This window comes from Haliotis rubra, unplaced genomic scaffold, assembly GCF_003918875.1.
Source record: "Haliotis rubra isolate DU_JTF1 unplaced genomic scaffold, ASM391887v1 Scf1, whole genome shotgun sequence".
Taxonomy (NCBI): Eukaryota; Metazoa; Mollusca; class Gastropoda; order Lepetellida; family Haliotidae; genus Haliotis; species Haliotis rubra.
The window spans coordinates 10,569,575-10,713,753 of NW_025764891.1; the positions used below are offsets into that span (position 1 = coordinate 10,569,575).

The window sequence follows — 144,179 nt, forward strand, 5'->3', positions numbered from 1 at the left end:
ATGTTAGGAATATTATAACCCATTTCAAGGCTTATATATCGAGCATTTCATATGTTGTCAAGTTTTACCGAAGAAATTGCGAGATAAAGGAATATTGTGGCATTGTTTTCGATGTTTTCTGCGAAGGAGCAAAATCGGCGATGCGTTTTTGATATTTGGAAGAATTTAAAGGGTCATTATTCAAACTAGCAGTGAATTGTAGTTTATATGAGTAAGAAGACGTATTTCACTCATTTTAGTACTTGAACTTTACTCACTGTAATAAAAAAAGCAGAAAAATGGAGCCCGTGACAACATTCCTATCAACCAAACCACGAGCGTACAGCGCACTATATCCGGTTTGCACTGTGTGTACGATGATCAGCCAATTCACGGAACCAAATCATCCGATCCTTTCGGTTCTTACGACCAGCAGTATAGTGCTGAGGATAATGATGTTTTAATATTGACATTATAATGGTAAATACATATGTAAATGGAGCGTGGGTTTTAGAATGTTTGAATGATGATCAGAGGCCACAGGACGACCACCACACCCACTGATCAAGGGAGGATAACTCCCCTGACCTTGCTGTGCAAACCGACGCGTAGAGTTATTGCATTGGGTGTAAAGTGTGACCCATGCCTTCAGAATACCTTGGTGTTGTTATTTAACTGTCTGTTCTAGTCTATTGTCAACTTTTACAATAATTGTGTGAGTATATTACACCCCTTGTATGAATACAATAGCCATATCACAGCTGGGAACACCAGAAATGGCCTCACCAACATGGGAATCGAACCCTTTGGCGTGTCAAGCGAAAGCCTCAATACAAGGTCAACGCCTATTCACCAGCAAGGAACAGTCTGAGGATACCCACCTGCACACATTATGATAGTAATTTTCAGTCTACATTTGGGGTCATTAGTAATGCGCATACGTGGCCAAGTGGCGTCTCCGCATAGACGGTGATTCGTCTCCGGGTGGTGTCGTCCTAAAAGATGGTAAAATATGTAGTACTTCTTGTCACCCTGGGTAAAGGGATTAAACAAAGACTGGGCGCCCCCGAGCGAGCATGCAGAATCTGAGGAGGGAATTAACGTTAAACTGTGGCATGGTATCTCAGTGGGCGAGCGCTATAAACCTGATGAAGCAGGTCCATATCAAACCCTTAAATATTCGCTCTAGAGTGATCGTGGTTCAAATAACTCTTTCAGCATAGGGTAGCCTAGTGGTTAAAGCGTTCGCTCGTCACGCCGAAGGCGCGGGTTCGATTCCACACGTGGGTACATTGTGTGAAGCCCATTTCAGATGTCCCCCTTCGTGATGTTGCTGGAATATTGCCAAAAGCGACACACACACACACACACCGTGAATATTACTATAACCATATTACTAGAAATCAGAGGATGTTTTAACTGAACACTGTATATTCTCCATTACACATACAGGTAAGTCGTGTTTACCCAACACCTGGTACTGCCTACGCTCTTCCAGTGATTCTCCTTTCACATATTTTTAACCAAGTCTTACAGTTACAGATGACGTCTTTCGAAAGTATTCAATATTTCAAAAAAATAATGACAAACAATTCCCTTTGTAGTGATTGATATGTCTTGTAGTGTGTGTTGTTTGACTTCCGATACGGGTATCTAAATTTAACAAAATAATATTACATTTAAAATTTGTGATGCAGCTAAAGGTTCGTGTATTAAAAACTTGGTAGACAATCCAATATATTACCTTATGTTGCATGTTGTTTGGAAATGTTTAGCCGAATGAACAGGTTCATGTTTATAATATCGTATTGGATGCTAAGCAGTACTGTACACAACATCTATGTCTGTTATATCAAAGATCGTGTATAGTCTCCCATTACATACATACCACGTACATGGGCTGTTTAAAAACATTTCGTCACAATATGGCTGAAATATTGCCGATGTGACGATAAATAATAACTCACTCACAGTCAAGGGCGTAGCTACCATTATAAAAAAAGCCCGGGCTTACGTGTGATTTTGAAAATAAAAGTTGGGCAAGCCCTCAATACTAACTAAATATAAAGCTTTGAAACCTATCGGGCTTACACGAATTAATTGGCTTGCTACGCACCTGACTGTTTAAAACAATTCACGTCTGGATTGAAGGTAAACACAACGGAATGTTTGTTGAACATTTCCTTGTAATCATGTGGAAGGTGTACAGTCACTCCACAGATTACGTCCTTAACTTGCCACCATCCCCTCTTTCACCGTGTAGACAAGGCGTCCGAACTCGAACCCCATCATTTTATGGCCTACTTTGACAACCGTTTTATACTATTCCAAAAAAGAAACGCATAACCCAGATATCTGTTGCGAAAATGTTGTATCATGAATTTTTACAACAGATTAGAAGAAGGAAATGTCTATACAACCAAGTGGCTAATTATAGTTAGCGGAGATGTTGAGCGCCATGGCGACGACGTAGCGCGGTCCCGACGTCTGGTCTCCTGGCTCTCAGTCCAATCTCTCTCAACCTGTTCCCTACAGGCACCCTGGCTGCTGTGCTCTCATCCGTGGCAGTACGAAATGTAGTACCCGGATGTACCGATCTTGGGCTGCAGTGGTGACTCGAGGTCTGCCTGTACGGGGACGGTCATTTGTTACGCCTGTTGGATTGTAACGATCTCAAACTAACATTCAGACGCCTGGCAACAGAAGATTGGTAATCTCCAGCGTGTATTCTTTCAATGGCGATGTTCCGTGTCGCAGCGTCAAGATTTGGCGTAATGATTTGACCTTGAAACTCCTTCAAAACGAATGCCGATTTCCGAACGTAATCTGGAATTTTATATCCAGACAGTGCATGCTCTTTGCTGCACAATTTCTACTGGAAGGTGATTGCTGTTGCGTTGTGGCGATGCCTTTTTAATCCTTGTAAGAAATCTCATCGAAATCAACATTTTCAGGTCAAGTCCACTTTTTACTTGTACAATTGTGTAAAATCATGTTATCAACACTTTTGTTACATATTTTGACGATTGTTTGAACACAATAGGTAATTAATAGATTTTTAAAAACACAAAATGCCTATGCATTTCTTTTTTGGAATAGTATATTTTATAACAAATATTCATATGACTGTTTAACTATTTTTCCTCAAATAAATATTTTTTAAATCAAATTAGTTTACTTCATTCCGAAAATTGTGGCCCGGACAATATCAAATACTAGAATTCATATCAATTAAAACCGAAACATTTTAACATTTTAAAAACATTATTTGGTGTTGTGTGTTATCAACCAACACTCATGCCTGAAACATCCATTTAGAAATATAAAACGTCAATTCTAGAGTGTAATAAGTGTTGATTTTTATACAAGTTCATAAATGTAAAGCACAAAACCTTTTCATAGTCAAGAGAAAACTCTGCTAAATACATTCGTACAATTCCGACAGTACCTTAAGCATGTGTCAAGGAATGACTCGCAAATAGGTATTATCAGTCCGAATTGAGATATTTGTAGTGTATAGTGTAGTGTATACCGTAAGTTTGTAAACAAATAAGTAGACAGCCAGGTGTGTAATGACAGGGACCCTCTACATATACTGTGACCACGTTTCCAGGGAGGTTCAGAATGCTTGTTGCAGACAGCAACAACTGTAGGAGTGAACAATGTGTTACACGAGCAACACGCTCAACGTCACTAGCTACACCCAGCTGCTGTAGACCTATAACCTGACACACCAACCAGAACATACAATCAAACATGCTCTTAAACAAGAGGGAGTGACTTATCATCAGACCAAATACCTCTTGAGTGATTTCAACCGTAAAATGAGTTTGCCATCATACCCTGCCATATTAGTCCGGGCTAGTACAAGCAGCTACACACGCATACGCACACGCAAACGCAAACGCACACGCACACGCACAGACACACGTATAGGCATGCCTACTATAAGCGCATTAATCTTAAACGTGACGTTTAAAACACAACTTCACCTCGTCTCCCAACGCAATAATGGCCTATCACGATTTTAACAATTTCATGGTTAAATTGATAACAACGTTGTCATGGTAACCATTTTCGAATGGCTGATTAAATGAAAAATCATACATCCGCACAGCCAGTACAGTCTTCAGGATTTATTTTAAATCCGATGTTAGATATTAAGATTTAGATTTACCAGATTGACAATGCCATTAATCTTATTAGCTCTGGACCCAAGGAAAGGGATTGGGGGTTAAAACTTAAAAGGTATCCAAATTCAATTTTCTGGGGTTTAACAGCGTAATCATCATCACGGTTTTAGATAGGCTTGGTGACACACAGGTAAGAAATATGCAAGCACCGTTCTATCGCGCGCTCTTCACAATAAAGGTCTGTGTTGTATGGGTTGATACCAAGACCGCCATGTCATTATCAGTTCAAAAATATGAAAGCACAGCACGATCGCCCTGATTTATTGATTTAACCCTTTGCGTGGGACCTCCTCCGTGGTGTAGTGGTTAGAGCGTCCGCCCGGAGAGCAGAAGGTCGCGGGTTCGATCCCGACCGCATCATACCAAAAGACGTTAAAATATGGTACTTGTTGGTCCCTGCCTGGCGCTCGGCATTAATGGGTACAACAAGGACTGGTCGACTCGGAGTCAGTATAATGTGTCTGAGTGGGGTCTTCATGCTTCACTGCGGCATGGTATGTCAGTGGGCTAGCACTATAAAACCAGTTTCAGTCTGGGCTAGTACAAGCAGCCGCACATACACATACACACACATGTACGTTGTCATATGAGCGAAATATTCTCAAGCACGACGATAAACCCAATTTCACCTCACCTCACCTCATTTGTGCATTGGAAATGGGAGATTAGACTGCGCGATAACGTCTATATTGACAAGTGCAGTGTAACGAATAATACTGAGGCTACGTTTACTTAGACTGGACAAGTGCATAATTAGATTTGCAATCGCTGAAGATGTAGTAGTTTCACAACATGATGAAGTCTGGTTTAACATCGGGATAATTTCCGGTAGGCATAAAGATGGCGTGGGTTGAAACTGGCGGCGTGTTGTCCAGCGGGATGATGATCTAGGATTTTCGTGAAGAACCTCTAATTTTGGCCAGAATAAATTAATTTAATCGACAAAAAGAGTTTCCACAAGAAATATATCCGAAATACAGTCTTTTTTATAACTATTCCTACTCTATCATGAGTTTAAATGTATCTGATGTTCCTATTTAAATCCCTTCATCACCAAGGTCAGTGATACCTGCAAGAAGTTGTCACCTATCAGCCAGGAAGAATGCTGCCCCTGTTTCCTCCCGCAGCAGCTAACTTTGTTTTGTTTGTTGTTTAAAGCCGTGTCCAGCAATAGAGTGCTTCGTCCTTTCGATCGAAATTACCCACAATGCATCAGCGTCGGCCATTTTGGTAGGCACGCTACTAGAACTCAGAAGTCATTTCACTGCATTTCTCATCATTGTTCTCTCGCATACCATTCGACTACTCGGGATTATCAACGATGCAGAATTATAAGGAGACACTCGATATGCAGGCACATGCAAGGTATTTGGAAAAAATAGCGGACATTGGAGATATATGGCAGCGATCTGTAAATAATCAAGTCTGAACTAGACAATCCAGAGGTCAAACAGCATGAGCACAAGTCTACGCAGTTGGGATACGCTGACATGTGTCAACCAAGTCAGCAAGCGTGACCACCCGATCCCGTTAGTCCCCTTTTACGACAAGCATGAGTTGCTGAAGATCATTTCTAACCCAGATTTTCACGGGTATCAGCAGCTAGCAAAACTCTAACATCATCCAATAGTGACAGGTGTTTTGGTTAGGCAGGTCCAGTCCTCTGGAACATCCTATAGTGACAGGTGTTTTGGTTAGGCAGGTCCAGTCCTCTGGAACATCCTATAGTGACAGGTGTTTTGGTTAGTCAGGTCCAGTCCTCTGGAACATCCTATAGTGACAGGTGTTTTGGTTAGTCAGGTCCAGTCCTCTGGAACATCCTATAGTGACAGGTGTTTTGGTTAGTCAGGTCCAGTCCTCTGGAACATCCTATAGTGACAGGTGTTTTGGTTAGTCAGGTCCAGTCCTCTGGAACATCCTATAGTGACAGGTGTGTTTTGGTTAGTCAGGTCCAGTCCTCTGGAACATCCTATAGTGACAGGTGTTTTGGCTAGTCAGGTCCAGTCCTCTGGAACATCCTATAGTGACAGGTGTTTTGGTTAGTCAGGTCCAGTCCTCTGGAACATCCTATAGTGACAGGTGTTTTGGTTAGGCAGGTCCAGTCCTCTGGAACATCCTATAGTGACAGGTGTTTTGGTTAGTCAGGTCCAGTCCTCTGGAACATCCTATAGTGACAGGTGTTTTGGTTAGTCAGGTCCAGTCCTCTGGAACATCCTATAGTGACAGGTGTTTTGGTTAGTCAGGTCCAGTCCTCTGGAACATCCTATAGTGACAGGTGTTTTGGTTAGGCAGGTCCAGTCCTCTGGAATAAACTGTCAGATCACAAACATTCAGTCACTGACTTTCAGACATTCCAGCATGAAGTGAAGGTCCTGCTGCTCCAAACAGCCTATGACCTGCTCCTTTGAGCAATATTTGGATTTTCGGCGCCATATATATTTCAATTTTATTATCATGAACCATTTTTAATGTCATAAGTAATCTGTTTCTAAAAGTCAGAACGTTGTATGATATCGACTATAGCAAAAGCAAACGTGACTCACAATCAAACAGTGATGGCGCCAGGTGTTTGCGATAAGTTGAGTGTATCCCGCCCCACCAGGTGAACCCGTTACAAGCTCACGCAAAGCCAGGGCAAATGTTTACCATGAACAAGCCGCCATATAGCTGGAATATTGCTGATGCGGCGTAAAACTACACTCACTCACCTGAACAAACATTGGAACACATGTTTCACGTGGAAAAGTCACTTTTTTACTGATGCGTCACATTTGAGAACAATGCTACGTTTAACATCTTGACAATGTTATGTTTTAGACACACATTCGTCTTTTCTGAAACCAGATCCTGTTCCATAAAGGACTTTTAGCACTAAGATAACCTTAAATGACATACACATTGATTCAAGACGCCCGTGGCCCTGAGGCCACTCTATATCAATGAGCAGGGGGTGAACGTTTCAAGAGTGCAAAGGATCTAGTGAAATCCAAGAAATTCCATTCTGCATGGAACAGGTATATATCCTGGAGAATCCCGAAGGACTTGTCCGAACCATAAATAGTGAAACATCCTTTGATAAGTACAGCTCATAAGCTAACATGCCTAGATAAGTACAGGTCATAGCCAACAGACTTGGGTAAGTATATCTCGTAACCTAACAGACTTGGGTAAGTATATCTCGTAACCTAACAGACTTGGGTAAGTATATCTCGTAACCTAACAGACTTGGGTAAGTATATCTCGTAACCTAACAGACTTGGGTAAGTATATCTCGTAACCTAACAGACTTGGGTAAGTATATCTCGTAACCTAACAGACTTGGGTAAGTATATCTCGTAACCTAACAGACTTGGGTAAGTATATCTCGTAACCTAACAGACTTGGGTAAGTATATCTCGTGACCCTAACAGACGTAAGTACCTCATAACTTAACAACTTGGGTAAGTATATCTCGAGTATATCTCGTAACCTAACAGACTTGGGTAAGTACATCTCATAACCTAACAAACTTGGGTAAGTATATCTCGTAACCTAACAGACTTGGGTAAGTATATCTCGTAACCTAACAGACTTGGGTAAGTATATCTCGTAACCTAACAGACTTGGGTAAGTATATCTCGTAACCTAACAGACTTGGGTAAGTATATCTCGTAACCTAACAGACTTGGGTAAGTATATCTCATAACCTAACAGACTTGGGTAAGTATATCTCGTAACCTAACAGACTTGGGTAAGTATATCTCATAACCTCGTAACCTAACAGACTTGGGGGTAAAGACTTGGGTAAATATATCTCGTAACCTAACAGACTTGGGTAAGTATATCTCGTAACCTAACAGACTTGGGTAAGTACATCTCATAACTTAACAAACTTGGATAAGTACAGCTCATTACCTAACAGACTTTCTACGTCTTTTGATTTAGTAGGCATCGTTTCTGCATAGTCTGATGAACATCAAATCAGCGGTAGCAAATATTTTCATGAACATCCTTTTTAGTGTCGTTTAGAATTTTTCTTTAAAAATCAGATTCTTGCAAGAATAATTTACATATTTGCGCCCGAACTACAACCTCACAACACATAATATAAAACAAGCGAGCGGTACTTTCGTCTTACGGGCAGTCCAAGACAGGAAATTCAAATCCGAGATCAGGACTTGATGTTAATGAAGTCACGCAAAGGTGAGGTGAGGTGAAATTGGGTTTAACGCCGTGCTGGAGAATATTTCGCTCATATGACGACGTGCATGCGTGTGTATGTGTATGTGCGGCCGCTGGTACTAGCCCAGACTTAAGCTGGTTTTATAGTGCTAGCCCACTGAGATACCATGCCGTGTTGAAGCATGAATACCCCACTCAGACACATTATACTGACTCCGAGCCGACCAGTCCTTGTTGTACCCATTAATGCCGAGCACCAGGCAGGGACCAACAAGTACCATATCTTAACGTCTTTTGGTATGACGCGGCCGGGGATTGAACCCGCGACCTTCCGCTCTCCGGACGGACGCTCTAACCACTACACCACGGAGGCGGTCCCACGCAAAGGGATAAATCCATAAATCAGGGCGATCGATAAGTCATGAACATGGTAGAATATGTTTCCAGAAAATTGCTGCGAAAGGAAATGACTATGAGAGAGTGAGAACCTTGTGTCTATCGTACCTACGCTGAGCGCATCGTTGAATTCCTAGTCTAATGCATCATCAAAGTGCGTATAGCACTGATGTGTTTGGTATATTCACGGGAGAGAAGAACACGAGGCTTTAAGCACTGTTCCAATCATATCGAGGCAGGGTTGAGATTATGTGTGTGTGTGTGTGTGTGTGTGTGTGTGTGTGTGTGTGTGTGCGTGTGTGTGCGCGCGCGCGCGCGTGCGTGCGTGTGTGTGTGTGTGTGTGTGCGTGCGTGTCTCTGTGTGTATCATGAGGTTGAGGTATACTGGGGTTCAACTTCGCCTTCAACATTACTAAACTCCAACTGCCTCGTGAACGTGGGTGTTGGTGGCAGTTTGTCTTTGACCTTGTGACCCCGGTTTTATAGTGCAAACAGTGAAGGATACCAGATAAGCTTTGCCTGAAAAGTCCACTATGGTGATTTGAACCATGGCTCAAAGCTTTCGGGACTGAAGGGATTGACTTGAGTGAGTGAGTTTGGGATTTACGCCGCTTTTAGCAATATTCCAGCAATATCACGGCGGGGGACACCAGAAATGGGCGTTACTCATTGTACACATGTGGGGAATCGAACCCGGGTCTTCGGCAGGAAGAGCGAACGCTTTAACTCCAGCGCCCCGGATTGACTTGAGGGTGCTACACCGGTTTAAAAGTGATTGTCCATCGACATACCAGGCCACAGTTTGACGTGAATACCCATCCCTCGCAGACATTGTTTACCGATTCCCATACCGACCCAACCTTGCCCAAGCCCCTTAATGCCGCGTGCAGACATGCAACATGTACCATCCCCGTCACTTGACCACGGTGATGGTCCTCACTTACGAAAACCGAGTTCAGCTCACGACCCAATCAAAGCATTTCAATGATGACGTTAAGTGTTCCCGAAACGGAGTAAAGTGTCTAGCCCAACCGGTGAACCGGAGTCGGTGAAGTAGGCAAGAAATAGAAGTGTTCGCTCGTCATTACACTTTCGGTTTGATTCCCCACATGACCACATTTCTGGTTGTTACTAGAATATTGCTGTAGACAACATTTGATAGAGCTGCACGCTCTTCACTCTCAACTCATGAAGACAACAACGCGTACGGATGAAGCTGCACATTCCCCAAGCTGATGTCATGAAGGCGACAGCTGACGGAGATTTGTCTTTTTGCACGTTCCACTCGTGAAGACAGCTGTTGATGAAACTGCAAATTTTAAATTCAAAACTCAAGATGACAACAGTTGATGAAACTGCACGTTGTGCACAAGGCTGTGACATTTTTTTATCACAAATTTTGTTTAGGGACCGTTCATAATTTATGGGGAGTGGGGGTGGGGTGATGGTTTTTTATGGAGAAGCTTGTACAATGTGAATGACCCCCCCCCCTAACATTTCTGTACAAAATAAGTGACCCCCCTGCATGCCATGTACAAAATCAATGACACCCCCTCCCCTACCCATAATTTCTAAGCATAATTTTAAACATATTGTTATGTACAAAATTGATGACCCCCCCTAGTACGTGTGTACAAAATTGATGACCCCCTAGCTCACCAGAACAAAATGGGTGACCCCCCATAAAATCATCATCACCCACCCTAGGCATAAATTATGAACGGTCCCTTACATCATGAATTGTGTAGACCCACAGGTGATCTATCCATGTTATGGGTAATGTGTTGTTCAGAATTGTCTCCCCAAGAAGTAGCAGGGATTCGAAGTTATGATCATGAGTTGATGATTGTGGAAAACAGACAAAAAATGATGTACATATCTCTTAACCATTTGGTGCCCATTTTGTTCATGTTAAGAAATGATGACCACTAATTTCCTTGATTGTGTGAAATCATATCCCAATGTTGTGGATCATTGGTAACAATGATAGTGACGGGATTGTTTGAGCCAGAGTCATATAGCTAGAATATCATTGAGTGTGAAATAAACTACAAACACACTTTTAATTTCATTTTGTATCCATGCTAATTTTCAAATTATCACATATATCAGTGAGTGAGAGAGTGGGTGAGTGGGTGAGTGAGTGAGTGAGTGAGTGAGTGAGTGAGTTTAGTTTAGTTTTAGTTTTACGCCACACTCAGCAATATTCCAGCTATATGGAGGCGGTATGTAAATAATCGAGTCTCGACTATACAATCCAGATCAACAGCATGAGCATCGATCTACTCAACTGGGATACGATGTGTCAAGCACGTCAGCAAGCCTCTTATGACAAGCATGGGTTACTGAAGACCAATTCTTACCTGGATCTTCATTGGTACATACCAAAGATGACTTTCACTATACATGAGAATGTGATGCATCATTATAATTTCTATTTAGTCCATGTTCATGTTTGTTTTCAGGTGAACAATTGACTTGCCTTTGCAGTTGTTTATGACAAGTGCCACAGGTTTGGAAGGATACCTTTGGTTAAAACAGTTGTACAAGTGACTGTGCACATATATTCTATGTTTATATCATAGATTTCGTACTTGCATTTACAACATGTAGCCAGAGTCTAATGTAGCTGTTCTTCTAACAATAAATACATGATAAACCAACAAAGATGAGTAAAATGTAAAACATTTATTCATGAGGAATTCATTAATTTTCTTATCTAAAATGATGCAAACATTGATTTGCATGTCATGTAGTAATTAGCAAACATATGATAAATATACATACACACACTTTTTTAAGAAATATATATTTCACATAACAACAAAAATATAGAATGTATTTCAACCAAATGTATCATGAAAAAATATTTTTGGCAAGATGGATATTTGTGCATGATTCATGAACTAGAAATATATCACATATGATGAACACCACAAACAGATATTATCGACAATACGACTCGAGAAATTGGTCCCCAAATCACCGAGAAATTACTGATGTGAAGATTGAATACTAGAAGCAAAATGTATACTGACCTCCAAAAGAAGCGCAAAAGAAATAAAACCATGTATAAAGTGCCAGTGAGCGAACTTTCAATATGATATAGAACATACTTTACAAGTGAGTGAGTCATTTGGATTCCATGCCACTGTATCGGGAATTCCAGCTATATCACAGTGTTCCAGCTTGATGTTGGATAATACAAGGGTATTTCTTACACCTTATTTACCACTTTGGAAACCCATGAGTGAGTTTAGTTTTACGCCACACTCAGCAATATTCCAGCCATATGGCAGAGGTAACCCATGAAGATCTGGGTTAAAATTGGTCTTCAGCAACCCATGCTTGTCATAAAAGGAGACTAACGGGATCGGGTGGTCAGACTCTGTGACTTTGTTGACATGTCATGTTGGGTAGATCAACGTTCATGCTGTTGATCACTGGATTGTCTGGTCCAGACTCGAATATTTACAGACCGCCGCCATATAGCTGGAATATTGCTGACTATGGCATTAAACAACCAACCACTTTGGTATAAGGATATGGGCCTGACTAACCAGGAAACACACTCAGGGCACATCCAGATTTGTACCCAAGATCATAGTTTTTTGGCACACCTTCACAGATCTCTCCAGAAAATTGCAGCACCTAAAACAAAATGGCCACCTGTGTCCCCTTCCCTATCCCAAGCGACAATAGTGAATATTACACTGGGATTATTTGACCTGTATGGCAGTTATATCATAACATTGTCAGTTGACCCAAACAAAAGACCAAATGCTAGGTTTTTTTCGTTTTGTTTTTTGGGTGTCTGTGAGTTTTATTTCATACTCTGCAATATGCAACCTGTAGGCACAGTGTTCCTGAAGTGAGCATCTCAACATCAGGCCATGTGTTCCAATTCCACAAGTGTGCCCAGGACTGAGAGAGGGTTCTCAGTATCCATGATTAAATCCCCTTTCGATTATCTCCCCCTTTGGGTTCCCAGTATCCCTTGCTTATCTCCCCTTACTCGAGGCAGCATATTCTGACAGGATGTTGTGACCTTACACTGCCATGTAGAAATTGATGGATCTTTTTCGTCACAGTTTGTATAATACAAGCAACATCAAAGGTAGTAAACAAAGAAAGGGCCTCACGCACTGTACCCAAGTGTGGAATCAAACCCGGGTCTTTAGACATGATGAGCAAACACTACAACCACAAGGCCACAAGTTCACATATGACATGGGTTTGTACTTACATCTGATCAGATTAGGACAAAATAGCTATTAGAAAGCAGTTCAAAAGACTGGTGATAGATGAATAACTTCTTTCAACCTATTCCCTATGAGTATAAAGCTAAATTGAGAACATACTGACATTAATGTTATTTCGAACAACTACCTAGCTGAACAGTTTATGCTACATTTGAACTGAAAATAGCAGGAAAATTTGTTTCCACTCGATAATGGATCACATATGAATCTTTGTTGGACAAGGACCTAGAGGACAAAACTAACAAAGCCAAAGAAAAAGTGCACCAAAGCAGTAATTAATCAGATTTTCAATTACTTGGAAGGACATTATGCCAACTGAATTAAAATAGTATTTCTCAGCCCTTTCCTTCAATTTTTTATCAACTATCATGCTGCTTGCAGGAGCCGAAAATAACTACACATGCAAGACCAATCAGTTACATAAAATGTAAATTTATTATTTTGCCATTGGAAACAGAACAAACTAATACCAGTTTGTTAATTTTGAAAACCTGCATCTTGATCTAATCCTATGCAATTCAACTGAATTGTAGCATCATCTAATTCTATGTATTCCAACTGGATTCCAGTATCAGTTAATTCTGTGTGGTCAACAAAACCCTAGCATCAATTAATTATGGATAGGTCAATTAGATTCAGTTAATTCTATGTTAGTGTCAATTGTATTCAGTTAATTGTATAAAAGTCAGCTGAGCTCTAGTATAAGCTAATGCTATCTAAGTCATTTGGATTCTAATATTAGTCAATGCTATGTAAGTCAGCTGAGCCCAAGTATCAGTCAATTCTGTGTAGTCAACTGAACCCTAGCATCAGTTGACCACCCCTTTGGTGTAGAGGCTAGAGCGTCAGCCCGGAGAGCGGAAGGTCGCGGATTCAATCCCCGGCCGCGTCATACCAAAAGACGTTAAGATATGGTACTTGTTGGTCCCTTCCTGGCGCTCGGCATTAATGGGTACAACAAGGACTGGTCGGCTCGGGAGTCAGTATAATGTGTCTGAGTGGGGTAGTCATGCTTCACTGTGGCATGGTATCTCTATAAAACCAGCTTCAGTCTGGGTTAGTACAAGCAGCCGCACAGTGACCTTGATTGGGAAATTTTGGGGAAAATATTTGTATTGGTTTAATTTTCTTATTTGAGGAATATTATAACTTTCTATTTAAAATTTTATCATAACATTGAACTTTATCAATGAATGATAACCTGGTATTTTAATATGACATTGAATCATAGCAATCTATTGTAACAATGAACTTTAACATTATATTTTAACATGGTATTAACGGCGTGTTATGACACTGAATATTAACAATCTATTTTTACATTGAACTTTAACTTGGTATTTTAACAGTGTATTATGACAATGAACCGTAATATTGTATTATAACACTGAACTTGTATTGTAACATTGCATCTTTACATAGTATTGTAACACTGTATTAAAAGCAATTATGTAAAACTGATCGGTTAAACCGTCATTTTTGTGGGGTAATTTTATTTGTGAAATACAAGACACCTTTACAAAGATATAGATTGCACAAGCCTCTACCAATATGAACATTTACTGTCATTTGCTGTCAAAGTTTACTGTCATTTGCTGTCAAAGTTTACTGTCATTTGCTGTCAAAGTTTACTGTCATTTGCTGCATATTTGAGGATGAATCAGTCTCTGAGCAGGCATAATTAGTCACTGATCCCATGATATGATTGTAAAAATATGGTTTTGTAATTATATTAATTAATTTTAAAAACCCACAGTTCTGTTCTCACAATATTTTTGGAAACAAGAATTGGTATAAAAATGGCTTCACTGAGCACAATACTTATCAATATATTACTGTAGATAACCGATCTCATAGAGAAGCCGAGGTCCTAACTTGACCTTTAAAATCAGTATCAAAATGGTATGTTCCGTAAATAACCGAACCATCAACCTTAGCTCATCTTTAAGTCGTGATCAGTCATCGGAAACAGAGTGTCAACAAATCCATATTGAATACTGGTAATATACAGTAGATCTTTCCACACTTCCACTACTTCATAACACCTTTGAAGGACAACTGTATTTCAAGAAAATTACTATTTATAAAGAATCTGGTAGTACTGATTTTTTCGTGTTCATATTGCATACATTTCCCCTAGCAATACAGTTGTGTGGCGAGTGTGATCTGTCCTGCAACAACTAATATAACAACATATAAACAGTTTCTATTCTTGCTATAATACTTGTTTCATATATACACAAAGAACTTAGTTAAGCACCCCCTGACATTTCTCACGATTGAATGAGCCCCGATCCTAACTCTTTGGAGCATATCTGGGACATGATTGGTCGCCGTGTGCAACAAAGGGATCCTCCTGTACAGAACCTAGCCCAATTGGAAGCTGCTTTACACGAGGAATGTCGTAGACTGCCCCTTCAGTGGATCAGGAGGCTGACAGGGGGTATGAGGAGGAAAGTGCTGGCTGTCATACAGTCACATGGAGGTTACACTCGGTATTGACCTTGAATCATGTAAGACACGCAAAATGACGTTTTGAATGTTCACATTCATCAATAAATTCAACATTAAACATTCCAGTGCCATACTTGTACAGACATGGTTTTGTATGAAAATCAGTGTGTTATTGCAATGTGCAATTATCTTTATAAAATCAACATAGATTCTAATCATTTTGTCATTTTTTATGAGTCAAAGGATCATACGGGTCGGAAAAACTCATGTTTTTCCATTGTGGTCACCACAAGAAGTTTTATGTCCATGTTGAAAACCTATCATTGCTAAAATACAGGGGTGTTTGATTAAGTTATTTGTGTATATGATTGCTCTGATGAGTCTTCCTTAACCAAATCTAGTGAAATTTACAATATATGTAATTTCCAGTTGATCTCACAAGACTAATATTACATGCTAAGGACATTAATCTCTAATAAAAACAATGTCATAATAAGAAATACAATCAAAGTTGTGAACCATTATGCCAGGTACTTGTTTTTGATAAAATGTACATTCAGATTGACCGTGCTTGATTTCTCAAGTTCATTTCACCTGAAGGAATTCAGTGTTTTTAATTTTTTTGCACATCATAAGAGATAGCAGATTTTTCAAAAGGGAGAAAACAATGTAACCTAGTGTGCATTATTCTGAAGAGAATATGGTATGATGTTTAAAAGTGAAATGAAAGAGATGAGTAAAAGTATCACGACATTAGAATTCATATTTCTTATTCAAATATAGAATAAAGTTTCAGCTTGCTGAAATAGATAAGTCCACTATCACGTAGACATTTTTACAATAAACCAACACTTAACAAATGATGAAAATATTTCTGCAATATAATGACTACTGAATATACGACAGTCACATATGAAAACAAAACAATATCTTTTCATTGTCCATAAAAACAAGACATAAACAAATTGAGAAAAGGACTATTCATCAAAGTTCCACCTTACTTGACCTTGGTGTAGTTTAATCCAAAGGACAGAATCAGACAGATCCAATGCCATACACCTCCATACTTGTAAAACTTCAAGAACTTAACCTTGACACCATCTTCAAGGCCACAAGAGGCACAAGATCACTGGTTCACAACACAGCATGAAGGCCATATCAGAAACAGTTTCTCTCCAAAAAATATCCGAACAAGAATCCGTACGTTCTAAGGCATCCATAATATTTCCCATTTGAAATATGTCAAGTTTGTACACACAAAAGGTGAGCTTTTCCTGCATGTCATACTCTGGAAATGTCACAGGTCATGGATCAAAGGTCATGAATGGTCATAAGCCATAGTTCAAAGGCCATGGGTTACAGGACAAAGGTCATAGGACCCTTGAGCATGAACCTGAATTATATCAAATGAACTTGGTTTCCAACACAGATTCAGGAATATACACAGCAAATATATATACATGATCTATGGATATTTCAGCTTGTGAACAGGTTGTCCTGTAGTTGAGATTGGGGCACATTACTGTAAGTCGGGTAAAAGCTATGAAGAGGAAGTTTAGCGTAGGCAGACTTAATGATCTTGATGCGTTCTGCCCGGGGAAACTGTCCGATTGCCGTCAATAATTCTTGTAGACAGGCTATCATGGTCCATGGTGCTTCTTGATGGAGATGTGAGAGGCATGTGATGATTGTGTGGCTGTGTGGAGGTGTGGCTGGACATGGCCGGAGGACTGGTGTCCCATGCAGGGTTAGTGACTAGACCATCTACTCTGTGGGAATAGTCCAACACAGGCGGGGAGTACACACTGGGTAAAGATTGGAGTGGTGACATCTGATGGGGGGGATGGAGGAATGTTGTCATGGTTAAGATGGTTAGTTGGAGAGATCTGTAATTGATGGGTGTGGGAAGTTGGGGAGAAATTGGAGCTTAGATGAGGAACATTGCTCTGATGAACAGACATGGGTCTGCTTGATTGTGGAGGTGAATGTATTCTTGTGCTAGATGCTGTGAATGAAGCACTATTCACTGATGATGGGGAGAATGTGGTGGTTGTAGAAGGAGTTAGACTTCCTGGGGGAGATGCCATCATTGAGTTGTCCTGGATGTTGTGACTTGGGGACTGACGTAAGGTACTGGGAGATGTCTCGGTGAAACTGGTATGAGAAAACTGTCGGCTACTCTTGTCAGAGAATCGATAACTTGTTCCTGGAGAGTGGGACGTCTCGTTTGAAACATCCATCATGGTGGGGTAAAATGTAGGCTCGATCTCGCCAAGGTCGATTTGGGTTATGGTGGAACTTGCCGTCGACTGTGCCCTTGGGAACGTCATATGTCCAAGGTTGCACTGGGGCACATCTGTTTCTGGTGTTGTCTGCTGTGATGTCTGCTGTGATGTCTGCTGTGATGTCCCTTCTGGGCTAGACATCTGTGGGTTCGATGGGCTGAATCTCTTCTGGTGGTTGAGCTTTTCTTGAAGGCACTGCAGTTCTGCTTGTTGCTTAGCCTTGCTTGCCTGGTAACAAGAGTGAATGAGATACATTTAATGCATCTTTGGACAATATTATAGATACATCACAGCATGTCAGCTCAATAGTATGTTTGTTTGTTTATTTTTAACGCCGCATTCAGGTATATCTTAAATATTCAAGCCTCTATAATATCAAGTCTGTACCAGACAATCCATTGCATAGACACTGAGTAGGAAATTTAGGCAAACTTAGGTTGCTAGGGATTTAGTCGGTCCCGAGATCCATATGGGGAAGTCATATTATTGTGTGGTGTGGCATGGTGTGACATGGCATGGCAAGGTGTTTGTGGTGTGCTGTGCTGTGCTGTGTGAGAGAGTTTAGTTTTATGCCGCACTCAGCAATATTCAAGCTATATGACAGCGGTCTGTAAATAATCGAGTCTGGACCAGACAATCAAGTGATCAACAGCATGAGCATCGATCTGCACAATTGGGAACCGATGACATGTGTCAACCAAGCCAACGAGCCTGACCTCCCGATCCCGTTAGTCGCCTCTTACGACAAGCATGGGTTACTGAAGGCTGGTTCTAACCCGGACTTTCACGGGTTGTGCTGTGGGGTGGGGTGGGGTGGGGTGGAGTGTGGTTGAGTGAGATCTGGCAGGGGGTGGCCAATCTCTGAGTGTGGCCATGTGTGTCACCAGTCCTTGGTTTAATCCTTAATACCTAACATCAGGCTGGGTAAGAACAACTACCATGTTTTTGTCTTTTGTTAGGACAGGGCTGGAGATCTTACAACCAACCCTACATTCTCCAGGCAAGCAAACTATACACTAGACCAGGAAGTGGTCACCTAATGGTGAGATCCAATACCTTTATTGAGTGAAGGCGTTCACATATCTTCTGGAATGTGGCAGAACAGTGTCCAACTTCCTGAACCTTCTTCAGCTCAGACTCCAGCATCAAGATCACAGCTTCCTGCTCCATCAGACTCCGCTGCATCAGCATGTGCTTCCGCTTAAGCTGTTCTGTGAAGTTCCGGACAAAGTTCGGCAGAGCTTTCAATGCAGCACTGCCTGGAGACTCTGGTGACAAACTTTCCTGGAAACAAGAAAGAAAGAACAGTTAAGAATGATATCAGTCATTTCCATCAGTGAGTGAGTGAGTGAGTTAATCAGTGAGTAAGCATGGTTTTAAGCCAGTTTTAGCAATATTCCAGCAGAATCACGTCAAGGTACACCAGAACCCCTGTCTGAACTGATGAAGATAAAGAAGTTACCCTTTAACCCACGAACACATGGTGCTAAAAGACCTACAACCATATTCAGGCACTCCTCCCGACCTGACCAAAGGTGAATATACATGGCCGTGCTGAGTCTTGTGAGGAAGTACCGTCAAGCCTGTCAAACGTAAACATGGACGACACGAAAATCTCTCAGACTACTGAATTGTGCCAATACATTTTGTGAATGATTAGGCCAGAAATGATGCAGTAACTTGACACAGCCTTGAGCTGTTAAATACAAGCTCTTTCATATGACAATATGCATCTAGGTCCTGACACGTTTTTCAGCCTGATTCAGCCCGACCTGACCAAAGGTGAATATACATGGCCGTGCTGAGTCTTGTGAGGAAGTACCGTCAAGCCTGTCAAACGTAAACATGGACGCCACGAAAATCTCTCAGACTACTGAATTGTGCCAATACATTTTGTGAATGATTAGGCCAGAAATGATGCAGTAACTTGACACAGCCTTGAGCTGTTAAATACAAGCTCTTTCATATGACAATATGCATCTAGGTCCTGACACGTTTTTCAGCCTGATTAATCTAGGAGCCTTGAGTTAAAGTAGATGGGTGAGTTTAAGTATTCCAGTAATCTCATCATATCATGTGGTGCTGGCAAACCTAGAACCAGGGATCTGAACCCATAATCTTAGGTTTCTGGCAAACTGACTTCAGATGCCACCTGTGCCCCCCAACCCCTTTTGGTTTAATACTGCAATATAAACATTTCCATTCATAGAAGGTCAAATAAAAGTGAGTTACAAGAGGTGAGAGGTGTTTCCATGTGACGAGCAAACATTTTAACCACTATGCTACCACACTGCGACCACATCATCTACAACGTACCTGCTCAGGAATGGTAGATGATTTACTGGGTGAGGAAACATCAGGACCCACCGACATCTCCGACACTGAAAGAAAACATCAGTTATAACTCCACAGGTGCGTCCAGGTGTTACAGTCTAACAAAGCAAATCTATCAATCAATGTAATACAATGTGCTACAAGTTGTCACCAATAGGCTTATTGAGCACACTGATGAACTTAGGTACATTTAGGTAAAATAGTACCCCAGTTTGATTTTTAAAGTTCCAGTTGTTGCTGAGTATATGAGTTTATATTCATATTTCCTTTGAGAAAAATAAGGAAATATTTTTAGAATATAAACGTAAGGTATATAAAAACAAAACAGTTTTGGTAAAAATAACTTCTTCAGTTTTGATAATCAGAGAAAAGAAAGAAAACTATACTGAAAGAAAAGGGTTTTAAATAACATTCGAAAAGCATCTTTTTTAACCTACTTTGATAAATTCATTACAATAATTAGTATACAGAAAAAAAGTGTCTTCAATTAAAATTATTCAACATCTATGAAATTGGGGTCTGCAGTTTCATTAACCAAGTAAATAAAAGCATGTTTAATCAGAAATGGCAATAAATCCATTGAAAAGTTTGGAACTGAAAATATTTTACCAACTTGAAATAATATAAGAACATACATGGGCTATGGTTGTTCTGTATTTGTGGTGACGGCGTCACCCGGGGATCAGGGGTCGAGGCCTCCTTCGTGGTCCGAGGAGAGAGTCCACTCTCACAAACCGAAGACAGAACTTTGGATGACTTCAAGATAGGCATAGGCGCCTTGTCCATATTGTCCGTCAACAACAGTTTTAACATTGAGCCAGTAGGTCTGTCACCAGAACAACATCCTTTAGGACTTGACATTTGCGAGTGGTTACCTTCCTTGGAAACTGTTGCGGAGCCTGATGGACAACTGCCTCCAGCCCTTGGACAAGAATGACCTTTACCATGTCCATCATGTGAGCTGGGAATAACATTCACTTTACTCATATCCGCTTCACTCATGATGCTTTCTTCGATGAGTTTTACGAAAGGATCAACGGCTCGTTTCCGAGAATTTTCCGGTTTTGTAGGTGCCGGTGATGATGCCGACATTGCCTCACATCTTGGCTGTTTTTCCACGGATGATGATCTGATGACATTGCCAAAAGGCGTTGTAAACTGTGACTGCTGCCAACTTGCACTCTCACAGCTGGCACTCTCATCATGCATTGCGTGGTCATCGGAGCCAATCAGTGTGTCTGACATCATAGTCAAGATGTCATCTGTGAACATCTTTTCAGTCTTTTTGGAATCGATCTCTTGTTTCTGAAGGGCAAGTTTTTTCCGTCCTTCCTCTTGTCTGAAAAGTAACAATGAAAGTTGAGTGAAGGAACTTTGTCTAAATGTGCAGTCAGGATTGTTTCAGATTTATAATTTGCAGACTTTGAATGAGAGCTGACAAAAGCATCACTCACTCACTCCAGCTGTATCAAGGCAGCCTCTGTTTGAGTGAGTTTTACACCATCTGCTGTTATCTTGCTTACAGCTTAGGCCATATATAAAAACCTTCTTGTGTCTCATTACTGCCCAAAACTCGACCCGACCCTGAGATTTTATATATTTTTTTACATTAGATGCTCAAAATGTGCATGAATTTTTCACACTTCTAAGTTTTGATTTTCTATTGGAGAAAAGGTGTAAATTTCCACAGAAATCAAAAGGTTTTAGTCATAAAATAAAATAAAATGTAAAAATATTTTTTTATGTGGCCTTATATTGACAAAAGCTTTGACACCGCCTTTTGAAAAAGGAAGGGGGTGCATTCTCTGATTTTTAGTTAATTCCTTAATTGTGGAATTTTGGACACAGTGAGAGTTTCACATGACGCACAAATGTGCATCAAATATGCAACAAATGTTGAGAAGGGACCCCCCCCAAAATTCACTGCATCCTGAAGGACACACAATATAATTCATTGTACCACAACACATCTATGACTTTGCTAGGTGTGTTTGGTTGTTTCTTTCAGAGCAGTTACATGCATCATTTCATCCATCAGTCCACATGATCAATGATTAATTCCAGACTCTAAAGAACTTATCAAAACATACAGTTCTCTACACCGTTACTTCACAGGACCCTCATATTGCCTGCAAGGGCCCCTAAAACTATTAATCACGGTCCCCTAGACCCCCATGTTTGTGAGTCAAGGTAAAACACTGCACAGTGTTTCTATGTGTTTACTGCTACAATATACATCCCTGCATTACTGTTCCCTCTAATCCGAATCTACCAGACAGAATCATTCTAATCTTGATTGAGATAGAAAACCTTCAATATAATATTGCCCTTGAGCGTATTCTGACATGGTAAGGTATGCCTGACATTTGGTGAAAGTGATTACAATCTTACTGCAATCTGTCTCAGACTTGTCTAAACCTGACACTTATCAAAACATTCTGATTACACTGTCAAATTACTAAAGCATATGGTCAGGCTGGCAGAAACAATAAGGTAACACTGTCAGCTTTTTTCTAATACATGGTTCAGATCTACAATGAATATTGATAACACTTTCAACTTACTGTCTGATTTGGTTCAGACTGACAATGAATGCTCTCATACCATCAACTTACTCTAAGACTTTGGTTCAGACTGACAATGAATGCTCTCATACCATCAACTTACTCTAAAACCTGGTTCAGATTGACAGTGAAAACTGCTAACAACATCAACTTACTCTAAGACTTCGTTCAGACTGACAATGAATGCTCTGCTAACACCATCAACTTACTCTAAAACCTGGTTCAGACTGACAGTGAACACTGCTAACACCATCAACTTACTCTAAGACTTCGTTCAGACTGACAATGAATGCTCTCATACCATCAACTTACTCTAAGACTTTGGTTCAGACTGACAATGAATGCTCTGTTGGCACCATCAACTTACTCTAAGACCTGGTTCAGACTGACAGTGAACACCATCAACTTACTCTAAGACTTTGGTTCAGACTGACAATGAATGCTCTCATACCATCAACTTACTCTAAGACCTGGTTCAGATTGACAGTGAACACCATCAACTTACTCTAAGACTTTGGTTCAGGCTGACAATGAATGCTCTGCTAACACCATCAACTTACTCTAAGACCTGGTTCAGACTGACAATGAATGCTCTGCTAACACCATCAACTTACTCTAAGACCTGGTTCAGATTGACAATGAACACTGCTAACACCATCAACTTACTCTAAGACTTTGGTTCAGACTGACAATGAATGCTCTGCTAACACCATCAACTTACTCTAAGACTTGGTTCAGACTGACAATGAATGCTCTGCTGACACCATCAACTTACTCTAAGACTTGGTTCAGACTGACAATGAATGCTCTGTTGACACCATCAACTTACTCTAAGACTTTGGTTCAGACTGACAATGAATGCTCTGTTGACACCATCAACTTACTCTAAGACTTCGTTCAGACTGACAATGAATGCTCTCATACCATCAACTTACTCTAAGACATGGTTCAGATTGACAGTGAACACTGCTAACAACATCAACTTACTCTAAGACTTCGTTCAGACTGACAATGAATGCTCTCATACCATCAACGTACTCTAAGACCTGGTTCAGATTGACAGTGAACACTGCTAACACCATCAACTTACTCTAAGACTTCGTTCAGACTGACAATGAATGCTCTCATACCATCAACTTACTCTAAGACTTTGGTTCAGACTGACAATGAATGCTCTGTTGACACCATCAACTTACTCTAAGACTTCGTTCAGACTGACAATGAATGCTCTCATACCATCAACTTACTCTAAGACCTGGTTCAGACTGACAGTGAACACTGCTAACAACATCAACTTACTCTAAGACTTCGTTCAGACTGACAATGAACTTGGCCTTTTTGGTCCACTGGTCGCGGGCTACACAGGAGGAAGATTGTATGAAAATGTAGGTCCCACTGGCAGTCTTCACACGGAATATTGTCTTCGGGACAAGGTCGTCTTTCATAACTGAAACACAAGCAAATTCAAATAACTCCATTACAGCACAATGTTATTATTCATCTATCTATCTATCTGTCTGTCTGTCTGTCTGTCTGTCTGTCTGTCTGTCTGTCTGTCTGTCTGGCTGTCTGTCTGTCTGTCTGTCTGTCTATTTTATTCTTATTTATGTATTTATTTTACCACAACAACTAAATCATAAAACAAGGACTAAAAATCACCTCATTTCAGACACAGTAATCAAAGAATACCATCTTTTAACTCTGAAACATCCTTGCTTCTCTGACCTACTGCATCCCCATTTTATTCAGCACAACAAGGCTATATGCCAGCAGAACTTCATCTGAGGCCAATGACATGATACTACATGAATCAGGTGTCTAATAGAATTGTACTTTCTTGATTCCAGGAATATATCGACTTGCATTGTATGCTGTTTCACATATAGCCAGACGTCTTGTAACACAAGAATGCCCATTCCTTGTTTTTAGAGCCAGCTTAAAGTAAAAGATTCGATGGCATATATTGAGTTCCATTAATAGAAAGTCATAATTTTAAATGTTATTTTTCCCAAACTCATCTTAAGAGAATTTCTGTGTGTTTTTGGTTTTTTGTTCACAGCTCATCAGCTCGCATCAGAGCAGAGTGTTTGTAATATGATAAATGGATATGATGACCTCAATCTTGCAATGGAGCTGAGGTGGTAAATAGGTGAGTGAGTGAGTAGGTTTAGGATTTACGCCGCCTTTAGCTATATTCCAGCAATATCACAGAGGAGGGGCTTAACCCGAGCCCTGATCTTCGGCGTAAAGAGTGAATGCTTCAAGCAATAGGTTAACCCCCCACCGGCCAGGGAAATACTTGAAAAAATATCTCTGCATGTGTGTTTCTCTCTCTCTCTCTCTCTCACACACACACACACACACACACACACACACATTTACTGGATGTCCAAAAATCGTTTTTACAAAACAATTGTTCCAAGAAATACTTGATAAAAAACTTTGCATTTGTGTTCTATACAAAAAATAATCATTCACTGGGTGTTCTGAAATAATGTGCTGTACGTTAAACTATCAGTTTTGTCTCCTTCTTAAAAAGGGAGTGAGGGATTTGGGTTCAATGCCAATATAACAGTATTGTAGTTATACCATGGTTTGTCAACTTAATGGGGAAAGCTTGAAGTGATATGGGTATTAGATATTTACCACCTTTTGAAAACTGAAGAGTGAGTGAGTGAGTGAGTGAGTTTAGTTTTATGCCGCAATATTCCTGCTATATGACGGCGGTCTGTAAATAATCAAGTCTGGACCAGGCAATCCAGTGATCATCAGCATAAACATCGATCTACGCAATTGGGAACCAATGACATGTGTCAACCAAGTCAGCGAGCCTGACCAACCTGATCTCGTTAGTCGCCTCTTACGACAAGCATGGGTTACTGAAAATCAATTCTAACCCGGATCTTAACGGGTCTTGAAACTGAAGAGCATGGGTACAGTGCTGCTGAATACACAGGGCATCAAGGATTAAAACCCACTATCAGAATTTCGTCTCTGGTCTTCTTTCAGAAAAAAACATAATGTTGAATGTCTAGTGACTGAATTTTGTTGTTGCCTCTCACAAAACTCTCACACTAGGCTGACTGACTGACTGAGTTTGGTTTTACGCCGCTTTTAGCAATATTCCAGCAACATCACGGCGGGGGACACCAGACATGGGCTTCACACATTGTATCTCCCACTAGGATGCTCCCAGGCAACTTCTAGGTTGATTTGTTTGAATCTGCATTTAATCAGAGCCTGTCCACCAACTTGGGAAGGGAATTAGTAGATCGGCTATTTCTGTGTGATACGACTGAGCCAAGCAGCACACTTGGATGGTAATAGTGATAAGTATACTGCACGCAACTGACTTCCCCGGGGAATCTCAGACAAGCTATTGATGGGGCCTTAGGATTATCAAGGATGATGCGAGATGTGAGGTTTGGGTTGATGAATCCAAATAAAATATAGAGGAAAAGGAGTGTCTCGGAGAAGTTGGATTTGGAATTTCTAAGAGACGCTATTATTGGCAAACAAGGATAAGTTGAGCACCGACCTGACAATTGACCCGTATCAGCATGTATGAGTGCAGCCCACTGGCCCTTGCCATTGTTAGCGAAGGGGCCCCAGGTTGTCCGCAATCAAGTGTTGTGCGACTTGCTACACTGACGTGAGAGTCTTATGAGCAAGGTGCGTGCAGCTACGCGCGGAATCAATTTCATCGTCATGTAATGCACGTGCACTAGCCTACATCTGCTCTACCTTTCACAAACCAAATGGGTTTGGTCATTGCCGTGCACCGCCTACTTCTCGTAAACGCGTTCTGTGCGTCAGTCCAACTTATCCTTGTTTGCCAGTAGTTAGGTTGGGGCTTTATTATAGAAGATGGATGTTTTGGAGATTTCTCAGAGAAATAGGGTGGGGATGAGTGACTCCTCGGAGAAGGGGTGAATTAGAAGCAGTGAATCGAAATCGGTGAATTAGAAATGAGGTTTTGTGTTTACTCAAGCAAGAACAAAGTGGGGTTGATGTTTCTAGGTTTCTGAGAGAAACTGAAAATGGGTTTGGTGGTTCTTGGCAGAACAGAGAAGGGTGGTGGGGTTTCATTATAAGTCTGGAAATGGAGCTGAGGTTTCTCAGAGAAGTTAAAAGTGGGGTTAAGGTGGGTCTCATAGAAGGAAAAAGTAGGGCTTGGAGTTTTCTGCAGCAGTTGAATTGGGAATTAGGGGTTTCTCAATAGAGAAAAATAGATGGGGTTTTGTGGTTACTTAGAAAGGAAAGAAGTGGGGTTAGGGGTTTCTGAGAAAAATGAGAAATCTGGTTGAGTTTCTTAGCGAAGCTAAACTGGGTTTCTCACAGAAGGAAGAATTTGGCTTTGGGTGTTCTCACAGAAGTGGGGTTTCTTAAAGTGAGTGAGTTTTATGCTGGCGGCAGTCTGTAAATAATTGAGTTTGGACCAGACAATACAGTGATCAACAGCATGAGCATCGATCTACACAATTGGGAACCGATGACATGTGTCAACCAAGTCAGCGAGCCTGACCACCCGATCCCGTTAGTCGCCTCTTACGACAAGAATGGGTTACTGAAAATCAATATTCTAACCCGGACCTTCACGGGTATGGAGAAATGAGAAGTGGGGGTGGGGTTTCATGGGGAAATTAGACATGTGGTTATTTTGAATTTTTTTTATCAAGAAATGAAAATTAGGGTTGGGTTCATTAGAAGATTGCAGCTGGACCAGCCCAATGTTACTTACAGATCTACAGTGAGTGAGTGAGTTTAGTTTTATTCCACACTCAGCAATATTCCAGCTATATGGCGGTGGTCTGTATATAATCGAGTCTGGACCAGACAATGATCAACTGCATGGGCATCGAACTGTGCACTTGTGATAGGATGACATGTGTCAACCAAGTCAACGAGCCTGAACACCTGATCCCGTTAGCTGCATCTTACACCAAGCATAGGTTACTAAAGATCAAATCTAAACCGGATCTTCACAGGTCTACAGATCTACATCTTGCAAGTAGCGGAGAAACAAGTTGTTTTGATAAAAGTAAATTAATAGAACCTTCATTTGAACGAAATCAATTTCTATTTGATCCTTAATAAAAGGGCTTAGTCATACAAATGAAAAACTTATAATCAATGGTCATTTGAACACAATATCCGATTCCTGGTATTGTCTGTGAATCCCCGGTTAATGTAATAAAGTGTACAAGGTTTCATTGATTAATTGCCAGGATGTCTAGACCATGCTAGGATCACTTAGCCAGATTACACCAATAAAATCACCCTTGCTGCAGAAAGTGTATTTTTATTTTGTGGTTGTTTGTTTGTTGCTTACTCCTAAACAATATTCAAGCTATGTGGTGCTGAGTCTTGACCGAAAAATCAATAAGAAACAACATGATTGGCTGGTTGGTTGGTTGTTTAACGCTGCACCTAGCAATATTCCAGCTAAATGCCAGTACTCTGTAACTATTCAAGTCTGGACCAGACAATCCAGTGATCAACAACATGAGCATCGATCTACACAATTGGGACATGATGACATGTGTCAACCAAGTCAGCGAGCCTGACCACCTGATCCTGTTAGTCACTTCGTATGACAAGCATGGGTTAAAGAATGAGGACTATTTTTATGGATATACAACGTCTTTATTCTATACAGGCGACGTTTCGACATAGAGTCTAATGTCATTGTCAACATTAGAATCTATGTCGAAATGTGGCCTATATAGAATAAAGTTGTATATCCATAAAAAATAGTCCTCATTCTTCATCTACCCAACTTCTAGAATGCCAATCAAAGAAGTCAAGCATGGGTTGTTGAATTCTAACCTGGATCTTCACAGGTCACAAGCAGGAAAAAATATTATGCCTATACAGATTTAGAAAACAATATTTACAGGATATACAGTATGTTCCAAACAATTGAGTGCTGTGAGTCTGAAAACAATTATTTGGTAGCTCCTTTCAATGAAAAGATTGTATGTCCTGATATGCTGATTATGTTCAGCCTCCAATCTCCATCACTGTTCACCCCTAAAACATCATCTCAACCCCCACACGTCAAACCTAGACATTTCCACGCACCCAACCAACATTCCAACCCATGCCTCCAACCACACCTTACTCCATGCCTCACCTACAACCCATAACCCACCCTCACAGGAGTTTGGACTGCTTCAACTCACTCTTTAAGTGGCTTGCTGCAACAGCTTCCAAGTCTTCATGGTGGAGGAAGTTGTAGGGTGAGTACCCTACCCGCTCCGACGGATGGTACCCGGTGATGCAGCTAGATCTGGAAGAAAGGATAACAGTTATACAACATGGCAGACCTTTAATGGGATGTACGTACAATACACCTGTTTAACCAATATGATGAAACCCGTGTGGGCGGGCGAGCGAATGAGTGAGTATTTAGGTTATATCACAAGAAGTTTACTTAAGAATTGACATCAGTATTTCAGTGCCCACACCATATTTTTGTGAGTGAGATATTTTGAGTGTGAGTGAGTGAGTGAGTGAGTGAGTGAGTGAGTGAGTGAGTGAGTGAGTGAGTGAGTGAGAGTGAGTGAGTGAGAGTGAGGAGTGAGTGAGTGAGTGAGTGAGTATTTAGGTTATATCACAAGAAGTTTACCGTATATGACCGACTATAAGTCGGGCCCCTTTCTCAACCCTCTAAATTCTTGCCAAAACCATGTAACTCAAGTATCAGTCGGCCCCTTTCCCCGTACGAATCGGTATCACCGCCTCAATCTTCACGCGCGGACACGATGTTTAATGCAAAAATATATGCATGAATCATTTTTGGCACAGGTCATAACCTAGCACGATACGTCAAATAAATCCCATAATTTACGTATAGGTAGCGATTTCTTGCTTAATATGTTCAGAATAGCATTATTTTACCCAAAACTTTCGTCTACATCTAAAGTTTTTGTTTACAAGGACGGTATCCATTGCCGTAATATGATTGGCTGCCTTAGGTCACGTGTCTGGTTTTGACCAATCACGACCCTTATAGCAGACTGTGGCGAAAAAGCGTCATTAGAAACCAATTTTTATCCAATAAAATTGCTTCTTACAAGTGTGAAAAATACTCTCGGCAAGGGTACAGTGATATTGTTGATGTTCAGAGCTTTCGAACGATGCCGACATCAAACGATTCGCCTCGCATGTTATTCATACGAAGCTTCGAAAACGGAGGTATTTTCCGTTGTTGTGTCATGTTACCGAGCGAAAAGCCACTGATATCGGGAAATAGGCGACCACACATATTATTTAAGAAATCTTTTTATAATAATTTTCTGATCACGTAAAAATGAAAATATAAAAGAAGAGGTCACGGGCATTTTATGACATGTCACAAATGGAAAAAAATAGCTATAGTTTTGCTTCTTTCGTGGTTTATCTGGATATAAATGTAAACTTGCATTTTCATCATTAACAGTATTTTTCAAAACCACCACACAAAACTGCCACAGAATACAAATAAGTTTACTTTACGTGAAAACAAGTCGTGTCACGTGGCCAAACTTTATCGCGCGATAACGAAGTACCGGTAAGTGCATAGCTGTGATAAAAATATCTGATTAAATTTAATTTATTGTTTATACTATGAAATATATTTTACAAAACACAAACAACAAAGTTTTATGTTTTATTTGTCCCACGATGTCATTTACCTTTGGAAATGTTGTCAGTACGTATATGCGTCCTGCTTCCGGTGTAAACATTGGCAGTTGAGTTCGCAGGGCTGGCAGATTCACACACCTGATCTCGGGATTTTTTTGGGTAGATTAATGAACTCAAGTATAAGTCGGGTCTGATTTTTTACCTTCATTTTCTGGTATCAAATTTCCGACTTATAGTCGGTCATATACGGTAATTAAGAATTGACATGAGTATTTCAGTGTCCACGTCATATTTTTGTGTTATTTCCCTAATGGCAAAAACATGTTGAGCTCAATACTTATAAAAGAATATGTCAACAACAACAATGAAATACACTTCAGACTTTATATTTAATCAACAAAAATAAAATGCAGAAAACAATATGTAATCTGCAATCTGCAATAATACAGCCTCTAAAGCTATTGTCAGTGAGTGAGTTTAGTTTTATGCCGCTTTTTAGCAATATCACGGCTGGTGACACCAGAAATCACTTGACACATTGTACCTGTGTGGGGAATCGAACCAGGTCTTCAGTCTGACAAGTGAATGCTTTAACCTCTAGGCTACGCCAAACCCTGTTGTCAGTGAATCAGGAAACAAGTTTGATGAAACCTTAAAACATGTGCATGTATTAACCATGCTGGGTTCATATAGCAAGAAATCAGGGGCTGTATATGGTATACTAGTAATCGGCGCTTGTAGATCTCCAATAAGTATCCCTGACACATTCATAAACCAGCATGTAGGTATTCATTTAAATAAGTGTTCATTTATAATAAGGCCAAAAGTTTATATGACTGACTGACTGTATGGTTTTACGCCGCTTTTAGCAATATTCCAGCAACATCACGGCGGGGGACACCAGAAATGGGCTTCACACATTGTACCCATGTGGGGATTCGAACCCGGGTCTTCGGCGTGACGAGCCAACGCTTTAACCATTAGGCTACCCCACCGACCCAAAAAAGGTTTATATGATAATCCGTATGTTTTCATGGATATTACAGATATATTTCTGTGTAGAAGGAGTATGTGACTGTAACCTACAAGGTTTTAGTATCATAAATGTTTTATATATTACTTTTTTTACAACCAAACAATGTCTGAAAACAAATTTCAACTTGTGTATGGTTTTACAGAGAACTTCAATGAAGGAGGAGAAAATGACTGCCAAGTGAATATAATCCAGATTAATCCAACGATATACCATTGTCCATTCAGATTTTGTCTGATCTTCACAAGGCCCAGTTTAGTCATATGAGAGGCACCCCAACAACATCAATGAACCCCCACGAATGTTTCTGCAAAGCCAAACATGAGCTCATCCTTTAGTCACAAACAAAAGAAATCAACTTTTATCTGACCAGCCGACCCTTCTCCATGACGTCAAATTCCAATGACATCAGGCTTGACACCAAGTTAATCGTTTTGTTTTGTTCTCTGCCGATAACAACAAACATCTGACAGTCATCTGGCTCTATATCTGGACAATTTTAGATGATTCAGGCCATTCTGTTAGACAAACAATGATGTACACCATGTGGCATGAAGGGATGAAGTCTGTATCCCCCAAGGAGTTGTCCCTCGTGGCCAACCTGAATGATGACAGTCCTTAACGTCAATAGATTGCTGTTGTTTTCTAGCCAATAGGCTGATAGTCAGACGACAACCAACATCTCTTACATGCCAGCTTTCCGCATACCAATAACCTGCCATCTTTGACCAGCTGTCAGTTGAGGAGGATACATATTTGCTTATTAACAATGAACCGATTGATTTTCCATTTTATTGATCTGTAAAAACAGTTTACTGAAACTTGATGTTTGCTAAATGACAGGTACACATATTGATGCTTGCTTTTGATCACAGCATGGGGACATCTTAAATCAATGAATGGTGTACCTGGAGGGTCAAAATGATCATACAAACAAGCATTGTCACTAAGGTGACATAATCCCTCACCGCAAATTATCAAATCAAACTTAAAAAAGTAATGAGTGTGAAGGTTGTAGTTTAAGATGAAGTAAAATGTCAACAAAAACATGACCAGTCAACCTCTCTTGATATCTTGCTCTGCAGTTGTTCAAACACACAAATATTTTCAAGACTCACTTTGACCTTGACATGAATGTCATGGTGTATGAAATATGCAAAAACAGAAATTGCTTCTCAAAAAACATTCAAGAGAAGTCTTGAAGGTCTATGAAGAAAATCCAGTGAACCGTTCTTGAGATACCTTGCTGACCTTGTTAATATGCTGAAATCTTCAATTTAGTGTCACTGTGAATGAAGGTCAAGGTCACCAAACCTGACTGGGAACTTTTGCATGCTGTGATGAACCTAATACCAAAAATGAAAAGAACCTAGTCAACGGTTCTCAAGATATTCCAATTCGTGATGCGTACGTACGTACGGCAGGAGATAAGAAGTCAGTGAGTAAAGTTTTACGCCGCTTTTTCAATATTGCAGCAAAATCACAGCGGGAGACACCAGAAATGGGCTTAACACATTGTACCTATGTGGGGAATTGAACCTGTCAGTCTTAACATGGATTATAACTGCTCGTACTAGTGATGTATCGTATATAGCGTGCATGAGTGAGTGAGTGAGTCAGAGTATGCTTTTATGCCACTTTTAGCAATATTCCAGCAATATCATGGCAAGTTACACAAGAAATGTTGTCACAACCCCTAGTGTACAGTACACAACCCTGTGCACTAAATAGAACCCACGAATCCGTTGGTATATGACAAGATGGTGGCCACATGAATACGTGCAAACACCTAGTTGCGGGTACAGCAACGTGCACTAAACGTTGACAAAGTAGTGTGACTATTGTCCCAGTCCACCCAGCTGTGAATAGGTACCTCGTAAGGATGGGAAAGCCACAATAACCCAGTGCGCCTAGTGGCTGCAAGAGTTGTATGCTCCCTGGGAGTCGAGATTGATAATACGATGTGCCGTTGTGATTGACATCCAATGATCGAGGGAAAATTGACCAGTGCCTTGAGCATGTACTATTTGTGTGGATATGTGCTATATAAATATAATAATAATATAATTCCAATAATACCCAACCACACTACACATAAGTTGGAAGTTACATAAGCTCTGAGAAATATAATTGCTCCTGCCTAAATTAGCATTAAGAAGGCAGTTTGTTATCAGTTTTATCTCCTAGCCAAACATTCGAATGCAGATATATCTTTTTTACATTCTAATAAAAGACCATGGGTACAATGTGTGATGCCCATTTCTGATGTCCTCCGCCGTGATATTGCTGGAATATTGCTAAAAGCGGCGTAAAACCATACTCACTCACTCACTCACTAATAAAAGACTCCGCTCTATGGTGTGCACCTATTACCAGCTACAGCCTAGATTCTCATCACTTCTGTTTGCTGCCTCACGGTTGGCTACGAGCTCCAAGTTTTGCAGTATCACCCACTAGTGAAACAACCTTATTGTTAATGTGAGCAATCTTTTTGGAAGTCTGACAAGAATGTATATTTCGTGCCCAGTGAAAAATTGATTTTACATTTGTTGAATTAAAAAAAAAGAGATTTTTAGAAACATCTTAATTTCTAATGATTTTTAGGTCTGGAATCTGTAAAAAGATGAAAAACTTCAGCTAAACAGAAAAACAACAATTTTCCTCCCATTTTATGATGTTTGTAATGTAAAGGAGTGAACAGTTGCTATGGTTGCACATACAGGATTGAAATTGTCTCCAAGCAGACCAAGCACAAAACAAGACATATTTTTAAGTTTCAACGACATTAGAACTTCAGTCAATTAAACAAATACCACACAGCAATAGCCAGTGGAAAAACAAGTTAACCGTAATGCAATCCGATACTGCTTGAGAAAAGTTGTCTTCCTTCAGGAAGCTAAGACAGTAACTAGCAATATTCATAGTTGATACTAAACGACCTTCCGTGCAATACCAATTTTATTAAACGAGTTAATGATTTGGGGTCAAACGAGGGAAAACGAGTTTGATACTAAATCTTTCAAGAGTTTAATAAAAATGGCATTTCACAGAAGCGAGTTTAGTATTCTGTTTATTACTCTAGAATCATAACTTGCTAGAAACTACCTACAGTGTGATGACTCTCATATCAATTTTGCGCGAGTCAAGCAAGGTCTGATATCATTGCGACAGAAGCATTAGCATTGTGACGTCATAACTGTAACCGTTATGACGTTATATGTCTAGCGGTATTACACTAGTGTAATTCAATGTTAATACAAACCTCTATTTCAAAGTGAACACTTTCTTTTTGATATGAGAGAGGAAGGACTATATAGTGCAGCTGACTTGAAAGAAAATTAAGCTAGCCAATCAGACTATGTAAGTTATTTTCACAAGTGGACCCGTGAAAATCCGGGTTAGAATTGATCTTCAGTAACCCATGCTTGTCGTTAGAGGCGACTAACAGGATCGGGTGGTCAGGCTCGCTGACTTGGCTGACGACATGTCATCGGTTTCCAATTGTGTAGATCGATGCTCATGCTGTTGATCACAGGATTGTCTAGTCCAGACTTGATTATTTACAGACCGCCGCCATATAGCTGGAATATTAATGAGTGAAGTGTAAAACTAAACTAACTCACTTATTTTCACTAGTCAGAAAGAAATGAAAGTAGCTTTGTAGTTGCGGGCAGGTGCATCTTCCTCTCACTTGCTCCTAAGGTTGCGAAGAAGCACAGACCATTTCCTCGGCATGTCATTACCCAAATCTAATTCCCATCAACATGGCCATTTATCAAGTTTCCTAAGTCATTTATTGATATTAATCAGGCGACAAAATCAAGGACACTTGTATAATCAACTACCTTGGGCTAGACCACTTTGCTTGCGATAATAATCACTTCCAGTAATCCTTCATCAAAATATTGACACTTGCTCCGACAGACTGACCGTGTTTGTTCTCCTGGTGACCAGCAAAGACGTCACATGATCAGAAGCAATATGATTCTGTTTTATATAAAATGGGTGCATACAACGCAGGAGCATTAAGCTAAAGTCACAATACTTAACTTGGTCATAGAGATTTATATTCCCAAAACAGACGTTTCTTTACTTTCTTCCCCTACGTATTTGGGGGATAAATATCCTTGAAACAAATAATCAAACTGGCTTTAGTTAAAAAAAATACTCTCCTGCATGAATACTTGTACACAGTAGGTGAGCGTTCACAGATCACGTTGAATCTTGCTAAGAGTTAGTGAGTGACTGAGAGAGCCGTGTTTAATGCACTTGGAAGCACTATATCAGCTACTGCTGACACATGTCAACTCGTATCAATGGAGTAAAGCCCAAAGTGGTGCCGGTATTATCAAGCCTTGCACAGCTAATTTGTCGCTAATCCAGCCTAAAGGTCCTTTGTGAAAATATAGCAAATTCATGATGCAGTAAGCGTTCATACTGAACACACTGACAATCAACTGACAGATATTAGAACTGCTTTTTGGTACTGAGTGAGATAGTGAGTGAGTATGGTTTTACACCGCTTTTAGTAATATTCAAGCAATATCATGGTGGGGAACACCAGAAATGGGCTTCACATGTTGTACCCATGTGGGGATTCGAACCCAGATCTTCATCATGACAAGCAGCTGATTTAACCACTAGGCTACCCCACCGCCCCTTTTTGGTACTGGCTACATGTTGTATTAAATTTTACTCAAAACGCATAGAAAAGTTATGGGTACAAAGAATTAAAATTAGCAGTCTCTTTGAGGTCATTACAACCATAGTTTACTGTATGTCTCCGATGACATCCTGTCAAAATGGGGACCAAATGGGGACCAACTACGCATATTCAGGTTGAGATACAGGGATGTGTGTTGGGGACAGATTATTTTGTAGATCACTGTACAAGGCAAATTGTTTCTCTCACAAATCTGTGAAAACGTACCTGCATCAATATGTCAAAAGACCCTCCAAAAATAATCCTGCAAGATTTGTCAATATTATCCCCTCACAACCAGCATTCGAGAACACCAACTAACCACACTACATAACAATATTACCTGTGATCATACTTGATATAAATAAGGGTCAGTTGGTGCAGTCTGATGACTACTTCACACAAAATTCTGCATAAACTAAATAATAAGTTAAGAAATTAAGCATTAAGTTTAAAAAAAATTTCAGCCAATGTTTGATCAAATCAATCCAGCAGGCACCACCACTGACATTGAGAGTACTTAAAATTCAGAGTGCTTCCTCGTGCTGGTCATTGCTCAATATATTCGATCAATCGCCCCAGTTCTTCCTGATAAGAGTGAATATAATTCTTGATGGAGTGTATGTTTGATTAAACACCGCTTTACTTAAACGGTATAAAGATGAATCTCGGTAACTCAGTTTAATCCCATGAGGAAAACCCTAAGAACCACTGTAGTGAGTGAGTGAGTGAGTTTAGTTTTACGCCGCACTCAGCAATATTCGAGCTATATGGCAGTCTGTAAATAATCAAGTCTGGACCAGACGATCCAGTGATCAACAGCATGAGCATCGATCTACGCAATTGGGATGTGCTTCTTCGCAACCTCAGGAGCACGTGAGAGGAAGATGCTCTTGCCCACAACTACAAGGCTACTTTTATTTCTTTCTGACTTGTGAAAATGAGTGAGTGATCAACAGCATGAGCATCGATCTACGCAATTGGGAACCGGTGACATGTGTCAACCAAGTCAGCGTGCCTGACCACCCGATCCTGTTAGTTGCCTCTTACGACAAGGATGGGATACTGAAGATCAATCCTAATCCGGATCTTCACAGGTCTAAGAGCCACTGTAGACGTTACTACTTTTAAAAAAAATCCACACAGCAGGTTATATAGGACAGGCCCATGTCCTCATGGTAGCTGGTGGAGCACAAGTCAATTTGGTGGTTTTATTCGAAATCATTATTTTACCATGCTACTCAATAAAAATAACAAGTAAAAACAAGTTGAAACTGAAATGTGAAGTATTTCTATGGGAAGGCAGAAGCATCAGTCTGTAAGGAAACATGGCAGACAGATGGTTCTCATTTCATTTCATTTATGCAGTTCATGTTTTGTAAATACCAAACGCTGACTGGTTTTGTTGTGTTGTTAGTTCAAACTTTATATACTACTTTTACAAGTTTTCAGCATAATTATGACAAACAGTAGAGATTTAATTGATTTCCAGCATTTTTAATGTATATTTTGTGCTAAGGCAAGACCAATTTTATTTCTTGTCTTACGAATCCGCCAGTCATATTTTTTCAGGAATAAGAAAAAAAATAAAAATTATTTTTTGAGCTGAGAAAAATAATATTTTAATATTTTTATTGGCCAAAAATGTAAATGTGCAAGAAAATGTTTTTAGATTGTTTTTCCCACCATATAGACTTCATAAATTGACAAAAGTAAAGTACCGGTACTTTTAGTATTTAAAAGGTTTATTACCAGTACTTTGACAGGTGATTTTTATTTTTATTTTATTCCCATCCTACCTTTAGGTTTTCTGAGGACAAAAATCAGTAAAACAAGAAATAAAATTGGTCTGGCCTAAATATGAATAATATCAATATTTGACCCATTTTTCATTATTGCTCATCTTTTTCAGATCAGGTTGGCAAAGAATCATGAACAGACAGAATCCTTCAGTTCTGAGATTCTAAATAACATAAGATTCTGTTATTTGTCTTCTCTACAGCGAAAACAAGAGTGTTCCAGTCAGCTAAATTGCCACCATTTGTTTTTTAGAGTCGCATCCCTAAGACGTACCAGAAGCCTGTGATCATAAGTTTGAAACCCTTTTCACCCTGATTATGTTCCTAGGTGTGTGGATCGTCACTAGTATTACCACTGCTTGCAGGTTTGACCAAGGTCTTAAACATCTAAGGCTGGCATCACTTCCGGCTTTACTCTCAGATCAAGCTGGCTTGACATGAAATATCAGAAATACTGTTCAAAGCAGCATTACACTAAACTCCATTCTGAAATATGTATCAGATATTGACCGATATTTCAAAGCAGGAGCTTGTCCTTGCATCTAGCAGAAGTGGTATATCTTTTGAGCGGTAAGCTCTGTCTGATCCATCCAGGTTGTATCCCTTCTTAAATCAGTCATTTAATCTTGGAAAAGGATAAAGAATATAATCCAAGATGTCTGATGAAAGAGGAATGACAAGCAGGGATTACCGTTCTAGATACAAACGTTAGTAACACATAGTACTGCAATAATTACAGATACACCAATATATTGCAATACGCTTTTCAAACGATACGTATTGCTACGTATTATTCTCTGAATCGTTATATTGGATGATAAAAATTTATGAAGTTTAGTGATTATCTCTAAGTAAAAAATGACTTTCATTCACACAGAAGTGTTTGATTGCAATTAATTGACAAAACGTAAACAAAATAAATTTTATATAAAAGAAAATACAATCTCTTAAAATCAATCAGACCCGTGAAGATCTGGGGTAGTATGATCTTCAGCAACCCATATGCATGCTTGCCACATAAGGCGACTATGCTTTGTCATAAGGGGCGACTAATGGGATCGGGTGGTCAGCCTCGCTGACTTGGTTGACATATGTCATCGGTTCCCAATTGCGCAGATTGATGCTCATGATGTTGATCACTGGATTGTCTGGTCCAGACTCGATTATTTACAGACCGCTGCCATATAGCTGGAATATTGCTGAGTGAGCGTGAAAACTAAACTCACTCACTCACTAAAATCAATATATCTGTTATCACAACCATAACATCTATTATTATGGCATTATTTTGTAGAAAATTAGATCTGCATATACAATCAATGTCACTCACTGCCAAACACTGAAGCTCTTAATATAATTGCAATACATATGATTATACGGGTACCAGAGTTGCAATATATTGTAATATAATTTATTTGCCAATACACACCTAGGAACATGATCAGGGTGAAAATGCTTCAAAGTTAGGATCATTAAGGCTTCTGGTATGCCTAAGGGGTCTTACTGTTAAAAACAAATCATGGCAATTTAGTTGACTTTAACACCCATGTTTTCGCTGGAGAAAAGACAAAGAACAGAATCTTATGTAATCAAGAATCCCAGAACTGATGTAACACAGAGGAATTGTTTATTGTCTGGGTGCTGTTGTTCAAAACAACCTGAGCGTTACAGCAATTGTGAGTCTATGTTAAGTTACGATCACATTAGCGCTAAGATCAATATGTACAATGGCACTCACGTCGTTTTTCTTTCATTTGCAGTGTTACCGATATTTGCTTCCTTGGCACTTCTTATAGAGCAAACACAATGTCATCATAACATGCCAAAACTATTAAACTGGTCATGTAGGACAGGATTAAGGTGAGGTGAAATTGGGTTTAACGTCGTGCTGGAGAATATTTCGCTCATATGACAACGTGCATGGGTTTGTATGTGTATGTGCGGCTGCTTGTACTAGCCCAGACTTAAGCTGGTTTTATAGTGCTAGCCCACTGAGATACCATGCCGCAGTGACGCATGAATACCCAACTCAGACACATTATACTGACTCCGAGCCGACCAGTCCTTGTTGTACCCATTAATGCCAAAAGCCAGGCAGGGACCAACAAGTACCATATTTTAACGTCTTTTGGTATGACGTGGTCGGGGATCGAACCCGCGACCTTCCGCTTTCGGGCGGACGCTCTAACCACTACAAGGACAGGATTAAAGAGCAAAAAGTAGAAAATGTTTATATATTTATTTGGGAAAATATTTCTAATTTAATCAGGATGTAAAACAGTGAAAAAACACTGTCTGGCAAAATTTAACGTCTTCCAGTCTTTTGTGGCTGAGTATGACAGACGTAAATCTGTCAAAAACAATGTCAAGGAACTTACATTGCATGGCAAAGTGCAGCATATTAAGAAACACATTCAGTGCTGCTGGACCAGAAAGTGTGATATCTGCTTCAAATGAGAGGTAACATGAAGCCAGTCGTACACAGCAACTTAAAGCTCATAAAATCAATCAACACCTCGTGACATGTTATGAACTTAACATTAAAAATGAAGAGGTATGTTTGACATTTAGACTTGCATAAGGTAACATTTGCAACTAAAAGTCTAATGAACAATTACAGAAGCGCTATTAGACATTGTTATGATATCTACACAACTTATAGGTAGATTACTTAAAGGGCAAGCTTACGAAAAAAAATATACCTGTTTGTCTTGTACGATAAAAAGCATTTTATTTTTCCAGTGTTTTCAAAGCCAAAACAGTACAACAGTGGAAGTCGTGGTGGCTGAGCGGGTTAGGCGGTTGACTTTGTGTGCGGGCGATTAAGTGCCTGACTGAGGGTGTGGGTTCAAATCCCAGATGGGACTCAACCCAACAAAAGTACTAGAATATCTACTTTATTAAGAAAGTGTAATCCCAAACATAACATATGTTACATTTGACCACTTTCTAAATGTCATTGTGTAGTCAAAACAGTACAGATATCACAAGTAACTAATCTATCTTTTCTATCAAATCAATTCAAATGTTGCACATTTACCTAGGGCTCACTTCCATGATAAACACAACATGGCTTTTGTCCCTTGCAATATCAAATAACTGGCGTTAACTGACAAACAGATGACATCATTAGACCTTATTAGATACCTTCCACAAGGTGTTCAGGTGTCTGGTTCTTGTGCCTCGATCAATGTCTAATGTTTCAATCCTCTTTGACAGCTTTGTGAACTGTTACACATAAAGCATACATTAGCCTCATACATTTTACAACAAAATAACAAATGAAACGGCCACCAGTACCAAGTGTCTCAGTGTCATCAAGCGAAATAAGTCCAGCGTGAAAATCAACGCAACATTCAGAAAAGAGCAGTTGTTTGAAATGTAAATGTAACACAATATATTGTTGTTTCCCTCGAGCGTGACACCATGACTGACGCAATCTCACACACAACCGTAACAATATTTCTCCTAATTTTATAACTGTATCCTAGGTTACGATGAAAACAAAATGGAAGTAACTATACACAGATTGTTGGAATGTTTCTGATTACTTATGTAATAGGCGCCTCTGCTGAGGGAGGTCACCCAGTGACAGTAAGGTTCATATATCAAGGTTCGATGTTGTTATTTAACGCTCTCCGTTGTGGACTTTGCGTTGTGTATTTTTAATTAGATGTTAATCTTGCACCTGGAGAACGGAACCTTTCATGGACCTTATTTCAGGTTCTATGGTTGTTCAAGTCATTGTAAAAGATTCTTCACAAAGTTCAGATTTCACCAAATAAATACAGTTTATTAATTAATAAAAACAAACTAAGCCAAACTCAACAAAATAAACAGAAGCCAGCATCACACATACTCACAACTATCAGTCTATGAAACCCAAAGAAAAAGAAAGTCCTAACTAATTAATTCCTACATACAAAGCCTACTCTAATCCTATCGTTTCCCCCAACCCACTAAATATTCTCCTACTCTACATGCAAAATAATCCTATACAAAACCTAAGGAAAGGAGGAAGACCTCCCGACTTACTGTTCGGTCAGGATGTCCTGAAGCAAGCGACTTCTCTGAGCGTTACAGGCCCTTAAATACCCCAGCTAACCTTTGACCCGAGAAGTAGCCTAACTCCCATTGGCCCGCAATGGAGTCAGCCGACCAATCCGCGACAGCTCTACCATACCGCACTCGGAATGCAAACAGAAAACACACCGGGCCACGGCAATCCGAGCACAGCATGGCAGCGCATGCCGTGACTGTCAACTGTCCGGGAAAGGAATAATTCCAACGGAATTTTACAGCCAAACGAAGGTAAAAAGCGGAATTTTATTAACTACAAGCAACCTCTGAAGAAATCACTTACTCCCGGAAACTGCTACGTAAAACTTCCCACTAAATATATATATTACAACCCCAATAATGTGAAAAGAAAATAACTCCTATTCCCAACAAAAACCCATTTTCCTACACTTACATGTCACGTACCATCCCTGAATCAACGAAAGTCGCCTCCCTAATATCCTGCCTGCTTGGTGAACATGCTAAACTATGAAAAGTCGCTAGCAAGATAATGATGTCATACGTACGTCAGCAAAGTTATGTATATTTGATGTTTTCATTGATGTGAGGTTTATGAATGAAAATACACATGATCAGTCGATCTATCCTACATTAACTTTACACTTCTTTACACACTTTTCATGCATTAGATTCAGGACGTACATCTTTGCCTTTGGGACTAGACAGGAGACCATTCTAAATCAACTAGCACCAATTCATCAAATACAAAAAATCTAAGGGGGGAACTGTAACTCTGGACTATTCAGTTTGGGAAACAAACTTCAATAATGGCAGAAATTATATCTACCCAACCAGACACAAAAACTGTTTTATATGAATGATAGTAAAAGATTAAAAAAAGAAAATCTACTATCTTTGACATTAAACAACTAGAGGAACAAGGAAATGATATTCTAAGATGCTACACCTAGTTAACATACACTGGCATGATTGTCTCATATTGTTCTTTGTATTCAGACTGAATACATCTGGGTCACGATAACCTACATCACACTGTAATTCAACACACACACAAAGTATGCTCCTGTCCTACTCTTTACACAGTCTGACATCTAGAGCTGCCTACATCTGGGTCACAACAACCTACATCACACTGTAATTCAGTCCACACACAAAGTATGCTCCTGTCCTACTCTTTACACAGTCTGACATCTAGAGCTGCCTACATCTGGGTCACAACAACCTACATCACACTGTAATTCAGTCCACACACAAAGTATGCTCCTGTCCTACTCTTGACACAGTCTGACATCTAGAGCTGCCTACATCTGGGTCACAACAACCTACATCACACTGTAATTCAGTCCACACACAAAGTATGCTCCTGTCCTACTCTTGACACAGTCTGACATCTAGAGCTGCCTACATCTGGGTCACAACAACCTACATCACACTGTAATTCAGTCCACACACAAAGTATGCTCCTGTCCTAGTTTAACACATTCTGATTCTAGAGCTGCCTACATCTGGGTCACAACAACCTACATCACACTGTAATTCAGTCCACACACAAAGTATGCTCCTAGAGTGCCCTACATTGTAATTCAGTCCACACATTCTGACATCTAGAGCTGCCTACATCTGGGTCACAACAACCTACATCACACTGTAATTCAGTCCACACACAAAGTATGCTCCTGTCCTAGTTTAACACATTCTGATTCTAGAGCTGCCTACATCTGGGTCACAACAACCTACATCACACTGTAATTCAGTCCACACACAAAGTATGCTCCTGTCCTAGTTTAACACATTCTGATTCTAGAGCTGCCTACATCTGGGTCACAACAACCTACATCACACTGTAATTCAGTCCACACACAAAGTATGCTCCTGTCCTAGTTTAACACATTCTGATTCTAGAGCTGCCTACATCTGGGTCACAACAACCTACATCACACTGTAATTCAGTCCACACACAAAGTAGTATGACACAGTCTGACATCTAGAGCTGCCTACATCTGGGTCACAACAACCTACATCAGTCTGATTCAGTCCACACACTAGAGCTGTCCTACTCTTGACCTACATCTAGAGCTGCCTACATCTGGGTCACAACAACCTACATCACACTGTAATTCAGTCCACACACAAAGTATGCTTCTGTCCTACAGTTTAACACATTCTGATTCTAGAGCTGCCTACATCTGGGTCACAACAACCTACATCACACTGTAATTCAGTCCACACACAAAGTATGCTTCTGTCCTACTCTTGACACAGTCTGACATCTAGAGCTGCCTACATCTGGGTCACAACAACCTACATCACACTGTAATTCAGTCCACACACAAAGTATGCTCCTGTCCTAGTTTAACACATTCTGATTCAAGAGCTGCATACATCTGGGTCACAACAACCTATTCTCAGTAGTACGGGGCCAAATTCATTGTACACGGATGCCAAAAATTGGCTTGACATATTGTAATTATGTGTGGGATCAAACCCAACTCTGCAGCAGACATTGCACCACATTTAACCCCTTGGCTACCCAAATTCCTTCAGTAGGTTTTTTGACAAAATAACAGTTGACTGTCAACATTTGGAATTTCAACTGACTTCTAAAATAAATTTATCCTCGCAATATCTGACCCATGAAGATCCGGGTTAGAATTGATCTTCAGTAATCCATGCTTGTCGTAAGAAGTGACTAATGAGAATAGGTGGTCAGGCTCGCTGACTTGGTTGACACATCTCATAGTATACCAGTTGCATAAATCAATGCTGTTAATCACTGAATTGCCTGGTCCTGACTCCATTATTTACAGACCGGTGCCATACAGCTTGAATATTGCTAAGTGTGACGTAAAACAACATTCACTCACTCACTCACTCTGGTACTATTCAGCAGACTCCTGACACAAGAACTGATAGTTATAATGGCCTCTGATAACAACAAAGATTGGATGCTAAGCTGTTACCATTGTCTGTGGTAGCTCTGAATATCATATACTCAATAATTGTCTGAAAGTTCTTTAATTTTTTACATTAACATTTATATAAGAATCTGTTATCCCAATCTTCTCATTTTTTTAACTGAGTAATTTTATTTGTAATTGTCAATGAATAGTTTGTTATCAAATTGTCTGTTTGAGCTAGGAGTAGGGGAATCTGTTAGGAGGTAGGATAGGTCCATGCTCATCAGCCCATACCCAATTTTCATCAAAAACATGTACCCTGTTTAATACAAAACAACCCATGAAGATCTGGATTAGAATATTGATCTTCAGCAACCCATGCTTGATGTACGAGGCAACTAGCGGGATCGGGTGATCGTATCCCAATTGCGTAAATTGATGCTAATGCTGTTGATTGCTGTATTGTCTGGCCCAGACTCATTTTCTTTTACGCCATATAACTGCAACATGTGTGAGGAAGGCACTAATCAAGAAACAAACATTACTACGCAGCACACAACCAGCCTCAATTATCAGCTCCAATGGGTGGAAAACACAAATAGTGAAAACTACATGAATGGATCACTGAAAACCCACTAGTATTACCAACCACTCACACAATTTGCATAAAAGAATACCCATGAAGATACGGGTAAGAACTGTTCTTCAGTCAGAATTTGCTGACTTGGACAAGTCATGGTATCCCAGTTGCGTAGACTGATGCTCATGCTGTTGATCACTGGATTGTCTGGTCCAGACTCGATTTTTTACAGACTGCCGCCATAGAGCTGGAATATTGCTGAGTGGCATTCAACAACACACCAACCAACATCAGTTTGAGGAGACATACAAAGTTTCATGGCCCCAGCAAAGTTTGTCTGCCTTATCCAAACAAGTGCCTTGGTTCTTCAGCCAATCAAATGTCAGCTTTCCAAAATGATTCCGCTACATTTCTTCAACACAATGATTTGGATATTTGGGTTGAACAAGACTCTTTTTGGTATGGATGCCACTGAGGTTAGAAATGACAGTGAATAGATAATATCAAACATGAAGAATGCAGCCTCTTTCATCTTTATTAAGCTATCGTTTATTTCTGTTTTATGCTACAGAAATGAGACATACTGCTTTGAATACTTCACTCAGTTGTACAAAGAATTTAGAAGCAATAAAGCTCATTGCATCGCCATGAGACCTCCAATCAGAGAGGAATTGTATCTGAGTACACAATACAGATTAATGAATGTAGAGATAATTTCGTTCGTGCCATGGCTGAAACCGATACCTTACTTCTGACTAAAGAGATCACTTTTTTAACTGCTCAGCTGACGGGCAATAGGATTCTGTTCAAAATCGGGAAAATTGATTCCAACAGCAGCCGGGAAGCCCAACATTACCCTGACTTCGAATTTGCAATTTGCTGTACTGTTATTTACATCCTATCTTTGTTCTCGTTGCCACTGCAACAAAGATGAGGGGTGATCCTAATTTGATCTTTTGCTAACTCTGACCAGCAAATGAAACGACAAAGAGGAAGTGAACAATTTCCACCGTAGATCTCAAGAGTTTGAGTGAGTGAGTGAGTTTGGTTTTACACCGCTTTGAACAATATTCCAGCAATATCACGATGGGGGACATCAGAAATGGTCTTCACTCTAATATGGTGGTTTATTTCAGAAAAGTAATATAGGCCATAGGCCCAGGTTACACTTTGAGAATTACAGAGTGAGAAAATATGTTATAATGAGGACTGTCTCAGTAACATAGCTTGATATATATATGCCGATAAATGTTTTAAGATGCTTGCATTTGATGATTGCACTCATTGTACCCATGTGGGGAATCAAACCTGGGTCTTTGGCGTGGCAAGCCTGGTGAATGCATTAACCACTGGGCTACCCCGTTGCCCCTTCAAGAGCTGGATACAATATGTCTGAGTGGGAGTTGTCTTACCAGAACCCTGGTGAACCCATTTGTACATGCCATTTGATTATGCATAATCAGAAGTTGACTGAATCTTTATCTTTTCTCAAAGTGAAACAAGTGTTTGCCACTGATATGGAAATGTCCCCCGCCGCTAAAGAATGGAATATCTATATTTACTACTTTTTATTTTTTGGTCACATACAAGATGCCTGAAATGACTGGTGTCTGCATAATAACCCAATGTAGGCTGTCAACATACTTGAAAACATTGGGTGCAATGTTTTTTGAGATATCGCGTTTAAATAAGTTTGAAAAGCGGTCAAAGTGTCGTGGTGACCTAGAAGATAAGGTCAAGGTCACCCAAATAAACTGGTGTCTGCATAATCCCTAATGTAGGCTGTCACCAAATCTGAAGACATTGGGTACGACAGTTCATGAGATATCGAGCTAACAAGAGTTTGAAAAGTGGTCAAAGTGTCGTGGTGACCTTGAATATAAGGTCAAGGTCACCCAAATCGACTGGTGTCTGGGCAGTCTCCCAAGGTAGGCTGGCACCGAATTTGAAGACATTGGGTACAACAGTTCATGAGATATCGCGTTAACAAGAATCGGGACGGACGGACGCCGCTGAATTCATAGTCCCCAGTTCCGCGTTGCGGCGGGGGACAATTAGCCAATTGTCGGATAACTATGGCCATTAAACACCATAGCATGTGACTAAACATAGGTCTGGGTTATCTTGTAGGCTGGGCACATCTGTACCCTAGTTCCATGACCCAACCTAGGTACTAGGTTTGCCAGCCACATAACCATGGTAATAGGATTCTGTTCAAAATCGGAAAATTTATCACATCAGAAGCTCTCAATTCAATCTTTCATTCAAACAGTATCACCTAAAATCCTCTGTGATATCATTCACAATAAACAAAGTCATCTTCAATTTAATATCATTTACAACCAATGCATTCAAAAGATGCCATGCAGCAAACGGTCATTTAACAAAAAGTTGAACCAGCCAATCGATAAGATAAGATCCACAATGCAGAGTGAAATATATTGACACAAATCACATCAATATTGACGACCATTTTGGCAGACGATACAGCAAGAAATGCACTATATAAATGAATCCACGTGAAGCTCAAGTATTGCTGACAATTGTGTGGTGGCTAATTCTCAGTGATAATGTGACTCAGATCAAACTACACAAATTGAAGGCACTCAAGACAAGTGGAGGATGATTTCATGTGAGAAGTGAATGGTCATCTACAGAGTAAACAAGTAATAGCTTGACACAGGTCACTGAGTAATGAAACAACTGCTTCAAATGAGCTAATACAGGTATAGCCAATAGTGTGTTAGTGTGTGTGTGTGTGTGTGTGTGTGTGTGTGTGTGTGTGTGTGTGTGTGTGTGTGTGTGTGTGTGTGTGTGTGTGTGTGTGTGTGTGTGTGTGTGTGTGTGTGTGTGTGTGTGTGTGTGTGTGTGTGTCTAGCTAGCTAGGAATCTCACCTTCACATCTATCACAGTTCTTCAGGTGTACAATGAATACTAATGCATAATGATTGTATCTCTGTCGTCATCACACACATGACGCAACTCTCTCTCTCTTCTCTCTTGTGAATGTTTCATTATAATTCTGTATATATCACAAGAATGACATTGGCCTGTATGTTACTAATATGTTAATATGTTTTATATTCGATTGAATTCAAGCATCCATAATGTTTGGATGGATTTCTGGGGGAAATAAAGAATATCTTCCTCCCTCCCTCCCTCCTCTCACACACACACACACACACACACACACACACACACACACACACACACACACACACACACACACACACACACACACACACACACACACACACACACACACACACACACACACACACACACACACACACAGAGATATGTGTGCTGGTCAAATAACTTACTATGAGGAACAGATACAATTCAACATATACCAGAGCTGACATCCATAACTTCCCTCCCTTATGAATGTCACTTCTAAATGCCATTCAGAGAATTTAATAATTATTAATATCACTATCTATAAACTTTACCTGGAAGGAAAATATATAATTTGTTTTAGAAATTCACCATATCAAATACACTGATCCAAAACAACATTCTGACCCAAGTTAGTAAAGCATTGGCCTTATTTGATAAGTTACCGTGGTCATTCTTGGATCCACAGAATAACACTGTGTTATGACGCAGCCAAACATTGGACAATCAATGCTACAGAGATACGAGACAATAGATGCCAATTTACACCATAAATGCACCTTATATTAACACTGTACTTACATGTCTGAAAGGTAGTTCTCCAATGTTTAACACTAGAGGCCTAATCCTCCATACAATGATCCACAGAGGTACCGAGTACCGTCCAGGTCAGGCGAAGACCTCCACATAATGCTTTTTTTCTTGCTGTTCACAAAGACCCTCACACAAACATTATACTTACGTGGGGAAAAGTAGGACTCCAGTTATAAACAGTTGGAATCACAATTAATGAGCACCTCTGAGCAAGCCAAGCTAAGGATGTTATCATGAAAGCACATGCCTGAATGTATATCTATAACACAACCAATCGTGTGGGAAGCAAGTCATATAATCAATACTAGGTGTCCTAGATACAATATTCAGAGTACGTGTCCTTGGGGGCAATGCTGGCGCAAATCATTTACACATCGTAATTGTCCTTAGTGTTGTGTGAACGTCTTAACTAGGGCTTAACTTAAGTTTTAATCCCTGATTCTCTTTTCCATGTTTTACAGTCCAATTCTTGCTGTTTATGTTTCAATTTTTTTCTAGTCTTAGGTCATTGTTGAATTTCTGTCACAAGCAATTGGGATTCAGGGATTGGTAGATGTGGGCAGATTCAGGATGCTCCAAGAATTGGAAAACAATGGTTTTAGGGCACAATTTGATTACAGTCATGCTTAAAAAGAGCATGATTGGGATATAGTTTGGTTTATGACAATTTTGCACTTAGTGTATATTTGGATTTAGTTCAATGGGAAAAATGCTTACTAGTGGATAATTGGAGTGTACTGTCACTCAGGGTATACGGAGACTAGTGCACGATGGGATTCACTGAGGTTGATTGGTTTTAACTCGAGTCAGCAATATCTGAAGTTTATAATGATAATCTCTAAGTTATGAAGTCTAGGCAAAAAACAAGTGGTTGATTAATGAACAAATGACTGGTGGTGGGGTAGCCTTGCAGTTAAAGCATTCGCTGATTACACAAAGATCTAGCGTCTATTACCAACATGGGTACAATGTGTTGTGTGAAGCCCATTTCTGGTATCCAAAGATTATGCTCACTCACTCACTCACTCATGCATTCACTCACTCACTCACCATGATAATAGTCGTTGATTTCAACAAAATGGTGAAACAGGTGTATTGTACAACTGCATCACTATGCCATGATGTTCTGCTGTTATTGCTTCATCCAGATTGGGGGCGGTGGGGTAGCCTAGTCTGGTTAGACCGTCATGCCAAAGACCTGGGTTCCATTCCCCAAATGGGTAAAATGTGTGATGCCAATTTGTCCCCCATTGTGATATTGCTCGAATATTGCTAAAAGCAGAGCAAAACTAAACTCACTCACTCACTCACTCTTCCAGATCAAGTTACATGTTGGATAGATTGAAATTTCTAGCAAATTGGAAGAATGTCAACAATGACTATAATAATTCTTAGAATATTAAATCTAATACTCAATTGCCTATTTCATAATTATTTTTATTTTTTCCGAATCCACAGGTTTAGCTTGAATACAAATGATAAAGTCCATGGTTTTGTGTACGTTCTACCTAGTGGTTCTCCAAGAGCTATCCATGGGAGTTTCTCCCCTAACAGAGGCCCAGGGGTACCCCATAATGTTTCCCAAGGACCTCAAAGAACTCTGGTATTTCCAGGGTTCTGGGGGAAAGGATGGGTGGGCCTTTACACCAAGTGTTAGAGCAGTCTAAGTAAACTTAGGCTCAGTATTATTCGTTACACTACTATACAGAGTCTAACAAAACCTTGTAGAAGGTCACGTCAGCTAACCTTTGAGCGACTTATGACCATCCAATCAAACGCGAGATGGCTACTATTTAGGGTTCGGCGGGACTTACAAAATGGATTTTCTCTTCCCCGGTCGTCAACACTGATCTCAATGAAAACCCGCATAAACACACATATATGACCTGCAGAATATACGCTTTTGGGTTTCTGTTGACATGGTTATCATTAGCTAATATTTCCGCAAGCTGACATCTTGAATACTTACAAAACACTATTTTCTGCGACTGTTTACTCACTGTTGTGGCGTGCTCCATGTGCATCACTCGGAAGCGATCGTACGGAAAATAGCATTCGGAATCATTTGGGTACAAAACTTTTTCAAGGTAAAAGTTCAAAAGGTATGTGCGAATGTCAACTTTCGCGATTTGGTAAGCTGTGTTCTGATTGGTCAATTGAAAAGGTTACCTGACGCGACCTTCTACCAGGGTTTGTTAGACTCAGTATATAGCAGTGTAATAAATAATACTGAGCCTGAGTTTAATTAGACTGCGTGTTAGAGGTAGTATCTAAGAATTATTATCACTGTTGATAATGTTCCATGTTCATCATGCTGGATAAAGTGTATGTTCTGTTGATAGGACTCAATACACCATTAGAGTTAGGTTACCTTGAGACCTCACCATTCTGTTTTAGCATATTGGTATTTAGAACATTATCTGATTTGGAGTTATTGTAATTTCTGGCACAGTTTAACTTAGACATAATGGATTTTAGACACCATTTGATGTTGGACATATTGACACTTCTGGCACTGTTGGATTTGGGCGTATTGGGATTTATGAGACCATTTGAATTTGGACATATTGAAACCTCTGGTGCCATTTGATCTGGAATTACTGGGAATTTGGTATTTGGCATTTTGATGATGGATGAACATTTCCAGTTTAGGTGGATGCTGGCATAATGAGGTTTACGACACCAGTAGATTTGGGTACATTAAGATTTCTGGTACAAATGCATTTTGGCAGATTGGAGTTAGGATACAATTTCATTTCAACATACTGAGACCTTGGTTTCAGAATTGAGGGCATTGTTAGGTACTTGAAGCATGTACACTGTAAGGTTGAAGACTCCAACTTTCAATATTTTCCACAACATTTTGACCCAGTAAGTGGGACATAGAATTGTCTGGAGTGAGTGAGTGAGCTTAGTTTTACGCCACACTCAGCAATATTCCCGCTATATGGCGGCAGTCTGTAAATAATCAAGTCTGGACCAGACAATACAGTGATCAACAGCATGAGCATCGATCTGCACAATTGGGAACCCATGACATGTGTCAACCAAGTCAGCGAGCCTAACCACCCGATCCCGTTAGTCGCCTCTTACGTCAAGCATGGGTTACTGAAGATCAATATTCTAGCCCGGATCCTCACGGGTTAGAATTGTCTGGAACTAGTGAAAGAGGATATTGACAAGTCTACAGACGAATTCAGTCGGAGAGTTATCGACCTGTTAAATATAGTTCTGTGGAAGTGTTTGTCTGCTCAAACTAAGATGGACAACTGCCATTGAACACTAGCGGAAACATGCAAGCATCTTGGTCTTGACATATATACCATTCAGTAATTTGACACCTAAGAACAATTCAAGTTTGTTTTTTCATAATTATCACCCAATAGTTCACAAAAAAACCATCCCTACCGATCATTCTTGTTTGCTGTAGAATATCTTGTTCTATTGTTATAAAAAAAAGTATTAAAGAAATGGAGCTATGCCCTTGAAATGTGTATGAAAATGTAAATGAGTAAATGGTATTTTTTATGTAGACTGTGTTTGCTTGGACAATCTTTCTCAGTCTCCAGAACAGTCGGTCTCAGTCACTAGGACAATCTGTCTCCATCACCAAAACAATCAATCTCAGTTACTGGAACAGTCTGTCTCAGTCACTAGGACAATCGGTCTCCATCACCAAAACAATCAATCTCAGTTACTGGAACTGTCCGTCTCAGTCACTAGGACAATCTGTCTCCGTCACCAAAACAATCAATCTCAGTTACTGGAACTGTCCGTCTCAGTCACTAGGACAATCTGTCTCCATCACCAAACAATCAATCTCTGTTACTGGAACAGTCTGTCTCAGTCACTAGGACAATCGGTCTCCATCACCAAACAATCAATCTCAGTTACTGGAACTGTCCGTCTCAGTCACTAGGACAATCTGTCTCCATCACCAAAACAATCAATCTCAGTTACTGGAACTGTCCGTCTCAGTCACTAGGACAATCTGTCTCCATCACCAAACAATCAATCTCAGTTACTGGAACAGTCTGTCTCAGTCACTAGGACAATCGGTCTCCATCACCAAAACAATCAATCTCAGTTACTGGAACTGTCCGTCTCAGTCACTAGGACAATCTGTCTCCGTCACCAAAACAATCAATCTCAGTTACTGGAACTGTCCGTCTCAGTCACTAGGACAATCTGTCTCCATCACCAAAGGACAATCTCTGTTACTGGAACAGTCTGTCTCAGTCACCAGAACAATCGGTCTACATAACCAAACAATCAATCTCTGTTACTGGAACAGTCTGTCTCAGTCACTAGGACAATCTGTCTCCATCACCAAACAATCAATCTCTGTTACTGGAACAGTCTCTCTCAGACACTAGGACAATCGGTCTACATAACCAAACAATCAATCTCAGTTACTGGAACTGTCCGTCTCAGTCACTAGGACAATCTGTCTCCATCACCAAACAATCAATCTCTGTTACTGGAACAGTCTCTCTCAGACACTAGGACAATCGGTCTACATAACCAAACAATCAATCTCAGTTACTGGAACAGTCTGTCTCAGTCACTAGGATAATCTATCTCCATCCCCAAAACAATCTGTCTCCATCACCAAAACAATCAATCTCTGTTACTGGAATAGTTTGTCTCAGTCACTAGGTCAATCGGTCTCCATCACCAAACAATCAATCTCAGTTACTGGAACAGTCTGTCTCAGTCACTAGGACAATCTGTCTCCATCACCAAAACAATCTGTCTCCATCACCAAAACAATCGGTCTCCATCACCAAAACAATCTATCTCAGCTCCTAGGACAATCTGTCTCCATCACCAATGCAATCTGTCTCAGTTACTAGGACAATCTGTCTCCATCACCTAAACAATGTCTGTCTCCATCACCAAAACAATCTATCTTAGTTACTAGGACAATCTGTCTCCATCACCAAAACAATCTGTCTCCATCACCAAAACAATCTATCTCAGTTACTAGGACAATCTGTCTCCATCACGAAAACAATCTACATCGATCACCAGGACAATCTAGTTAAATTCACTAATACAATCTGTCTCAGTTACCCAGGACAATCTGTTTTAACACCAGGACCAATGCTGCCCCTACCTCAATCCAAGATGAAATAGATCTACATTCATTAGTATAAAAGGTTCCATAAAAAGATCAATATCCTTATTTCCAGAAATAACCTACACCGAGGAACAAGCTCTACAGTTCAATAAGGCTGATCTAAGTGCTGTCAATGTTGGCCATGAACAATTCACTGAACTATCAACAGCAGAAAGTCTTTATGAAAAATGGCTAGCATTGTACAAAAACCTGCAGAAAATCTGCTAGCAACACACATATAACACCAGAAAGTCTGCATGTAACAGCTAGTAACACGTATGTAACAGCAGAAAGTCTGCAAGAAGCCAGCAACACATATGAAACTGCAAGCATGAAGTACAGATAGCATACATGAAACTGCAGAAAGTCTGCATGAAGTACAGAGAAGTACAGATAACAGTCTGCATGAAGTACAACTGCAGAAAGTCTACAAGAAGGACTGCAAGCAGCATACATGAAACTGCAGAAAGTCTGCATGAAGTACAGAGAGCAGTACATGTAACTGCAGAAAGCATGAAGGTACATGCAGAAACTGCAGTACAAGCAGTCATGTGTAACTGCAGAGAAAGTCTACAAGAAGGACTGCAAGCAGCATACATGAAACTGCAGAAAGTCTGCATGAAGTACAGATAGCAGTACATGTGTAACTGCAGAAAGTCTACAAGAAGGACTGCAAGCAGCATACATGAAACTGCAGAAAGTCTGCATGAAGTACAGATGCAGTACATGTAACTGCAGAAAGTCTACAAGAAGGACTGCAAGCAGTACTTGTGAAACTGCAGAAAGTCTGCATGAAGTACAGAAAGTCTGTAACTGCAGAAAGTCTGCAAGAAAGCAGCATACATGAAACTGCAGAAAGTCTGCATGAAGTACAGAAAGTACTGTAACTGCAGAAAGTCTACAAGAAGGACTGCAAGCAGCATACATGAAACTGCAGAAAGTCTGCATGAAGTACAGAAGCGGTAGTTGTGTAACTAACTGCAGAAAGTCTACAAGAAGGACTGCAAGCAGCATACATGAAACTGCAGAAAGTCTGCATGAAGTACAGATAGCAGTACAGTATGTGTAACTGCAGAAAGTCTACAAGAAGGACTGCAAGCAGCATACATGAAACTGCAGAAAGTCTGCATGAAGTACAGATAGCAGTACATGTGTAACTGCAGAAAGTCTACAAGAAGGACTGCAAGCAGCATACATGAAACTGCAGAAAGTCTGCATGAAGTACAGATACCAGTACATGTGTAACTGCAGAAAGTCTGCAAGAAGGACTGCAAGCAGCATACATGAAACTGCAGAAAGTCTGCATGAAGTACAGAGAGCAGTACATGTGTAACTGCAGAAAGTCTACAAGAAGGACTGCAAGCAGCATACATGAAACTGCAGAAAGTCTGCATGAAGTACAGAGAGCGGTACATGTGTAACTGCAGAAAGTCTACAAGAAGGACTGCAAGCAGCATACATGAAACTGCAGAAAGTCTGCATGAAGTACAGATAGCAGTACATGTGTAACTGCAGAAAATCTACAAGAAGGACTGCAAGCAGCATACATGAAACTGCAGAAAGTCTGCATGAAGTACAGCAGCATACATGAAACTGCAGAAAGTCTGCATGTGTAACTGCAGAAAGTCTACAAGAAGGACTGCAAGCAGCATACATGAAACTGCAGAAAGTCTGCATTAAGTACAGATACCAGTACATGTGTAACTGCAGAAAATCTACAAGAAGGACTGCAAGCAGCATACATGAAACTGCAGAAAGTCTGCATGAAGTACAGATAGCAGTACATGTGTAACTGCAGAAAATCTACAAGAAGGACTGCAAGCAGCATACATGAAACTGCAGAAAGTCTGCATGAAGTACAGAGAGCGGTACATGTGTAACTGCAGAAAGTCTGCAAGAAGGACTGCAAGCAGCATCCATGAAATTGCAGAAAGTCTGCATGAAGTACAGAGAGCGGTACATGTGTAACTGCAGAACGTCTGCATGCATCATAGCTAGCAGTACATGAGTAAGAGCAGAAAGTCTGCATGAAGCACGGCCTGCACCAGAATGGTCCTGTATACACGTAACCCTGACACCAGGTGAGACTTAACCTTGCCCCCATTGAAAGGCCACATTGCATTCTGAACATTTTTAGTCATCACAATGCGTGGCAATAGTCCTAAACACATTATAAAAGAAAGTTAATTTTTATATTGATTTTCTCTGATGCTTAATAATGTACATTTGTAATGTACATTTAACATTTTTCACATGTTCAAATTTGCGGATCTATCGACCTGAAGGAAAATATTCTTGGAAAATACATGAAAACAGTGGAACCACTGGCAACAACCAGCCAACTACAATGAAGTGAATGAGTGAGTGGGTTTAGTTTTATGCCGCTTTTAGCAATATTCCAGCAATATCACGGCGGGGGACACCAGAAATGAGCTTCTTGTGCCCATATACGGAATCGAACCCAGGTCTTCGGTCTTCGGAGCAGACAAATTAACTATTAGGCTACTTCACCGCTCCTTCAATGAAGCAAACATGGTATGTGAGGCTTAAGGAAAACAATTTCACAAATTTAGGTAGTGGCTTCAAATGGAGTGTGAGTGAGTGAGTATGGTTTTATGACGCTTTTAGCACTATACCAGCAATATCATGGCAGGGGACACCACAAATGGGCTGCTCATATTGTACCAATGTGGGGAATCGAACCCAGGTCTTCAGCGTGACGAGTCAATGCTTTAACCACTGGGCTACCCCATTGCCCCACTTCAAATGGACAGTCAATGAGGTAGAAAGGATTGTCAGAGGTGAATTATGGATAGATAGAGATTCAAAATGGATAGTTGTCGGTGTGAAATAGATTTTCAGTGATGTGGAATGGATAGTTAGTAGTGTAAAATGGATAGTGGTGTTAAGTGGATAGTTAACAGAACAAAATATATAATAAGAGAAGAAAATGGATGGGAAGTGGTGTGAAATATGTGGATAGTGGTGTGGTGGATAGTTAATGGAGCAAAGTGAGTGAGTGAGTTTTTGTTTTACGGCGCTTTTAGCAATATTCCAACAATATCATGGTGGGGGACACCAGTAATGGGCTTCACACATTGTACGGACCAATGTGGATAGCGGTATAATGGACAGTAAGTGAAGTGAAATGGAGAGTTTGTTCTAAGTGGAAAGTCAATGGTGCAAAATGGATAGATAGCATTGCTAAATAGAAGTTAGTTTTTTGTTAATAGATGGTACAAAAATCATAGGTAGTTTTGCAAAATGGATGTTTGTGTTAAATGGAGTGCTTCTGAATGAAAATCGGTTTGATATGAAATGAATAGTCATTGAGACTAGAATGGATAGTAAGTGGCATGGAATGGATAGTAGGAGCTGCTGAATACAGATCAATGTGATGTGAAATGGATAGTCTGTCAGGCAGGAATGGATTGTAAGTGGCATGAAATGGATAGTGAGTGCTGCTGAATGAAGATCAATGTAAAACTATGTCATATCATCAGAGGTGAAAATACAAACTTTGAAAATGAATGAGTGAATGAGTGAGTTTAGTTTTACACCGCTTTTAGCAATATTCCAGCAATATCACAGTCGGGGGACACCAGAAATGGGCTTCACACATTATACCCATGTGGGGAATTGAACCCGGGTCTTCGGCGTGACGAGCGCTTTGAAAATGAAAACACATACATGTATAGGAAACTTGCAATCAAACTTCACTACACATGACATTAAATTGTCGTTCTTGTTACACTGTCATGTGAAGGCTTGCACAGAAGGCAAAATGTACACCTCTTTTTGCCTTCCCAGATGTCTAACAGTTCTGCTAAAAAACCTTTTCAATAACTATTTTCTATTTATAACCAAGAAATTAATTTTCCGGTCATCCTGACATCAAGCATTCCTGCAAATCGACAATCAAGACAGTGACAGTCAGTGCTCCATAGAATCTCTACGTTTGTGAAAAAACAAAACTCTCGGTGTAACACTAATTACACTTTCAGTAAGCTTGAGTCTGACCTTTGGCTAATGGCAAGTTCGACTGATCAGCTTATGCCTGCATTAAGCTGCCTTGGCGATTTACACCAATCAAGCAGACATGAATAGGAAGTGAGCATGCTATACCAGTTGATTAAGCAGAAATGTTTCCACGGTAGCACAAGGAACAATAAGTGCAAATACATTTTGCATCTGCGCAATTGGGAACTGATGACATGTGTCAACCAAGTCAGCGAGCCTGACCACCCGATCCCTTTAGTCGCCTCTTACGACAAGCATGGGTTACTATCATTATTCTAACCCGGACCTTCATGGGGATTCAAGAAAATGAAAGAAATTAAATACGAATTTAGAAAAGGGCACTCTCAACCAAACAGTTGACAAATGTCCCTATTTTTGTGAAGAAAGTGTAAACTATATTTTAGCTCAGAGCATGTCACCAATTTGAAACCATGTCAGAAACAAGACAGACAAGCATAAAACAGTATTACAACTTATGTCCTTGACCTTGACCTATAAACACAGAGCAACACTTGAGAATTGCTATGGCTGAGTCGTTCACATGTGACATGACATTTAGAAGACAACCATACTCAGATGGAGCATCTACTGAATCATTACCAAACTGACACATTAACAGCAAGGATGATTCCTGGTTTTAGACCAATCAGTATCGGAACAATATGCAACCGACTGGAAGAGCTCATCAGGACCAGAAGTCCAGCATTATGTTCAATTGTGCTTCCAACAACAATATCCCCCGAAGTGTTTTGAATTATCTGGTTTCTTCAGTGCACTGGCCCTGACTTGTCTCTATACAAATGGTGGTCTGGCAAGAAGAGCACCCCAACACTCTTTATTGCTGTTTTTCAGTCAATGAATTTGATGTTGCAAAACATACATCAGCCGATTTACCAAATAGCATGAATAACATTTTAATAAATTTATATAAAGGACAGTCACTTTTTTCAGTAAGTATACATTACAAATCTGAAAGTAGGTCATGACAATCATTTCCAATCTTGGCCCCTACCAAAAGGACACCAAGAATTACCTAGTCTTACGAATCAACAGTAAAAGCTTCTACAGTTCTGTTGCGGCCATAATTTCTGAGTCCCATGCTGGGATTCGAACCACAGACCTTCTGACACAAAGTCGGACGCCTTGCCAACATGACCAAAGAGGTTAACCCATTCCCATGAATGTGTGCAGCCCCATGTTTGGCGCCAATGTTGGGTCCATGCTGGGATTCGAACCATGGACCTTCTGATCTGAAGCTGGATGCCTCGTCCACATGGCCAAAGAGGTTAAGCTGACAGGGTAAGGATGTCATCTGTGGGATGACTCCACCCTGCTGCAGTTCAGTGGCCAACCAACTTTGTTGCAGAAACTGAACTTCAGGGTGAATTTGTATATGTGTATATAACACCTATATATCCAGTAATTGTTTCTGACACTTACATATCTAGTAGATGTACATAATACTTACATATCTAGTAGATGTATATAATACTGACTTTCTAGTGAGTGAGTGAGTGAGTGAGTATGAGGTTACGCCGCTTTTAGCAATATTCCAGCAATATCCACACATTGTACCCATGTGGGGAATCGAACCCAGGTCTTCGGTGTGATGAGCGGACACTTTACCCATTAGGCTACCCCACCGCCCTGACTTTCCAGTAGGTATATATAATACTTATATATCTGTTATGGATAGATAACATACATATCCAATATTTGTATGTAACAGTTATACAGTCAGCTCTCGTTAATCCGACACTCATTAATCCGACAAAAAATTAGGGAACCATTTAAAACAGTGATAATTACTCTCGTTAATCCGACATTCTCGCATTCCGACTCCGACACACCAATCTAGCAGCTGATTATTGTAAATACATTGTAAAAACATTCGTTAATCCGACAATCAACACAGCCGGTCGGATGATCCGACCGTATACAAACAATCACACGTGAGTGGTAATTAGCGTGTGCCTTACTGGCTGCTTGACACCGGCGTCAGTGAACATCACACTTGTTAATTAGGAACACAGGATAATTAATTGAGACGATTTAATCAAGAAATAACAGTAGAGCAAGCTGTATAAAATGTTTACAACCGACAGAGTTTTCATCACAAGATGTTTGTCACGAGTACACCACCTGTTAAGCGACCCCTTGTAGAAGTTACGCCATTGATCAAGAGAGAAATCTCCTTTTGAAGAAAGACAAACCCCAGACAACACAACAAGAAGTCATCCCTTCTGCTGAGCAGAAGTTTGATATGAAGATTGTATATCTAGCATGTGTACATGAAATATATCTAGAATGTGAATGAAATAGGAATACATCTGGTATTTGTATATATCATTTATAAACCTAGCATGTGTATATAACTCATATTTTCCAGTATGTCTATGTCACATATACATCTAGTATGTAAATAAAACAGTGACATATCTAGTGAGTGAGTTTGGTTTTATGCAGCTTTTAGCAATATTCCAGCAATATCACGATGGGGGACACCAGAAATGGGCTTCACACATTGTACCCATGTGGGGAATCGAACCCAGGTCTTCGGCGTGATGAGCGAACGCTTTAACCACTAGGCTACCCCACTGCCCCAGTGATATATCTAGTATGCTTATATAACAATTATATTCCAGTATGTTTATATAACACTTATATTCCAGTATGTTTACACTTATACATCTAGTATGTACATATATCAGTAATATATCTTTCATATGTATGCAACTAAGTAATGTTCTATCTACTTAAGCTAAAGCTCCAAGAACATATAAATACTACATGTTGTGGTCGGTGATAAATATGGGCCAGATTTGACATCACGACATGCTATGGATAATGATCTCAAGTTGCACCAGGCTTATTCTTGCTGGATTAAATATTGTATCCATGGCAACAGGGTGATCATATCTAAGACTTGTATAAAAATACCTCACACTAACGCTCAAATTTGTTCAGAATAGCTCACTGTGATGTAAACCAACATTCATCTGACTAATCTCACACATACAATAGGGAGTTTCCCTTTGGATTCCACTGCCTGTATATCATATGTCATAATGACAAAGGACAAAAAAAAGAGCTGCGTGAGTAATGGCCTAACATTATGGGTGCCCAGATATCAATTCTGCACACACATTGAAAAGACATCTTTCACTTTTTTCAAACAACTGTGAGGTTTTTAAATTAAAAAACACACACTGGAGCTCACCTGGATGTGTGGTAAAAAATGACAAAGGCCTACCCAAATATCAGACAAGTGCGTTTCATGTTGATTTAACCACTTCCATTTAGACATTTCTACTATGTTTAAGTATATTTGAGAAGAAGAAAAATCAGAAAAAAACTTGTTTTGAAATATTGCTCTTGTTCATCAAGGTGTCATATGGAAGCTTTGAATGTTTCTAATGAACACACTGGGTGTCATCAATTGGGGGCCTTGAATCTTTCTAATAGCTGTCATGATGAACACACTGGGTGTCATCAATTGGGGGCCTTGAATCTTTCTAATAGCTGTCATGATGAACACATTGGGTGTCATCAATTGGGGGCCTTGAATCTTTCTAATAGCTGTCATGATGAACATATTGGGTGTCATCATTTGGGAGCCTTGAATCTTTCTAATAGCTGTCATGATGAACATATTGGGTGTCATCAATTGGCAGTATTCAATCTTTCTAATAGCTTATTATGATGAACACATTGGGTGTCATCATTTGGGAGCCTTGAATCTTTCTAATAGCTGTCATGATGAACATATTGGGTGTCATCATTTGGGAGTATTGAATCTTTCTAATAGCAGTCATGATGAACATATTGGGTGTCATCATTTGGGAGTAATCAATCTTTCTAATAGCTGTCATGATGAACAGGGTGTCATCATTTGGTGGTCTGGAATCATTTAAATAACAATTCTGTTTTAATACAGTGGCATCATTTACATAAGCCACAAAGTGTTTTTGTCTATATATCTGTGGTCATCTAATTTGAATATCATTTATGGTTTATAATCACTTGTAATGTTACAAATATATATGACAAACAATTGGAATAATTGCACCAAGATAATTAGGATGAGTGAGTGATTGAGTTTAGTTTTACACCGCTTTTAGCAATATTCCATCAATATCATGGCGGGGGACATCAGAAATGGGCTTCACACATTGTACCCATGTGGAGAATCGAACCCGGGTCTTGATCATGACCTACTCTGAAAAGGTACTCGTTAGGACTGACAAATGTCTTCATGGATGCTGTGAATGCAAAACATTGCCCGAAATAGATGTCATGAGTTTACAGACTTTACTTTAAACATGGATTGTCACCCTGATATCTTACAACTACAGGGAAAACAGTAACACCTGAGGGTGGGCTAACTACAGGTATTTAACTTCAACCTGAGGTACATTGTTCTGAACCTGGAAACATTTCTTGCTGCATATAATTGCTGAGTGTAATGCTTCAAATGGAAGACTACAACTATAATTGGAAGGGATCATATCCAGTCAGGGATATGACTTAGCGTTCACATTGGAATGGATGGGATACAAACCAGAAGTGATGTCATAGTGATATCATCACGATGTCATAGTGATATCATCACGATGTCATAGTGATATCATCGTGATGTCATAGTGATATCATGATGTCATAGTGATATCATCATGATGTCATAGTGATATCATCGCGATGTCATAGTGATATCATCGCAAGATAGTGATATCATCACAATGTCATAGTGATATCATCGCGATGTCATAGTGACCTCATAGTCAACCATAATATAAACTACAGCAGCAAGAAATATTCCTGAGTGTTGTCACAACAACCAAACGCAGGTCTTCTACAGTTTTATGGTTGTCTTATTGATTTTGTTTTGGGAGTACTCTGTGCCCACCAAGCTTATGTGGGATTCAGCAATCAAATGTTAGCAGCGTTCGAAATACCTGCCTGTCTGACCACCCTGGGACAGGTTATTTTCAACACATACTGCCAGATTCTAATATTCACCAGCCCGACGGTCGAGTTAAAATTTAGACATGTATATGAAGATATTCATCATATTTCAGGATAATAAATCATTATTAATTCACTCGTAAAAAAAATGATGAATTCCAATTGGATGATAAACTACGTCGCTTGTCAAACCTAAATTATTTGCGGGCAGGTAAGTCAATCTTGTTTTTGTCTTTGAGATGATGTGTCTGTGAAGAGGTGGCAGAGGCATCCTTATTGTTGGGAACATTCCATCTTGTGAGGTATCTGAACACTAGATCTGAAGGAACTATGACAGCTCTGTCCTTCAATGTTAGTTGATCCATTGATAGATGCAGATGATCTCTGGATGTAAGATCCTGCACAGAAGTGAGAGCATAGTAGCAAACTCCTCTAGGAATAAACTAGGCCTCACCCAGTGTTACATATTTCTCCAATAAATTTCTGCACTTTCTTGGGTTGAAGCTTTGACTTTTCCAGATGAACCAGGAACCCCATATTCCCAACCCCACATACTCATCATGCAGGTCTAAAGAGATAATAGAATCCCCTGTAGAGACCACGCAGGTCTATAGAGATCATAGAATCTCCTATACAGATCATTTGTCTGACATTCTGTATCAAATCCAGCCAAAACTTGGGAGGTCGTCTCAGGTATTCCCGACTGTGGATCTTCAGATTGATTATCATCCTGAGGTCAGTTGAATTCTTCTTGGAGAGATGAAATAACAAAGAGAAGAACCCTGGTCCAAGCCAGGATCAGACTCGATGAGAACCCTCTTGTCCTCGAGCTTGTCTGTGGCTGTCATCAACGATGAAAACTTTCATTCGAGGAGCTGATACTGATGTTGTACTGGGTGTGACATCAAAGGGAGCCTCTTGGCAAAGAACTTCCACAGATCCCCTGATTGTTCTTTATGATCTTCCAGTCTTGAGATAGTGCTGTAATTCGATCTGCTAGACCTTTTATCAAATCTCGTAAAGGTTTCAGTGGCACCAACAAAGCTTCCCACGTAACATACTTGGGTTGAACAGCCAGAGGGGTCAACTGATAAGACATGCCTGGACAGGAAGGATGCCTAGCTCCCCGAGACCGACTGATTGTCAATCATCGTGTCAATGCAGCTTTATCATCAACATTTTTCTACTTTTTTTTAACGACCACAGCATACTTCTCAAAAGCTGACTGAGATAGCGACTGAAGAGCCTCACAACAGGCAACAAAAGAGCAGGGAGCATGAGCACACACTCGCCAATCTCAATGCGGATCCTGAAGGCAGAACTATTTCTTGTGACTGAGGGGTAGGACGAAATGTATTTAGAGCTCTTAGATTTACCCATAATAACCAAAAAGAAGCCAAACCTTAGAAACATAAGTTGACAAAAATGTTCAGAAATTGTGGCAACAGGGAAAATAGGAGGTTTCACACAATTCTGTTCAGGGAGATAACTCTGTGGATAGCACTTGGAGGACCACTAGGAAGAAAAACAACACAAAACCAAGGACTTAAATGTTTTTGTTGAAGCTAAACCTGTGGATTCAGCAACAAGTTTCAGGAAAAAGGCAGTCAAGTTTGAATTCATAAGAATTTCATATTTCAGGTCTTTGTCTGGACCTGCCAAGTGCTAGGTCTGCAGCAAATGTTATTAAAAATACCATGATTGGAATCACAAATTCCAGTTCATGTTATACATTCAAGGCAAATATTATGGCTTTGGTCAAGTAGCTTGTGACTCACAGCCGATTTAAGCAAACTAACAGTGTTTTCCACATTGCCTACCAAGGTCATTTAGCTACAAATTGTGGATAAATTCCTGACTTCACACAATCATCCTTGTTTACATAAAACACTGACTTGCTCTATATATGCACAACAACAACACTGATTGAGTCCATATCTCTGAAAAACATAAGTCATTAATTCTATAAACCGTAACTTGATCTCATAAATCTTTGGGCATGATGTGATTTTTCTACTATAAAAACCTGCAAAAATTCACTGAATTTTTACAGATAGTTTTCCTATTCTACTTACTAGACAGAGAGAATAATGAACACAAGGACAATTGGATTGTCAAATGGCGCCAGCGACTAACGACATCCATTCTAGTATTCCCACCTCCACGTAGGATGTAGCATCGCATTTAAAAAATCTTTGAAAATATTCAAAAACAACATTTTAAAGACAACAGCTTGAGCATTCATAATGGTAACATCCTTTGATGTCAAACATGAAAGAATATAAAATAACATGTTCAACAGAGATATACATTGCCAACAGTACATATACTCAGCTATATAAAATAGTTTACACACTCGCATGAAACTGCTCACAGATACAGATACTCCACGTTGCACCACAATGAGCGAAGTTAAATCAAATGTGACACATAAAACATAATATACATGCAATATAAATGCATGCACAGAAAATAAGGTGAGTTTATAATTGGACTTGGGTTCAGTTTAAGTCATTGCATGTCTATCGAATAATCCATTTCATCGAGTGTATACCTTCTTTGGTTGAGTATATATACTTAAGTACTGTCGGAAATAGAAAAAAACTGTTTTTAGGCTGTTACTCTGTATCACTAAAATTTACACAATTGCAAATAGCATATGTCGAAATAACCCACATTGACCTAACTGGGCGTTCAATGGGATGCGTATTAGCATATCCAGAAAAGCATGTTTACTCGTAAAATCGGGCAAAACTTAGAAAACAATACGAATAGCTGCTAAAAAACAATAGATCAGGCTATAGAAGGCAATTAGGTCGCTCAGCCAGGTATGACGACGGACCGTCGACTCACATGGCATGAAATGCATGTACTGCCCACAGGCACAAGGGGTCATCTCAAAGATATTTTATGTTTTTTCATGTGTATTGAATATGTCTCTATTTATTATCTTATCTTAGCTAATATCTGAGTTCACCCCAACCACCGTCTGCGACACCCGTCCTGGTTTTGCTTTTGAGACGACCCCTCCTACCTGTACCTTTTATAGTGATAGTGAGACGCCATGGCAGCTACATCCTTATTAGTTTCAGTATTAAAGCTACTATTTTTTACGTCTGCTATCGTATATAACGAAGCTAAGTCTAATTTCAAAATGATCATTTAAAAAGTGTTCTTTTGTAATACAATATCATTGCACACTAATTTGCATAAGGCCATGGTCTGTTCTGGATAAGTCGCAATGGACTTAGAAAAAACCTGCATTGCTCATTTTTGCACTAATCTCTCCTCAGTAAAATCCTTCTTTTACGTTTCCTATCTCTCTCCCACTGCGACTGTAGTTAGGCCGAACTTAGTTTAACAGATATTTCACACTTTCACATATTAACTACCTAAATTGTAGATACAAATGTGAAAAAACTTTTTTTTTCTATTTCCGACAGTACTTTAACATAACATTACAAAGAATTGAACACCTGTTTTCTCTCTTTTAGACCAGACCAAATATGTTTCTTGTTTTACAGATTTTTGTTAAATAAAAAAAAATCACCAGTCAAAGCAAAACCCACATGAGTCTCCATCTTAATGCTTTCGGTTTGTTTATATCAACTAAAAATAACTTGAGTGAGTTTAGGTTTCACACAGATTTCAAAAGCATTTCACTTATACCACCTATTGACTATTTTATTTTTATATGTACTGAATAGAACTCCCTTAGATTAAAATACTTGCCATATGCATATCAGAAACAACCAAACTACTATAAATTTAAGTCCCTGTTATCAACAAATAATGAAACACTTGTCATGAATAAAAAAAAAAATAAAAAAAAAAAAAAAAAAAAATTTAAAAAAAATATTTAAAAAATAATGAAACACTTTTAAGAAATTTATGTAGATATATCTTTCATGCTAATGAAATCAGAGCAATCAAACTCCAATAAATTTTCTTTAAACCACATATTTGTCAGTTATAACCGTTTACAAAGGTGTGTATATATATTTATATTACAATAACCAAAGTATACTTAACGGAAAAACAAGGAAAACAGTATATTCAACACAATGGCTATTATACCTAGGATCTTGGTAGAATATTTCTCCTGTCATGTGATGCTGGGAGATCCACTCCGCCTTGTTGATGTCGACCAATGAGATTTCTCGGATGCTGCGAGTTCGGTGGATGCGACACACCGACACTAGCCACTTCTCATTGAGATTGTCTGAAAGGAAAGGTGCGGATAAGAATGACTTCTGTCACTGCAGTTCTCATAATAAAATAACTGATAACGAGAAGCATGTACTTACTCACCTCACTGTTTGCGGACACCTGATTGATGTCTTAGCCATGTCTTTTTAATGCAACCAACTGGTTCTTAAAGAGTCATCCAGTCTGTTTCAACATCTTGTTGTTAGCCTATTGATGGCATCAGTTCAATAATCCATCAGCTTATCAATCTGTTGTTTTTCATCATCTCTTCTCTAGAGCATGTGAACCATCCATCAGTTTGATACAGAAACTCATTACACTTGCCATCCATCAACAAACTCTTCAAACTATCTGAACATCATTCCATTCATCATTCGACCCATAAACAGATCATTCACTCTGTCCTTTAGCCCACACACATTAGTCTTTCACTCTGTCCTTTAGCCCACACACATTAGTCTTTCACTCTGTCCTTTAGCCCACACACATTAGTCATTCACTCTGTCCTTTAGCCCACACACATTAGTCTTTCACTCTGTCCTTTAGCCCACACACATTAGTCTTTCACTCTGTCCTTTAGCCCACACACATTAGTCTTTCACTCTGTCCTTTAGCCCACACACATTAGTCTTTCACTCTGTCCTTTAGCCCACACACATTAGTCTTTCACTCTGTCCACATTTTAGTCCCCACACATTAGTCTTTCACTCTGTCCTTTAGCTGTCCCACACATTAGTCTCTGTCCTTTAGCCCACACACATTAGTCATTCACTCTGTCCTTTAGCCCACACATTAGTCTTTCACTCTGTCCTTTCACATTAGTCTTTCAGTCCTTTAGCCCACACACATTAGTCATTCACTCTGTCCTTTAGTCATTCACTCTGTCCCCACACATTAGTCATTCACTCTGTCCTTTAGCCCACACACATTAGTCATTTTAGCCCACACATATTAGTCATTCACTCTGTCCTTTAGCCCACACACATTAGTCATTCACTCTGTCCTTTAGCCCACACATATTAGTCATTCACTCTGTCCTTTAGCCCACACACATTAGTCATTCACTCTGTCCTTTAGCCCACACACATTAGTCTTTCACTCTGTCCTTTAGCCCACACACATTAGTCATTCACTCTGTCCTTTAGCCCACACACATTAGTCATTCACTCTGTCCTTTAGCCCACACACATTAGTCTTTCACTCACATTAGTCATTCACTCTGTCCTTTAGCCCACACACATTAGTCACACTCTGTCCTTTAGCCCACACACATTAGTCTTTCACTCTGTCCTTTAGCCCACACACATTAGTCTTTCACTCTGTCCTTTAGCCCACACACATTAGTCTTTCACTCTGTCCTTTAGCCCACACACATTAGTCTTTCACTCTGTCCTTTAGCCCACACACATTAGTCTTTCACTCTGTCCTTTAGCCCACACACATTAGTCTTTCACTCTGTCCTTTAGCCCACACACATTAGTCTTTCATTCTGTCCTTTAGCCCACACACATTAGTCTGTCTTTTCATCCATACACCATTTGGTCCAGACACCATCCATCCTATCCCTACACTATTCCATCCAAACACCAGCCTATCCCTACACTATTCCATCCTCACACCCTCCATCCATCACACCATCCATCCAAACACCATCCATCCACACACCATTTCATCCCAACACCATCCATCCACACACCATCCACACCATCCATCCACACACCATCCATCCACACACCATTCCATCCAAACACCATTCCATCCACACACCATCCATCCACACACACAATATCCATCCAAACACCATTCCATCCACACAATATCCATCCATGCACCATTCCATCCACGCACCATCCATCCACACACTAGCCTTTCTACACACCAGCCTTTCCACACAACAGTACATCCATTCACTAGCCAACCAACACATCAAACCATCCAACGATCCAGCAGTTTAACTACAAAACAGAACATCTACCCTTAAATCCATGTTTGTCACATTCCCTTAACCCAGCAATATATCCAGCATTCAGTTCATACCTGACAACCTTGACCTTGAAAGTAACGAGAACTGCTGTAGGTTTCCGATCAACTGGACATAGGAATATTCTGACGATGCTGTATTAGCTATATTCAGATTCAGCATACGTAGATACACCGAACGATAGCCTGATTGACCATATCTATCTGCAAAACAAAACCATTACAATTCAGTTAATGTCATGCTTGCCTAAACATCTGAACACAATGAACAATTCATATCCCCCTTACAGTAAATCACTGTTTGGCGTATCTGTGGTAACTGAAAGGGGTTTGGGGGTCTGCATCGCTGCATCCTGACTACCTGGATGAAGGGTATTGTGGCGCTTTCAGATGACAGGGCACGCAAAGTATGACTGTAACCACGGCGCATGAGACATAAGCCTCTGTAATGACAATACAAGAAAGGTACAACTTAGTAACAACAAGGCAAACGAAGTATGCCTCTGTAACACAAGAGTCATCAGAAGATGACAAATCCCCCCGGCCCCTACATATTTGAAAGAACAAGTCATCAGACAGTTACTTAAAGTCCAACGTATTTTAGACTAAGTCCAAATCGTTTATATGGAAATCATGAAAAATATGAATGCCAAATGTGTGTAGATAGCAAAAGCCCCCACTTTGGGATCTGCCTCATATATCAGCCAAGTTTTGTTGAAAGATATTGAAAGATTATCGAGTTCTGCTCCAGAAACGAAGCCCACCTCTCCCTTTTTAGTCCAACACGTTTCCATGGAAACCCAGAAAAATAAAAGTGACAAAAATCTGTAAATAGCAAAAGGCACCACTTTAGGTTCTGTTTGATATATGTACCAATTTGTGTTAAAAAATATTGAACGGTTTTTGAGTTATACTCCGGAAACAAAATGATTACAGACGATTACATGCTGGGGGAATAAAAAGGGAATGGAAGGTACCCCCTCTGTAACAACAGACATGCAAGGTATGCCTCTGTAATGACAAGGTATGTAAGGTACACCTTGGTAACCATATCTGCAAGAACAGACTTGCAAGGGATGGCTCTTCCTCTGTAATAACAAGGTATGCAAAGTATGGCTCTGTACACTGTGAAGAAGGGACGGTCTAGGTAGAGTGTGAAGACAGGGCATGTAAAATACTGTGTGAAAACAGGGCATGTAAAAAACGAAGACAAAGTCATCAATATCCCCCGCAATGGCAAAATATTCTTCATGATTATGTCTACGAGTTATGATTATGTCACATATTTAGGTGTGTATATAGAAAAGTGGAAGGAGAGTAATGAAAGGTTTTTAAAGTTCTGCTCCAGAAAGGAGCACTACCACCAATTTCAGTCTATGTCAAACTTGTTGCCATGGAAATGCCAAAAATATTTTATTCAGAAATCCAAAACTACCAAAAGGCACCAGTACACCACCAGATCTATCTATGTGCCAAGTTTGGTGAAGAAATAGTGAACGGTTTTAGAGTTCTGCTCCGGAAAAGAGCACTACCACCAATTTCAGGCTAAGTCAAACTTGTTGCCATGGAAATGCCAAAAATATTTTATTCAGAATTCCAAAACCACCAAAAGGCACCAGTACACCACCAGATCTATCTATGTGCCAAGTTTGGTGAAGAAATAGTGAACGGTTTTAGAGTTCTGCTCCGGAAAAGTGTACTACCACCAATTTCAGGCTAAGCCAAACTTGTTGCCAAGGAAACCCCAAAAATATTTTATTCAGAATTCCAAACTACCAAAAGGCACCAGTACACCACCAGATCTATCTATGTGCCAAGTTTGGTGAAGAAATATTGAACGGTTTTAGAGTTCTGCTCAGGAAAAGAGCACTACCACTAATTTCATTCTAAGTCGAACTTGTTGCCATGGAAATGCCAAAAAAAATTTATTCAGAATTCCAAAACTACCAAAAGGCACCAGTACACCACCAGGTCTATCTATGTGCCAAGTTTGGTGAAGAAATAGTGAACGGTTTTAGAATTCTGCTCCGGAAAAGACAAATGTGCACTGACGGACGGACGGACGCACGGACGCACGCACGGACGGACGCACGCACGGACAGAGTCCATTTTAATACCCCCCGCAAAACGGGTTGCGTGGGATAATAAAGTGTGAAGACAGGGCATGTAAAATAGAGTGTGAAGACAGGGCATGTAAAATACAATGTGAAGACAGGGCATGTAAAATAGTGTGTGAAGACAGGGCACGTAAAATGGAGTGTGACGACAGGGCATGTAAAATAAGTGTGAAGACAGGGCATGTAAAATACAGTGTGAAGACAGGGCACGTGAAATACAGTGTGAAGACAGGGCACGTGAAATACAGTGTGAAGACAGGGCACGTAAAATAGAGTGTGAAGACAGGGCATGTAAAATAGAGTGTGAAGACAGGGCATGCAAGACAGAATGTGAAGAGAAGGCATGCTATGAACCTCTCTATCACAACAAGATTGTACACCAGGTACCATGTACAACGATCATCTTATTTGTTCTATGGGTGCTGGAATCTGTACTGTATTTTTGTAACAATAATTAATCATCTCAATCCCTTCATGGATCAGAATCATGACAATAAGACGAATGGAAACTCTGACATTGGCCTTATAACAGCAATGCTTTGATGTCTTCAGCACAGTCCATCAAAGAAACACATTACAAAAGGCAGTGGTAATTCTAAGTTTGATCAAAGTTGGGAGAAAAAGTACATGTTGCTTCTTGTTAAAGTACTCAACCTAATCCACCGAATCCTTATCTTTAACAAATACTTTAGCTTTATAAAACACAGGAGAAGCAACTGATACATATCATATTCAGCAAACCAAAATCTGTGAAGCTCTGATTATCTTTGTGAAGTTCTGACATTGGTAATTCAGCCATGGGCCACTGATCACTGCCTCATTAGGAACAGAGTACAAAGGATTAACACAGGGCCCATTCTCTGTGTTGTAGCGGTAGAAGAAACAACACATCGGCAAATTGTCTTGTGCTTATCTTCATCCGATAACCAAACACCTTAACCCACCCAGTCCCTATCCATCTTTCTCTCTTTTCTCTTTTATCCCCTTGCTCTGTTTGCCCCCTTAACCCCGACCCGTGAAGCCGGGTTAGAATTGGTCTTCTGCAACCCATGTTTGTCATAAAACGATTGTCTGGTCCAGACTCGATCATTTACAGACCACCGCCATAAAGCTTGAATATTGCTGAGTGCAGCATTAAACAACAAACAAACAAACCCTAACCTGCCCCTCCGTTCAGTGTGCCAAATAGTTTCTAAATTTTGCTTGCCAGTTGGGCTAGTTACTAGCCCACAGGGGCGGTGGGGTAGCCTAGTGGTTAAAGCGTTGGCTCGTCACGCCGAAGACCCGGGTTCGAATCCCCACATGGGTACAATGTGTTAAGCCCATTTCTGGTGTCCCCCGCCGTGATGTTGCTGGAATATTGCTAAAAGCGGCTCAGTCAGTCAGTACTAGCCCACAAAATTATTCACTAGCCTGAAATTTGAATGTAGACATGGGTTTCATCTTTATGCTGCTAATATGATGAACATTTTCAGCAAGCCATAATCTTGCATGATTTAAAAGAGTATTATAACTTAACAAGTCGGACAGAGTGATATATTTTACAAAATGACCCCAAGAAAATTCACTAGCCAGTCGGGCCAGTGACTGTGGAGATTTACTGGCCCGACTGGATTTTTACTAGCCACGGGCTAGCGGGCCAGTGGCAATTTCGCACACTGCCTCCGTCATCCCTCCTCCTAGTATTTCCCACCCTCTGTCAGCCACACCCTCACACTATTAAGTGACCTTTCAGAGACATCCCCAGAGACACCTCCCCTTTCTACCTTTCAATAATTATTTCATCTGAAGAATAGCATGCCTTACCTGATGAACAAAATGGTAGGAACTGTGCATTGAATACTTGATGATCTTGTGGGTGTAGGATTTGATACACTGACCTCCCAATCAGCTGGGACTGTGGACACAATGGAAGAAGATTATAATTCATGGCATATCAGATGACAGCAGGACGAATAATTACAGGTTATACACCTTTACCACCTTGGTGGAACCCTCTACCATGGAAGTGTCAGTGAGGTAGCCTGGTGAATAAAGTGCTTGCTTGTCACGCCAATGCGAGTGGGCTAGTAACTTGCTTTGGCGTGACAAGCAAGCGAGTGACTTTAGTTTTACGCCACATTCAGCAACATTCCAGCTATATGTCTGTAAATAATCGAGTCTGGACCAGACAATCCAGTGATCAACAGCATGAGCACTGATCTACACAATTGGGATGCGATGACATGTTTCAACCAAGTCAGCAACCAACCACCCAATCCCATTAGTTGCGTCTTACAACAAACATTAGATCAATTCTAACCGATTCCCCACAGGGGTAAAATAAGTGAAACCCATTTGTGTCATCAACCGCAGTGATTTTGCTGAAACATTGCTGAAAGCAGCGTAAAACTAAACTCATTCACTACCATTATATCACGTTTTACTCTGATCAGATACTCCTCTACAAGAAAATCTGACAACACCTCCAAAATGGTTATATCGGGTGAAGTTTCTCATCAGACAATCAGTGTTGAAATTTTCAACGTGCATAAGCTAAACATTCAACCCGGCACAGCTGTTCTCAGTATCTCAAAAATCAACTTACAACCCTGTTCCTAGCAACTTAAATCATAAAGGTTATGCCGAAACACAAACAGGTAGAAATGGTGATAACATTAATTGATCTCGATAGTTACAAACAACTTGATATCAGATAACAGAAATCATGTTGTCCTAGCCTATAAACCCAAAAGGAATAATTACCCTTTTGGAAACAGGCAAACACTGAAGAGTCGCTGTCTGTTACTCACTGTCGAGGGGTCAAGTCTGGACAGAACATCACTCAGACAGCCACAGAAGCCTTCTGGGCAACATGAGCTACTGCTGCTCTACAGAATGTTTTTAACACATTTGCAATCAGTAACTATTTACGGCCATGTCTTGAGTTAAGGTGTTGGGCACCAAATAAGCATCTGTCGTGTCGAGAATAAGGTGTGACTAACAATGATGCTTTGTCGTATGCGTTAAGTGACTTATGGGTCTGACACTTGGTAGTACGAGGAGGGTCGGTCTTAAGGCATATGGGTCTGACACTTGGTAGTACGAGGAGGGTCGGTCTTAAGGCATATAGGTATGACACTTGGTAGTACGAGGAGGGTCGGTCTTAAGGCATATAGGTATGACACTTGGTAGTACAAGGAGGGTTGGTCTTAAGGCATATAGGTATGACACTTGGTAATGCGAGGAAGGTCGGTCTTAAGGCATATAGGTATGACACTTGGTAGTACGAGGAGAGTCGGTCTTAAGGCATATAGGTATGACACTTGGTAGTACGAGGAGAGTCTCCAGTGGTGTTTGGGGGAAATGGACTACTGTATAAATAAGTATTTAACTAGTCTGTAAGATTGTATTTGCACAAGACAGACTGAAGATTTCCACAAATAGTTCATTTTCGGTTTGTATTACCCATGGACACACAGAATATGTTTTATAAGATTGTCACAGCTAGTATTGCAGAAGAGCCAAAGAACTGGAGTTTACTTTTATCAATGTAACCAATCATGGTCACAATCCTAAGTTTGTAATAGTGGATTGAGGTCCCTGCAGAGTGCAGACAAAGAACTGCTGTGTGTTTTCTAGCAAACAAAGTTGCTGCCCTTTAATGTCAAACAATAGTTCACAGCCATAAAAACTGGTTTTCAGAATCACTCTTTGCTATATTTTAACACTGGTAGCTGGATGTAGGTCAGTATTATTTAGTCCCAAGCATTTAAGTGAATTAACACTCTGTCTTGCTTTCTGACAACAATTCAATTCAAGATTTACATGTTAAATCAAAGTTAAGAAGTATACTGCCATAAGTAGTGGAATCTTTACGTTTACTTTTATTAAAATTGATGACTGTAGTTTTTGCAGGATTGTAAATTAAGCACCATTTATTGGCATATAACACTCAGACCATACACACTTAGGCCATTACTAGCCTAGCTCAGAGAAGAAACCAAATCATTGATAAACGCTAAGAAGAACCAGGACGACATGACTCTGCCTTGACCCACTCCTTGTTTAATAGGATACCTGTCAGAGTTTTCACCCATATAACTTACAAAAGCGTAACTATTTCTATAACTATAGTGCAGTAGTTTCCAGATGTTTCCCTGCTCAGTTGAAACATGAAACAGACCATCGTGCCATATTCTGTCAAATACTTTTTAATATCTAGAAATGCAGCTTATACTGAAGAGTTTCTCTCAGTGTAATATCTGATACTTTTTCAATTGAGGGAATCAATGAAAAATATGGAATTATGTGAATCAATATAAAAACTGAATGACGTGAGTGAGTGAGTATGGTTTTACGCCGCTTTTAGCAATATTCCAGCAATATTACGTCAGGGGACACCACAAATGGTCTTCACACATTAAACCCATGTGGGGAATCGAACCCGAGCCTTCAGTGGGACAAGCGGACGATTTAAACATTAAGCTTCCCCACCACCCTCTGAATGATGTGAACCGATGATAAATATTGTCTCTGCATTAAGAATCAATGAAACAGACTAGGGGTGGGTGATAATACTGGTTAACCGGTATATTGCAATTCAGACCATCGTGCCATATTCTGTCAAATACTTTTTAACATCTAAAAATGCAGCATATACTGAAGAGTTTCCCTTCGTGTAATATCTGATACTTTTGATAAGAGCAAAATGCTCATAATATATAACTGCCCCATGTTCCTTTTTAAATCCAAATATCAGTATATCACTAATTGACTGACTAAGTTTGGTTTTACGCCGCTTTTAGCAATATTCGAGCAACATCATGGTGGGGGACACCAGAAATGGGCTTCACACATTGTACCCATGTGGGGATTCGAACCCAGGTCTTCGGAGTGACGAGCCAACACTTTAACCACTAGGCTACCCCACCACCCCTGAAGATAAGAGGTTCATTGGGGATCTCATATTAAGGTACATGTTCCTTTCTAAATCCAAATATCAGTATATCAGGGAAGTAAGGACTATTTTCAAGTAATTCAGTTACTATTCATTTAAATAATAGCTTCTCAAATAGTTATATAAGGCATGACGTCAGAGTAATTCCAATATGGTGTCAGGGATCTGATATTTTCTTTTACCTTCTTAAATTGGAATGACCATACCAAGTCTACAGTTAAAGGGCACATAGCGAAATGTAATCATTTTGTTAAACAGGTGACAAAGGTGTGTAATGAGACACTGAACAAGCCTCCAGATACCGTTTAGGAAGGCATCTCAATATACTTCCAGTGTGAAAACCATACCTGTAGTCAGGAAAAACATGTCAAACAGAAAGTTCAACACATCAACCTGCAACTAAATTAAAGGTTAGAAGCACTTCTGATCACTTCTGATGTCACTTCCATTTTTCTCCCGCCGTGATGTTGCTGGAATATTGTTAAAAGCGGCGTAAAACCAAACTCAGTCAGTCAGTCCATTTTTCTTATTAACCCTAACCTTGACCTTTGACAAATATTCACCAAAACCATTCAAAATGAGGTCTCAAAACATGATAAGATAACAGTTCCAAGTTAGAATAATTTTAAAGGCTTTAGAAAATAAGAAAGTAAAACTATGAATTGTCTGTCCTGTGACCTTGACCTTTGACCTTCAAATAGCATCTGGCAAATTATTCTCATTTGGAAGGTCATTTGGGAGAACAATGAGAAAGTAATCCCAGCATCGATAAAATTCCCACCAATTAGACCTTGAGACCAAAACAAAAGTATTGGAACCACAATTGCAATGAACAAAAGAAAACATACTTTCACCAAATATACAGCAAAATCATCTGTTTGAACATAAATGATGTCCTCTATCTGTTACCATAATGAGGCTTGTGATAGATTGTATCTTATCCACATAGTCTAAAAATAAAGAATTCTTTATCCACAATATAATTGTGAGTGTATGACCTAGACACTGACTTTGACCTTCAAGCATTTCCAAAACATTCCATAGCGCTATCCAAAACATGAAACAAAATTGATGTTTTAGAGTTTAACTTAAAGCAAATAAGTGCAGCAAAAACATTTCTATGATTATAAGAGCCTCCACTAAAAACAGAGACCGTTGTATATACCATGGTATATAATGATGATAATGATGATGTGTACTGCTATAGCGCTAAATTCCATACACCAAGTGCATGCTCAAAGTGCATACAAATTAAAGATCATAAGATAGTCTGAAAAGATAAGTCTTCAGCTGAGTTCTGAATGAAACTATCAAATAATGTTTATACAAGGTGTTGATGAAAAGGTGATACTATCCTTCTGGTCATAAACACATCAAAAGGCAACTTAATAATTCACTCGACAAGACACAAGAACATAGGGATAAAAATGAGGGAATTGCATTGGACATCATTCTCGGCGCTGAGTCAAATTTCGGAAATATCTATGGTCTGTTAAAACATTTTGATATCTATGCCGAAGCCTTGATGTATATCCCATCGCTAAGAGACATTTAAACTCCATTAAAGTGTAAATAAAACCTACCTGATTATGACCAAGGACAGTTGTGATCTCAGTCGATGTGAAAACAATAGTGCCATTTTGTGAGACAAGAAGAAAAAATCCATCCACGATCTGAAATTCAAACAGAAACAGGAATCAATACCTATATCGTTGCCATGGATATCTTGTGGCATTTATTGGCAAAAATCAGAACCTTTTCTTTGTAATGCATGTAGAGTCAATAAACTCCCTTCAGGGAGAGTCCAGCTGAGGGTTTCCAGTGTGGCATAAAGAATGGTCCAGAATGTAACATCAAACTGCATGATGAAATTAGAATCTTCCAACTTGACAGCTGGTCTTACCCTTGTTGTTAACCTAATTGTTACCCTTATGGGTTTTTAACCGCCTCCGTGGTGTAGTGGTTAGAGCGTCCACCCGGAGAGCGGAAGGTCGCGGGTTCGATCCCAGACCGCGTCATACCAAAAGACGTTAAAATATGGTACTTGTTGGTCCCTGCCTGGCGCTCGGCATTAATGGGTACAACAAGGACTGGTCGGCTCGGAGTCAGTATAATGTGTCTGAGTGGGGTATTCATGCTTCACCGCGGCATGGTATCTCAGTGGGCTAGCACTATAAAACCAGCTTCAGTCTGGGCTAGTACAAGCAGCCGCACATACACATACACACACATGCACGTCGTCATATGAGCGAAATATTCTCAAGCACGACGATAAACCCAATTTCACCTCACCTTATGGGTTTTGATTGATTGACTTTAATACCCTGCAATATTCCAGCTATATGGTAGCCATCTGTAAATAATCAAGTCTGGACCAGACAATACAGTGATCAACAGCATGAGCATCGATCTATGCAATTGGGATACGATGACATGTGTCAACCAAGTCAGCAAGCCTGACCCCTCGATCCTGTTAGTCACCTCTTATGACAAGCATGGGTTACTGAAGATCAATTCTAACCTGCATCTTCACAGGTTATCCTCATGGGGTCCTGTTGATGCTGGTTGTGTGTGATGAGGAATTTGTCTCAGAACTAAATCATAGCACGCTAACCCCCAAACCCTAATTTCTGATAACATTTGCTTGCACAAAGAAAATCATTTACCAAACATGCTGGTGTAATATCGGTTCCTCCATAGTGATTTGCATGTTTTACACCTACTAAACATTAACATTATATGTTGCTGAGTTTTTTTTCAAATAACGCCTTTCTTAATCTGTGTACAGCTGCAAGGTTCTAAATGAATACACACAATTTATATAATCAGCATACCTCGTGGAGCAATCTCCCACGGTTTTCACGACTGAAGAAAGACGGGCACCAGTCATTAAGCTGTGATTTCATCTTCTTCAAACCTAAATTAAAAATAGGATACATTAGACATAGCTACACAACAACATATAAATATAAACACAATATCTTATAATCTAGGAGCTATTTTCAGAAAGTTCATCACACAAAAGTACTGTCTGGTTTTATCTATAATTTAGTTTTAGGGGCTGACCATCTTCTATTTCTGCAGTGTAGGAGAAATTTAGTGTAGAGATTTGATACATGTTTTTATATTCATTAATTTCAGACTCTGTGAATCAGTTTCACGACTGAGAGAAGCGAATTAGCGATAATGACTGAGTGAAATATGAAAACTGCTTTTGAAATGTGAACAGATGATAAAAGCAGAGAGATCTGGCTCCGATTTCTAGACAAAACAATGAAGATTGTTTTAATCATTTGAGGGAATCAATGAAAAATATGGAATGATGTGAATCAATATAAAAACTGAATGACGTGAGTGAGTGAGTATGGTTTTACGCCGCTTTTAGCAATATTCCAGCAATATCACAGCGGGGGACACCAGAAATGGTAGTCACACATTAAACCTATGTGGGAAATCAAACCCGGGCCTTCAGTGTGACAAGCGGACGATTTAAACATTAAGCTTCCCCACCACCCTCTGAATGACGTAAACCGATGATAAATATTGTTTCTGCATTATGAATCAATGACACAGACAAGGGGTGGGCGATAATACTGGTTAACCGGTATATTGCAATTCAAACTTTATAATACCATATATTGCGGTACACTTTATGTGAACCGGTTCACCCGATACAATCGGCAATTTCCGCGACCATGATCGGTAATTTTCGGGATGTACCAGTAGTGAAAAATACTAAAAACATTTGTATTTCCTTTATGTTATCATACATTAATAGTTTTGAGAATGTTTATTGGTCATATAATTGCATTTGCATGACTTTTAAACCATATAAATAAAAAAATAGCTTGGTACCGGCACTCGTTGTAGGAATAAACAGACCAAAATGGCGGATGCCGCTGCAGACGATTTTTCTCGAGTTCCAAACTTTAGAACAAAGTCTTCAATTTGGAAACATTTTCAGTTGATCTCTGGTACAATCACATCTGAGTCATGACAATGGCCAAAATTAAGGAAACAATAATTTCATTACCTTAACCCATGTGTTACACTTTCACAATATATTGCTATACATATTGCAATACGTCAACACATATTGCAATATATGGCAATGCAAAAAGTTTGGCAATACCCAACCATAATACAGACAGAGGGAACTGAATCAATGATAAATTATGTCTTTGGAATTTAATTCAATGATCAAAAACTAACAGAATTCAATCAATGATACAGAGGGAAATAAATCAATGATAAATTATGTCTTTGGAATTTAATTCAATGATCAAAAACTAACAGAATTCAATCAATGATACAGTCTGGGTGAAATAAATCAATGATAAATTATGTCTTTGAAATTTAATTCAATACTCAAAAACTAACAGAATTCAATCAATGATACAGGCTGGGTGAAGAATGAATCGATGATAAAACTGAGCGAAGTGAATCAATGATAAATTCTGTCTTACAAATATAAATCAATGATAAAGTCTGTCTTACAAATATAAATCAATGATAAAGACTAAAATATGTGCACCTTTGACAGAGACTCAATGGTAATAATCAATGATATTGGCTAGTGAGGTTGAGGTGCCTGGATCGAGCCCACCTGTGACCGGGTGTAATAACCTTGGAGTCAACTTTGTGTGCAGACTCTTTCAGTGTTGTCACAACCCCTAGTGTACAGAACACAACCCTGTGCACTTTAAAAAACCCACGAATCCGTTGGTAATTGACCAGATGGTGGCCACATGAATACGTGCAAACACCTAGTTGCAGGTACACCAACATGTAGTTAAACTTGGACAAAGTACTGTGACGGTCTACTCCCATTTGTGAGAACTCCCAGTTGTGAGACTCCCAGTTATGAGACAGTGGAGTCGGTAATTAACAACGAAAACACACCATACTCCCCTGTCTGATAGAATGGATTCACCCTAGCTAATTACTGATTTGCTATGTAACTGAATCTTGTGGAGGTAACTTAATGAAACTTTATAAGATAAATTGATTAACATACTCAGGTAAATGTCTTTAATAATTAAACACTTTGTGTAGGTAACTTCGTGATCAAAGAGAAATTAATTTACCTACTCAGATTTACTCCGTCTCCGAAACTACAAGCTATAGTTTAAGAAATAACTCTGAAATAACTCTTAAATTTACAGTCGAAGTGCCCCTTATGCCAAACCCTTTCTACCCGACACAATAAATTTATGGAATGCCCTACCTATTTCCAAAGAGTCATGCGGTCTCAAAGAATTTTAAAACCTAATTAATAAAACCGAAAACAAAATTTATATTGATCTTAATAATGGCTCTTGTTTTTGTCAAATCGTTCACTGCCTGTGGGTACTGGGCTGGGCTGATCCCACTTTCATTGTAGGGATGTGGAAACACCACCTTTGTGCACTGAACCATTAATTAATGTGTCTCACAAGTGGGAGTTCTCACAAATGGGAGGACACCACTTTGACTATGTGTCCCAGTCCACCCAGCTGTGATTGGGTACCTCGTAAGGATGGGAAAGCCACACTAACTCGGTGCACCTTGTGGCAGCAAGTGTATGCTCCCCAGGGAGTTGAGATAGATAATAAGATGTGCCGTTGAGAGTGACATCCAATGATCAAGGGGAAAAAAATACCAGCGCCTTGAGCATGCACTAGTGCATGGATATGTGCGCTACATAAATATCCAATAATAATAATGGTTTTGAACTTTATTGCTGTCCTTTAAAATACAAGTCTGGGGTCTTCTTTCAAAACTCATTTGACTGATTTGGAGGTTAAAGGTCAAGGCTGCAAGCTTTACAAGGACAAGTGGAATCATTAGACAGATATTTACACAGGTTTGGGAGAGTGGCTCCATTAAATGCTTAACAGGGAGCAACACAACATCTAGGCACTTAGTATGTTTTTTTGCCACAACCTGGATTAACATAAACCATCAATGTTCCCAGGTGAAATAGTTTCTGGAGGAAAGAATATTGTATATGTAAGAAAATATTCCAGAAACTGCATGCAGAAATAATTTTTTACTGAGAATATTACTTCCAAAGATTTTCCCAAATGGAACATATATTCTATTACACTATCACTTTGTCCCTGTCCTTTGTACACAAAAACATTAATTGAAAGAGTTAGTGAGTGAGTTGGGTTTTACGCTGCTCTTAGCAATATTCCAGCAATATTATGGCGGGGACACATTGTACCCATGTGGGGAACTGAACCCGGGGCCTTTGGCGTGATGAGTGAACGCTTTAACCACTAGGCTAATCTACCACCCCTTAATTAAAAGAGACTATTAATTATGTTAAATATAATGCACACTTTGTGTGTTTTTTTGCTGTGTAATGCCACACTCAGCAGTAATCCAGCTATATGGTCACATTCTGTAAACAATCGAGTCTGGATCAGACAGTCCAGTGATTGACAGGAAGAGCTTTGATCTACGCAATTGGGATACGATGACATGTGTCAACCAAGTCAGCAAGCATAGATTGCTGAAGATCAGTTCTAACCTGGTTATTCACGGGCGATAATGCACAAATAATTGGACATTCGAAACTGGTGAATATCATAATGTACTGAATGCCCTGACAGGCATACCACCGAACTAAAACACAGCATCAAAAGAACGAAATACTGTAATCAGCTTCAAAGTAACAATGCATAAATGAATATATGAAAGTCAATTCAAAACAAATATGCATTTGTATTACACATGGAGTTTTAACTTTTTGTTTCAATATCCATCCTGCATTTGAACATGACCAGATGTTAACAGTGTAAATAGTCAATTCTGAGCACGTGTGATCATCACAGCCAGTACATAGATGATCATGCTTAGAATTAATGCATGAGCTTAAAATTAGCATTCCTGAAGGTAACTGAGTAAACTGTCAGTTTGGAACAACTTTAGCAGTCTTGTAATCTAGCAGGCACAGTATCTGACCAGACAAAGTAGGGGCTAGTTAGAAATGTTGACAGACTCGCATGAGGGACAAACATACAATGAGAGAGTGAGTGAGTTTAGTTTAGTTTTGGGCTGCTTTTATCAATATTCCAGCAATATCATGGCTGCGAACACCAGAAATGGGCTTCACACATTGTGCCATTATGGGGATTTGAACCTGGGTTTTCAACTTAACGAGTAAACGTTTTAACAACTAGTCTACCCCACTGCCCCAAAAAATACAATGTTTTCTGTTTGTTTCATTCTTGACGAGTCTATACGATTAGATAAACATATGAAGTCAAATGTTTAATTTTATTGAGAAAATATCCTGAATTGATAAAAACTCTTTCCATATGCATAGTTCGCCATCATTTACATTAGATATAAGGCTTGGTCAAACCCTGATGGAAGACTGGTGATACAGTCACTTTGTTGTGTAAGCGTGTATTGCCATGCACTGCAGTGTCGCAGTTGTATTGTGCTATGAATATAATTATGCGAAATAATACATAACGTACACTGAAAGGCTTGCATGAGGTCAGTCTACCCTGACTTCAGAATGAGCATGGTCATTTACAAACAATAGAGAAGTCAGCTCACGCAATATGAAAGTAATCAATATCCCCTGCAACGACAAAATACATAAATTATGGGATTTATTTGACGTACCGTGCTAGGTTATGACCTGCGACAAAAATGATTCATGCATATATTTTCGCATTAAACATCGTGTCCGAGCGTGAAGATTGAGGCGGCGATACCGATTCGTACGGGGAAAGGGTCCGACTTATACTTGAGTTACATGGTTTTGGCAAGAATTTAGAGGGTTGAGAAAGGGGCCCGACTTATAGTCGGATCCGACTTATAGTCGGTCATATACGGTACTCTTTATGAATATGTCTACTAGTTATGATTATATCAGGGCTCCAGATAATTTTTCAACATCAGCCGTACGTACTCCTTACTTTTTCAATACAGGAGTACTGGAAAACCTTAAAGGTCACATGCAACATAAAACACAACATTGCAGATTCTGATACCTTTCGGTATGGACTTACAGATACAAATCATCACAAATGCAAATTCAACGTATAAAGTTGAAAAATAACGCGATGAAGAAAACCCAGCGAAATCGGAGTTCAAACGATTCACTATATTCACCCCAGCGCTTGGGCTTGCTAAAAAAATGAGCATGTATTTACAAAACCCAACATCTCTATATACACACACACAATGAGCCGTGAGGGCATCTGCAAATGAACCAGCCAATGAAAGGCTTTGAGTGCACACCCCCCCGCTCTGACTGGGTTCGGTATCCCGGCTGCTAGTTTCGAGGGAAGTAAACCCAAGTACAAAATATTGCACTTTTGATTTCGATTGTACGCTTATAATTTTGTTTATATGTATTTTCATAATCAGCAATGTATATTATATGTCATGAATAAGTGATAATTGTGTTTTAATTATGTTTGATTTTTTGGTAGAGTACTGAATGGAATTTAATGGCGTACCAGTAATCTTGTGTTCCATTTCATATAAGCACCACAACATTGCTACTCTTGTGTAAACAGGTCAATAAACAATAAAACAAAACTTTTTCAGATAAATACATCTGTAAATGATTATAAGACCGTACACCATTGTTGTGGCACGTATCTGCTATGTTTTCTAATTTTTTTCCTACCGTATCGTGTATATTTTATATCCGTACATACGCCGATACGGGCCTTATCTGGAGCCCTGTTATATGAAATGTTTTGGTGTGTATATGGCAAAATGGAAGGAGAGTATTGAAAGGTTTTTAAGTTCTGCTCCAGAAAGGAGCACAACCACCAAATTCAGTTGAAAGCCAAACTTGTTGCCATGGAAACACAAAAAAATATTTTATTCAGATTTCCAAAACTACCAAAAGGCACCAGTACACCGCCAGATGTATCTATGTGGAAAGTTTGGTGAAGAAATATTAACCGGTTTTAAAGTTCTGCTCCGGAAAAGAGCACAACCACCAATTATATTCAAAGTCAAAAGTGTTGCCATGGAAATGAAAAAATTATTTTATTCAGAATTCCAAAACTACCAAAAAGCACCAGTACACTACCAGACGTATCTAAGTGCCAGGTTTGGTGAAGAAATAGTGGACGGTTTTAGAGTTCTGCTCCGTGAGAAAGGCACAACCACCAAGTTCCTTCGAAGTGGAACTTGTTCCCATGGAAACGCAAAAAATATTTTATTCTAAACTCCAAAACTACCAAAAGGCACCAGTACACCACCAGATCTATCTATGTGCCAAGTTTGGTGAAGAAATAGTGAAGGGTTTTGAAGTTCTGCTCCGGAAAAGACTGAAGTGCACGGACGGACGGATGCATGCATGCATGCACGCACAAACGGAGTGCATTTTAATACCCCCGAAAAACGTGTTGCGGGGGATAATTAGTAGGAGGCTATGGTGTAATTCAAAGTTCAAATACTGGGAGTGACAGGAATCCATTTTGGAACTACTTTTCTTACATCCGTGGATGAGAAATCCATGTGAGATATCTGATATCAAACATGTGTAAGATTGAATTCCAGGTTCGTGATTGGTCATTCTATGGGGTTGACCTGAGGTTGATTAAGAAAGGACTACTTTCCTGATAGTATTGATCTGTTAGTCATGTTTCACCCGAACTCACTTACATCTCCGTCGTAAGGTTAGAGTTGTAAAAGGTGGTCAAAATCTTACGGACACGCACGTAATCGACCGTAGTGGGGGATGAACGTAGGAGACCGTAGTAGACCCGTATTTGATCTTAGTTAAATGTAGCATATCTATAGAATTTAATAGATAACATATCTGGTTATAGCTTGAGTATATTTCACTTGATTTGTTTGTTACTCTTTTCATTACAAGAGTGAGTGAGTGAGTGAGTGAGTTTGGTTTTACGCCGCTTTTAGCAATATTCCAGCAATATCACGGCGGGGGACACCAGAAATGAGCTTCACACATTGTACCCATGTGGGGAATCGAACCCGGGTCTTCGGCGTGACGAGCGAACGCTTCAACCATCAGCCTACCCCACCGCCTCTTTCATTACAAGAAAGTCGTTCAGCCATGCTTTCTATGCTGAGTGCAACAACAATATTCTAGAAGTCTTTAGCTATTATTTTCTTACATCATCGTGCCAAATTTCAGTGAGTGAGTATGGACTAACGCCACTTTCAGCAATATTCCAGCAATATCACGGCGGGAGACACCAGAAATGGGCTTCACACATTGTGCCCATGTGGGGAATCAAACCCGAGTCTTCGGCGTGACGAGCCAACACTTTAACATCTAGGCTACCCCACCGCCCCGCCAAATTTCAGTAGATTGTTTAGACTTGAAACACAACTGCTGACGTATTTTGGAAGTGTTTTGGTCCACTGTCAGTGGCAAAACATTTCAGAGGAACTAGTTTTTAATCTGTAATCTGTTTGTTACTCAAAATAAAATCGTAGCGTTTTAGCATCAAATCAACATCTGATTTGTCTTTTCTAAGATGGCGATACATAACTAGTGTAGCCCACCACACAAACATTTCTCTAATACCTGTGGATTATTGAGATGATGATGGAAACTAGATAAAACTGTATCAACCCTCTAAAGGCGCGGTCACATCTTACGTTCATGAAGGTTGTTTTACTGGGCGTAGTGATATTAACGAAGTAAACAATAGTTTGATTGTATCGCCATGTTACCACGGTGATCTACACTGAACTGCACTTAAATACGACTAATTGTTCTTGAAGACGGTTATCGTGCTGTTGCCAGTGGCTAAAAAACTAGTTTCTATTACTGAACGAATAAACATTTACTGTTGAAATATATCAAACACAACCTTTCTTAATGGTTGCAGATCCCATCTCAGTTTACAGCTTTTCTTTGAGAATATATGGTTTTCCACGACAAAGCACACAAATGAGGGGCATGTGCAATGGTGATTAGTTTTCTGAAGTGTAGTCCAAATGGTCATATTTATGTATTCCAGAGGTAAAGAAAAGACTTTGAGTTTGTTATACTGCACTGACGATAAACCATGTAACATAGGCATATAGTTAATGGATTCCTGGTTGATTAGAGTCCTAACATCAACGAAAACAAACTCATGTATTGCATATTGCTGAAGCCATATCACTTGAGATCTTTGTTAATGGATGATCTTGCGAAAAGTTGGGATGTTTTGTGTTCTGCAACTAGTGAATATTCTTGATTTAGATATCATTCCAGTTACGTTCTGTCTAGGTGCACATCATTCAAGTTACGTTCTGTCTAGGGGCACATCATAATTCAAGTTACGTTCTGTCTAGGGGCACATCATCACTCCAGTTACGTTCTGTCTAGAGGCACATCATCACTCCAGTTACGTTCTGTCTAGGGGCACATCATTCAAGTTACGTTCTGTCTAGGGGCACATCATAATTCAAGTTACATTCTGTCTAGTGCACATCATTCAAGTTACGTTCTGTCTAGGGGCACATCATCATTCCAGTTACGTTCTGTCTAGACATGCACACCATCACTCCAGTTACGTTCTGTCTAGGTGCACATCATCATTCCAGTTACGTTCTGTCTAGGTGCACATCATCACTCCAGTTACATTCTGTCTAGGTGCACATCATCATTCCAGTTACGTTCTGTCTAGGGGCACATCATCATTCCAGTTACGTTCTGTCTAGGGGCACATCATCATTCCAGTTACGTTCTGTCTAGGGGCACATCATCATTCAATTACGTTATGTCTAGGGGCACATCATCATTCCAGTTACGTTCTGTCTAGGGGCACATCATCATTCAAGTTACGTTCTGTCTAGGGGCACATCATCATTCCAGTTACGTTCTGTCTAGGGGCACATCATCATTCCAGTTACGTTCTGTCTAGGGGCACACCATCATTCCAGTTACGTTCTGTCAAGGGGCACATCATAATTCTATTTATGTTCTGTCAAGGGGCACATCATCATTCAAGTTAGGTTCTGTCTCCGGGGCACATCATAATTCCAGTTACGTTCTGTCTATACGTTCTGTCTAGAGGCACATCATCACTCCAGTTACGTTCTGTCTAGGGGCACATCATTCAAGTTACGTTCTGTCTAGGGGCACATCATAATTCAAGTTACATTCTGTCAAGGTGCATCATCATTCAAGTTACGTTCTGTCTAGGGGCACATCATAATTCCAGTTACGTTCTGTCAAGGGGCACATCATCATTCCAGTAACCCAATGTCTGTGTATGCCATCATTCCAGTTACCCTTCGTCTTGTCGTGAATCACCATTTTGTCTTGACCCCATTGCTTATGTTTCCAACCTCAGGTTCGCCTTACTTAATAAACTGACATATTAACTCGTTCTCTTAAAATCCCACGTTTGAGCACAAAATCTTGTTTTGAAATGTGAGTTTCATTCTAACCTTCAGCAAAATCATGCTTCATCAGTTTCATTTAAGTGAAGCTGTAAACATTGAAGACCTTCATCACTTTTGACTTTTCCTCCCACATAGAGGTGAGACTCACCGAGGGTGAGTCCCACATAGAGGTGAGACTCACCCTCGGTTGTATTCACAAAGGCTGACTTCTCCCACCAGGGTAAAATGTCTCCTTCTTCTTACTGGTGTCATCTGCTATGACACTTCTGAACAAGGTCATAAAACCAAAGTTACTCTATCACGACCAAAACATCAAGCTGATACTTTCGTCATCCTTTCATTAAACCTTCACGTAATCAAGTCCCTAGAAACTTCCAAGTTATTCAACTAATTTCAATTTTGTCAGGCGCTCTTTAATTCATCAACACATTTGGAACATGAAAACTGTGATACCATCAACGCTACCAAGAATTATTACCAAAACTTCTGCCAGGTGGCGCCATCTGCTGCAAGACCATCAGTAGCGTAGCCTCTGGCTATATATAAATAAACCCTATCTGTACCATCCAAGGTCGTTTACAACAACAAACCCACACAAGACTGCTTCTAGCTGGGGAAAAATCAATAAGTCGACTCATCTCTTGCTACCTTGTCATAACATCAATCTATTCGTACCTTGAGCAAGGAGACTATCATAGTACTCAAGTCCACTTCTCTAGATGATGCAAGACATGCTGGAGGTGGAACAGGCTATCTGTTCTTGTTGTGAAATTGTTCCTTTATTTCTCCAGAGGAATTAGTCCCATGGAACAGATAGATTTGCCCATTGTACATTTACACTGGCATTGTTTGCTCTGAATGGAACCTTTTCCATGTGGAATTGATCGTCATATATATATATATATATACATACATACATACTGGAGGGTGTTTGGGGATGTTGAGGGTCCCCCTCCCAACCTCATCTTTTCATCGGGACATCTATATGTCAGCCACTGTTGGTACATCCTGCTTCATTCATTGGACTTCTTGGATGAAGATAATTGATTTAACACATATGGCTGCCATGGCGGCCATATTGAAAATAGGATTCAAACTTGGAACAAACTGGGTGTCACTAAGGATAGGTACTATCTGAAGATTCAGCTGCATTGGTCAAGTCATTTCTTTGGAGATATTTACACTGGGAGACAAACGTGGGACATATAATCCATGACATTAAAGCTCTAAAAGAAAACTTGAGTATTTTTTAAAAGGAAAATTGTTAGGTTCCCGATGGGATGGAAATCTACCGAGAGAGACTTAAATTGGTTTGTGTAAAAGCTCTTTATCACTTTGATGTCTATTTGTGTCTATAATGGGGAGCACAGTAATATCAACCTTGAAAAATATGGAAGCCAATTTGTCTAGAAGAATATAACAGGCCTATAATGGATGATGAAGTAGGGCATGTTACCCTGTCAGACAGGTTTGAATTTTACGTTAATTGTCTGTGGAATTTAATGTCTCTACAATGCTGAAATAAATGATGATAATAATAAATAATATTTGCCGACAGGTATATATGAGGGGCATTCAAAAATAGTCAGCCTCACCTAGAAAATGATACAAATGGAGCTGTTTTATTTTTTATTTTTCTACATATTATCTGTCAACCTCAAGCAAATTGGTTTTGCTATGTTCCAGCCTCACGATCCCCATTTTGTTTGACTTTTTATCTTGGTACCCTCAAAAAATGCAAAATCTGCAATAAATGCACAAACTTCAGGAAACAAATTTATATGCAAGACACATTTTGTGTGTTTGAGATAGGCAGAAATCCGTTAGAGTCAAACTTAGACATTAAAGTGCTTAAAAAAGCAATTTAAAACTACAATCGCTTGTTAAACTGACTCCCCACTTCATGTTTACTGAAAGAGCTTGTTTTGGAGACACTACCCACCCTCCTTTCAGATGACGTAATCACAAGGACATAACTTATTCTAATGTTTTCACTGATTCATACATGATGCCAAGGGTTCAAACTAAATACTGAATGGTCGCACAAGTGTCAGCTCTCAATATATTGTAAACAGTGCCAGGTTGAATATCTGGACACAATGATTTTGAAAGATTAAAATGGGGGTGTCCTTAAAAAACACCCCCGTCTAAAAATAAATCAAGCAATCAAAATCTTTTAATGTTGATTATGACGGATAGTCATCCAATACTATACTGAACATATCTTATATGATATACTCTTAGGGCATGCCATCATCCAAGAGGTACCATTTTTTCATTTTCTGCAATTTTTAAGAAATATTATACCCCAATGTGTTCTGATGACTAATATCTTGTTAACCACATTATATACATATGTGAATTTTTTATGTGATTTTGCTAATGATTCCTTTAAAAAATGGAAGCTTTTCAAACATTGGACTGACTGAGTTTGGTTTTACGCCGCTTTTAGCAATATTCCAGCAACATCACAGCAGAGGACACCAGAAATAGGCTTCACACATTGTACCCATGTGGGGATTCGAACCCGGGTCTTCGGCGTGACAAGCCAACGCTTTAACCATTAGGATACCCCACCGCCCCTTCAAACATTGGACATCAAGAATATAGTTTGGCTGACTATCTTTTTAACACTCCTCGTACAGGTAGTCAAATGTAGTCAACAAATATAACCATGTTTCTGTTTGAATGGTTTTAAGGGTCTTGCTTTGCTGGGTGTGATCAACCATCTAACATATTTCTCCTAACATTGATCAAATACAGTTGCTGGGGACATATCTAACACAAACTGGGGCGGTGGGGTAGTCTAGTGGTTAAAGCGTTGGCTCGTCACACGGAAGACCCGGGTTCGAATCCCCACATGGGTACAATGAGTGAAGCCCATTTCTGGTGTCCCCCGCTGTGAATATTGCTGGAATATTGCAAAAAGCGGCGTAAAAACCAAACTCAGTCAGTCAGGCAGTCTAACACAAACTCACTATAACCAGAATAAATGATGAGGGACCTGTCTAATCTGGCATACCAAACTGGTAAAGACCAGAACATGCTGCTGTGGATCTGCTTAACCCAGAATTCCACAGGCTTATGACCAGAATAGATTGCTGGAGACCATTCTAACACAGGCTTATGACCAGAATAGATTGCTGGAGACCAATCTAACCCAGAACCCCACTGACCAGAATAGATTGCTTGGGACCAATCCAACCCAGAATCCCAATGGCCAGGATCAATGGCTGGGAACCAATCTAACCCACTCGGGACCAATCTAACTCTGAATCCCAATGACCAGGTTCGATGGCTGTGGACCAATCTAACCCAGAATCCCAATGGCCAGGATCAACGGCTGGGGACCAATCTAACCCAGAATCCCAATGACCAGAATAGATTGATGGGGACCAATCTAACCCTGAATCCCAATGACCAGGATCGATGGCTGCAGTACCAATCTAACCAAGAATCCCAAAGACCAGAATAGATTGCTGGGGACCAATCTAACCCAGAATCCCAATGACTAGAATAGAATGCTGGAGACCAATCTAACCCAGAATCCCAATGGCAAGGATCGATGGCTGGGGACCAATCTAACCCACTTGGGACCAATCTAACCCAGAATCCCAATGACCAGAATAGATTGATGTGGACCAATCTAACCCTGAATCCCAATCACCAGGGTCGATGGATGGGGATCAATCTAACCCACTTGGGGACATTCTAACCCAGAATCCCAATGACCAGAATAGATTGATGGGGACCAATCTAACCCACTCGGGACCAGTCCAACCCAGAATCCCAATGACCAGAATAGATTGATGGGGACCAATATAACCCTGAATCCCAATGACCAGGATAGGTGACTGGAAACCCATGGAACCATGAATCCCAATGGGGAATCAGTTGCTAGGGACCCATATAACCATGAATCCCAATGGGGAATCAGTTGCTAGGGACCTATCTGCTATGAAATCCCCAAGAGTCATAACCAGAACACACTGCTGGGGACCAATCTAGTCCTGAATCCCCATGAATGGGCAGCTGATGACATTCTCAACCCACAATCCCAAAGGATATATGAGTAAGAATATACCAAACTCCAAATCATTGTGTTCCTCGTAATACAGAGCTTGTCATTCATAACTTTCCCCCTTAATGTGTATCACCTTTAAATGCCTTTCAAAGACATTAGTCCCAAAGGAGTGACAACCAGGACAAGTTGCTGGGGAAGTATCATTCAAAGGGCCTAAAATTTTCCGTGTTGTTTTGTTTGTTTGTTGTTTAACGCCGCAATAAAAATATTCTAACTATATGGCGGCAGTCTGTAAATAATCAATTCTACCCCAGACAACCCAGTGATCAACAGCATGAGCATCAATCTACGCCATACAGTGACATGTGTCAACCAAGTCAGCGAGCCTGATCACATTAGTTGCCTCTTACAACAAGCATGGGTTGATGACGATCAATTCTTATAAACCCGGATATTAACGGGTAAGGGCCAGTAAAAGAATGACAATAAGGTCCCCACTTCAGGATCTGCGTAAGGAATAAAGTGTTCCTTCCTGTTCATACCTGAACACATTCTTTCTTGTAACATACAGTACAGTATACTACTTTTATAACGAACACGGTTACACAGACTAATGGATACAACCATCAACCTTGGCACTCCAAGCCAACTGCTATACCCTTTGGTGCAAATGTGTATAAAGAACTGGAATTAGTGGTCTCTTTGTGTGTGTTACACCTGAAGTTTATTGTAAAATTTCATCTGCTAACCTTTCACCTGTATTTTCAATTTTCAAAAGACAAATGATGAAATTCAAATTGGTAACAAAAATTGAAAAAGAACATAACCCCAGTGTGGACAAATAATCCATGAACAGGAATGAATGTCTAGCAAATATTGATGAAGAGCAAATTAGTTTGGTAGAGGGGATAATATGGAATGCTCTCCACTAAGACAGAGATCAGATTTTGCTGATCTCACCTACACAATTAGAGAGAAGTGGAAGTACTACATAAAGACCGAGGAATGAATCAGCCACATGTGAAATGACAGAACCATTAGCATTGTTTGATGTCAGGACACGATAGAACACAAATAACTTCATTAGTTTCCACCATAACTGAACACTTCGTCAGCCAAAGTACGGCCTCAGTATGAATCCATGACACTGGAGATAATGACTCAAGATGTGTGGGTGGCCGACTCATGTTACAGTATATCACACTATTGTAACCTGAATCTGAAGAATTCTCAAGCTCAAGTTACCAAGTACTGGAATACAATATCATACAGATAATTAATATTATGCTATCCCAAAAAAAACTAGCTTCACCTTTGTGGCTCAAACCAGAGTGTGTCTTGGTAAATGAGGAAAGTGTACAAAGAGAGCCACCATGGCTCCCATAATGTTCATTTAATTTGGTCAACTTTGTGTCCAAGAGTGAGTGAGAACGGTTTTACGCCGCTTTTAGCAATATTCCAGAAATATCAAGGGGAGGGACACCAGAAATGAGCTTCACATATTGTACCCATATGGGGAATTGAACCCAGGGCCCAAGAAAACAAAACTTCATCGGTTAATTGTGTTAACTATATTCTATGCAGTAATTCCCTGTTGCATGAGTTGCCTCCCTTAGACATGCCAGAAACCTATGACCCCTGTTCGCTTGGTTCATTACTGAAACGTTGATCTTCTAAAGTGTGTCAAAACAAAATGGCAAGGGAGGAGCCGACTGTCTCCAAGCACCACTGACTGGTTACTGGGATTCAAATGTTGTTACAGTTACATGGGTTATACAGAAAAGAGGAACAACAAAAAAGCGGATTCAACATTTAGTCATTTATGAACAGTAAAGCATTAAATTGTAAATGGAATTATAACATTTAAACAGTTCCTCATTGTAAAAGGAAGGCATTGGTGTCAGTGATATGATTGGATTAATTAGTGGCATTGAGTGAACTCACTAAATAATAATATTCCAGTAGGTGAACAAATCTCATACTTAAATTGGTGAACACTTTTCGCACCTGAGTTCAACTTTTGGAGACACCCAGACTTTAATCCCTAGAAACAACAACGCTAAAACAACATATCACATCAAAGGATTTTTACCCTCACCCTAGGGGTCGACGTTATGGTAAAACTGTTCGCTTTACCAGTGACAATACCAATTCAGCCAGCCACCAAATCATGCAGCCAACTCTTAAAACACCAAGCCAACACTGATATCGATGTTGTGTTCCAGAGAGGCAAAACTATACAGAACATTCTCCAAGCCTATGGCAGACCAACCCCCACTACAAAAGAACACCCTTCAGGCACAGTTTACCACATAAAGTGTGACTGTGGTGACTCGTACATCGGTGAAACCTCAAGACTCCAAAGCCACCATCTCTGACCACACCCAAGCTCACCCAGACCACAACATCCTTTAGAACAGCATCAATGTACTATCCAGTAATCACCCCACTACAAGATCAGAAGCCATTCACATCAAGAGACTCCGATCGGCACAAACAGAGACCAAGGATATTACATCCCCACTGCCTGCCACAACTAATCACTAAGCTTAATCCTGTTATTCTCCTGCCTATCAAATCACTGGCTTCCCCCCATTAATCCCTCCATAATTAATTCTGCTTATGTAACAATTGCTTTCTTGTGTAAACACCCTCCTGAACCTTGTACTTCATCCTTATTAATTGTGTAAACATCCATCAACTTACTGTTGAGACTTCACTATTTCATAGTCAGATTCTGATTACAGCGGCCAGTGAGCAACTAGTCAGATCGATACTAGGTGCTATATAAATGAATTATTATTACAGGGCTCCAGATAATTTTTCAACATCAGGAGTACGTACTCCTTATTTTTTTAATACAGGAGTATTGGAAAAACTTAAGAGTACATTTATGGAATTTAATGGAGTATGTGATCTTCATTTCATATGTGCACCACAAAATTGCTAGTCTCGTGTAAACAGGTCAATAAACAATAAAACAATACTTTTCAGATAAGTACTTCTGTAAATGATTCTAAGACCGTACACCATTGCTGTGGTGCATATCTGCTACGTTTTCTAATTCATTTCCTACCGTATCGTGCATATTTTTTATCCGTAAATACGCCGATACGGCCCTCATCTGGAGCTCTGTTATTATATTATTTTATTACCTACGAGGGCGAATATATCAGGGTTCATATTTTTCATACGATGTCCTAGGGCAAAATATCACTTTGTCATGGTGACGTGACATCATGAACAAGGCTATGGTGTCACGTTTCTTCTGTGACGTTGCATTCTACATGAGGCGACGGCGGGTAGCCAGCATTTGTTTGAAAGAAGATTTGGGTTTATTTTCCTCCATTTGACGACTTCGGTAATAAATAGAATATTATATGAGTGCCCATATCATACTATTTACAACACTCGTGCCTAAATATCGGTATATCCCTCGCTCTCGCGTGGGAAATACCAACACTTAGGTACTCGTGTCGTAAACATAGTATGACATGGGCACTCATATAATATCATCTATATAGGTATATGTAGCCTTGCCTGCAGTATTGTACATCACTTGCTTGATAACAGTGTTATCAGCTACACCGAAACATTGCTCATATTGATAATAAAGAAGTTGTATATAATCTCCTCGTTATGCTGAATTTTCATTCTGATGTGAAATAATAAAAAGCCTTCTCATCTTAATTGTCCTCACCACCGTATAAATGTATGCCCTTTTGATGAAAAAAATACTCCAACAATGGCACACTCCTAAATAACACTAGGTCGCTTTGATCTTTCTTCATCTACATTATTCAAAAATTGTTTCCAAAACACTCAATGTGCATCATAAATTAATCTGAAGACAACAACCCAGTTAAATTGATTTAAAGACTACTTCACAATTTCAAAATTAACCAAGTTAACGAGCTTGACAACCCAATCCTGTATGTCATGATTAGTTGGTTGAATCTTATGATAAGGATGGGTTCCTGAGGGCCAAATCTAACCAACATCTTCACAATGAGTGAGTGAGTGAATGAGTGTGTCTCGATTTGACACAACATGGCAGCTATAGTCTGTTTGCAGTGAAAACGTACCGATGAATTTCACTTTAAACAAAAAAGTAAATGGAATAAAGTGAAATTAAGATTGTGAATCCTCATAATTTTATCGTACCAATTAAACATTTAAATCTTAGAATTTTATTCAACTTAAGATAAAAGTTGTTTAACAAACAATCATAGTTTCAAATCGCTGTTATTGGTTTGTATTACAAGGGGGTATGCACATTCAATGAAACACCGAGAACAAGTAGGGTTGGTCTAAGTTAACGCTCATCACGTACGACACATGCTTGATTCACTGTTCCAACTACTGCGCTTACCCCCTTGTAATACAAACCAGTAATAGCAATTTGAATCTATGATCGTTTGTTATTCCAGCTGTATTGCGGGGGTCTGTAAATAATCGAGTCTGGGCCAGACAATCCAGTGATCAACATCATGAGCATTGATCTATGCACTTGGAATACGATGATATGTGTCAACCAAGTCAGCGAACCTGACCACCCAATCCCGTTAGTCACCTCTTATGGCAAGCATGGGTTACTGAAGACCTATGCTAACCCTGATTCATAAGAAGAAAATGTTTAGCATAGATAAGGAACAGCAGATGATGTACAGACAAACTGACAAGACAACTTACCTATGTGCATTCTAAGATATGCAACAGTGAGACGCAGAATATTGCACTTGTCAAGTTTTTTGTCGTACATTGCCACCAGGGGTACTTTACAGGCCAGCTGTTGTACGTAGGCTTGAAGTCTATCTCGACGCATCTTTTCACATTTATTTCGTGACAGCCTGTAGAATAACAACAATAACAGATAACACAGCAGGGAATGGGATAACATCAACCGTGTGTGAGTGAGTGAGTGGACTAGCCTGCATTTTAAAGTTTAAAAAACCCAGCAAATAGGCCATAAATACTACATAATGCTGGCAGCTGCCACCATTTTACAAACCTACTCTGACACTTGTCATGCCATTCACACTCTCAGTTTATATATCTAAAATGGTTTTGCTCATACTGATAGGAACGGAAGGTGATAATACAGTTTTGTTACCATGGAAACAGTGTATTTTCCAAATTCATTTCATGGCTTTATTCAACCTACTGGCTGCCAGACATGGGGTAATTGTAATTTGTAATTGTAATTGAATGTAATTAATTACAAAAATCTATGTAATTGCATGTAATTTGTAATTGAATGTTTAAAATGTAATTTGTAATTGTAATTTAATTAATTAAAATCTCAATGTAATTAATTGTAATTAATTTTTCAATTACATCAAATTACATCTCACTTTTTTATTTTGGTGGTCATCAGGCAACCCTTGCAATTATATGTATTTCAATAAGGAGGACAAAGGAGTGTTTTTCAATAAGATGCTTGTTGTCGGTATATACTCTAGCAGGTGTTAAGTTTTGAAAGAGATTTGAATATCTAAGCCTTTGTAACTATCACTATCTGCACATTTGTGAAACAAAGGGAATCAGTAACGCATGACTGAATGTAGGTTGGTATTTGAGGAAATGGGGGATTAACAGTACTATTAGTCAAGTTCCTATCAAAATGGCCTCTTTGTTTATTTCTCATAGGATATGATATTCAAAATCTTACTGAACTGTAGTCTTATTTTTATAATCATGAAAGGTAATAAGCCATAAATCCAAGCTGACAAATCCTCTAGTATGTTAATCTGGATTATGTCAGTTAGAGAGACCAGCTGATTATACATTGTAATGTAGGCCTGTAATGATGTCATGATACAGTACACCTAAGGTAACAGTGGTGGACAAAGTGTTTTTTGCAACAAGAGATGATAGAGGTGTGTATTTGATAATAAGCCCATAGAAATATGCAAAATACAAATTTGATCAAATAGTGTACATTGTAGATATAATCTAACTTTGCATTTCACTTTTTGATGACAAAAATATGAACTGGATTTAGTGACCACTGTTTACCAACATCTTGTTGATTAAAGGAATACAGAAATATATTTGTTTTGTTTTTGTTTTGTGTTTTTAACAAAGTAATTTGTAATTGTAATTAATTACATTGGTAATGTAATTGTAATTTAATTAATTACATTTTAATTTAAGGTGTAATTGTATTTGTAATTGTAATTGAGGAAAATCAAAGTAATTGTAATTTAATTAATTACATTTCAAAGTAATTGAACCCATGTCTGCTGGCTGCAAACACAATAGCCAAGCTAATGGAAGCACATTTGGGAAGCTTCATTCATATACATGTATTTGGTATTTTGTATTTATATATAACTGATATTGGCATATTTATTCCTAATTAAGTATAACATATTACTATCTAAACATAATACTTTTGAAGAGTCATCATACATTTGGTTTTTGGCATAACAAAATTATTGATATTTGGCACATTTAAAAAAAATGAAAACAGAAAAACATAAATGTGAAATTCAATTTTGAACAATTTCATAAAAAAATCAGAAACACATTGGACCAAGTGAGTGAGAAACGCCTTCAGTGACAAGGCCATAGATGTCAATAGTGAGTTAGTTATACGCCGCTTTTAGCAATATTCCAGCAATATCACAGCAGAGGACACCACAGTGAGTGAGTGAGTGAGTTAGTTATACGCCGCTTTTAGTAATATTCCAGCAATATCACAGCAGAGGACACCACAGTGAGTGAGAGAGTGAGTGAGTTAGTTATACGCCGCTTTTAGCAATATTCCAGCAATATCACAGCGGAGGACACCACAGTGAGTGAGTGAGTGAGTTAGTTATACGCTGCTTTTAGCAATATTCCAGCAATATCACAGCAGAGGACACCACAGTGAGTGAGAGAGTGAGTGAGTTAGTTATACGCCGCTTTTAGTAATATTCCAGCAATATCACAGCGGAGGACACCACAGTGAGTGAGAGAGTGAGTGAGTTAGTTATACGCTGCTTTTAGCAATATTCCAGCAATATCACAGCAGAGGACACCACAGTGAGTGAGAGAGAGTGAGTAAGTTATACGCCGCTTTTAGCAATATTCCAGCAATATCACAGCGGAGGACACCACAGTGAGTGAGTGAGTTAGTTATACGCTGCTTTTAGCAATATTCCAGCAATATCACAGCAGAGGACACCACAGTGAGTGAGAGAGTGAGTGAGTTAGTTATACGCCGCTTTTAGTAATATTCCAGCAATATCACAGCGGAGGACACCACAGTGAGTGAGTGAGTGAGTTAGTTAGTTATCGCTGCTTTTAGCAATATTCCAGCAATATCACAGCAGAGGACACCACAGTGAGTGAGAGAGTGAGTGAGTTAGTTATACGCCGCTTTTAGCAATATTCCAGCAATATCACAGCGGAGGACACCACAGTGAGTGAGTGAGTGAGTTAGTTATACGCTGCTTTTAGCAATATTCCAGCAATATCACAGCAGAGGACACCACAGTGAGTGAGAGAGTGAGTGAGTTAGTTATACGCCGCTTTTAGTAATATTCCAGCAATATCACAGCAGAGGACACCACAGTGAGTGAGTGAGTGAGTTAGTTAGTTATACGCTGCTTTTAGCAATATTCCAGCAATATCACAGCGGAGGACACCACAGTGAGTGAGAGAGTGAGTGAGTTAGTTATATGCCGCTTTTAGCAATATTCCAGCAATATCACAGTGGAGGACACGAGAAATGGGCTTCACACATTTTGACCATGTGGGGAATCAAACACAGGACTTCGGTGTGATGAGCGAACACTTAACCACTGGAATGCACCACCGCCCCTCATAGACATCAAATACCCAGGAGAAAAAGATAATGTTGAACAAACAAAGACAATTACATTATTAATGAGAAAGATTTCTGCTTTCTGACAGACCTATCTAGTTACAGGACTACAATATATTCTCTTCCCATGTTGATATATGTATTTCCTATTCATGATTCCATTTCCATCAACTGATATGCTTGGATTTATTGTAAAAGTTGAAACTCTAGAAAAAATTTCATCACATTAAATCCAGTTGTATGCAAACAATCAGGTTGAGATACGTTATCATTTCATATTTCATTTACAAAATATTGTGCAACATACATTGTATTAAGAAGATACATTAAATTTATACTGAAATATAAATCATTCTATATAACCTTCGGTATGGGTATGTGTTCAATATGAAATGAATGTGAGTGAGTGAGTGAGTGAGTTTGTTTTATGCCACTTAAAGCAACATTCCAGCAATATCACGACAGGGGACACCAAAAGTAGGCTTCACACGTTGTACCCATGTGGGGAATCAAACCCAAGTCTTTGGCGTGATGAACGAATGCTTTAACCACAAGGCTACCCAACCACCCCCTCAATATGAAACATTTATCGAGTTACATATCAAATATCCTCAATAAATATACACAATATATACATACTGCATATATTTGGCATAACTTAAAATCTGGGTGAAATATGAACAAACATTCATAGTCATTATCCTGATAAAAATCATGATAATTATCTTACATTTACACAATGTTGTTTAAGAGAGTCAGACTTTTACATCAGACAGGACAGTATGCATGGATATAGATGTAATTAGAAACTTGATCATTTGATATTTGACAGAACTCAAAACTAAGTGCTCTTCACAGGCCATTTGGGTACAAGTGCAGATACTTTCAACTTCCTTTTTGTCAGAATTATTTAACATTGCATTCAAAGCCATAAACTGAACATTAAAGATAAAAAACATCTTTCTTTTTGTTCTAACAGTGAAAGTCACCTCTGCACAGTGAATGAGTTGAGTTTTACGCCGTATTTAGCAATATTCCAGCAATATCATGGCGGGGGATACCATTAATGGGCTTCACAGATTGTACCCATGTGGGGATTTGAACCTGGGTCTTCAGCATGACGAACGAACACTTTAACAACTAAGCTACCACACTGCCCCATGCAAGTTTGAAATTGAAACTGACATTTACTGCAGACTAGTGACAGGTTTTGAGAGACCAATATATGTGTTTTTGGTTTCTTTCTGCTGAAGTAAAATAATGGTGAAATTTAAGGAGGTGTTTTAGTAACTTCAGAGTGAGTGATTGTGGTTTTACGCCGCTTTTAGCAACATTCCAGTAATATCGTGGTGGGGAGTAACTTCAGAATAATAAGAGTTATAATGTGATGGAGAATATTTCTTGTGTCTAATGAAATATGACACGTCACAGGACAACAGATACATCATATTTCACTAAGCACATGAAATATTCTGTTTATTATATGCTCCAAATTTTGTTCAATAAAAATTAAACATTATTAATCCAAGAATATTTGATAGATGAAAACCAAATTCTCCCAAAAGAAAACTAAGGGCTTTCACTTCTTTGTTCAGACACAGATTTATAGTGTCAATAAGCAGAAGTACAGGTAATGGCCACTGTCAATGGAGTGAAATAACGTTACTTGTACAAAAAATTCAATAACGTAAACTTGCACGAAGCAAGGGGCGAACTTGACACACTACTGTGAGGGACAATCACAGTGCAGGTAGACTGAATGACTCAGCGATCAGATATAAACACTGAGGATCAAAGTCTAACTCTATACAATCTAGTCACGTGAACAAAAATGATGTCAGGGAAAACAAGCCAAAGTTCTGAGCTCTGTCAGTATTGCAATTTTAAAGTAGGAGAAGTTTAATGAACCAAAATTAAATTTGGCAGAATATGACACATAGTCAAAGGTGAAGGTCAAGTAAAGGTCAACATATTAATCATTACGAAAACTAGCACATATGCATTCAAATCCAATATCAACTACACATCTCCCAAATTGTGTTATATTTTGAACAAACATAAATGAATTTTGACCAAAAATGTCTTTCTTCAAGATGGCTACAGTGACAGTCAAATGTCATAACTGGTAGAAACAAGCATCAGCTTCACAGGTTTGGAAGTTTCTCAGATGGATGAGTCACAACAGACAAACAGGCAACTTTCAGTAAGGTGAGCTAAAACGGGTAATGGCTCAAGATTGGACAAATACACACAGATTGGACAAATACAAAGTTTCTGTGAACCAGCCATGAAACTGTGTAATGTATTTGCAGCTTTCAGGAGAAACCTTCACGATGTATTTGTTCATCAACTTATAAGGATGTAAACTGGTCAAACAATCAATTCTGTGTTGGGTTCACGGCTTGATTCATTGTGAACATGTTTGTTTCAAAGACAACTTGGTTACATAAGTGAGTGAGCATTGTTTTACGCCGCTTTTAGCAATATTCAAGCAATATCACGGCAGGGGACACCAGAAATGGGCTTCACACATTGTACCCATGTGGGGAACTGAATATAGGTCTTCGGCGTGACAAGCAAACGCTTTAACCACTAGGCTTCCCCATCGCCCCTTGGTTACATGAATGATGTCAGTTCTCATTGTTTACATTCAATGAAGACATGGTTCACAGATATTTCAAGGTCTTTATTACTACCTCATTATCTCACTCAAGTCTACCATGGCCCAACATTTCATTAAATCTAGAAACAAGAAAGGGTTTGTTTTGTTTTTTGTTTGAAGACACTCAGCAATATTTCAGCTATATGGCAGCAGCGACTGTAATTAATGGAGTCTGGACCAGACAATCCAGTGATCATAGGCTGATCCAGGCACACAGACCCCCCCAACCCCTTTGCCCTAAAAGTTTATTAAATGACCATTGAAACTCGGGTGAAAATTAAGTGTGCACCCCCCTTCCTCAAAAAGCTGTATCCGCCCCTGGTGATCAACAGCATGAGCACCACTTTACACAATTGGGATACATATGTATCTACTATTAAAGTCAGCAAGCCTGACTACCTGATCCTGTTAGTCGCCTCTTACGACAAGCATGGGTTGCTGAAGATTAATCTTAACCCAGATCTTCACAGGGAAGAAAAAGGGAAAGACTGACAATGCAATATATCAGTACAGCAGGTGCAAATGTTTAACAAAGATGCTGTAAATATACAAAAAAAAAACATCACCTTGAAAGAATAAATTCAAAACCTGTTTTCATTCTGACAGAGTGAGTTAAACACTACCTGGATAGTCAGACCTTGAATTAGGTCTAGTGCACTAGGGCAATCTATTATTGCAAAATGAAACCAAAGTACCTGAAAAAAATTACTTAAACTTGTGTCCTACTAACCCTAACTTGTCCGAACCTAAAATGGATCTTTGAACAAACTAAGTACCTTGAAAGTATATATGGGACAGTGGGGTAGCCTAGTGTTCACTCGTCACATCGAACATTCAGGTTTGATTCCCGACATGGGTACAGTGTGTGACGCCAATTTCTGGTGTCCAGCATTGACTTTGCTGGAATACTGCTAAAAGCAGCATTAAAAAAACTCACTCACAGTCACTCACTCACTCACTCACTGAAAGTATATTTACTGTACTGTATCACTAATCTCTCGGTTGTGAGTGAATTAAAATTTTACATCGCATCGGCAATATTACAGCCATATAGCGATGAAAACAAGGTAATCAATTTAAAATATCTGTCGACAAAGGACAGTAAAACCAACTGGACTATCACAGATATATATTTAAAACTAGTAATGAAATCTAAAGTACTTTAACTATAGAGGACGATACAATATAGAAACAGGCTATAGATCGCCAACAACTGAAGGTAGATAGATCACCATACTAGGGACCATGGGGACTTACAGTACCTTTGCTACCTGCATGGACCCTAGCTGGATTTACACCATCCCCTCACCTACTGGCAATTGTAGGAAATATTAAGCCAAACTTTAAAGGAACAAAAATACTATGTTTTAAAAATCTGGTAAGTTTAAATATAGCTTTGAAAGTTTTGGGACTTACGTATCCTCTCTGGGTTATGTGTAATCTGCCATACATTCCAGGGCTTGATGAGATCGTACTGTGGGTACTTTATAATTATGAACTCATGTTCCAGTTCTGTTTGACAGTACTATATCATTCATTTATGTGATGCTGGGCAGCCTTAGTTTTAAGTTGATAAATTAATTGGTTTCCATGTCAACATGCACCTGGTGTAAGTTAAATCAAGTATCTTATATCGAGCCGAGACACTGTATCAGTGGTATCATGGTTGAGAGGAAAGCTTCACATTGTATCAGTGTGGAGAATCAAACCTGGGTCTTTGTCATGTAGAGCAAACACTTTAACCACAAGGCTACCAAACCTCCCCTCATTAATATGGGGCTGACAAACCATCAATAAGGCCAAGTTATATGCAAGACCATGGCATACTTATATGTGGCCGTTTAGAGGTTCAGTATGTTGCTTTTTGGTAAATCTCAACTAAACCCAGGTTTTATTATCAATCTCCTTCATTTTCAAGAACATTTTACTGGCCTCCAAACATCAAGATAATGAAATAGGAATTGGGTCTGGATCTTAATGGACTCAAAGACATCCTTTCAATCTAGCAGAATTTCTTTTGTGAGTTTTTAAAATGCTGAATTTCCCACAAACTCTATCGTAATCACGGAGACTGGTTGTCATTTTGTTAATATCACACGCCAACACTGACAATTGTTTGTAGCTCTCTTTCTGATTGGTCCATTGGACTGAGTAGAGTAGCCAATCAGTTGGCTACTAAAAATCAAGACCAGGCAATTTGCTATCACTAGAATCTTGGGAAAGGATACTTGGTTAGTGAAGATTTGATGAAATGCTAGCCCAGAACAGTGAGTGAGTTTCGTTTTACGCCACTTTTGTCGGTATTCGAACAATATTAATGTGGGGAACACCGGAAATGGGCTTCACTCATTGTACCCATGTGGGGAATCGAACCTGAGTGTTTTTCGGCAAGAAGAGCGAACGCATTAACCACTAGGCTACCCCTGCCCCTAGCCTAGAAGATACAGAGGATGGAAATTGGTCAGTCATGAACGACAAATCAGCCAAACGTCTTGATGCATAACATGATTTAAAGTAACTGACTTGTGTTTTACAGTAATTATACACATGTTTATACATACTTCACCTGTATTACAATGTGTCAGCCTCAAGTCTTAAACTCCAACCACAATAGTGAAACCAAGGATCCCAGATCCCAAACCAATAATCAGGATTTCAGGGAATCTGACAAGAAGAGTCAAGCTAATAGACCTACATAATAATACACATTATAATGATAAATCTATAAACATTATAATCATAAACATATATAAAGTACCTGATTTTACGCATTTTTAATTCCTTTTATAATGCTAATATATTTTGGACATTATTAACTAAGCACTGCATTAATTATGCACTGTATTTTGCTAAATATAATATACAATAATTCATGAGATACATTATCAATTATTCATAAGTAACTATAACAACCATCTCATCTCATTGTGTTTCAGAGTTTTTTTATATTGGTTCAAAAGTTATCTGTTTCATGAAATAGAATGTACCGGGTAGTCATATAATTGGGAATAGAACTGAAGAATTGTGAGCTTCAATTTTTGTGTGTATATATATATATATATATATATATATATATATATAAACCAATATAAAAAAATCTGAAACACAATGAGATGGTTGTTATAGTTACTTATGAATAATTGATTATGTATATAATGAATTATTGTATGTTATATTTAGCGAAATATATATATTAAATGATGTTGTACTTTAATCATCTTTAAGTGAATTGTGTTGGGGTTTTTATTGGAGAATAGCATCATTTGCATGTGTTGAGCATTGTGAAGATTCTTCAGCTGGTCCTATTGATTAAACATGGAATAAGGAACCGTTTGAAATTTGCATTTTCATCGAAATTGAAACTACTACTAAATATCTGACAACAAATTTAACTTGTGTATGGTTTTGAATACACATTTGCAATTTGGTAGTTTTCAGAAGAACCAAATTGTTTATTATGGTGAATACGGTATATTTCAACATACACACCCACACATAACATTCATCACACACTCACACACTGAGAGATGTCAAACATATTAAAATGTTCCATTTTTCAGTCAATATTCATAGTTTGTTCAAGATGTAGACATTGCAGAATTGATTACAACCAGTCACTTCTCACCTGACACTCAACATGAAGTACTCATCTAAGATTATCGGATATGTCAGAAGTGCCACGTATGAATTATTTCTACATTCAATGTTATTAATAGCTATGTGCTAGACTGTGTAACTGATATCAATTGGACTCATCTGTAACATGATGCCTGTAATTTTCAAGCACTTTGACATTAAAAGATTAATAAATTCAGTAAGTTTAACTATACTCAAATATGATTTGATCTTTGATCAAAATATTTTGAAGGAAATATATGCTAGGACACATGTCATGAATTAGGGGACATGGGATTTAACAGTTTGTCCAAGATTGTGGAGCTTATAGCGACAACAATGTGTGTGCATCTGTCTGCATGTGTGTGTGTTTATGTGCATGCATAGTTTAATTTGTAGAAGGCATATTGTCATCTTTGGCTGTGTCTGCGAAAGGAAACTGATTTATATACCCTGAGTTTTCTTACCTTCTTTGTGTACCAGTACACGGTGCTTGATTTTCATTTGTACGGTCAGGGTTTTCGAATGAGCGAGTTTCCATGCTCTGACCTTTGACCTCGACAGGTAAGTCACCGGCTTGTGTATCAATCTGCATGACTGTGGCGACGTCTTGCGTTGTCTTGATAATTAAAATTGACAGTCATTCATCTGACTCCAGTCAAAACTTCAATCTTCAATACCTCTGCCTGTAGACGCGAAAACGGATGTCGACAAGCTGGTTTAGACAGATTCGCTCTCTGATGGGGCACCAACCACCTGTTGAAATCGCCGGCAGTCACGGTCACTCCGATATCTCTTGCAAACATCTCAATCCACACGATCGTCAGGTAACATAGACATTTTGAATCCGTAGCTGACAACGATTTGAGCTTGTTCCGAGCGGACAACACGTACCAGACAGGAACGTGTGTTACATTTCAAGCTCTCCTCTCCGCGTAACATTGACATTGGCCTTGAAATTGACTGAACCAAGAGGTGACCTAATTGTGTGGGCGCTGTGCGCTTCTCGTCGCTGATACTGAAAGGCCTCTCATTGAATATAAAAGTAGGTATTGTATTTTTAATGGGCCAAGGTTTACATCGAATATATAATTCTGAGAGATCTGTCATTAAAGCTGGTCAATAATCGGTTATTAAGGTTTGAAACTGATTTCTTTTGCGGAGAACACAAAAACAGTTTCAATTATCGATCTCTGTTATCTGAAATTGATTTTTACTTATATAAAAGTGTCCCTACTGATTGAAATAAACACTAATATTACACTGAGAGATATTTGAAAAAAACCTGATTTTATTTATTTTTTTGGATTTCGAACTTGAGATACAAACACGTCGGTTTGTTTTGCGTGGAACTAAACATTGCCATACTACCGTTACGAGTAATTAGTGTTAGAGGTGAATTATGGGTACGATTGTGAGAAACTTGTAAACATAATTCTGTCGGCCAAATTAATGGTCGATAGCCTGAGTACCAACGGTTTCCGTATCAGTGGGAGACGAAGACATGCTATCAGTCTAAATGGATTACTGATATTCAGAGCAAGTTTTAGGCCGCTTTAAGCAATAATCCAGCAATACCACGGTGGGGGACACCAGAAATGGGCTTTTGATATCCAATATGTCATTCCGAGTCGATAAATATTCAAACGTCTAATGCTTACCGTCGAGTTTAGAACGTTTATTCACGAGTCTTGGTATATTTGATGTCAAAATACACAAGAATGGAATCTGGATATCATCTAACATCACTTTTCTCAGTTTGTGAAAAGTAATTCTAAGATGCTTCGATAAAAGATCAAAGACGCTGATAGTACTTTGTCACGCGATAAAGTACACTGTTTGTATTACGTCACACTGTATTGACGTCACTATGCCATTCTTGTCTGCCCCCTCGTAATTAAACGTACCCTTGGTGACCGACGTCACTGACTGACTGACTGAGTTTGGTTTTACGCCGCTTTTAGCAATATTCCAGCAACATCACGGCGGGGGACACCAGAAATAGGCTTCACACATTGTACCCGTGTGGGGATTCGAACCCGGGTCTTCGGCGTGACGAGCCAACGCTTTAACCACTAGGCTACCCCACCGCCCCCGGTGACCGACGTCACGATCATGTCAGTTGTCATTGCCTAGTACAGCATCCTACAGTACAACTAACTCCGCAGTAGTCCGTTTCTTGGTTTGCCGTTGCTTGTGTCGGCTAACATCACTGGTGGAAGCATTAACGTCCGCGTGCTTTAAATATAGAAGTTCGGGGCAAAACTGTAATTTATTATACCATACATGGGGGTAGAGCGAACTTTATTTCTTAAAGGTCACATGCAACCAAAAACTCAAACATAATTAAAACACAATTATCACTTATTCATGACATATAATATACATTGCTGATTATGAAAAAACATATAAACAAAATTATAAGCGTACAATCGCAAATCAAAAGTGCAATATTTTGTACTTGGGTTTACTTCCCTCGAAACGAAGCACACGGGATACCGAACCCAGTCAGAGCGGGTGAGTGTGAGGTGAGGTGAGGTGAAACTGGGTTTTACGTCGTGCTTGAGAATATTTCGCTCATGCGACGTGCATGCGTGTGTATGTGCGGCTACTTGTACTAGCGACCGCCTCCGTGGTGTAGTGGTTAGAGCGTCTGCCCGGAGAGCGGAAGGTCGCGGGTTCGATCCCAGACCGCGTCATACCAAAAGACGTTAAAATATGGTACTTGTTGGTCCCTGCCTGGCGCTCGGCATTAATTGGTACAACAAGGACTGGTCGGCTCGGAGTCAGTATAATGTGTCTGAGTGGGGTATTCATGCTTCACTGCGGCGTGGTATCTCAGTGGGCTACCCACGAGGTCAACGTATTGGTAGTTGCATACTAATCTCGTACGTCACACGAGTGTCGTATCGCGTTGACCTGTGTCGTAACGACTTGACCTGAGATTCTAACGATTTGATTGGATAACCCATGACCTCTCAATTAGTTCACATTCTGACGTAACTATTTTTTCATTCAAAACAAACACGTGAATTCATTCATTCTACAACTTAAATGCATTGTGGGAATGTAAACATTGCGAACTTTGCCGTGTCGCTGTTTAATTGTGAGTCGAACTGAGACATTATATCCGTCGAAAAACATACACGCAATGTTTCCACCAGTGATGTTAGCCGAATGAAGCAGCTGGAAACCAAGAAACGAGGTGCTACGGATAAATTTACTGTAGGAGGCTGTACGAGGCGATGACAACTGACATGCATCGTGACGTCGGTTACCAAGGCAGTGACGTCATTACAGTGTGACGTCATGCAAATAATGTACTACAGTACAAAACTCTTCCGCAACCTCTTTATGAAACCGGTTTCGGTTTGAAACCAAAAACATATAAAAAATACGCTATTTTGTTAATTTAATGCATGTAAGACGTGGGTAATAAATAAAATACCACACTCGGTCTCATTACATTACACGAGTGTCCTTCCTATGGTATCTGACCGAGCGAAAGCGAGGTCAGATAACATAGGAAGGTCACGAGTTTCATATAATTCGTATGTAATGAGACCTCGTGTAGTATTCTCTATTTACGACACGAGTACCTAAATGTTGGTATTTCCCGAGCGAGAGCGAGGGATATACCGATATTTAGGCACGAGTGTCGTAAACATAGTTTGATATGGGCACGGATATAATATTCTGTTTATTACCGAAGTCGTCAAATTGAGGAAAATAACCCAAATCTACTTTCAAAAATAGGCTGTCTACCCGCCGTCGCCGAATGTTGAAAGCAACGTCGCAGAAGAAACGTGACGTCATAAGCATTGTTCATGACGTCACGTCACCATGACAAAGTGATATTTTGCCCTAGGGCATCGTATGAAAAATATGAACCCCGATATGTTCGCCCTCGTAGGTAATATCCATTATTCAAAGATGTAGAAGATACTAAACGACCTTCCGTGTAATACCATTTTTATTGAACGAGTTAATGATTTGGTATCCTCGCTTTCGCTCGTTTGATACTACATCTTTCACGAGTTTAATAAAAATGGTATTTCACGGAAGTGAATTTAGTTTTCTGGGCCTAGATTTTCGAAGCTCTCTTAGCGCTAAGATAGTCGTAAGTGCCATACATTAACATTAATTTACGACTATCTTAGCGCTAACAGAGCTTCGAAAATCTAGGCCCTGTATATTACTCTCCAACATAAATTGATTAAAAATGCCTACAGTGTGATGACTTTCAGCTTTCCGCGAGTCAAGCAAGGACTAGTACCATTGTGACAGAGGTATAGCATTGTTATGTCATAACTGTAAACCATTATGACGTCATACGTCTAGCGGCATTAAACTAGTGTAATATTGCCGTAAAAATATTACACTGCAGTATCTTCCACGGGCGAGTAATAAACGTCTGATATTACTCAGTGAGAATTTCTTGAACATTCAACAGTCTATAATCTCGTGGTTAAAGTGATAGCTTGCCTCTCGGTTCGACTCTTCACATGGGTAGAATGCGTAAAGCCCATTAATGGTGCCCTGTCCGTGTAGTTGAGGGAATAATGCTGAAGGCGGCGTATAACCGTATTCATTCATTCGCCGTGTCTAGTAGTTAAGTGGTTAAAGTGTTTGCTCTTCACTGCCGTACTGCCTGGTTCAATTTCCCACATTGATACAGCTTGTGAAGACCATTTTTACGGCCAACCGTGATATTGCGTAAATATTGCTAAAAGCGGCGTAACCCACTCGATCCTTAGTCTGTATCACAGTCCCTGAACCACTTTATTTTCCCTTTCACCCAGTCCTTTCTGAAATGCTCAAGTCCTAACTGAAGCAAGTCTTAATTTCCTCAGCTTCTGAATCTCCAACCTCACTTATGCCCCTTTTCAATTTAAAACTAGCTGTTTCTTTCCATCAAAATTAAAATTACGGCGGTGGAGAAACCTAGCGGTTAAAGCGTGCGCTCGTCACGCCAAACACCCGCTTTCAATTCCCCACATGGGTACAATATGTGAGCCCATTTTTTGTGTCACCCGCCGTAACACGATCTACGACTCTTTCTTCCAACATTAACCCTCAATGTAAAAGAATAATTGAAATACTGTTTCGGTGACCTCAAGTCCACTTCTCTCACTCTTTTGAATAAATCAACTTCTATGAAAGTTTGAAAATTTATGAACTTTGGTGACATATAACTGCATATAACAATTCATTTCAAGTACATATCCACAGTCTGGCCCTGTCGTAAAAGGCGCCTCAATTTGCTTCGCATAGTAGCGTCCACTGCTATTGGGCACGCCAGAACTATGATAGTAGGTTCGAATCCGATGATTTTGTTATTTAATTATTATTATTCTTTTTTCTTTACTTTTGATTATTTTTGTGGGGGGTAGGGGGCGGGGCTGTTATCAGCGCTTTATTCGTTCTGAAGGGTTCACCAGACTGGTACACGTCCGATAAATGCATTACTTCGGGCTTTCTCCCCACTTTTAGCTGACAGGCCATGGTGTTAGTGGAATGCTTTTGAAAGCGGCCTTAAACACAAAGCACTCACTCACTCACTCACGTCGGGAAAGTCAAGCCACAGCTTGCAAGAGAAATATACAGTTGGAAGCATTAAACATTTATAGAGACGTCTATCTAAGCTATATGGCGCATTCATTTATCACAAGAATAGAAATAAGAAATATTTGCTGATGGTTGAATTGATTTTCTATACTCGGCAAGTTCTATACAGTTGCTATGGATGGATCGCAACCATAATGGCGCCCGTCTTGCCGTGTATAGGAAACGATTGTTATTCAACCCAGGGGATTCAAGCACCGTAAATACTAGTTAGGGACCGTTCATAAATTATGACTAGGGGGCGATGGTGATATTTATGGAAAAGCATGTACAATGTGAATGCGACCCCATTTATGTACAAAGTTAGTTATCGCCCTGCATGTCATGTACAAAATTGATGACCCCTACCTCTCCAGAACATAAATGGGTGGCCACCCTTAAAATCATCACCACAGTCGCATCGTAGCCACATACATACATATTCTTTAAACACATACATAAACGCACATACATATGCGTTTAACACGAACGCACACGCGCATACACACATGTACAGTCACACACACGCAGACACACAAACACGCACAGATGCAGACACACACACTCATTCACGACTGTCTTAGTTCAGATCTCTCATCTCATCATGATCGCCAGTCGTGGACCAATGCCCAAACAGTATCATAAATGGTGGTTAATATTATGAGCAACAACCCAAATGTAGAATGCGATGATACAGTGACTTGCTTCAACCAAGTCAGTGAGTCGTACCACCTGACCCATGACCGCTTTAACTGATTCATAATGTTAACTGGGGACATTTCAAAAGGGAAAACTGAAAAGCACTTAATAGGCAATATATAACCACAAGCTATGTATGTATGTATGTATGTATGTATGTATGTATGTATGTATGTATGTATGTGTGTGTGTGTGTGTGTATGTATGTATGTATGTATGTATGTGTGTGTGTGTGTGTATGTGTGTGTGTGTGTGTGTGTGTAATGCTGTATGCATGCATATGTATGTATGTATGGCCTTTATCAGTCTGCTTGTACATAGTGTGTGATACCAACATCTGTGTGAAAGATAAACTGCACTGAAGCAAAACCGTAAAACCCAAATATAGATACTGAGTTGGTATAGTGCGAGCATGTCTTCCCAGTAAACACATGCGCGAGCGCACACACGCACACATACACACGCGGAGTCTGCTTAACATGTCAGAAAACCTTTATGTGGTGGATCTGACACGTGAGCCGATCACCAACGATCACTGGTATACTGCTGGCCTACCAAGAGTCCTAATCGAGTGGTTTTCCCAAAGGCGAACAAATGTTGGTAACAAAAGGGCGTCAAATTCGATCTATTGGACGCCCTCCACTCAACAGCACCACATTTCCTTTTCGAGGTTTTAATTATCGTCTATTTTTTTATTCAATATCTATTTGTTTCTACAGGTTATGGCACAGGGTCCCTTTGAGCAAAGAAATCTTGGCGCCTCGACGGTCCTAATTCGATACTTAAACGCAGGCTTACGGTAGTCATAGATAAGCACGCTTAGTATGAGTGGATCTTGATGACGAGTGCAGAAAGGTCTTCAGTCCATTGTGGCATGTTTTAGGTGACCCGTTGCTTGAGTAACGCGTAATTGCTTCCTTAATCTTTTCAGGGGCAGTGGGGTAGCCTAGTGGTCAAAGCCTTCGCTCGTCACGCCGAAGACGTGGGTTCGATTCCCCACACGGGTACAATGTATCAAGCCCATCTCTGGTGACCCCCGCCGTGATATTGCTTGAATGTTGCTAAAAGCGGCGTAAAACCATAATCGCTCACTCTCATCTTTTCAATTCATCGATTTCAGTTTTGATGGAATGTAGACCTCTCAGCTTATCTAGTCGACGTTTCGAAACTCGGACTGGCGTTCAAGCAAGCGTGATTCAAGTCATCTGTCTAGCGTCTTGTTTACGTATATTAAACACAATGGCTCAGGTTCGCACACGGCATTAAGAGAAACGTCTAGACGCAAACTGGACTCCGGTCTCTAGAGTCTTGCAATTGTCTGTAGAAAATGACTTGTGAGGGTGTTACAATTTGATCCTTCAGGCCATGGATAGACATTTCAGTCTGACATTTTGTTTATCCCACTTACGAGGTGAAACGGTGCGTGGGGTAATTTTTGCTCACATGAGACTTTTATTCTAAAGCCTAAAGGTTATAAAAATGACCTTCCTACCCAATGCTAGAAAACAAGGCATAGTCTGTACCTAAGGTCACAGGCGATATTTATCTATTTTATGTCCTAGTTTTATTTGTTTGTTTGTTATTTAACGTTACACCCAGCAACATTCCAGTTAAATGAACTTCGTATGTTTATTATCAGTCAGCCCAGTGGTTGATATTGTAAGCATCAACCCAAAATGTCGGATTCGATGATACAGTGACTTGCATCAATCCTGACCACCTGATCGCGTTAGACTTTTATGTATGTATGTATGTATGTATGTATGTATGTATGTATGTATGTATGTATGTATGTATGTATGTATGTATGTATGTATGTATGTATGTATGTATGTATGTATGTATGGCCTTTATCAGTCTGTTTATTTGTACATAGTGTGTGATAAAAACATCTGTAAACAAATATCAACAAAGCGGTTGATACTATGAGCAACTGTGACAACCAAAATGTCGGCATACGATGACACATCACGTCCATGACGCAAATAACCAAACTTATCCACCCGGTTCATGAAGACGCACCATACAACCAACACTGGTTCATCGGGATCAGGGGCGGTGGGGTAGCCTAATGGTTAAAGCGTTGGCTCGTCACGCCGAAGACCCGGGTTCGAATCCCACATGGGCACAATGTGTGAAGCCCATTTCTGGTGTCCCCCGCCGTGATGTTGCTGGAATATTGCTAAAGGCGGCGTAAAATCAAACTCAGTCAGTCAGTCATCGGGATCAGTTCCAACACGGAGTCCTCGCGAGAACGTTAGCTTACGATAGTCCCGTGTGGTCTTGTTCCCCAAAGCGACTCTACGTCGTACGAATCACGACAGCTGGAGCTCAAAGATCGCTTATTATCAATTACCTATCTATAATATGGACCATTTTGCACATATAATACTGACTGTCGGCTTATGTCCATATTGACCCCCCGGGCCGAAAATGCATGTCAGCCATATCAGCCGAAAATCCATTTCGGACGTATTCCCCGGCTACGAAACCGGAACTGAATGAATACACGCAGACGCTCGAAACTTCAATAGATGGAGCCTAGTTTATTTAGAGTTACGTCTCTTGATGTGGTGTATGATAAAATGGTTATGATATGACAGTCTCGGGCTGATATGACTGGAGAAAGGAAAACTGTCATGTAAAAACCTCTAAGTAGAACATGCCCGGGAGTATTGTAAATCTTCGTATCCATGGGAAATCCGGACTAGAATTGATCACAAAGCGACCTCAAGGCTAAACCTTACGACATCCGACAGCGCTAAGACCTTGGACAGCACTATCCTAACCTAACGATTCAAAAACATATGCCTACGAAGTTGAATAACAGGCAGAACACAACTTATACACCTACATGTATATCAATATCTGCGAACGCAGCTAATGTATCTGTTATATAACACTGCCCGAGAAAGATCCATTTAGCGTCAAGAAGTGACGTTATAAACAATAGTGGCGCGAATAGTAACTAGATCAGCCTCCTGGACACAGGCGTAAAGGGGGAGGCAACCCCTACACTGTATGTGAATTGTAGAACTCGGTCAGTTGTATAAGAAAATGACTCCATCGGTTTCACCGGTATTCAGGCCCGCGGGAGGGAGATTTGAAATACCATATCCTCAAGCTACTGGTAGACAATCTGTAACCTTGAGATGCCAATAGACCACTCTGTTTGTATTGCGAAAGGTCACTAGGATCTCTGTCTTTATGCTTTGTGAGATGGGGACTAAAGCGCTTGTCACGATCGGTTCTTCAGAGCAGACTGAAATATGAGCCGGTGGCGCAAATGGTTTAGTTGTCTTATGTTGGTGAGTAAGATAATACGTTGGTTAGTGCAAGGTTTTGATGTTTGTTATTTGGTGCTGCAATCTGAAACATTCGAGCTGTGAAGGGGAGGTCTGTCAGTGATCGAGACTAGGGTACCGTTGTGAACTTCGTGAAATATCCTTTACATTAGCATAGACGTTCCGCAGTACAACGCAACCACACCAGACAACACCGGTGATTGATAATATAATCAACACACACTTGCTCACGGTCAACCAAGTGAACGGTATTTGGTATGGGGTGAGTATATGGCGAGTTTAGAGTTACCACCCTTTCATTGTAGACGCATTGATAACGTCACTACCATAATAGATTACGTCGCGGGACTGAGTTACGGACTTTTCATCTTGTTTCTAATTAATTAATTATTCTGATATCCGAACACACAGGTCTAATCTAAGCCGTTCCATGTAGTCTACATATTGCTTGTGGTAACAATATGTATACGTAACTTAAGCTGTGACAGTGACGAGCAAGACAAGATAGATTCATATATCAAAGCGACCTTATCGCCATAGCTTTCCTTTGGAGCTTCTATGACAGTACGTGTAACCGTACACATAATGTAAACAAAGTATTTTTATACTGAAAAGAAACTTGCTTCAGAGTCGGGGGATTCGTAAACCAAGTTAAATGTCTTGTCCAAGGGAGACTGACTGACTGACTGACTGAGTTTGGTTTTACGCCGCTTTTAACAATATTTCAGCAACATCACGGCGGGGGACACCAGAAATGGGCTTCACACATTGTACCCATGTGGGGATTCGAACCCGGGTCTTCGGCGTGACGAGCCAACGCTTTAACCATTAGGCTACCCCACCGCCCCCCAAGGGAGACTATGCTTCACTCAAGGCTTCAGGGTATATTGTCAATTGCACTTTACGTCTTAATGGCAACACTAGTATTATCTCTGAAGTTGATACGTAGAGAAACTCATCGAAAATCTATACCCCGAGGTTTGCCGATAAATTATAAACTTTTATCGACGAGTTGCTATATTTAATATAAAATGACTTAATGGAAAGTTTCTAGTTATTCTCAAGACATTTTTTTCAACTTTTGCAGTAATGCGGGACTAAAGAGATTCAGTTACATTTGATTAGTTTACTAAGCAAATGTGTTGCGCTTAAATAAAGCGAAATAAATGTTCACCCTATGTACGCTGTTTTCTTGACGTTTGTAATTCATCAGCCGCAGGAAATATTGAAATGAAGTCTTACAAATCCAGGGTCCCGATTCACAAATCGCCCCGTAGTTTTACCACATTCGTAAGCCTAGGATAAACTATTGAGTTAGGATAGGTAGTAGCGGTTTGTTTTGTAGATCGGGCCAAGCATCAGGGTCAGGGAAATACATGATGTCATTTGATTGTGACGTCACAATGGTATGCATGGCATTTTGATTCAGTTTCATTGTAAGAGAGTTCCTATGAGATATATAGAGAATACTACACGAGGTCTCATAACATAAGAATTATACGAAACGAGTGTCCTTCCTATGGTATCAGAAACCATAGGAAGGTCACGAGTTTCGTATAATTCGTATGTTATGAGACCGAGTGTGGTATTTTATTTATTACCCACGTTTTACATGTTTTAAATTGACAAAATAGCGTATTTTTGTTATTGTTATAGTTTCAAACCTAAACCGGTTTCATAAAGAAGTTGCGGAAGAATTTTGTTCTGTAGTACACTCTTTGCATGACGTCACTACGCCTTGCTCGTCTGCCCCTTGGTAACAGACGTCACGATGCATGTCAGTTGTCATCGCCTGCTACAGCCGCCTACATTAAACTACTCCGTAGTATCCCGTTTCTTAGTTTGCAGTTGCTTCACTCGGCTAACATCACTGGTGGAAACATTGCGTTTATGTTTTTCGACGGATATAATGTCTCAGTTCGACTCACAATTAAACAGCGATACGGCAACGTTCGCAATGGTTAGAATCTCAGGTCAAGTCGTTACGACACAGGTCAACGCGATACGACACTCGTGTGACGTACGAGATTAGTTTGTAACTACCCATACGTTGACCACGTGGGTAATAATGTTCGACTTCACACAAGCGATATCCCCTGTGGAAGCAGATTTGGGATGACAAAACTTTCTTTGTTTTGTTTAATGTTCATCAATAACGCTCATCCACACTCCATGATCTAGTGCATTGTCTTCATTCTGTAATATACAAATGGACCCATTCGCTGCACAAACTCCGATTAGAATGTCACGCTATAACCGATCACTGATTCACTATTGTTTGGAACACACTGCGATACCACCAGTGTTGTCTTATTGTCTTATATACAAGAAACAACCTACAGCATAACTAAGGAATAATTATCATCTACCCCCGACAATATGTTTCCCGCAATGTTCAGTTTCGATTTTTTTATATATACAAATACATGTATATCGAGGGTTGGAATTTGTAGTGTTTTCGTTTCGTTTGTTTGTTAACGCTGCGCTCAGCAATCTCTCAGCTATATGACTGTAAATAATCCAATGATTCATATCATGAGGTGAGGTGAGGTGAAATTGGGTTTAACGTCGTGCTTGAGAATATTTCGTTCATATGACGACCTGCATGCGTGTGTATGTGTATGTGCGGCTGCTTGTACTAGCCCAGACTTAAGCTGGTTTTATAGTGCTAGCCCACTGAGATACCATGCCGCAGTGAAGCATGAATACCCCACTCAGACACATTATACTGACTCCGAGCCGACCAGTCCTTGTTGTACCCATAAATGCCGAGCGCCAGGCAGGGACCAACAAGTACAATATTTTAACGTCTTTTGGTATGACGCGGTCGGGGATCGAACCGGGACCTTCCGCTCTCCGGGCGGACGCTCTCACCACTACACCACGGAGGCGGTCCGATTCATATCATGAGCATCGACACCTACGCAGTTTGGATGCGATCACATGTATCAGCCGAGTCAGTCAGGCTATATGCTTGAATAACAACATTTTCATACATACTTCTCTAAAAAACTTAAAGGACATGTCAGATTAACTCTGGTAGTATGAACGAATCGGATGGTTTTAACATCTTTTGAGCAGCGAATATAGTTTGCCTCATATAGGTAGTCTTCACTCCCATACTAACAAGCTGTTAGTCATAGTTGCTTATTATCATAAGTTGTTTTTGCCAACCCCATTATTGACTTAAAAACCGTAAAGAATTATCATCTTCAGTTTTAACCAATACGATCAAATTCGCCTTCGTGTTAATGCTTGACGAGGATGACGCACAAGGTTTTTTCATAACCTATGAAAAACCAAATTCGCGAAAATGAATTGTACTTTTGCAGCTTGATGTTTCACTTTCCGTTTTAATTCAGGTTCATCGTTTACACCCAACTCTCTCCACGACCCCAGCAAGAGAGAGACTAGCTAAGATACATAGCGTTCACTGACATGAATATGTATCTTAGCTAGAGAGAGACACAATTTCCAGTTCCGTGCTCTTGTTAATTACACGGTGTCACAGTGAAGAAAACACATGTATCGAATAACTAACTGATCGAATCGATCGTGAGATGCAAGCGAATAGCCTTGTCATGTCTTTAAAACATTATACCGAGTCAGGGCTCAATGACGAACAGTAAGCGTTAGGGCCATGGGTAATGTAACCGTATCGGATCTAATCAAGACAGTTTTCTTGCGTGGTAATCGATCCATTCTCGTTTAAGGACCAGAGTTCAAGGACAGGCATACTGTCTTGCTGCGTTCTGAGCTACCTTCATAGATTTAAATTACGTAGTTAGGGCTTCTGTGTGGATTAATGCAAAACCGTATTGATTATATTTTCGTGGATATTTTTGGAACACAAGAGTGACTCTTATTTCATGACAAACTCGTCGGAGGCGTAGTATGTGAAATGTTTCCTTATTTAGACGCGCCTATGTTCAAGTTTCCAATGATCCTACATAAAAACCTGTATATACCTTATACCATATATATAAACCGTTTTTAGAGTTACAGACTATATATAATTTAGAAAATCATTGTGTAATCTGGTTTTAAAAATATATGTAAAGATTTACACCTTGACCTTCAGGGAAGAATTCTGTGCTCATAAATTACATTTAGTAAGGTTTCGCAGTTTATCTCGGCTAAAAAAAGTCCTCCAAAACAACATCATCTGTGTTCCTGCACGATGATTTAACGTTTCTGGCTTTGGTAGAGTGAGTGCGTTTAGGGTAACGTCGCTCTGAACAAGGGTGAGCGAGGGTAAGTGAGTGAGAGTGAGTGATAGGGCCGGCTATCGATACTGATCATAGAGATCGATAATCGAACTAAATATCGATCAATTATCGATAAATATCGGAGAAGTAACTTTGAGCAAACATGCCCAAAAAATCTGAAACAAATGAATATATTTCACATCACTGTGTGTAGTGACATGTTTTTGGATGATGTACCAACAAAACAGCGTCCTGAACATAATTTAGAGTGAGTGAGTTAAGATTTAATTTAGAAGTAGAATGAAAAGTCCTAACTTGGTGTATTGTATGAGTAAATTGAGAAAAAGAGAATCTTTATTCTGTAACAAAGGTTTATGTACAATATAATCGATAATACAATTTTCATATCTATAATCAGTATTAATTTTTCTTATCGACGATATTTCATATTATCGATTTTTCAGTCAGCCCGACTGGGTGATAATTCTTATACCAACCGCTGTCAGTATCAGCCAAACCAGACTGGAGGTTGGGATACAAACTGGGGTTGGTTGTAGTTATATATCGGTGTCAGCTTAATGTGTGGGAAGTGAGTCACATGAGGCTAATACGTTTTGAAAAATATACACGATCTGGAGTTGAGCTGGAGATACGTATACTTGCCCTGATTCAAAAAGGGGCGGTGGGGTAGCTTAATGGTTAAGGCGTTCGCTCGTCACGCCGCAGACCCGGGATCGATTCCACACATGGGTACAATATGTGAAGCCGATTTCTGGTTTCCCTCGCCGTGATGTTGCTGGAATATTGCTAAAAGCGACGTAAAACTACACTCACTCACTCACTGATTCAAACATAAACTCCACGAGTTTACTCGAACCGTTCCTTTTAAAAATACCAGATGATTAAAATATCATGTTCACACATTCACTACGTTGGTGAAACCGCGATGAAGGGTTTGTGACGACCAACAAATAATGGCACTCTCTCCAGACTCGATTATTTACAGACCGCCGCCATACGGCAGAAATATTGCTGAGTGCGGCGTAAAACTAAAATCATTCACTCCTGGCACAACCAAAGGACGCAACTCTGAACCGGGCTTGGGCGATTTGGTGTTGTATCGGAGATGCTTCGGCCGTGTCGTCATTAGCAACACATTAACCATTTAAAGACATTGATACAATCTACTTCAAGCAAACATCTTAGAATTGCGACAGGGGCCATTCTATACAAAAGCAGTCTTTGATTATACGTCCAGTCATAAATCAATCACGAAACATAGGGGAAGTTGACCTCAATAATCCCTTGTTTATTTCCCAGAACTTAACTTAACGTAACTATAACTGATAGATTATTTAAATCAATAAATCAATAAATTTTCATCAAACCCAATATATAAAAAACCATGATCTATAAAACAGTTTTATTGATATCATAATAAATGCAGAATAGTCTGTGCAATAGCCTCGCATTGTGAAACCCAAACAAATACCATTGATTGCAACCGGGTTTGATGAGAAGCCGCTCCAGTTGACTGGACCACACCCATTTGATGTATACATACTCATATTTGTTGGATGGAATTCCAACCTGTATACATCATACCTTGATATGGATTCCCGTGTACGAGAAGTCCTTGTAGCCAGGTTAAAGGAATCGATCTGTTGGGAGTACTTACATATCACGCCATTATGCCCAACGGATCAATCTGGTCGTCTAGATTGGAGTACTATTTAACCAATATCTTAACCATCCTATTTTTAATGTCTGTATTGCAGTGTTCCAGCTAATTTTAGATATGTCAAATGCTTAATGTCATACTTCATTCGTATATGTTTACTTATTTTCATACCAGCATTAAAGGTCATACAACATAGGCATAACAAGGAAACAGCTGGGAGACACAGCATGGTAGACAGGGAGACACAGCATGGTAGACGGGGAGACACAGCATGGTAGACAGGGAGACACAGCATGGTAGACAGGGAGACACAGCATGGTAGACAGGGAGACACAGCATGGTAGACAGGGAGACACAGCATGGTAGACAGGGAGACACAGCATGGTAGACAGGAGACACAGCATGGTAGACAGGAAGACACAGCATGGTAGACAGGGACACAGTATGGTAGACAGGGAGACACAGCATGGTAGACGGGAGACACAGCATGGTAGACAGGAGACACAGCATTGTAGACAGGGAGCATGGTAGACATGGTAGACAGGGAGTCACAGCATGGTAGACAGGGAGCATGGTAGACACAGCATGGTAGACAGGGGAGCATGTGAGACAGGGAGACACAGCATGGTAGACAGGGAGACACAGCATTGTAGACAGGAGCACAGACATGGAGAGACGGTAGACACAGCATGGTAGACAGGGAGACAGCATGGTAGACAGGGAGACACAGCATTGTAGACAGGGAGCATGGTAGACAGGGAGCATGGTAGACAGGGAGACAGCAGTGTGGTAGACAAGGGAGCATGGTAGACAGGGAGACACAGCATGGTAGACAGGGAGACACAGCATGTAGACAAGCATGGTAGACAGCATGGTAGACAGGGAGACACAGCGTGGTAGACAGGGAGACACAGCATGGTAGACAGGGAGGCACAGGTAGACAGGGAGCATGGTAGACAGGGGACACAGCATTGTAGACAGGGAGCACAGGGAGACACATGGTAGACAGGAGACACAGCATGGTAGACAGGGAGGCACAGCATTGTAGACAGGGAGCATGGTAGACAGGGAGACACAGCATTGTAGACAGGGAGCATGGTAGACAGGGAGACACAGCGTGGTAGACAGGGAGACACAGCATGGTAGACAGGGAGACACAGCGTGGTAGACAGGGAGACACAGCATGGTAGACAGGGAGACACAGCATGGTAGACAGGGAGACACAGCATGGTAGACAGGGAGACACAGCATGGTAGACAGGGAGCATGGTAGACAGGGAGACACAGCGTGGTAGACAGGGAGTCACAGCATGGTAGACAGGGAGTCACAGCATGGTAGACAGGGAGACACAGCGTGGTAGACAGGGAGACACAGCATGGTAGACAGGGAGACACAGCATGGTAGACAGGGAGCGTGGTAGACAGGGAGTCACAGCATGGTAGACAGGGAGTCAGCATGGTAGACAGGGAGACACATAATTGTAGACAGGGAGACAGCATGGTAGACAGGGAGACACATAATTGTAGACAGGGAGACATGGCGTGGTAGACAGGGAGTCATTATGGTAGACAGGGGGGAGACAACATGGTAGACACTGCTGTTTGTACCCTGTTGTATTAATACTGTTGTACCTACTGTATTGTGTCTACCCAGTTGTACTTATACTGTTGTGTCTACTGTATTGTGTCTACCCTGTTGTATTTATACTGTTGTACCTACTGTATTGTGTCTACCCAGTTGTACTTATACTGTTGTGTCTACTGTATTGTGTCTACCCAGTTGTCCTTATACTGTTGTACCTACTGTATTGTGTCTACCCAGTTGTACTTATACTGTTGTGTCTACTGTATTGTGTCTACCCTGTTGTATTTATACTGTTGTACCTACTGTATTGTGTCTACCCAGTTGTACTTATACTGTTGTGTCTACTGTATTGTGTCTACCCAGTTGTACTTATACTGTTGTACCTACTGTATTGTGTCTACCCAGTTGTACTTATACTGTTGTGTCTACTGTATTGTGTCCATCCTGTTGTACTTACTGAATTGTATCTACACTATCGTACTTATACTGAATTGTGTCACTCGTACTGTACCAGACTGTCTCTGTTGTACTTACTGAATTGTATCTACCCTATCGTTACTTTATACTGTTGTGCCTACTGTATTGTGTCTACCTTGTTGTACTTACTGAATTATATCTTACCCTATCGTACTTATACTGTTGTGTCTACTGTATTGTGTCTACCCTGTTGTACTTACTGAATTGTATCTACCCTATCGGACTTATACTGTTGTGCCTACTGTATTGTGTCTACCCTGTTGTACTTACTGAATTGTATCTACCCTATCGGACTTATACTGTTGTGCCTACTGTATTGTGTCTACCCTGTTGTAGTTACTGAATTGTATCTACCCTATCGGACTTATACTGTTGTGCCTACTGCATTGTATCTACCCTGTTGTACTTACTGAATTGTATCTACCCTATCGTACTTATACTGTTGTGCCTACTGTATTGTGTCTACCTTGTTGTACTTACTGAATTGTATCTACCCTATCGTACTTATACTGTTGTGCCTACTGAATTGTGTCTACCCTGTTGTAGTTACTGAATTGTATCTACCCTATCGTACTTATACTGTTGTGCCTACTGAATTGTATCTACCCTATCGTACTTATACTGTTGTGCCTACTGCGTTGTGTCTACCCTGTTTTACTTACTGAATTGTATCTACCCTATCGTACTTATACTGTTGTGCCTACTGAATTGTATCTACCCTATCGTACTTATACTGTTGTGCCTACTGCATTGTGTCTACCCTGTTGTACTTACTGAATTGTATCTACCCTATCGGACTTATACTGTTGTGCCTACTGCATTGTGTCTACCCTGTTGTACTTACTGAATTGTATCTACCCTATCGTACTTATACTGTTGTGCCTACCCTATCGTACTTATACTGTTGTGCCTACTGCATTGTGTCTACCCTGTTGTAGTTACTGAATTGTATCTACCCTATCGTACTTATACTGTTGTGCCTACTGCATTGTGTCTACCCTGTTGTAGTTACTGAATTGTATCTACCCTATCGTACTTATACTGTTGTGCCTACTGCATTGTGTCTACCCTGTTGTAGTTACTGAATTGTATCTACCCTATCGTACTTATACTGTTGTGCCTACTGCATTGTGTCTACCCTGTTGTACTTACTGAATTGTATCTACCCTATCGGACTTATACTGTTGTGCCTACTGTATTGTGTCTACCCTGTTGTAGTTACTGAATTGTATCTACCCTATCGGACTTATACTGTTGTGCCTACTGTATTGTGTCTACCCTGTTGTACTTACTGAATTGTATCTACCCTATCGTACTTATACTGTTGTGCCTACTGCATTGTGTCTACCCTGTTGTACTTACTGAATTGTATCTACCCTATCGTACTTATACTGTTGTGCCTACTGAATTGTATCTACCCTATCGTACTTATACTGTTGTGCCTACTGAATTGTATCTACCCTATCGTACTTATACTGTTGTGCCTACCCTATCATACTTATACTGTTGTGTCTACTGTTGTGTCTATACAGTATCTACCCTGTTGTAATGTTGTGCCGACGACGATATTCTGTCTCGTCAAACATGTTTCTACGTATTCCATGCAGTATATTTTCTCTCGAGTACAACACCATCGGAATTCCTGTTAAATGTCGTATAACCATGGCAACGTCACCAAGTAGATATTTACGGTGATTCAACGGAGAACGGAGAAAGAGCTGGGAACGAATTGAGAGTATTTAAATGGTTAACGGTGTACTAAGTTGAGTTGCACCTTAACACCTCGACAGACACTCCGGCTCATCTCAACCCCATTACTCGGTCAGTGTCCATCCCGGTCGTGTCTGATCTATAGATAGCAAATGGGGTGAGCCCTTTTACCCAAAATACAAATGTATAAAGGTGTGCTGTTAAACAAAACCATCTGCCGTAACATGCAAACTTGACGAGATGTGATCTGTCGGTAGACAAAGCACAGTGAAGTCACACATTATCGCTTCCACTACATCTAATTCCTTTCGAGCCTGCGGCATGAAACACCGTGATTTAACGTTCAAAACGACGTTACATTCACTCACTCACTCACACTCGATTGATCAATCAATCAATCAATCAATCCATCCATCATGACGATTCCGAAATCCCTACCTATACATACATTAAAGCCAGACATCGAGCGGATAGAACTATTTTTTCAGCTACAGATTAAAAAATAGACATACATGTATTGTATTTAAAGCCTTAGTATTTTTTCACAAAAATGAGAGAACATCTTGCAACGGTGTGCCATTATTTTTCAACAGTTTGAACTAAATATAGTTTTTCAAGTTATTTCTGGGACTATTTACTTTTTCGATCAAACCCGAATAAGTTATCTCTTACTGTGACATATGGTGAATCGAACCCGGACCCTGACACTGGGCGTACCCTGACCCTGAGCGTACCCGAACCCGGACCCTGGGCGTACTAAGACTACGCTTCATCCACAATCCTATGCTACTCTAGCGATGTGACTTTACGCGGTGAAACAAAGTACCTGTTTAAAGTAGCTTTACGCGGTGAAACAAAGTACCTGTTTAAAGTAGCTGAGTATTGATGAGACTGAATTAAGTGTCTCATTATGGTTATTGTAAGAGGGAAAGGCATCAATGTGGCATCACGTCTTCTTTTACAATTGATTTGATATAAGCGCTGCGTATGTGCGTGTGTGCGTGCGTGCTTTTTTTCACTCCACTTCACGCACTATTCAACCTATATGATAATAAATAATACTGAAAGTTTATATAGCGCTAAATCCAACCACTAAATAGGTGCTCAAAGCGCTACCCTATACGGCGACAAAGAGTAAATATTCTGGACCAGACAATCCAGTGATTGATATTGTTGTCGGGTTACGATGACACGTCACCAAGTTACCAAGCCTGTCAACCCAATCCATTAAGTCGCCCAGGACGTCCACCACAGGTTACTGGGGATCTATTCTAACCCAAATTCCCCAAGGGGAGGGGTCGGGGGTTGTTTTACGCACCCAGTAAGAGTGAGTGAGTATGGTTTTACGCCGCTTTTACGCAGTGTTGAAGCATGGGGGTTACGATCGTCTTATCGCTAATATTAATCATAATTTTCAGTGAGTGAGGGAGTTGGGTTTAACGCCACTTTAACAGTACTCCAGGTACATCACGGCGACCCGTGAAGATCCGGGTTAGAATTGATCTTCAGTAACCCATGCTTGTCGTAAGAGGCGACTAACGGGTTCGGCAGGTCAGGCTCGCTGACTTGGTTGACACATGTCATCGGTTCCCAATTGCGTAGATCTGGTCCAGACTCGATTATTTACAGACCGCTACCATATAGCTGGAATATTGCTGAGTGCGGCGTAAAACTAAACTCACTCACATCACCGCGTGTCAGCTCAATGTGGCAGGATATCTGGGTGAGTGAGAGGGTTTAGTGTTTTTACGCCGCTTTTAGCAATATTCCCGCAATATCACGGCGGTGGACACCAGAAATGGGCTTCACACATTGTACCCAGGTGGGGAATCTAACCTGGGTCTTCGGCGTGACAAGCGAACGCTTTAACCACTGGGCTACCCCACCGCCCTCCTAAATAGTAATAGACTGCAAAGCAAATGCATTTCTGATTTTTAAAGCAATTATTTGCAACATGTCATATTAAAATTCCCGAAAAAGATGTTATTTCAATTTTAGTTTTATAAATACTGAAATATGTGACTTTGTGAGGAAGTTTACCAAACTATGAAAGGTGCCAAGGTGCCCTTTCGATACAAGAGTTAGCACGGCGACCATGTAGTACGCTAGTACGCTCATGTACTGAAGAGATACCGTGTTTATCAAATTCAGAATAGAAAAAATGTACTCTTATAGAAGTTAAAACAGGCTGTATGTTTAAAAACAGAGAATGAATTCAACCCTGTATTATTCATATTGTCTTAAACATGCATGTGTATATTTAATGTATATTGTATGTCGTGAATAAATGATAATTGTGTTTTAATTATGTTTATTTTGTTGGTTGCATCTAAGCTTTAAACTTTTCAGTGTAAATTGTATTTGATTTATTGTACACCTAATTGTTTGCAATTTTAATAAAGACACGTCACCTCGCATCAAACCTTTCTTGCAAATTCTTTCTTTCTTTCAAATTCCCTATGCTGGTACTCTGGATAGGCCACGTCAAGTAGCGCATGCGCAGCCGACCGACGGAAAATTTTAATAGTCACCAGAAGGGTTCGCCTTAATTTGTTCACGATACAAGAATCACATGATTGACAGCAAAAAGAAAATCTATCAGTAATTTGATTAAATAAAAGATACTAACTTACACTTTTTAAAAAAATACATCATGAGTCTATGTTCTTCCATATTATGCTCTTCCGAGCCCAATGACGTCATCAGCGCCAACGAGTCCCCTGCGACGTCACACCAAGGCATGTAACTTCATCGTCAATCACATAATAACTATATTCACGAGACATTCTACTTCAATGAACCCGAGATTGCAAAATAACTTTTATTTCGGGATAAATTCTCTGCACAATTGTTATTAAGGTGGCGCGCCTTCCACATCTATGGTTTTTCCAGCTTTTTTGGGACTAAACAGTTTTAAAAGAGTTCCTCATATGGCGTCGAGACGCCGGTTAATGAAGTCTGTAGGGGAAGTGTTTGCCTAAAGCCGAAGTAGTGTACGTGCAAACCTCCTTGACCTGTTTTTGAGTTACGAAATCGATTTCCGTGGTTATGAAACGGTGGAAAATTCACTTCGTTTTTTAACAATAAATCTTCTGAATCGTATCACTTGAACTGTTTACAACAGAATGCCAAGATGCTCAAAATAGTCTACAAATATCATCTTGAAGCGAAAAATGGCGTTATATTTGTTTCATGACGTCACAGAATAGGACACGTGACCATAAAACGCTGTTAAAACTATTTCATATATTGTGTTTAGTTGCCCCCTTTTGACATTCTGATATTGCAAGTTAAAATTTAAATGGTCCTTTCAAAGCATATTTGACTTTATTATAATTAATTGCATAATTGCTGGCTTTTCAAATTACTTCCTAGTCGTTAAGCACTATTATCTTTCACAAATGCAATTTTTCAAAATTATTTGTCTATTCTGTACTCATTGTCACAATAATAAGGTGTCCATTTATATTGCGCCAAACATCACACCAGGTATGCTGATAGTACTAAATAGACAGTAGACATGTTGGCTTCGATACAGAAAACAATAGTTCTTTAATTATTTACCTTACGTTTGTTTGTTTGTTGTTTAACGAGGCATTCAGCAATATTCCAACTATATGGCCATGGTGGCGGTGGTATGTAAATAATCGGCAAACATGCAATCAAGTGATCAACAGCATGAGCATCAATGTAAGCGATTGGGATACGATTACATGTGTCAACCAAGTCAGCAAGCCTGACCCCTCGATCCTGTTAGTCGCCTCTTATGACAAGCATGGGTTACTGAAGATCAATTCTAACCCGGATCTTCACGGGTCTTTATCCTCATGGGGTCCTGTTGATGCTGGTTGTGTGTGATGAGGAATTTGTCTCAGAACTAAATCATTGACGCTAACCCCCAACTCCTAATTTCTGGTAACATTTTCACGGGTTTTATTTTACAAATACAAATAAAACTATGACCTCGAAGAGGTGTTCCTAACCAGTGAATTACTCGTACCCGTCCACATGCCCAGCAGGTTAGTTCCCATTAAGTAGAATTGTAAAAAGACAGGAGTGAGCCGAGCCAGCGTACCGATTCTCCGACTTGACCAGCTGTACACGTCACCCGACTTACAAATATCTTAAACTCTGTATTTCCCAATCTTCATATGATGTAGTTGGTACTGATTAATTCAACAATTTGAATAAAAATAAGTTCTAAAAACTAGCTTTAATCGCACCAGAAAGTCAATAATATTTTGAGTAAGCTTCCAGAGAACGACACTTTACTTTTCTTTGTTTTAGGTTGTTGTTTTTTGGGGCTGTATTTAAATATTAAAGTCTGGACTCGACAAATGATTAACATCAAGAGCAAGCATCTACGCAATTTGGACACGATGACATGCAGCAACCACGTCAGCGAGCCTGACAACCCGATCCCTTTTGTTGCCTCTTACAAGCATCGGGTGCTGAATGAGAATGGTTTTACGCCGTCGTTAGCAACAAGCCAGCAATATCCACCAGAAATGGGTTTAACATATTGTGCCCTGGTTGGAGACTGAACCCGGATCTTTGGTGTGAGGAGCGATCACCTTAACCACAAGCTACCGGTTAGAAAATAACATCACAACGAAAATGACATTTGCAAACACGCGAAAGTACTCGGGTACAATTCCCATTACCGGCGAAACGTATACAGTTGAATATGGTAATGATTATTAATTATCCTGACTGCACGAGGTCAAGATTGTCGGGTAATTCAGTTACCTGAAATAACCCCAGAATCACCGCTAAAGGAGACAAGGTAGGAAATAAATTACGTTAAAGAGACACTGCAGCCTTTCTTGACTGAGAAATTTCAAAGTGATTTTCGATTTCCTTTCGTCATATTTGTGAAAGGAGCATCGGAATGCCAGAGCACCAAATTCCCGTGACAAACTATCATATTACGACGCTTCAGTCAGTCACCACTCCGTGCTTCACACAATCAACAGTTGCTGTGCTGTAACACATCTTTTATTTGGGATTCCTCAGCCATCGCATTTTTGTGGAAGCCTCGATGGCTGAGTGGTTTAGACGTCGGACTTTGTGTCCTGGAGATCAGGTGCCTGACTCTGAGGGTGTGGGTTCGAATCTCGGATTTTTTGGGTAAGTCTTTCTTGCAAAATATGAATCAAGTATATTATCAGAAAACCAAATTAAAAGTCAAACTATCTGGGGTAACTCCAACATAACTATTGATGACAAACCGATAATGTATGAAAACTGGAAGACTAAAGGTGTAGTCTTTGTTAATGATATTATACATGGGGAAGGTAGGTTATTAACTTTCGAAGAATTATCGAAAAAATATCAAATAAAAAACAATTTTCTAACATTTGAAGGAATCAAAGCAGCAGTAAGGTCATACGCACACAAACATAAAATTTACGAATTTTCAGAACCGCTGCAAAATCCCATCTTTCCCTTTAATTACCAATCATTAAATAATTCTGCGGGAAATAAGCATATATATAATACTCTTTTGAATTCATCCTTCATCGTGCTACCATGCTACTCCAAATGGGACGTATTTTAGACAGATATTTCACTGACAAAGAATGGATGATTTACAACATTATCCCAAACAAATGTACTAAAAGTACTGAACTTAGGTGGTTACACTATAGGATTATCCACAACATTTTACCAACAAAATCTTTTCTTTATAAAATAAAATACATAGAATCACCACTTTGCTCCTTTTGTCAATAAGATCTAGAAACTACTAACCACCTCTTTTGGAAATGTGAGCAGGTAAAGAAAATATGGTACGAAGTACAAAATGGCTTCATGCTGTTCAACTATCAGTAAACTTTACGTTTGAAAAGGTTTTGTTTGGAATTAAAGGTGAAAATAATAATCCTATAAATGTAATCATCCTTCTTGTCAAACAAAATATATTCAAATGTGCTTCTGGAAACTATTTGCCTTATATCAATTTTATTAAAAAAAGAAGTTATTAAGTATTATGATGCTTCCAAATATCTCCATTTATCAAATGGTACTGAACAAATGTTTTTTCAATTCTGGTCAACGTTACACTTGTTGTTATAGGATAGATCTATATTAATCTACAATTCTGTGTACATGTCTCTACATATTATGTACCTCAGATGAATCACCATATACTGTTTGCTGCCTATCTGTATGATTCTATAATGTATGCCTGTAAAAAATATTGAAAATAAAAGAAAAATATTTTTAAAAAGCCATCGCATTTTTGTGGAAGCCGCACTGGCTGAGTGGGTTAGACGTCGGACTTTGTGTCCTGGCGATCAGGTGCCTGACTCTGAGGGTGTGGGTTCGAATCTCGGATGGGACTCAACCCAACAAAAGTACTACAATTTGTACTTAACTGAGAAAGTGTAATCCCAATTATAACATGGGTTACATTTGACCACTTTCGAAATGGCATTGTGTATTCATCGGTGCTGTGCTAACGAAAAGGAAATCTGTTCTATAAAAAATGTCTTAGTCTCGTGCTTCGTATGAAATATAAATAAACCGTTCTCTGACGTGTATCGGATGTCCTGAAGAAATGACTGACTGAGTTTGGTTTTACGCCGCTTTTAGCAATATTCCAGCAACATCACGGCGGGGGACACCAGAAATGGACTTCACACATTGTGCCCATGTGGGGATTCGAACCCGGGTCTTCGGCGTGACGAGCCAACGCTTTAACCATTAGGCTACTCCACCGCCCCTTGTCCTGAAGAAATGTTTTGCAAATGAAAGTCAATCATCGAGCTCTTTTTTTAAAAGAAAAACACATTTGTGATTAAGAAAATATTCTGTTTCGAGCAAGCATCACAGCCACCCACCCACCCCTACCAGTGGTCGCGTGACTCGACTATACAATTAAGGGCAGCAGTGCGTCGCTTACATCAGACGTGCGTATGCTCTATACCTATTCAATGTGGCCGAGAAGCGTTGTTACCGCATCAAAGGGTGCCTGTTTAAAAATTCTTTTAAAACATACAGTTATTACACCGACCCTGTATGCCTTGGGCAATTCGACAATAAATTAGTGTGAAGCGTACATAACTTCCTGGGGTGGGAGTGGTGGCAGGGTGGACAGGGGGGGAGCACATACAGGGATTCACGCTTCCTTTATGTTATTCGCAAAGCAGGCTCGAAGAAAGCTTCATATGTATATAACAGACTCAAGTCAAAAGAGTGAGTGAGTTTAGTTTTACGCCGCTTTTAGCAATAGTCCAGCAATATCACGGCGGGGGACATCAGAAATGGGCTTCACACATTGTACCCAGGGTGGGAATCAAACGCAATCTTCGGCGTGACGAGCTAACGCTTTAACCACTGGGCTAAACCACCGCCCTCCAGTGTGTAAAAAAATCACTTTCATTGTTCAATCTGTAATAAACATGATAAGGGTGAAATTCTGGGGAACAATTTCCATATCAAGCATATCAAATGTGTTGATGACGCTGGTATAAGCGCCTAAACGTCTGAAATGCCAAGAAAGGGATGTCATACTTGTATTTATTTTTCACTTATATTAAATGTGTTTAATTATTTTTCTTTATTGAACGTAGCTGGCAAAATTATGAAAATAAGTTGTATTAAGCTCATCCTGTCTGAGTGGTTTTGGTTTGGCGGGTCCTTAAACCAGGAAATTGTACTAAACTTAACACGGAACAATGACAGAAATGGTATTTTATTAATTTATTAATTGATGAAATACACTTTCGTATGCAGGTGAGTAAGTGAGTTTAGTTTTACCCCGCACTCAGCAATATTCCATCTATATGGCGGCGGTATGTAAATAATTGCGTCTGGACCAGACAATCCAGTGATCAACAGCATGAGCATCGATCTGCGCAATTGGAAACCGATGACAAATGTCAACCAAGCCAGCGAGTCTGACCACCCGATCCCATTAGTCGCCTCTTACGTTCGTATGCAGGTAGTTAGGGAGGGAGAGATTGGGGGATCGAGGGAAGGAGGGAGGGGCAATACAAAACAGTTTCGTACAATACATCTTCGAATTTCGTTCAATGAACGATCACCGCTCCCTTATCCCACCTCACAATTTGTAACGGCATTTTCTCCATTGTCCAGCCAGAACCTCGGAGACCCCGAACCTTTGTACACAGGTAATCAGGTAATCTGTTAACAAAGAGACTTTCTCGCTTTCCTGGAATATCCGAGATCTTCCCGGAAAAACCCGTTGACGAGTACAGGAAGGTGACTTCCTGGTCGCAACTGCTGTGCAAACAACCATTCACCATTGACACAGGAGAGTGCTGAACAATACATAGTTTATAAAGTAAGTCACGGGTGTACGTGTACCTGTACTAGCCTTTGTCCCCATGTAATTCGAAACGGTTGCTATTCCTCCCATTTTTAATGTGTGTGTGTGTGTGTGTGTGTGTGTGTGTGTGTGTGTGTGTGTGTGTGTGTGTGTGTGTGTGTGTGTGTGTGTGCACACACTGCAACTGAAATTTGAAAAATCAAACCAGAGTCATTTTTCAGAGGAATAGCAACCGTTTCGTTCGCTTGACGGTTCAATAGCCAGATATCGTCAAGCTTTACAATTAAATGGGAGTGAATTACATGGGGACAAAGGCTAGTACAGGTACGTGTGTGTGTGTGTGTGTGCGTGCGTGTGTGTGTGTGTGTGATATGACAGATTGTGTTTTAGTGAGTGAGCGAGTTTGGTTTTACGCCGCTTTTAGCAATATTCCAGCAATATCACGGCGGGGGACCCAAGAAATGGGCTTCAGACATTGTACCCTTGTGGGGAATCGAACCCAGATTTTCGGCGTGTCGAGCGAACGCTTGAACCACTTGGCTACCCCACCGCCCCGCACCGAGTTGTAAACAATGCATGTCTTAGGCGTTTAGCACGGGTTTAGTGTTGACACATCAAAGGACCATAACCAGTGTGAATGTGGGGTTCAAACCTACAGAAACCTAATAAGCCACGAGATAACTAAATTATCAAAGCATCATTAAAACCACCTCACTCTCTCACTCCTTCATCGTTTCCTATGAGTAACTGCATATTATTTGACCTCACTTTTGGGAATATTCCATAAACACCACTGCTACACCACAAACGGGAGTTAAAATATTATACTCTATGTGGATCGAACCCTGTGTTGTCGGCGTGACGCGCGAACGCTTTAACTACTCGGCTAGCTAAACGCCCCAGTGAATTAGACTTGACGTTTAAGCACATAATTCTAAGATTCTTACCAAATATTTTTTTACATTTTTCGTGTGTGGTACATGTCCGCTATCAACACCCGTTTGCTTGATTTCGGCATTGATCAGGGCCCCCTTCCACAAAACGGTTTTAGCCCAAAGAGTCTTTGTCTATATAGAAGTATGGGAGTTATGATTACCATCGCTTTGTGGAACGCATCCAGCTCATTAAATTCGTTTGTAAAATCGATCATATTTTCATGTTTTTATTATTTATTTTTATCGTTTGATCTTTTTTAAATTTAAAAACAAAACAATTATTTTTTGTTATTTCATTTTTTTTGTTTCGGGTGGTGGGTATGTTAGGTAAAAATAAAAAAGTAAAGTAATCACATTTTACCGTCAATTCCCGGATATAATGATCCAGTATCAGTTTTATGTAAGTGTGGCGGACACATGCCTCATCACAGGTGGATGGACGAATGGAAACGATGGGTTGTTGTCATGATGTCGGTGTAAATGTTTATTCATTACAGCGCCTGAGGCTTGCATTCCCCTTCCTCTGATCTGTGACACCCGGGGCGGAGTAAGTCTCTTGTCAAAGGTACATATGTACTCGGATATTTGCCTTGTGTATGAGAAACGTAATACACACACTCGAGGACGCACATACACACACAGTGAAACCCTTATAATGTGGACGGTATCGTTTTGATGAACTAATCCCTTATACCTGTATCAGAATTTCTAAAGGTAGCCAAAGTAGTTGTAGTCATGGGCGGATCCAGGTGCGTGTGTGTGTGTGTGCGTGTCCGGGGTCTTTTCCCTCTTCTCTCTCCCCGCACTTTCGAAAATGACAACAACAAAAAAACACATCGGACCACATTAATGTTTGGTTCCGCCAATGGTAGTACAGAGGCTTTCAGGTCAGGCCTACTCTGACACTCTGATTCTACACTAAAACAAATCTTAAGAGCGTGTTGGTATATTGTATACACGGTTGGGGCGAATTGACATGGCTTCAGTTGCGATAAAACTGCTTTTAATCGACTTACTCCGCTACTCTTTATGTTTTTTTGTATACAGGCTGTTATTGAAAGAAAACCGCTCTACAGCAAATATTAATTCATAGCTCGGAGCTGCTTATTTACCAGAATCGACCAAAGCTAGGTGTTCACTTCAGTTTGACCAATTCTACCCAATATCTAACATTCTTCCGCAGAGACGTGCAATAAAATCCTTTACATGGATTTCAGTTACGAAACTGATAAGATTTATGTCTGGTTAGATGACGGATGTTAGGTATTCGTGTGTTGATACAGGAGACGATAAAACAAGCCAACGAGAGAAGATAATGCATTCGTGACCCCATTACACGTTAACACTGACATGTATTTTCAAACGGGCATATATACAGTATGAAATTCAACATATAAAGTCCTGTTTCGCTCCCGGTTATACAAACACATGGAGGCTTTAGATTGCTGGTACACGTGACCAGGAGTGAATGTATGTGGTTTTACGCCGCCTTTGGCAATATTCCAGTAATATCACGGGGTGCTCCAGAAATGGGTTTCACACATTGTACCCATGGTGGGAACAAACCCGGGTGTTTGATGTGACCAGCGGACGCTTTAACAACTGGGCTACCCCGCTGCCCCACGCGAGCAGAAGCTAAATGGTTCTGTAACTCTCTGCGGGGCAGGATTCGCTGTTTGTGGGTTCGACTCCCAATCGCCACAAGAGGCGGTGGGGTAGCCTAATGGTTAAAGCGTTGGCTCGTCACGCCGAAGACCCGGGTTCGAATCCCCACATGGGCACAATGTGTGAAGCCCATTTCTTGTGTCCCCCGCCGTGATGTTGCTGGAATATTGCTAAAAGCGGCGTAAAACCAAAACTCAGTCAGTCAGTCAGTCAGATCGCCAAATTATTATGCATGATAAAGGTCCATGCCTCACTTAAATTCATATTGCACAGCTTGACTGCAACGTTTATCATTGTTTGAGAGCAGAGATATAGACTAATGCTTTGTCTGAATATATATAATATAGAAACAACTAACTCCATTTAAATTTAAAAGGTGCCTAATTGAGTCGGGGAGATTCAGAACCAGAATCCCAGGAAATCTAGACTTGCTTCATTTAGAGCTTCAGCATGGCAGAAGGGAGGGTGGGGAAATAATGCGATTAGGGACTGTGAGACAGGCTAGCAGCGACACAGAGTAGGCTGAAATGTACCCCTTTATTTCCATTGGATGAAGCTTGGTTCGGAGTCAGTTGACTGTCCATGGTGGACCGGTATGGTATCTAGTGAAATCTAGCACACCCAAACGCACCCGCGCACGCACGCGCACACACATGATTTAATTGCAATAATCTGGAACTCAACGTTAAACCAACTCTGTGTCACCTCGCCCCTTCTTACCTAACGTCACATTTCGTGGGACGGTGGGATAGCCTAGTGGTTAAAGCGTTCGCAAGTCACGCCAAAGACCCGGTTTCGATTCCCCACGTGGGTACAATGTGTTAAGCCAACTTCAGGCGTCCTTCGCCGTGATATTGATGGAAAATTGCTAAAAGCGACATAAAACATACTCATTCACAGTTTCGAAACGTCGTAATTATCAAAATGGCCATTCGTCACCACTCGCCCGTGACCTACGACTTGTCCGGAACTACATGACCGCACCATGAACTCATTCCGAGACCTATTGGACTGAAACAGGAGCCCTGAGCTAAGGTCAGTTCATTCTTACAACCTCCGGGCAAACATTCCCCTTCACTGTAGTATTTGTCTCTAATTTCTGTTTTCCTTTCCCTTGCCTGCGTAATGGCATTTAGGTTTTTCAGAACTCGGAACTTCTCAGAAACTGTGCTGTACACGTGATTCTAAGTGTGGGGATTCCCCTCACTGAACAAGGAAGTGTTGATTCAGTTCGGAAGCATCCAAACTGCGCTGTTATTTTTGTGAAAATCCAGAAATATACCATGTTTAATCTCAGTTCTTTATTGAAAACATATGGAATGAGTTTAAACGTTTTTAAACTCAGTCGCCGTCGACTGAAATGAGTGGTTAAGGGGTAAGGGTAGTCTGTCTCACAGTTCCTGAACCATATTATTTTCCCTACAACCTAGCCCTCCCTGCAATGCTAACGCCCTGAATGAAGCAAGTCCAGAATCTGAATCTCTGGTCTCCCTCCGGCTCCTTTTCAATTTAAATGGGTTCATTTGTAACAATCAAAACTATAAATATTCAGAGACTAAGCGTTAATCTAGGGTTAGGGGGGAACTCTAGGCTTAGGACAACTGTGGAGCTATTAAAACCAACTTGGATGGTCAATTCACATCTATATTGCATATTAATCAAATGGTCAATAAAGAAGAAACAGACATGAAAATATATTTTGACATCGACTGGCAATTGTGGGTCTGTCTGGCGATTCCAATATTCCAAATCTAAAACATCATAACCAGCTCATTCTCGGTTATCTTTTCCGAAACAGATTACTTTGCGTACAAAAAGCAAAACAGTGATTGAAGTTATGGGGCAATGAAAATTCGTCATGAGTGAGTTAGTGAGTTTAGTTTTACGCCGTTCTCAGCAATATTCCAGCTATATGGCGGCGGTCTGCAAATAATCGAATCTGGACCAGGTAATCCGGTGATCAACAGCATGAGCATCGATCTACGCTGCAAACTACCCTTTGTCTGTGTGATGACGTTTGGTATCAATGGTGTTGCATACCAATGACAAGAAGTAGGTTGCCAGTTGTAAGCTCTGTTCATATCAGTTTTCACGTCTCCTTAAAGCGTCATGCATCATTCATGACGTCAATGACGTGCGTGCGCAGGCAGTAGCGTTACTGTTATTTACAGTTTGACACCATCTGGCATTGCAAATATGTTTTGAAGTGTTTTGATGTGAACAGTTTTGTTCCGTCACACAACTGTTCGAGGTTATATAAATATATATCGTTGACAGATGTGACATAGTTGTATGTCGATAAGAGGGGAAATCTTATATTTATGATGTCACTAACTGCAGACTCGAGTAATAAATATGGGCAGAACTTGTGCACAGCTTAGACAGTGGTACAAGATAAGTATAGCTCCGACCATTCGTCGTGTAAACAAATGCTTGACAATTTATAACTAGCGATAACGCTCGATCAAATGGTATGTTAATGAAATAATGACGTTCATGCGCAATCGTGGCGCTTATACGGTCATCAGCAATTGCCATTATTTACAATATGCTATGATAAATGACGCCAGTGCATACGCTGAAGATCCGGGTTCGATTCCCCTGCATGGGTACAATGTGAGAAGCCCATTTATAGTGTCCACCGCCGTCTATTGCTGGAATATTGCTAAAAGCGGCGTAAAATCTCTCACTCACTCACTCACTCTAACGGTGGTCCTAACTCCCATGCTTTATCTGCATCTGGATAAAGTGAAAGATGCTGCACTGTGCTGTGCAACGATAGACAGCGACATATGAGCAGTTTCAGGACAAGTCATCCAATACTATTGTATTTTTAATTTTAATCACCATAAAACAGAGTGTTCATGTTTCTCTGTACGGCGATCTCTGAGTTATACGGGGAGCCGCGAATCGTGAGTTTTAGATCAAGATCCGCAACGCCTCTTTACCTCCGACACCGCACCCACAATCTCTACTGCCGCCGAAGTTTGAAACACTTACGCCACTTTTAGCAATATTCAAGCAATATCACGGCTGGCTTCACACATTGTAACCATGTGGGGACGAGCGAACGCTTTAATCACTAGGCCACCCCACCGCCCCAAATAACCCAAGCTGCCTGTGAGGCGGTAGAAGGTTAATAGTCTCGTGACTTATCCCACCGGGTACCTATTTTTTTGTGGGTGAGCGGAGGCAAATTTGAACAAACTCACTTGTCTAAGGTGAGACAACATGTATCACATATGCTTCGTTGTGGGATAGGACTGAAGTCCTAAAATTTCTCAGGAGTCAAGCTGAGACACACAGTCACCCATCCAAGGACTCTCCGCACCCACGTTGAATTTCAAGTTACATTGAGACCAGCATTGTGTGTAAGTCATCCTGTATATTCAGCCTAGGCCTAAAATTGGCTATTGTTACAGCAAAGAAAATATTACCATCCAGTTTAGCATACAATTGATACATAAATCTCATCTCTTTGCTGGTTTCACACCAAGTTATATTACGGGCTGATTACTGACCAACTGTTGCATTAGTTTCAACTTGGGAATCAACACGTACAAATGGTGAATGTTATTCTCAAATTTAGTCCATACCCCCATCTACGTCAAAGCTCACGTACACAATCAACTCGATAAAGATTTGAGAAACTATTGCGAAATCGCCGAGAATCAAACTCGTGACGAGCGCGATAATGTTCAGATTGAACCACAAAGGCAGGGCGTTGATCTCGCGAACAAATAACAGAGGTTCAATTCATGTCAATTTGAGGCAGTAATCACTAGTATCTGACTGTATCAACTTACCATAGCTAACATACACAAGCGTACAACACTTCCTGATTGACAAAAACATAATTCATATATATATTATCATGTGTAATCTAGTATACATCTATCTCCACATAGTTGTAAAAAATATACATGCACGTGCACAGCACGTGTACAACACATGCACAAATTGGGTCTAACTTCACTAAGCGTTATTAATAACAGGAGCTCTCTAATCTTGTGGACTTTAATGGATCGCAGGACCACAATACGTGAGGATCCTGTCTGGGAATCAGTAACGTACATTGGTTTAACACAGGTGTCAGTACAGGTACCTTTGAACCTCTCTAAAGCATATCTATACTCAACAACAAAAGGTTAAGGACCACCCCAATATTCAATATTTAAGGATTATATTGATCATAATATGAACCATTAAATACTTTAATATTATAAATTAGGGTGGTCCTTACCCTTTTTTGTTGAGTATATTACTTGTGTCTGTGGATATAAAACAAACTACCGCTACTTTGACCAGTTTATTACTTCCGTGTTCATGTAAAATATTCACTTTAAAACATGACTGACATGCAGTAGTGGGTAATACATTGTATGTAACCACCAAATGATACATTATATTTTGTATATAATTCAAGATGCTAAAGCTGTTGTCAATAAAATACAGAACTTTAATTCTATCGTATCAACGATAATCATGCCTTCAAGTTTTACAAACTAAACCTGCAGATGTATGTAAGATAATATTGTTCCTGAAATGTAAAGCTTTAATCAAATAATAACATGTGATAAAATGACAAAGTAATAAAATAATTTTAAATATGAAAATACCACCTACCCCGAGTCTTCCATTTTGCTGTCTTCGCCAGTTTTCAATTCACTCATATTTAACCCGTTCCCGGTTAAATCTGTGAGAAAATGGTCCAGATCCGGATTTTACAATACGCTTAACTCTAAAGCGTATGTGACATCTCATTGGCTAGTGAGCCGGTGTGTTGTCACGTGATCGTCAAATCTACATCTCCGAGCAGAAATAGTAAGAGTGAAAGAGACGCCCAGTGCATAGCTTTGAACGACGTTACGAATGGAGGCTGTGTTGCTAGTAAACAGGTTGTAAGCAAGGAGCTCCGCCTTCCTCGCTGTGAAGTAATAGTTTAACTTGAGACTGCGTTTTACAATACAAGTACATGCATGCATATTTGTACATGTGACTTGTGATTGTCAATGTCGAGCTAAAGAATACTCAGGTTTGTAAAGGACTGGGTGTAAACTGTAAATGTCAGTTAATTAAAAGCAATATTCCTAAAAAGGCCCTTGAAAGACGAAAACTGTCAGGAAAAAATATACGCTTTCAAATTCACACTTAAACCTACTCATTACTGTGTAGGCCTACTGTGAAACTGCAACCCTCATATAGCTTGTGGTACAATATAGACAAATTTTATCGATAACAATTTCTTTTGTTATCCATAAAGTTTATTCATATTGTAGTTCCAACTTCTAAAATGTCACTCAAAGGGGTTATAGCTAGAGCTGTCACCTGGCGTCACACACATTGATATTGTACATGTGATATCACCTATGATGCTCTTATCACAATAGAACAACTTTTGTTGTCTTTTGTTGGGTTTTAAGAAAATAACGGACATTGAGTTTGGTTGTACGACCACTCAGCAATAATCCAGCTATATGGCGGCGGTCTGTAAATAATCGAGTTTGGCCAGACAATCCAGTGATCAACAGTGAGCATCGATCTACGCAATGGGGATACGATGCCATGTGTCGACCAAGTCGGGGGAGGGGGAGGGAGGGAGGGCGTATTGGGCGAACTGGCTAAAGCGCCAGGCTAGTGATTCAGCGAGCTTGAGGTAATAGGATCGAGCCCACCTGTGACCGGGTGTAAAAACCTTGGAGTCAGCTTTGTGTGCAGACTCTTTCAGTGTTGTCACAATCCCTAGTGTACAGTACACAATGGGGTTTGGGGTCCTGAGGGTAGCATTAAATAACAAGCCAACATTATATATGATACCATAGAACGATCACATTCAAATTACATTTCTTTTACACACTGCTTTTAAGTTCTAAATTGTTGTAAAATTAATTACATTGAAATGTGTAACACGGAAGTATAAAGTAGTCATCACCTTACATCAAATTTCAATAAAACGTGTACATGATAAAATGAGACCGTTTCACGGTTGAGTCTCTGACGAATTATTTTTAAACAGACAACGTCAACCAGTAAGGACTGAATAACAGAATATTATTAAAATAATACCTAGATTTAAATAAGTAATCAATTTTTGTGGGTTTGAAAAAGGTATTACTATCAAAGCGATTGTTAAAAATAGCTCAACATGGGCATCAGCTAATGAAACACAAAGGAGAATGCTGAGTTTGGAAATACACAAAGGAAAACTTTAAATATTTCAAATTCTGTGTGTGAAAACAAGCTGAAGCAGTTAGTCTCGCCTTAGCAGTAGACGCACCCTGTCTCACCTTACCAGTAGGCGCGCCCTGTCTCACCTTACCAGTAGACGCACCCTGTCTCACCTTACCAGTAGACGCGCCCTGTCTTACCTTACCAGTAGACGCACCCTGTCTCGCCTTACCAGTAGACGCACCCTGTCTCGCCTTACCAGTAGACGCGCCCTGTCTCACCTTTCCAGTAGACGCGCCCTGTCTCGCCTTACCAGTAGACGCGCCCTGTCTCACCTTACCAGTAGACGCGCCCTGTCTCACCTTACCAGTAGACGCACCCTGTCTCACCTTACCAGTAGACGCACCCTGTCTCACCTTACCAGTAGACGCACCCTGTCTCACCTTACCAGTAGACGCGCCCTGTATACCAGTGATTGTTTGAATGTTATCGCTATACATTTCTTATCAAATTACAAACACCAAAAGTTGACTTGGTGCTTTTGGCGAGTGCTGTTGTATTTTGAGAGTTGACGTGTGAGAGGATTGCGATATCATTTGGTATTATTTATTTTTATTATCATGTATTCGTTCCGTCATTCTCAGTTATTCATTCTATCATTCTCATGAACACATCATGTTTATCCATGACCACTTCCGTGAGGCTGTTTACAATAAACTACACAGGTATTTTCTTAACTGCGTGGACCACCTCAGTGGTGTAGTGGCTAGAGCGTCCGCCCGGAGAGCGGAACCACGCGGGTTCGATCCCCGACCGCGTCATACCAAAAGACGTTAAAAAATGGTACTTGTTGGTCCCTGCCTGGCGCTCGGCATTACTAGGTGCAACAAGAACTGGTCGGCTCGGAGTCAGTATAATGTGTCTGAGTGGGGTATTCATGCTTCACTGCGGCATGGTATCTCAGTGGGCTAGTACTATAAAACCAGCTTAAGTCTGGGCTAGTACAAGCAGCCGCACATACACAT

General features: G+C 39.9%; 1 protein-coding gene across 2 annotated transcripts; it reads right to left on the minus strand.

Moving 5' to 3' along the window:
* Positions 1-16,202: 16,202 nt before the first annotated feature.
* Positions 16,203-107,836, minus strand: LOC124284360 (circadian locomoter output cycles protein kaput-like). Of its 2 annotated transcripts, XM_046720482.1 has the most exons (13): positions 107,290-107,836; positions 97,425-97,582; positions 79,207-79,289; positions 77,956-78,045; positions 73,240-73,330; positions 69,374-69,520; positions 67,205-67,349; positions 28,814-28,920; positions 23,928-24,075; positions 20,700-21,403; positions 20,047-20,111; positions 18,787-19,014; positions 16,203-17,958 (listed from the first exon to the last, which is right to left on the minus strand). In XM_046720482.1, the coding sequence occupies exons 1-13, from the start codon at positions 107,415-107,417 to the stop codon at positions 17,194-17,196; spliced, it is 2,859 nt and encodes a 952-aa protein (XP_046576438.1). In that variant the 5' UTR covers positions 107,418-107,836; the 3' UTR covers positions 16,203-17,193. The 2 variants fall into 2 exon arrangements, with proteins under 2 accessions (XP_046576438.1, XP_046576502.1); XM_046720546.1 differs by lacking the exon at positions 97,425-97,582 and having other exon boundaries at positions 107,290-107,441.
* Between the last annotated feature and the right edge of the window lie 36,343 nt (positions 107,837-144,179).

Coding starts and splice junctions, on each gene's coding strand:
- LOC124284360 (XM_046720482.1), bottom strand. CDS start 107,417: ATGCAGATTGATACACAAGCCGGTGACTTACCTGTCGAGGTCAAAGGT. Junction 97,583..107,289: donor TGTACTGGTACACAAAGAAG/GTAAGAAAACTC, acceptor GTTATTCTACAG/GCTGTCACGAAATAAATGTG. Junction 73,331..77,955: donor CTGTCCTTGGTCATAATCAG/GTAGGTTTTATT, acceptor TTGTGTCCACAG/TCCCAGCTGATTGGGAGGTC.